Raw genomic sequence first — 144,179 nt, forward strand, 5'->3', positions numbered from 1 at the left:
TAAAGTTTTCGGCTCCGACATCTCAAACTTGTCGTGACAGGAGGTTTTCAACACAAACGGTAAACATGTCACAAGCACTAGGTGATAAAAATGTAATTATATTTTCATATAACAGTGAAGAAATGTAGAAATGTAACGGACTCTGGATGCAACTGTTCCAACAGATAAAACAAGTTGTAGGAATGACGTTTGGCTGCTTGTTCCCGCTGTGTTATTCTCCAGAGAGGGGCTGTTGGAGGACTTCCTGTCGGCGTGCCGCAGCGACGGCTCTCCCGACAGAGCAGTGGAGCTGGTCCAGCTGTCCGCAGCCTTCTGTCTGTCTGCAACACCAAGACTGGCAAACCAGACGCTGGCCCAGTTTGATGTGACGGAGGAGCAAAGGTGAGGATAGGGAGTCTAGACATTTGTACACGCCTGGAAACATAACGGGAAAAGAGTTTTTTTGATAATAATTTCAGCATCTTTGTAGCATTTGAATTCAACATGATGTATCATATGGATTTACTTTTAATCCTATTCTTCTGTCCCATCCAGAGCCGTGTTATCTGAGCTGGAGGCGACAGGAGAGCCCTCGGTCAACAGTGGGTGAACCGCGATGATGCCGATCTATCGATACAAAAATGTGATAATCCACAGAGTGGGTTTCTGTTTCTATATCTGTGCAATAAAAATATATGTCCCGTAAATAAGATCTTGCAATGCTTTCTTTTGGTCCTCAGCTAGAGGCCGCCATTTCTCCTTCAGGGAGTGCTCCTTCAGGGTCCTACCACATTGTGTCATATTTTACAGTTTCATTCCCACTCTGTGTGCATTAGACAATTCTTTTCAGCTCACCAGAACATGACTGAGAGAGACCATAGACCAGGGATGTGTATTTTTATGCATGACCATAAAAATGTGGTTTGGAGGGAAGGACGCAGAGGCAAATGTCTCTTGCTGATAACTGACCCAACTTCCTCAAATCACTGATAAGCCACTTCCTTGTGCCTGTAGGGGCCTGCAATGCTGGTCTGGACATTTTAACTGTCCCGTTTTATCCACGTAGACCTCCAGCAGGCTCAGCAGAGACATGCAGAGAAACAGGTGGTGGTGTGTGCAGATGCAGGTATCCACTGGGTGTGTGTTTTTGCAGATTCTGAGGAATTTAGGGATAGCGTGTCTAGACAAGACAGGTGCCAGAGGTGTGTGTGTGTGTGTGTGTGTGTGTGTGAGAGAGAGAGAGAGAGAGAGACAACTTCATTTCTACATCACTCCAGCCTTTAGAAACATTGCTTGCTTTGAAATATAATTTAGAAAAAAACTTGAATCTACTACATAAGGAAGCATAGTAATAGTGTTTATTGTGTTCATCTAACGGCATTATTAGCAGCGATCCCACTCAGCATCAATGCATGTAGAGGAAACATTGGTATCAAGTCATGTGTGTGTGTGTGTGTGTGTGTGTGCAAGCCTGCACAGGTGTGTGCCTCTTATCAAAATGTTTTTTTTGTTCGACCAATCATGAGCCGAACTGTGGGTATGACCATATAAGGGCAAATGGGCTAAAGTGAGTGGAGAGTGTGTGTGTGTGTGTGTGTGTGTGTGTGTGTGTGTGGGGTGTGGTCTGGGGAATTGTTCTCCAGAGGAGCTGCCTAAAACCACACAAACAAATCCACTCGCTGCTACACGCTTATAACCGCAACAGGGTTGCCTTTCAAATGTAACACTCGGTTCTCTGTTGACCTGGTCAAGATAGTGGGGGGGGGGGGGGGACCAACACAGTCACACCTTCTCTCATATGAACTCTCTCACATGCTCTCACACACGGAGATTTTGAGAATTGTTAGGTTGCAAAAACAGCGTGAAGGTAGTTTTCTTTGTTCTGCTATTCATGCTTATTTTTGTTCTTTTTTTGGACCCTTCTGTGAGAAGAACTGCAGGTGTTAAAGGGACAGTTCACTCCCAAATCAAAAAAATACACTTTTCCCTTCTTACCTGTTGTGCTTTTTATCGGTGTAGATTGTTTTGGTGTGAGTTGCCTGGTTTTAAAGATGTCGGCCGTAGAGGTGTCGGCCTTCTCTCCAATATGACGGGACTATATGGCACTTGTCTTGTGGTGCATAAAGCGCCAAAATAATATGTTAGGAAGAACTCAACAGCAATGTCTCTTTTCAGAAATCATGTCCCGGTTACTAAAGATAATCCAGGTGGTTTATCTTGAGTAACCAGGTTAAGATGTCTGATAGAGTAGATAGCTTACAGGTAAAAGGAAATATTTGTATTTGTGATTTTGGGGTGAACTGTCCCTTTAAGGATTAGGAATAGCCTGTGACAGACTGAAGGACCTGGAATAACAGCAGAAGTGTAAGGTTACCAACAACAATCAGGAGTTTGATTCGCCTGGATAAAAGGCAAACGCATCACAAAATAGTTTGTGTTCTGCAAGCTTGCAAAATAAAACAACAACAAGTGGCCGGTCACAAGCATTCCTTTCTCCCACTCCTTTATGCAACAAGACGCTTTTGATGAGGAGGTCAGAGGTCAAACAGGATGTGATGGAACGTCCTCTAATGCTTTTGATAGCTCTCCCACGTCTTGCCTTTTAACATTTCTCACTCGATGTGAGGTTAAAAAAGGAAACAGAGAGAGATGGCGATGGAAGAAGAGGAAAAGGGGCTTTAATGGAACTCTAAACTCTCGCTGGGTAACTGTGTATCTCTGTTGAGAAAAGAAAAACAGGTCGGCAGCTCACGTCTACCCACGACAACATTTCATGGTGATTGACAGCTATAATTGGCATCCAGCTCTGTCAATCCCCCACACTGGAAAGAGCACAGGATCCAGATTGCCCGTGGAGACCTCAAGTTGCCTTTCGGTCTGGCCTCACAACATTATTTCATATCTAACTGGAGCTTTCTGTCTCAATAAACACTTAAATCCCACTTTTTTTAACCTTTAATACCACAGCCCTTTTACACCAGTGACTCTCAGAGTTTGCTATAAATGATGGAATCGTGCTGTGCCACTAAAAAGTGCATATCTACAGATGGCGGCCATTCAGGCCAACAAAACAAGCATATTGTGTCCATCACTCCCAACCACTTGAGCCTTGGGCCAGCCTCTGTCCATCTTGTGAAAGCTTTTCAGATCAATTATTTGAAATGTAGCCTACAAATGCTGTTCAGTTGAGTCCAAATGAAATTTGAATAAAATCACCCTCTGTTTGAAGGCATAACAGTGGTATTAACATGTAATAACATTGCAAAGTTCCCCACTGTGAGACTAATGAAGGATTATCTCATTTTATGTTATGTTAATATTATTGATTCAAATTGAAAAGTGTTAGAATGGAAATAGTTCCAATTGCACCTTCACCGGCTTCACTTCATGAGTTTGGCGATGTCAGCCATGAAATATTTAGAAATATACGATCTTTTTAGCAATTTTGGGATGAGGTTTGATTTAGGAACTCACCTGTGTTAGCTTCCTAGTTCACAGCCTACAGTCCGACAAAATAAAAAAAATGCAGTTACGTGCATAGGTATCCAAAGAATGATAATTCCTCTGTGTCACAAAGCTGCTATGTTGTCCGAAAATCCTTAAAAAAAAATAATAGGCCACATTGTTGCACTGGGTGACATCGTCCTTCATTACTATGAACATCGCCACTTAAGTTTACTCACCGTCCTGCTGCTGTAAATACTCGCCACACAACACTAGATGTGGATTCATCCGCAGCTGAAATTAGTCCCTAACAAATACATTGTTTACTCCTGTTTGTGTAATATCTGTGAAAAACACAGTGACCAGTTTTTTGAGGAAACTAAAGTGTACAGTTATAACTTAAATTATTGAGAAATGGACTAACAGCATTGATGGTTTTGGTATCATGTAATTTGTTGATAATAACAAAAAGATATAGAATATCATAAGCCTTAAATTTAGTTACAATATAGATCTACATTTCAGGAAACAAATAGTTTTCCTGAAATGTCTAATTGGATTTCTGGAGGATAATTAACCAGTGGATAAGTATGTTAATAAAAACGTTTTTGTGCTGTAACGTCATTTCACCATTTCTGGATTTGAGTTTAAGATGAGTTGTAAATTTCATCTGAGCTTATTTAAATGTGTGATAAGTCATTGTACAGTGTTACCTCAGTGATTCATGGCAGTGTAATGTAGGTTAACTAGTAGTTACCCCGAGTAGCAAACCAAATATCAAAATAGACGGGAGTCACACAGTAGCAGCTCATGTTCTGTATGTTTTGTATGTGTGTGTGTGTGTGTGTGTGTGTGTGTGTGTGTGTGTGTGTGTGTGTGTGTGTTTGGTTTATGAGTCACAGAATGGTCAGTCTGTATGTGTCTCTCTCTGTCTGTGTCTCTCTCTGTCTGTGTCTCTCTCTGTCTGTCTCTCTCTGTCTGTGTCTCTCTCTGTCTGTGTCTCTCTCTGTCTGTGGCTCTCTCTGTCTGTCTCTCTCTGTCTGTGGCTCTCTCTGTCTGTGGCTCTCTCTGTCTGTGGCTCTCTCTGTCTGTGGCTCTCTCTGTCTGTGTCTCTCTCTGTCTGTGGCTCTCTCTGTCTGTGGCTCTCTCTGTCTGTCTCTCTCTGTCTGTCTCTCTCTGTCTGTGGCTCTCTCTGTCTGTGGCTCTCTCTGTCTGTGACTCTCTCTGTCTGTGGCTCTCTCTGTCTGTGGCTCTCTGCTATGCAGGTCTGTCTCTCACACATATCTGAGGGGCAGAGGAGCCGCCAACAATAGTGAATTGGCCGACAGTGGTTTTTTTGGGCTTGTTGACATACTAGCGTTATCACATGAGCCACTTATCAGCTTCCAGCCCCGGTTAACCACCGGCAGACCCTATCCAAAAGTCCTTCAAATTATCGACTGTGGTCTCTGTTTCAATTTCACATTTGAGTACATTCCATGAGTCACGTATGTGTTTTTAAACACAGGTCTATCAGTACTGTGAAAGTATTGACTCCATGGAGGAATGCACACAGCCCGTATTGTCTTTTGGTCTCTATTACTGGCGCACTGGTTTTTGTTGCTGTTTCCATTCCTCCTGATGCAGGGAGCAGGAATGCATTACTGTTTCAGTTGTGTTGTCTGTCATCTTTTTCTTGTGTAGAAAATGAGCTCCAAATGCATTTTCTTGCCAATAAATAAACCGTGAATCAGAACCTGAGCCTTTAAACGAGTTGTGTTGGGATGTCACAACTATATAGCGTATGGACCATTTCACAGTTTTGGACGTAAGTGTTCTAAATGTCTCCCAGTTTACTTCCTGTTGGAGTTTATGTGAATGACATCAGCTGACAGGAAGTAAACAAGGATCCATTGAAATGAGCTAAAACAGAGATTTCTAGACAGAGGGTGAATAGAGGTATATTTAAACAGACAGTATGAGAAAAATAAAGAGTATTTTGAATATTTAAGGCTTGTAAACATGTTCTAGTAGAAACCCAAGATACAAGTATGAACCTGGAAATGAACAGGGTGTGTGTCCTAAAAACACTATTATAGCTTCACAATGGAAACTGCAAATCATGCTAATACATAACGAGATCTGTTATGAAATGTGACCTTTTCTTGGGGAAATGATTATGTAAATGAGCACTTCAGTGGGCACATGTATTTATTTTTGCATTTGAAGTATTTATTGGACAGTTAATGGTGTAGAGAAAGACAGGAAAGAAGGGGGATAGAGGGACATGTAGAGTTCAAGGATCATTTATTGTCATTGTGCAACACAGCTCAAGAGTCACCGATCTCTCGCTGCTCTCATCCGTCTTATTCTTCTGCGACCGGACATCATACAGCCAGCAGGAGGCTGGGTATGGAGTAGCCTCAAGTCCTAGCTGGGTTAACTCCATCTGGGCTCTCCTCCCTCTCCTCTCTGGGGCAGTTTGGTGGCGTTTAGCCCGGCAGGTCCGGCTGGTTAGTCGGCTGTGGGCGGTGATCTAATCAAAGTCTGCTGCACTAAATCCAATCCCCGCGCTTCCTTTTCAGACGTTGATGTTGATGAAAATATTCACTCTATGTCATTCAGTGACACAAAACCCATCACCGTGGGAAAACAGAAAAATCAAGGCCCTATCTGGAAAGATCTTCCTGGGAGTCGGCCTCGGAATTTACTCTGACAAGATTCAGCACATCACTCCAGAAACATAGGAGAGGGAAGAGACGAAGGGGGAGGGATAGGAAGGAAAGGTATGAGGAGAGTAGGAATGAAACAAGGAGGAGGAGGAGGAGGAGGAATTCCTGCGTGTATAGACTGGTAGCAGCAGCGGAGCTCTGACACTCCACAAAGTTACACTCACTGATAAAGTAAGTTTGTAGAATGAACAATCAGTAATCTGCAGCAGGTGATGCTTCTTAAATTGACATGATGTGTTCAAGTGCTTAGTGTAAAGAAGGGCTAACATGTGCTGGTCATGTAAATAAACGACAGTGGCATGTATGATTACACAGTGACAGTGTTACAGGCTTGAGCTGAACATCCTGTGAGTCAAAGATGTGTTCAGTTGCTGCTGCTGGGAGTCCTGCCTGCTCTTTACAAGTGTACCAACCTGGAGCTCACGCTCTGCTACAGGAGACACTTTGAAAGTGATGAAGATGGTTGAAATGCTTGATTTTGTGTTGTGTAGTCAGAGATAATTATAGTCATGGAGTTTTTCCTGTAACAGAAAAATCAAAGAAGATTGCTTCCCAATTTGGTGGATTGTTGTTGTTAATTCATCAGGGACACGTGTTTATACTTCTTCTAAACATATACTACATTTAATCTTATTTCCATATGTGTATGTTGTTAACATACATATATATCTTATTTTGAAAACCGGACGTAGTCACACGTGTATCCTTCCACTGTCTTCGCCAAGTCCATCTTTGTCAGCTCGATCTGGGCCGTTTGATTACATCTAAGGAAGACGATTCGACCCAAACATGAATAATACGAGGAAACAATCTTTTGCTTTCTTGTGATCTTCTACCAGGTGAACCATTGTAACAAAACAATGGTTTAGGGCTTGACCGGGGGTGATTCTTGTTTCAGCATCCAGATTGAGCAACCGTTCTAAGAGGTGTAACAAATGTCATCCTGTCTCTGTACATAACGTAGTCATCTTCCTCTGAGTGGAGGTCTATTGCTTCCTCCAAATTTCCGACAGCGTCGAAACTCCACTTTGAGATTTGCGGCTGGATACCGGTTGCCTCTTTGTACTCTCTTGGTGTCTTAAGTCTCCATCCTGAATCAGGAGAGCAGTGTTCCCTGTTGAAATACTGGTTGGTGTACTTTCCAGCATTCAGCAGGTGGTCTTCTGGCTGACCGAGCAGATGGCAAACAGCAGCCAAAAAGCAGGAATGCCACGACACATCCCAGTCCCCACATGTCCATAGCTTCAGATATATGGAGGCCAAAGGTCACCTCTGGAGCTCTGTATGCACATGGTTGCACACTCATTCTTTCTCTTACTTTGGAGGCTGGAATGGCCAAACCAAAGTCAATTCATTTCACCCTGAAGGGCTCATCCTGGTGGTTGACGAGCATGACGTTGTCAGGTTTCAGGTCTGTGTGAAGGATGCCGATACCCTTCAGGGCTTCAAATGCTACAACTAGCTGACATGTTATGGGGCGGATTCCATTAAGGTTCAGTGGTGCCTGTCTCTGCACCACCAAATCCCAAATGTCCAGCATCATGTCCAGCATCTCGAAGGCGAGGCAAGACGTGTTTTCGATTACAAAACTGTCTATGAATCTCACCAAGTGGTTTTTCTCTGGGTCAAGGGTCTTGAGTTGTTCCAGAAGTGAAAATGCTGGAACAACTCAGGACCCTTGACCCAGAGAAAAACCTTGTGGATCTTGATGGCCGTAGTCTCGGATGTTTTTAAATTGACACATTCGGCTACTTTGCCAAAACATCCTTCTCCAATTAAGTCCAATACAAAGTATCGTACAGGCTTGTTGCAGAGTACGTTGTGCTTTTGCAGCTGAAATGGTGCAGGCGCTGAATCCTCGTTCTTTTCATTTTCTTTATATGAGGTTGCGAAAGACATTTTTCCTATCAGATGTTTCCAAATAGTATTCAAGTTGAGTAGATTCAGAGTAGGTCCTCCCCTGAGAGAGGCAATTATCCAACTTGAGGTCTTTAAACCTCAGCCAAGTGATGTTTGTTTTTAAATTGCATTTCTGTTGTAAAGGCCTGCTTGAATTTCACCATGTAGTCTGTGTCATCCTCACAGATCTCAATCACTCACCATGTATGCAGGCACACAGCAGGCCGCACCTATGAGCATGAGACAAACTACGATCACCCCATAACAATGAATCAACTAGCGCAGATTGCAACAGTTCTAACCGGAACCGTTTATTGCAACAAGCTTGCAATGGAATACTGCAAATGTGTCGCTCAAAGGGGAACGAGTGAGAGCGTGTAGTAGCATGGAGTGCAGCAGGGATGATGTGTTTTTGTCATCGCACTGGTTCCCTCGGCACAAAGTCAAAGGGATTTTTCTATCGGATTATTGCAGAAAATAAGCTCTGTGGCAAACCCACGTTGATGACACTTTGACGTTTTGTTAAACCAGATAATCTTCCCAAATGAACACCACTGTTGTGATTCTTTATGCGTGAATGCAGTCGGCAGAAGTAAAAAAAAATAACGTTATGCTAAAAACTAACTATACTAGTCGGCCGGATGATGTTTAGTAGTCGCTTCAAAAATCATAAAAGTGTTGTTTATTTGTGAAGATTATCTTGTTAGTCTACAAAAATACGTCATTCCTGTGCCGCCCTATTTCCTCAAATTTGGCACAAACGTTTGTCATTTAAGGTTGAACTGATTAGAATTTGGTGGTCATAGGTCACTGTGACTTTTGGCCATTCATTTTCATATGCTTATGTCACACAAATAGGATCATATGATGAGCTGATGACATTGTGGACAGACATAGATGTAAACTGCGGCTCGTCTGTTTGGCGGAGGCATACAACCGTCAGGCAGTAACTCTAGGTTTAACTGTTAACCCCTTAAAATGCATTGAATTTTGCTCCACCTCACATGTTTCACTTTCTTATGAAACTAACACACACAAAAACAATCTGTGTCTTTCACATCTACTTCTCACTTCCACAAATCCCCACACACACAGCAGCAGGATGTAGAGAGTTTACACAGTACACATAGCAGACACACACACACACAAACACCATTTCTAGGATAATGCGTCACTCTCTGTCCGACTGGAGGCGGAAATATGACTGTTATTGACTGTGTACGTGTACACACACACACAATGAAATAGTTTATTGCAGGCAGGCTGGGGAGTCAGATGGTAGTGATCCTGGAGACACAAGGAAACAGGGGAAGCACAAATAGCACAGAGAAATAAAGGCCAAGCACACCAAACTATCGTTACAGCTGCAACAACGATCTAGAGAGGAGTGAGCCAAGAACCAGGGTTCATATACCGCAGAGTGATGAGCTTAATGGAAGGCAGGTGTGGGTAATCACAGGTACAGCCACAGACAGGGAGCAGGGGGGAAACCCTGACAGCTGTGACAGGTTCATCTTATTCATGCAAGTGATTAGACATCTTACACATTCATTAAACGAATCATGTTCATGCACATACTGCTTTACTGGTGATTTGTGAAATAGGGAGGATCATTAAAGTTAAAATAATGAATATTTTTACATTCACAATGGATCAAATAACTACTCTGTTGTCTAAAAATGGTGGCGGGTAATATGCTACATAGTTGGAATGCATCTTACTAAAACGCTAACTGTTTTAGTGTACCCTAAAGCAGCAACAGAGGTGGAGGCTATTTTTTTTGGAGGCTAAACGCCAACAAATATGAAGATGATTGAAGAAGAATATTTCAATAGAATCTATCTTCTTTTCAACACACTTCAGGTGCAAACTGTTATATGGAAGCTATGTGTTGTTGTAGGTTTTTATTGATGGAGTCCAGAACAAATTTCCCTACCTGGACATTAAAAGCATATTTACATCTTATCTAATCTTATCTAATCTAATCTAATCTTATTTTATCTTATCTTATCTAATACAATGTGACTTATGGGCTGACTGAGACAAAGAGAGTGATAGAGATGGGGAAGGTGGACTGTACCCAGTGTTTCTGTAATGCTGTGTTCGTACTATGAGCAACGGTCTACAGCTCCATAGGCTCGTTGGAGTTGAACTGCTTCTCGCCTGGAAAGAGGACAAGATCTTGGGGCAGCAGCAGGGGGCGGGGCCAAAATGCTGTGGTCAAGTCAGTCCAGCAGCCTTCAAAGAATATATAGAAATTGTCACATCCTGTTACATGTGTAACAAACATACATTTGTAGTCTACTTGTAGTTTGCAGACCTCGTTCGGATAGTTTGTAATTATATATATGTGGAAATGTATCTGTATTGTAGTCTATCCTTTATTCTTCTGCCTTGTAAAGTACTTTTTACCTTTATTATTATCAAGCACACAAGATATGTCTTTGTACAGCATGAGACTAATAGCCAACAAGCATCGTACACCGATGATAGATTCTGCGCAGGCCTGGCTCATCTGGGAGGAGCCTATTGGAAAATTAAGCTACAAACTGACGTCCGACAGGTGTCGCTGCATGACAGGCGGGATGCGCTACAAATCAAAGTAGACCTTCTTTGCGTTCCAACAGCCATACTATCATACTATTCAATTTTCCAGAAAAAGATTTAGTATGTCCCAATACATAGTATGACAAAAATATACCACGACGTCATTCTGCATCCGGTCGCATTTTGCAGTATGCAAGCCAGCATGCTTTTCTGGCCCACAATCCTTTGCGCAGCAGATACTTGAGCAAGAGGGTCAAAGTTCAAGGTGGCATGTTATGATGATCAGTAAGTCCCAATTGAGTACATACTGCATGCAACAGTATGTACTTTGTCAGGACAGCTGCAGTACGTACGGAAAGTGAAAATGAAAAAGTAAGCGATTTGGAACGCAGCTCTGGTCTTTGTTTAGCGCTCAAATGACGCAGTGAAGCGTCAACCAATCATTTTGTGTGGATATCTTTCATCCTGTTCCATTCCATTCAAAAAAAGGAAATTGTGATTAGCCAGTTGCCAGTGCTATTCAACGTCATATTATATCAGAGTGCTTGCTGACAGTGTAGCTGGCCACGCTCGGCTGTTTTGTTGTTGTTGCTCGTGAGTCTTCTGCGCCGTTAGCTTGGTGCCATCTTGGCTACGGTGCCACTATCTTAAAGCTCATTGGCTTTTGTGGGAAAACGTAGACAAACCAACAAAAAATACACAAATAAACAAAAATAATACAAAATTCAGATGTTTTTGGGGGTTTATGCTTTAGTGTTTCTTTCCCTCGAAATGTATTAACACACATAATCAAAAACTTATTTTTTCCTAAACACTGTGAGTAGCTAAAGAAGACAAATATTCCTGCTTGCAAGCGGGAGGCTTATTCATATCAGTACACAATGTTGTCATTAATAGAAGTGGAAACACATTTGTTGGTTAAACAATGTCATAGTCTTTTACTTATAATACAGTATGTGAATATATGTAACTTTTACCTGTAAAGAAACCATGTGTCCACATTTCTAACCTATTATTATCACATTATCCTACATGTAGCCATTTGGCTAATTAAGCTATATAGCGCTGCATTAAAATAGGTTAGCATTAACAGTCGGCTATAAAGTGAGCAATTTTAGAAAACTGTTTTTATATATTTTTTCCATTTTATTAGTATTAATGTTTTAGGTAAAGTACGGTTACATTAATACAAGCTGTTGTTCTCCACTAGACTGCTAAGCGGTCGGACATGACTGCTGATGCTAGGAAGGTGGAGGAGGGCTCGGGTAGGGGAGGGGTGACGCGGCAGGGGCGGAGCGGTTCTCCTCCCTCACCGGGCGGTGTCAGTGGGAGGAAACGGGACAGAGGAGCGGTGAGAGGCCGACGCAGGGATTCATTTACCACGGGTGATTGTACTGGATTGCACGAGCGGACTTCAGGTAAGAGGAAGGAGCTGTTTAGGGCGTTTTCTCACGCTCAGGAGGGGGAAGTCTGGCGTTAGGTTTACTATGGAGCAGTGAAGTGGATTTATAACTGACTGCGGCACAGCAGATTATATGCATTTCACACAGTGTACCTGAGGATATGGGATGAGATGTGAATTTAAAAAAAAAAACATGATAAGAATGTATTTGTGAGTCATAGCAGATGACAAAAACTGGGTTAGACACTGGAAAGATCATTTTCTCAGCACACGAAACAATTGTGAATGTAATTTAGTCACGTGTGCAAATGCATGCTTTATTTATTCTTTAGTACAATTTTATGAATATATATAAATATTTTATACATATTATATATAATAAATAGTATGCTATAGTCGATTTATTTAGAGCACGTTAGCCAGCAAACGGATTTCAAAATAAAATTGAATTGTATAAAGGCAACGCTTTTCCTGCAGTTTTCTATAATATAATATAATATTCTTAGTGAATAATACTGGAGTGTGAGTGGCAGCAGCCATGCGTCAGGAGGATGATGGTGATTTGAACTGCACCGTCACTCTTCTTATATACAGTCAATGCTCTATACACAGACTTGTGTGTGTGTGTGTGTGTGTGTGTGTGTGTGTGTGTGTGTGTGTGCGTGTGAGGATTCCTGCAGGCATCGAAATATCATCCAGAGCATCCAGTGCCATGGGCTCGTTGTAGAGCCCCCAACAGTGATTGGTTTTTAGCTACAGGAGTGGTCGATGATGTGTTTTTAATTTATTTTGTATGAGTACAATATGGTGCTGTAAATGTGTTTAAGACTGCATTGTTATTTTTTAACTTTATTAGCTGGGCATTTTCCCCACCTGGTAGACACAGATATTTGATCGATAGCCCCCCCCCACAAAACCACGCTATGTATGTATGCATTTTTATTTAATAACAGGATGTTCTGATTAACATCGCCCTACACATGCCTCTCTAATCTACCTCTATTTTAATGAACCTACCCAGAAAACACAGCAAGGGCAAACCTTACAAGCAATGTCGGTTCCTTGTGAAGCAGTGACATCTTGTGGCATTAAGAATGGTTTTTCTTTTTTATTTCTGTAATCCAACAATTCTGCATGAGTTTGAGTTATTTCATTCTGGAAAAGTTATGATGATGATGATATATTGCAGAAAAAAAACACACCAAGCAATCATGTCTGTTTATTGCATTTACTATTCACTGGAAATGCACTCTATCAGCTTTTCAAACGCCCCCACACTGTAAATCAGTAACCATTGTTTTAAGGTCTTCAGTGTCTATTGCCGTGAGGAGGATACTGTCTTATTGTGTACACAGAATGCATCTCCATTCATTATTCAAATAACTTTGGCAATAGATACCTGACATAAAGCAATGTGTCACCAGACCACCGTCTCTTTGGAGACATTAGTGGCCCTGTGATTGCCTGCCTGTGTCTGTGCGTGACTGTCCATGCATTGATACCACCGTCTTTGCATGTTCGTGCTGAAGCGTAGCCCATTTGTTTATTTGCTAATGCTGTAACAAGATTGTGGAGATTTGTTTAAAGGCATCCAAAGAGGAGTCTGGATTAAACCGGAACTTGATTTGAACTAAAACAAAAGGTCAAAAGCAACAATTTGAGAGAACTTTTTCGAGCCAACATCTGGCTAATGTCTCTTCAAAGTCACCGGTGGAAGTGGGAGGAAGCACATCATTCATCTCTTTAAATCGGATCATCAAATCAGATCTTAGATGCCATTTATATCTCAGGCTAATAATGCTTAATTTGTCCTGATTGCTTTGGCTTTCTAGGCTTGCATTGATTGTCAATACATCAAGTTGCCTTATCTTCTCGTCTCAGCTAGCCCGGGCTCTGCTCTCTGCAGCAGAAAGCTCTCTCTCATACTAAATCATGTACAGTACAGTCTAATCTCATCATCCCTTATTACTGAGACTCTACATCTAGGCCAATGTTTTCTATAACATTATCTGATATAGTGTGTGATACATCAAGCTGCATTGCTCCAACAGAGCCTTGCTACTGAAAGCATCATCCTAGCCTAAGATCTGATCGGATCCAAAAACGGATATAGTCACCTACCTCAATTCATTAGACTGTTTGGTGGTATTAAATGGTCATATCGCCCCAAATTACAAAATCATTTTCTCATACATCACACCGCAAATAACCCCACTACAGATGAGGTGAACCGAAGTATGGACAGAGATATATTATGCTTTGGCAAAATCTGTTCACAGTGAGGACTGTGGTGGTGGGTGGCTCAGGTTCAGTAAAGATTTGGGTGAACTAATCCATTAACCTATCAGACAGTGTAAATGTGCTGGCCTACTCTCTGCTGTAATATAGAAGCTATAATAAAAACTACACCCTCCATTACAGAATCACATTACACCTAAGGCAATCTACATGAATCTGTTAGATGTCATAAGGGTTTGATGTAGCTGTAATGCTAAATGGCTCTTTGTATAACTGATCATGCTACTGGGGGAGTTAACAGAGCTGTATGGCTCCAGTCTGACCCAAGCATGTAACAGCAAATGAAGCTAATAGAGCCTCATCTAATTTAACAAACCTGTCTGTTGTCCTTTAAATAAATCAGTCATTATGCTGAGCTTCACTATGTTTAGCTACGTGCTGAATCTTCAAGATTCAAGATTCGGGTTTGTTGTTGAAGTCGCCCTCGGTCTGGTATGACCAGTAGCGTACGGTGGCTAATGTTAGCAAATTCAACAAACATTCGCTGACTTCATGACTCCTTCCTTTATTTTTTATTTTTTCTTCTTTAGTTTTATTATTTCTAGTAATCCCACACTTGTCTCTTGTGGCCACAGTGGCTGCTGCTCAGCATAAGTTACATAGGGTCACTTTAAAGGGGACTTTTTATGGTCATTTTCGATGGTTCATATTTCTACTTCATAGTCCTACTAGTTTAGTACATGTTTACATGCTTTAATGTTCAAAAAACATTTTCTTTTTCTTTATTTAGACCTGCCCTATATATAAAAGACATGAAAATCTCACTTTTTACAACATGGGAACTTTAAGGCATGGAGATATTTAGGGAAATGCTCCTCCGCAACAATATTATATGAATATGAAAAGCACAAACGTAGTCAACCAAACACCCACATTCCAATCATAATCAATCATCAATACACAGGAGCTCTTAACATCAAACCATCTCATCCTGATCCAGCTTAAGAGAAAGCCGTCGAAAGATGAGGAATGCCGACTCATTTCTTTGAGAAACACACACTATAACTTTAGCACGTGATCGTTACGCGTTGTTCTCATTATGTGTATAATGTGGAAAGAGTTCAAATTGTATCACAGTACTTAAACTCTGTGTTATTTTATAGGTGTCAACATGTCAGCAAGTGTCAGCGCTGAGGAGATGGAGGAGATCAGGGAGGGCTTCCAGCAAGTGGGTGAGTAACGACATGTGTGTGTGTGTGTGCGGGTATTGCAGTAACCCATCAGACAATGATGAATGAGTCAGCCATGTTTGAAGTGGGGTAAAGCAGCTGAACAAACGCATGTCCTTGTCCACTGTGTGTGCGTCATCTGACAGACAGATGTTTATCTTGGGATAAATGGAAGGAAATGAAACCTTTGATGCACCCATATTTAAGTTTTAGAGGTACTAGTCGGCTAATTTTGTTTCCTTTGACAGAGCCAGTCCAGCTGTTTCTCCTAGCTACAGTCTTTATGCTAAGCTAAGCAAACTTTCTAATGCCTCTTGCCACTTGACAGTGGTATCAATCCTCTTGTCTGATTCTCGGTAAGAATGCGAATAAGCCACCCAAAATCTGTCTGGATAGTATATCACTCTTTTCTATCTATATACAAAAGAGCTTCCTTCTGTACACAACATGCTGTAAGTCAAGATACTGTTGTTCTCCTCTAAATGCACTACTATTGTCAGACTTCCTTGATGCTGCTGCAGAGCTTCATTTGAATCAATGCGTCACTAAAGGGATACTGCAGCATTTTAGCATTGCACTTAGATGTAAAGTCCGGGAACTTGAAACAGAGTAAACAAAAACAGTCAAATTGAAGACAGCAGTGGTAGAGATTTCTTGACCTTTCGTCCCTGGGTCAAACTCAAAAAATCTGCAATGTTTCCCACAATGCAACGTCTTCCAAACTCCATGCGAACATCGAAGTCTCCACGCCCAAACTGAGATAATGCTGACGACAACACTTGTTATTTCTTCAGACTCGACAAAGCTCCTCCAGAGCCACAGAGGATGCTATACAGTGTTTTCTTCACATGTTGAGGAGCACTCCTTTATGAACTGCCTGACGTTTGTGTGTAAAATCTGTGTAGTGACGCAGCGATTTTAACTGAGAATAGTTATTCCTCTATTGCACAGTCCTGATATTGTCACATCGATCTTGAGAGATTTAGCAGCACGGGCTCCAACTAAAATATTGCTTGCTATTTCCCCCCCCCTCCGCCCCTCTTCCCTAGATGTGGATGGTAATGGGTACATCTGTGCCTCGGAACTCGGTGACCTCTTCAACAAGGTGGGCTGTTCCATGCCCGGGTACCAGGTCAGAGAACTCCTCCAGAAGCTGGACCGAGACAACGACAGCCGCATCAACCTTGAAGAGTTCACGGCTGTAGGTAACACTAACTGCACTAACTAAACCCATTCACAACCATTACTAACAGTTAACCAACTAACTATCGACGAAATGTTGACGAAATAAAAGTCCCAACGCAATGACTGACTTGATATTCAGCTGACGAGATGAGTGACTGACTAACTACGTATATCCGCCAGTATCTTAACAAATAAAGCCACAACACAGCAGACATGCCCTTCGATAGGGTCCGTGTGGGGCCACAGCGGGAAGACAATTGGGCCCCGTATGGGCAGCCCACTGTGGGCCCAGCTACCGTCCTGAAATGCCGGGTCGCTTGTGGGCCCCGCACTTTTGGGCCCAGGTGGTTCGGCCCACACACATACTTCAAATAAACTTGATTGCTTTTTTTGATTTTTTGTGTGCACATTCAGATTTTTCAGGAAATGAAGGACGACCGCATGTCCCAGAGTTTCAGGAAAGCTCTGAACAAGAAAGAAGGCATCTTAGCCATCGGGGGAACCAGCATGATCTCTAGTGAAGGCACTCAGCATTCCATCTCTGGTTAGTAACACTATTACCTATAGAATGATACGTAAGGGCCCAAATGTCATCAAGCCAAGACTTATATTATATTTGACTCCACTGTATTTCAGAGCAGGAGCGCTTTGCCTTCGCCAACTACATCAACTCTTCTCTGGAGAAGGATCCGGACTGTAAACACGTCCTGCCCATCAACCCCGAAACTGAAGCTCTGTTTAAAGCAGTGGCAGATGGCATCATACTTTGGTAACATACTTTGGAATTATCTGTACTTATCTATCCGTAACTCTAATTTTGACCTTCATCAGCACCCTTCATGTTACCATCAACCCTCCACAGGTCCTCACCTGTTAACCTTTAACTGTCTAGAGGCCTTGTTTCAGTTCAGTGTGCTAATGTGTTTTTGTTTTCTTCTCACATGCAGTAAACTCATCAACCTCTCCGTCGCTGACACCATTGATGAGAGAACCATCAATAAAAAGAAACTCACACCTTTCACCACACAGGTTAGTTAGCTCGTGTCGGAACTAGTTAATCAGCTGTATATGTTTTGTTTAGTGATTTAACTTCAACGCATAAATCATTCAAATAAACACATCAAATTAAGTTACAGTTATAAAGAGGGGCTTTTGGAAGACACACATACTTGAAAGCCATGTTTTTTAGGTTTGCTTCTGTTTGACGGCGGTGCCGCTTTCATATCTAAAACTGCATCCCTGGTTATACATATGTACATTATGCTGCATGGATCTGACCTCTGTTTTGGCCCTCCGTCACCCAACTTCAACTCCAACAGGAGAATCTGAACTTGGCTCTGAATTCCGCCTCGGCCATCGGCTGCCAAGTCGTCAACATCGGCGCCCAAGATCTGAAGGAGGGCAAACCTCACCTGGTGCTCGGGCTCCTCTGGCAGATTATCAAGATTGGACTGTTCGCCGACATAGAGCTGAGCCGCAATGAAGGTGCGAACGAACGCGCACACGCTTGTCTGCCCAGCACGGACAAACTTTTAAACACAGATTGTAATCGTGGTTAAAAACGTGAAAAGGAAAGAAGTATCAGCTTGTGTCTTCTTGTTTACAGCTATAGCAGCGCTGCTGGAGGAAGGGGAGAGTCTGGAGGATCTGATGAAGCTCAGTCCCGAGGAGCTGCTGCTGCGCTGGGCCAATTTCCATTTGAAGAAAGTCGGCATGTCCATATCGAACTTTTCTGGAGACATTAAGGTGAGGAAATGTCAGTGTGATAGCCAAACTTCTCACTGAAAACCTCAGTTTCAGGATTTTTACCTGTGCCAGACATCTTAGATCTGTAATTGTTTATTCCACAGTAGTGAGCTGCCACCTGCTTATATTCAATATGTGTCTCAGACAGTTATTTTGCAGAAAGGTGACAAATTGTACAGTGGGGCTGGGCGATGTGGAGAAAATCAAGTATCACAATATTCTTGACCAAATACCTCCATATCGATAAGACGATATTGTAGGGTTGACCAGTGGCGCTTTCACAAAGTGTTTACACCATGAGACAAATAATAGCACAGCTGGGGTGCAGTCTTTAAACCCAGGCCATATTACGATATCCAAGAAGAGGATATCTTGTCTCATATCAGGATATCGATACAATACCGATACATTGCCCAGCACCGTTTGACTCCGACTAAAAACCCATCACAATGCTAGTGAAGTCGATCCACACCAAGCATAAATCTTTTGTGGTCCGGAGTAACTTTCTGTTTCTGTGTCTGTGCAGGACGCAAAGGCGTACTTCCACCTGCTCGAGCAGATCGCTCCAGACGGCAGCAAAGAGGACGTCCCACGGATCGAGGTGGACATGACTGGTCTTTATGTGAGTTAAGAGTTAAACGTGTCATGCAACCTTTGTTGTCTTAAGACAGCAGAGTGTAATGCTGTATGTATGTTCTTCACCTTTTATATTCTATTTATGTTGGTGTTATTTGAGTCATTACGGCTGGAATCAGTAATGCGTTTTGGTCTCAAGGATTCGACAGAATCCCCACTGAGAATACACACACACACACACACACACACACACACACACACACACACACACACACACACACACACACACACACACACACACGTTGTGCTGTGTTATTGAAAATAAGCACCGTTCAGTTAAAACTGCTTTTCATTTGGCTATAAGGGGCTAAATGAAATCTGACTTCCTGTTGACCTTCCTTCTGCTTCCTGTAGGACTATTTTAACATCTATCATTCTTCACTTTTTATTGTAAGCAGGGTTTAAATCTTTGTATTTGAATTCCATTGCTGCCGAGTCCTGCACGGCAATTGTTGTGCATATGAAAATAAACTAACATGATTTAGTGCATGTAAAGGATGTTCTGTAACCCCCATGACGGCAAGATGTAAATGTGTGTTTGCGTGTGTGTCACCCAGGAGAAGGATCTGATGAAGAGGGCGGAGTGTATGCTCAAACAGGCCGACCGCCTCGGCTGCCGGCAGTTTGTGACCGCCACCGATGTCGTGTCTGGGAACGCAAAGCTCAACATGGCCTTCGTGGCCACACTCTTCAACAAACACCCGGCGCTCACCAAACCGGAGGACCAAGACTGGTTTCTGGAGAGTAAGTGTGGATGAATAATCCCTCTCTCACATATACTGTCACCTTGTAAGGTAACTCTCTCTCTCTCTCTCTCTCTCTCTATCTCTATCTCTCGCTCTCTCTCTCTCTCAAGGCGAGACCAGAGAGGAGAGGACGTTCAGGAACTGGATGAACTCTCTGGGAGTCAGTCCGCATGTTCACCATATCTACGGGTCAGCATCCCTCCGTCTGAAACAACTTGCTATGCCGACTGTGTATTTCCACACTGACTAAATAAGTCTGTGTGCTGTGTACTTGTGTTGATGCAGCGATCTGCAGGACGCCATGGTGATTCTCCGGCTCTATGAAAGGATCAAGGTGCCAGTGGACTGGGACAACAGAGTCAACCACCCTCCATTCAAGGGAATAGGAGGAGGGCATTTAAAAAAGGTAAATCTACGTACTACTTTCCAAACGTGTGTATATATACATACACATATATATACACACACACACACATACATATATCTCAACGGTTGTGGCTCTCTCCCAAAAATCTGTCCGCACGCGGACAGAAACATCAACACCTGAAATATATATACTTTGTGTGTGTGTGTGTGCGACAGATGGAAAACTGTACCTACGCTGTGGATCTGGGTAAGAAAGAAGCTGGTTTCTCCCTGGTGGGGATCGGCGGACAGGACCTCTACGATGGCAATCAAACACTAACTCTGGCACTGGTGTGGCAGCTGATGAGGAGGTGATTTACTCTTTATGGTGAAACCTAACATCATTACCTGGTAATTCTGACAGGTCAAGAAAATGACCCATAAACTAGCAAAAACACCACTGAGAAGTTGCTACACAGCCAGAAACAGGCAGAGGGCGCTGCTCTGCCAATGTTACACTGTGGAATGAGTGAAAGGCAGACCTAAAGAGCACGGCCAACATGCTTATTCATAGAGAAAACAAGCACACTCAGAAATACACAAGGGAAGGCGAGTTGAGAAGAATTACCCCTCTTTGTGACTGAAAACAACAGGGTTCATGGGTAATGTAGTATTCTTACATGTGGTCTTACGATCTGTACGCAGGTACACGTTAAATGTTCTTGAGGACCTCGGACACGGAGAAGTTGCAGGAGATGATTTGATAGTTTCATGGGTCAACAAGACTTTGGCTGAGGCCGGCAAGAGTTCCTCTATCAAAAGCTTTAAGGTGAGTTTTACTTTAAAAAAAAAATATATATATATACAGGATATATATATATATGAAAAAAGCATGTATTTCGACCCTCCACTTGAAAAGAAGTTAAGCTCTGGGCTTTGGTTTTACTGTATGTTTCATATAACGTGCAGTGTTGTGATATGTGTGTGTGTGTGTGTGTGTGTGTGTGTGTGTGTGTGTGTGTGTGTGTGTGTGTGTGTGTGTGTGTGTGTGTGTGTGTGTGTGTGTGTGTGTGTGTGTGTGTCTCCCTCCCGCTGTTCAGGACAAGACGATCGGTACCAGTATGCCAGTTCTGGAACTGATCGATGCCATTCAGCCACAGAGTGTGAACTTTGAGCTGGTTCAGACAGGAAGTCTGTCAGACGAAGACAAACTGAACAATGCAAAGTAATTACGCGCCTGCTATTCAAAGATAATACTTACTCTACACGCTCTTAGGTTGACTTTTACATTGTTACAGTGGGCCACGATTCCAGCCAGAATTAATGTAGGTCGATTTCTGATTGGCTGTTTTGTCTCCAATCCGATTCGGCCACTAGAGAAGCTCTAGGAGAATGATAGCTGGATATTATGGATGCTGTGCACTGAAGCCCTATTCATACAGTACTCGTATTATCAGGGAATCTCACGGGATTTAGATGTCGGCCTATTTACGTCTATATAATACACACAGAGACCTCTTGGTCCGACATGAGTGGGTCTCCATGCTGCGTAACAAGATGAACCTCCTGAATGCACCCAAAATGCTGTTAAAACGGTGGTTTAGATAAATAGACAGATATATAGATAATTACTTTATTAATCCCGCAAGGGGACATTTTTTCGCTACAGCAGCATTTATAGATACAGGTAAAGCAATAAAAATAATCAAGATCATGTATGTCAGATGGCAGACGCAACCTCGGACATCAAGCAATTATGACAAACTACTAGAGGTCCTCCGGTAATACTAGTCCAGGGTGAAAAGGGCTCCAGTGCATGTGGATGAACATATCATTTATGTGCTTGCAAATTGTTTTTAGGAAACTCAGAATTTTGACACAAATACAACTCCAAATTCAGCTGGTAAAAAAACCCCCAGTGATGATAAGAGAAAGTGTCGACCAGAAATACAATGACCGATCTGATACGTTGCCATAGTGATGCTAGCCATGACCCTTTCCTGCACCAGGTATGCTGTTTCCATGGCGAGGAAGATTGGGGCCAAAGTCTACGCCCTGCCTGAGGACCTGGTGGAGATCAACCAGAAGATGGTGATGACCATCTTCGCCTGCCTGATGGGGAGAGGCATGAAGAAGGCGTAAAGGAGACGCACACACACACACACGTGCACACCCACACACACGCGCACACCCACACACACGCGCACACCCACACACACGCACACACACTGTCTAGAGATACAGTATAAAGAGAGTGAACATAGCTCTATTGTCTTCTTTAAATGTAACGGCTGTGATACACGGGAACATTTAAAGACGATGATCACTTATCATCTCTCAGTCCTGCTGGAAGCAGAAGAATCAAGGTGATAGTTCTGCCTCAGCACTTCAGGGTCTTAACACTCTTTCCTGCAGTCTGGCCTCCTCTTGCTGGCTGCATTGCCTCAAAGTTTCCCATGTGTCACTGCCTCACGATATGTCGACTCAGTTCTGATGCATCTTCCAACGTGCCAGCCGATTCACAGTTTGAGCATTTATTGCACTTAAGCCATAATACGATATTCTTTACTGAACACCTTTTGGCCTTTTTAAAGAAAAGATAATATGTATGACCAAAGCTGTGCTCGACTATAGGCTATTAATGTAGGTCCATGTACTAACTCATTAAAACAGATGTGGGTAAAGCTGTTTTAAGGGGATGAATGATTAATGGATGCAATATATTTATATGAGGCATACGTTTAGGTATGATTAATGGATCATCTTTAAGGACTTTTAAGGGGTAAAACCACAAACTGACTTAATAACATGAATGTCATATCTTAATATGAATCTTAACAAGGGTCTTGATTCTTTAATTATGGTGACAGTTTCATGCTATTTGGTTAGTAGTAGACTTGCAGATAATCCATTAAAACCCAATTGATATGTAATACATTAATACATTTATCAATGAATTGACCCAAAATAAATGTATCCAGAAAAAACTTTAACAATCCCATGAATGTGTGGATTATATATTATATTCAATCTGACGGTATTAAAAACCTGAATGCTGCATAAGAATCCCTGAAAATATTTCTTGACCCGTAACCTTAATCAAACCCCGATATTAGAAACACATTGAAGCGACATTTTAGAGGAATAAAAGTTCAGCGGTTTCTTCTCTACATTGTTGCCATCTGAAATGAATAAACAGCCATGCTTGAAATATGACTTCAGTTCTGAGACTGTTCCTGAATTAGTCTAAAATATGAATATTTCTTTGTCCAAATGCTGCAGCTGAATATGTGGATGTGTTTAAACATGTTCCAGGTCTGTTGCTGCTGATGTTAACGTTCCACTTCTGTTCTGTTCTGTTTTCTTTTATCCCGAGTGTGTGTGTCTATATCGGCCCTGTGGAATTTCACTGTGGGCAAAATGATTGCTTTACATGATAGCAATACTTCCAAAACTCAGTGTAAAATCAAATCAATACTGTTCAATAAAAGCATTTTTCCATGTGTTGTTTGATTGTTTTTCTATTTCTCCTTGTTCTTTTTTTGTTTCTGTCCCATGTGGAGTAGTTCAAGATGTTGTGAGTATTTAATCAGAATCCGACAATTGACTGGAATTGAGTTGGGAAATGAATGAATGACAAAACTAAAGCTATAAAGTCATTAAATCTGCACTTCAATTATGTTTTTAATGTTTTTCTGTCTTTAAAGTGAACACTTTAAAAAGAGTGATGCTGCAAACATAGTTACCTATAAACAGCTTGTGTGCATCGGTCGTACCACCCTGAACACAGAGGTTAAGCAGGGTTAAGAGGCAGTACTTGGATAGGAGACCGTCTGGGAATAATGTTCAAATCTACTCAGCTTGTGTTAACCACAGACCTTCTTTCAGGCATCAAACCAAAAACCCATTTAAAAAAACCCCATTGAATTTAAGACAAATTTATGTATGTTAACCTTACTGTAAAAGCGCTTAGATTAGCATAATATTCAAAATATTGTAAACATAAAAAAGTATGATCTAAAATACCCTGTTGCACCAAAGCTTAACGAGTGTTTGGCTTGTGGGAAGTGTGAGGCACATCTGGTGCATTAGTATTCGGGTAAGTTCGCTGTTTAGTCTACTTTTTGTTATCGGAAATGTTGGGATATATAAAAAAAAAAAAAATCAGCCGTACAATTTAAATGTATTTGAATTTTAAATGCCGGCTTTTGATTTTAGATTTGTGTTACACGGTGTACTACAGTGTTTGCCTCTTTTTCCATTTGTTTTACGTTTATCTTTACAGTAATTTCCAGTCTTTTATATTAATATATAATATCACAAACATTGTTGTTAAACAGCTGACAAATCAATTTCATAAAAACAAATCTTAGTTCATTATAATTAAACACTGAATTATTTTGATGGCACACTCCAGGCTCTATAGACCTGCAGATGGATGTCATGGATTTCAATCTACTAAAACACCAATGTCAAGGTTAAAGAAATAGTTCAACATTTTGAGAATACACTCACCTTCTTAACGACATTGTGTCCCGAAAACAAACTACAGCGTGTTAAAGAGCTTTAGAGTCGCTGGCATGTGTCATTTTTATGTCTTTGCATCGGCGACAGACCATTATCTTTTCAGGTTGTCTGTCCGTCTGGTTTATTTTAGTGGAGGAAATTTCTTCAAATTTGGCACAAACGTCCACCTGGACTCAATAAACCGATTAGAAATTTGTCAGAGGAAGGTCGCTGTGGCCTTACGTCCGTCCCATTGTCGTGAACGCATTATTACAGGAACAGCAAACTTCTTCACATTTTGCTCAAACTTCCACTTGCATTGATGAACTGTTTAGAATGATGTGGTCAAAAATAACTGTGACCTCACAAAACACCTTTTTGGACCTTAATCAAGAATTATATGCCAATTTACACACATGTCTAAATATGATGACAAATGATAAATGATGAAGTGATGACATTTTGGACAAGACTTGGATGTAAACTGCAACATGACATGACATGTAATTCTAGTTCACTTTAGTCTAGAGCCAAGCTAAAGTTAGCTAGCTGTTATCCTTCCAGAGATTATGCTAAGCTAGGCTAACTACATCTTGACTTCAGCTTCATATTTAATAGCAGTGTCGGCAGCCGGACTCGGGCCGGTGTATTTGGCCCGATTCTGGCGCGTAATTCATCCTGAGTCTCAGCCGAGTCGGCAACCGGACTCGGTACAGTTCTTTGCTGAGGTTTGCTCTGTTGAAGTCTCCAAGAACAATGAGCAGGGAGTCTGGGTGTTTGTGCTCCATGTTGGTGATCAGCTCAGCAGGTGTTGGAGAGCCTCGCTCACACTGGCCTGAGGTGGGATGTAGACACCAACCAGAATGAACGAGGAAAACTCCCGCGGTGAATAAAAAGGTTTTCAGTCTATGAAAAGTGTTTCTAGGTGAGGGCTGCATGATTCCTTTACCTCCTGCACCCCGCGAGGACGCCGGCGTCCTCGATCCCCTCCCCTTCCGTTCGTACGGCTTGCTTCCGCAAAATACGTCACAAAACATGTCCGTGTTTGGTATCCCAGCATGCCCCAAATCCTCATCTTTGCAAAGAAAACATCTATTTTCTTTCATTTCTTATGGATTTTGTCACAAACGGAGCCCAAACACACACCATCTAAAGTCACCATAACCGCTGCAAGTCGGATCTTACAGCATTTCGACGGAAAAAGACACATTACAGACCCGACAATGTGCTAGCGGATGTTACCATGGAACTAGTGCCTTCAGAAAACGCTGGTACTTATATTGCAAACCTTGTCTGTTTCTTACGTAAACCGTAAACCAACGTATGCGTTTGCGTAAATGAGCTACCGGCATACTCGATCGTGCGCTCGGTCGCAGCCATTACGCACAACAGGTCCGCTACTCACACACCACCACGTCTTCGACCATATATACATAATTTTTGCAATGGCTAAAAATAAAAGGAAAATAATATAATATCAAAATATAAAGGGAGAAACACCTTTAGTGTGTCAGAATATCATTTGGTTACTAGGGGTGGGAATCACCAGAGATCCCGCGATACGATATTATCGCGATACTTGGGTCACGATACTGCGATATTATCGCGATACTGCGATATTATCACGATACTGCGATTTATTGCGATTTATTACTTTTTTCAACTTCAAATTATGTCCCCAAAGGAAAACTGTGTCAACATGTTTTATCTAATAAGATAAAGTTTTCAGTCTGTTCATCTCTCTTCAATCATTTTTATTGCAGCTAAATAGGATTGTCAAGCAGACAGACTGACCAACAATGTCATAAATGTTGCATGAACCTGACAAACTGAACTGTTTGTATTACTACATAGTCCAACTTAACTGAATGCAAATGTGTGGACTCAGTGTATGAACTATAACTTATACAAGTAGGATATAAGAGTTATATAACTCAGTATAACTTGCGATGCGTGGACGTCGAGGGCAGAGAGACAGTTATGCGCTGCACTCTCCCCATGAGCCTGGCTACTGTTGGCAGATTTAACCCCTTGTGAGGCCAGATGTCTCCATCTTTGTTTTGACCAACTTCCTACCAATCATGCTGACCCGGGACCTTTGCTGACCCCACCAGAAAATAACTCAGCACCATCTAGTGGACTGAAAAAGTAATTGATTTGATAAAAAAAAAAAAAAAAAAAAAAAAAAAAAAAAAATAGTTTATATAATAAAAGATCGATACTTGGCGTCCATGTATCGATACAATATCGCCACGCAAAATATCGCGATACTATGCTGTATCGATTCCCCCCCCCCCACCCCTATTGGTTACCATGTGTCCATTTGGGTCTCCAAATATCCTTTTAGAGCTCCGCCTGGATCTCTTAATGGAAGAAACACTGTAGAATGGTCATACTTTGTCCAGTCTTCTTCAAATTTGAGGCAGTTGTTCACTGATAGTGTAGTTACAGCCCTATACTGTCCTTTACCTGTACAGATACAGCCACAGGCAGTTATTTATACTGAAAGACACTTTATTTTAGGCGGACAAAAATCTTCAATTTTTACTGACTTCAAAGGCCCACTGCTCTGTTTCTGTATGACCTACAGGTTTTCTGACACTTCCACAAGGAACCTTAGGGGGTTTTCTTTCTAGAAAGACCTCATTGATGCATATAGTCAGAGTGGTTCAGAAGCTACAGCCATTTTTATTTGGGTATGTCATTTTAGGCGGTTTTGCTCCAAAATAGGGGGGAGTTGGAAAAGGTTACTGTGACATCTGTACACCAACCTTGTAGCAGCAGATTCCGCCTCCGCCTTCCCTCGTTTTCCCCGACAGAGCCGTTACACGGTCCACTCGGAGACCCGTATAGTTGGAATCCTTAAAACTAAATGAACAGATCTTTTAAATGTAAGATCGATGTAAGATTCCAATTCCAATACCTCAATTCCCGTGTGCAGGTGTGTGCATACATAAAAAGACTTCTCTTTCAGTAATCAGGAGGATATATACGCACATGAAGACACACTTTCAGCTCAGAGGCCACTTCAAACAAGGCTCTTGAATACAGATGAGCTCGCTAGTGAAAAGGAACACACATGCACACACCATTTGCAATTTAAAATATGCTTTTAGGGTGCCACGTGATCATTCCTTTGATCAATCAGCCGCTGATTTGTTCACTCCATCCACCCATCCACCTCTTCCAGCCCTTCGTGATGACTGTCTTGTGAATCCAACTAAACAGATGGAGATAGGATGCCGCTCAACTAAGGACGGGAATTGAACTGACGGATTGATGGGCTGATGTTTGGATATCTGGAAAATCTATCAGGTTAGTTGAGTTTAAACATCTTTCTGTCTCCCCCTCTTCTGATCTGTTGTCATAACTACTATACAGCTTGTTGCTATGCCATCTGGTATCCGTGGTGATGCCTGATACAGGTGACTTCGTACTGGATGACCTTCCCTTTTTTCTGACTGTGGGTACATCATTGCGTGTGTGTGTGTGTGTGTGTGTGTGTGCTGGTTAGTGAGTTGTGTGTGTTTGTCAGTCTGCGTGAGCCTCTTTTAATGTGAGTGTATGTCATTACTTGCATTTTATAGTGTTGTGCCTGTGTGTTTCTATTAGTGTGTGTATCTTCAGTTGGGTATGTTGGAGATGATGGAAATGAACTGAGCCTTGCTGTGGTGTGTGTTTGTCTGTGCAGTATGACAGGTCCAGTGCAGGATTCACATAGGCTGTCTGTGAAAACGTGGACCGAGGATGAGAGTGACCGAGCTGACAGCACACCTAGCAGGTAGGCTACACATACACACACACACACACACACACACACACACACACACACACACACACACTTTCATGATCGTATGTATGATGCTGGTGTCTGTACATACATAGGGATAGCTGCCACTATGACACAAGTAATTTTGCAATTGTGTAAAATATAAACATCTATTGAAAATTAAAGCTTTGTAATACATAAATCCAAAAGGAATCATAAACTATTTGACAACATTTACGTAGAGTGCTTTGATGACTACAGAAAGTGTCGGTCATTCATTCGCTAAAACTTTGAGTGATATTGGATTGAGGCTGGCAGCAGGTTCATCTTTTTGGTTTTACATTGCATTCCACCCTAGGTTTACAGAGTTGTGTATTTTATTAACAGCTATATCATTTAATAATGTCTAGATTTTGCATTTAAAGCTGCACCAATCAATATTTTTATATTTAAAAAATGGTGTGAGGGAGAAGGAGATACTAGTCACTGAATTATTCCATTTATGTTTTTGTGATGTGTGTGTGTGTTGGGGTACCTGTGTGTAGAGCACAGTCGATGTGTGATGACACTTCCTCAGAGCTTCAGAGGATGGCGGCCATTGACAGAAGAGATATTAATTCCCAGAATTCCTTGCATGGGCGAGGTGCTCTGTCCAGGTATGACCGCTGACAAATAACTAATCTACATGTTGACTGTTAACTCTTTGACTATTCAAAAGAGCTGATTACCGGTGCCCTTTTTTCACATTTGTCTGTCTACCTGTCTTCAGGATAGTTAGTATGGTGATGACTCTGAGAGAATGGGCGCAGAAGAGTTTGGCTGAGGAGACGGAGAGACCGGATTCCTTCTTGGAACGTTTCAGAGGCCCCGCCAACACGGACATGCAAGCCCCGCCCAGCAGGTTCAGCCACAGCGGCTCTGATACAGAGCATGAAATCAGACGCTCTAGACGCACGTAAGATAGAAAAAAGAACAAAAACAAAAGTCAAAATGCGTACACATTAAAACATCAACTGGCTTGCATATAAATCTCTGCCTTTCTGTTTTCTTTCCCTCTTTGTCAGAAAGAGGAAGTGTAATGTCGAGGTCTTATCACCATCTGATGATGCATACTACTACTGGCTGATGGTGATCGGTGCTGCTGTATTTTATAACTGGACCCTGCTAGTTGTCAGGTTGGGAACAATTCTTGGGCCTGTACAACAATAATAGTGGCAATTCTTCTTCTTGTACTACTGTGAAACATATATCTTAGGCACGCCACTGACTAAAGTCCCTTTCACACATCCATTCTATCCCAGAAAGGTTCAGAAACATTTCCCGCTTGGGGTCATAGCTCATGTGAACGGGAACAGTCATTGATAGTCAGGGAATCTGACCTTAACCCCCCATCTTCTTCTTCTTCTTCTGTTGAGTTTTATGGCAGTTGGCATCCATAAGTGTTGCATTACGGTCATCTGCTGGACTGTCCCTTGCCCCATTCATTACGGTATTTCCATGTCATGTGTGAAAAAGGCGCAAGACAGAAATATTCCCAACATGTGTGAAAGAGGCTTAGAACTACGACAACTCCTTCTACACCTCCATTTGTTTAAGTCGTACCACTCATATCAGCATCCTCTCCAGCAGCAAAAAAAGCGCCGATAAATCCACTGTACACAACCTGCCCAGCACTAAACAGTAGGCAGACAAAGTTAGCGATTAGCAGGAACTAGTCGAGCATTTAGGGGCTAAAGATCCAGACTTTTCCCTCAGGGGTTGGTAGAGACCAAAATCAGAACTAAAAGAAGAGTGAATATTGTACTTGCTGCTGTGATTTATTCCATTTGCCAGTGTCCCAGTGTATGTGCTTCTGTAGGGCCTGTTTCGATGAGCTCCAGATGAGGAATGTGTTGGTGTGGCTGGTACTGGACTACATCTGTGATGGAGTCTATATCCTGGATATAGCTGTTCGTCTCCACACAGGTACTGAAAAAACTGCTGGTATAATTGCTACTTGAAAATATTTGATAAAAAACTTTGATATTAACCATAGACTCCATATAGGAAGAGGACATATTCACTCATTGGTTTGCCCCCCTGCTGGCCATTAGAAAGAATGCAAGTTCAAGGCACTTCCATTGGCTTCAAACCCGGAGGTTGCCGCCAGGTTTTAACTAATATGTTTGTAATGTGAGAGACTCCCACATTCATTCCTTGATTTATTTATCTATGTTGATCATCTATGTGAAGGTTTCCTCGATCAAGGCTTGATGGTGAAAGACATGCGGCGTCTGAGAGAAGCCTACGTTCGAACCTTGCAGTGTAAAAGTGACATCTGCTCCATCCTCCCAACCGACCTCCTGTACCTGGCCGTCGGAATCAGCTACACACCTCTTCTTCGATTCAACCGGCTGCTCCGTCTGTCACGCCTGTTTGAGTGGTTCGAGCGCACAGAGACACGGACGGGCTACCCCAACGCTTTCCGCATCTGTAAACTGGTTCTGTACATCCTGGTGATCATCCACTGGAATGCCTGTGGATACTACAGCTTCTCCAAGGTCCTCGGACTGGGCTCTGATTCTTGGGTTTATCCCAATGCATCAGATCCTGAGTTTGGCTCCTTGACCAGAAGCTACATATACTGTCTGTACTGGTCCACTCTGACGCTGACCACCATTGGAGAGACGCCTCCTCCTGTTAGAGATGAGGAATACTTGTTCCTGATATTTGACTTTCTGGTAAGTCTATAGCAAAGGTGTACTTACGCTGATATTATCTTACCTTGACTGATCCACAAAAGCCTTTTTTGTGTGTGTGGATCCCAGTTTTACAATACTAACACTGGTACTTCTGTCATAGGTTGGTGTTCTGATTTTTGCCTCCATCGTGGGCAATGTTGGATCCATGATCTCCAATATGAATGCCACAAGAGCAGGCTTTCAGAGCCGCGTAGACACACTGAAACACTACATGCAATTCAGGCATGTGAGCAAGGTGCTAGAGCAGCGCGTCATCCGCTGGTTTGACTACCTCTGGACCAATCAGAAGACGATAGATGAACAGGAAGTGCTAAGGAGCCTGCCCAATAAATTGAGAGCAGAGATTGCTATTAATGTTCACCTGGACACACTGAAGAAGGTAGAGACACATGTAGACCATGTGACCCAAAATCAATTTACATCTCAAGCCGTTTTTATCCATCAGTGGAAAGCATTATGTCATCATCAAAAGGTTGAATTCTGCTAAAACACACACAGGACCTGAACGTTTTTTTGGTATCTTTGTCTGTGTGTGTGTGTGTGTGTGTGTGTGTGTGTGTGTGTGTGTGTGTGTGTGTGTGTGTGTGCGTGCGTGCGTGTGTGTGTGTGCGTGCGTGTGTGTGTGTGTGTGTGGACATATAGGTGCGTATCTTCCAGGACTGCGAGGCAGGCCTCCTTGTAGAATTGGTATTAAAACTTCGACCACAGGTTTTCAGTCCTGGAGACTACATCTGTAGAAAGGTTAGTATTAATTTTACTGGTACTGTTGCAGGACGAAGCATCAAAACATCACAGGGTACTTTTAACTCTTACCAGGTATTTTTACAATTGATTGCAATACATATACTGCTGTTTGTAGCCTGCATTGCTACTACTAGTAACACTCGGCTACTCGGCTCGATTTCAGTTCTCGCCCCATTCTTATAAAACTCTGATGTATATTCTATGTCTGTTTGTTTTTTTACAAGGGAGATGTGGGTAAGGAGATGTACATAATCAAAGATGGCCAGCTGGCAGTGGTGGGGGAGGACGGAGTCACCCAATTTGCTGTTTTGACTTCGGGAAGCTGCTTCGGAGAAATCAGCATCCTGAACATCAGTGGCAGCAAGATGGGGAACCGGCGCACGGCTAACATTCGCAGTCTGGGATACTCAGACCTGTTCTGCCTGTCCAAACAAGACCTGATGGATGCGCTTCAGGAGTTCCCCCACGCCAGGGCCCAGCTGGAGCAGAGGGGGCGGGACATCCTGCGGAAAGAGGGGCTTCTGGATGAATTGAATGTGTCCGCAGGGGAGGAGCTCGAGGAGAAGGTGGAGAGGCTGGAAACCAGTCTGGATCGGCTACAGGTCAGTACTGTTAGTCCACTACTGCAGCTGCTGCTGGTACTGTTGCCATGCTCCAAACAAGAATGGTAACAACTACCGATCACCTTGTTTTCAGACGTGTTTGGCCCGTCTGCAGAGTGAATTCAACTCCTCCCAGCTTCGACTGAAACAGCGAATCACAACCCTCGAACACAACGTCACCACGGTGGCAACAGGCAGCGGCTTCCTGTCGGACGAGAGTGTTTTTGGTGGTGACGGTGTGCGCAGTGAAATCAACATCCGGCTTTAAACAATGTAAATACACCATAAACCTCTCATTTTGTTTAAAAAAAATTGTAAAAATAGTTTGTACTTTATTGTAAAGCTGTCTTAATGTCTTTGTTTCTTCACTCCTTCAAAATTTCTGCCTCTTACAATTTTACACACTTTTTAAAGGAGAATGTGAACATATTTGGCGGTCATTGAATTCGTTATAATGTGTGTAGCAACTTATGCCCCGATCAGACACAGAAACGTGCCTGTGGAACGGGATGTATAGGATTGCATAGTAAAATAACATACTGGCTACTACAGAACTAACCAGTACACTACTATGGAACATTAAAAAGTCAAAAGAGTGTCCACTTGACTTGTGTCCAACACGTGTCTTCAGTTATGTCATTGACCAGTAGGGCGCGGTAAATCTCCATAAATGCTTGTGATTACCGTCCTGTTATGAGAGCTGAACATGGCACAGATGCATCATCTTAAACTTCATAAACACAAGTCCAGTGGATTGTTCAATTGGTCGAAACGTCTCATTCTACCTGAATAAAATAAAGTGCTCATAAACGTTCGATCCTCATATTCGCTTCAAGTAGAACGTATTTCAGTTTAAAGGAATAGTTCAACATTTTCGGCATGTCAAACTATCCCTCTAAGCACATTGTCTGTTACAGGTGTAGTGTTATCTATAAAGGTTATTTGTAAGTCCCTTGAAGCCTTTTTTTCACAATTAATGATAATTTGAAAATAAAAACGTATATGATTTTTTTTATGGTGGCCAGAGCAACGACTGCTTATTTATCTTATGTCCTAAATGAATGCATATGAAACAACACAAGCAATTTGATTATATTACGCTTATATTGTTCTTCAATAAAGTGAACCTTCCTTGCTTTGAATCTGTTTCTGTCTCATAGATGTTTTAAATGCTTTTTACTGTTGTTGAAACCAATCATTCATTACTTATCAGCAGCTTTAGTATTAAAATACTGTTAAATACTACCCTTACACTGAGCATTTATTTTGAGCATGATAAACGACATACACTGAACACAGCTATACTTCATAACCATGAAAGGCCGTTCATGTTAACACTCCTCTAATGTGGCCACTGCACGCTCTGCAGCCTTGTCAGCAAGTGACCTGGGACCAAAGTCCAACGTTTCAGGAAGTCACATTACTTGTGAACCGTGTGAGAAATCGCTGTGTTAAAAAGGTAGAAGCATGCTGTTTGGTCCTCTGTAGCTTCCTCTGTGCTTCTCTTCCTTTTACTCTCACCTCTTTCCCTTTTTTAATCTTTTGTTTTTCGTCCCTCTCTGCTTGCTCTCAGACTCTTCCCCTTGTGTATGTTTCTTTGCTCTATCAGTGTGTGTCTATAATCTTCTTTCTGTCTTTCGTTCTTGCTTGCTTATCTTTCTGTCTTTGTAGTCCTGGATCGAGATAGTTCTCTCCTGCTCCTCATTCAGAGTCTTTGCGTGTGAATTGGTTTCACGTTGTGTGTGCACATGCAGTGTATTTACCGTTACTGTGTGTACTGTATGTGGATACGTCTTATATATCTTATACGTGTATGAATGTGTGCGCATGGAGGTGTGTGTTTCAGACATGGAGATGAGCTTTGTGTGCCTGTGTATGATGCTGGTAGCCAGCGTGACACCTGTGTCTGCTGCAGCACAGGTACGTTTTATTGCAATTTTAATTTTCAATGAAATACGTCTATAAATCACTATTAGGAAAAGAGAATTATTTTTCTTTGCAAAATATTTATTGATGACAACACACGTCGTACACATACTGTAGATGTACAGATTGTATTATAAATATAATTAATTAATATTGTTAATTATTACCATTATAAAACATAAACAAACAATACGAAAAGTAGATAGAATAAATCCAAAACAATCAATATTAGGCAAGAGTATTATAACATTTTTTATATTTTTTGTTTTTTTTTAGCTTCATGGTTCTGTTATTAATCAATGGCTCTAAAATATTTTTAAATGATTTTGAAACAAATATGGTTTGCTTGGCAATCTAATGTACGTACAGGTCATGTAACAAAGGTAATGGGCTGGATGAAATCCCGATCAACCTCATGTGAGCATTTACTTACTATTGTTTATTATTTTGACTATATTTTGGACACTCTTACGAATAATAAATCGTGTCAAAGTTCGCCATTAACGTTAAAAAACGTGTTAAGATATTACACAGTTACTATATGCTTCCCAAAGCGGCAACACCTGTCTCAGGTTTTAATCAGGTTCACACACCACCTGGTGCTTGGATATATAACTAAATATGCAGTCAGCATATTTCCTGTACTGTAGCTTTTATGGCCTCCCTCCTAAACTATATCCCTTGTTCTATTCCTTTTTAAATCCCAAACATTCTCTTATTCGAATCCTTTCCTCATTCTTTACTTTCACATGATCATTTCGTGGTCATAGTGTTATTATCGAGGTACTGCCGTTTTTGTTTTGTTGCTTGTTAACAATTATGTATGCTGCACCGTAGGTTGGATAAACTGTAGACATCAAATAACAGTATTCTGTAACAGTAGATGTGTATTGCAGCCCGGTATCATAGAGAGCCTCCTAATGGCCACCCTCCAGCGTCCCTGGCTCTGGGGGGTCTACGTCTTCATCGTTGGACTTCCTGCCATTCTCTTCATTAGCTTCATGTGGCCTGACAAGGTAGAATATGCCTGTTTGTGCATGTGGATGTGAGTGTGTTGGTATCCAGCATTAGAACTATATGCAGCATGATTTGTGAGTTTGGTCCTCTCGAAAAACAGTTTAGCTACAAGCAGTCAAATCATGTGTATGTGTTTCTAGAGATTTGGTCCCCCTGATCAAGAGTATTACTACAAGAAGTCTGATGATGCTCGACCAGATGATCCTCAGTTCTCACAGCGGACAGAGGCAGTGCATATCAAAGGTAATGTTTTGTTTTTAGATTATTGCAAGTACAGGTAGTAGAGGTGTTACATCCGTAGTTGTCAGAGGTGGACTCAGGCTGTCTGAGGGGCAGCTGCATGCGTTGGGGCATCTCGTTTCATTCACTGGAAGGTCTCCCTAGAGGGCACTGCATGTTTTATCACCAGGAAGTGAACTTTATAAGACACTTTATGATGTTTTCTTCACTGGAAGGGCACCCTGGAAGGAACTGCATCACGTTTTCTCAACTTAGAGAGCCCCCTCAAGGGCACTTTATCATGTTTTCTCTACTGGAAGGGCATTCTAGAGAGAACTGCATCATGTTTCACCACAGAAGGGCACCCTTAGGGGGCACTGCATCACGTTTTGGGCGTCCAAGGGGGCACTTGTGCACTTTTTTTCATCACTGGGGCACGTTAGGAGTCCAGATGTTAGTAGTAATGATAGTAATGTCTTCTCTTCTATGTGTAGGAAAGGCTGACAGAGCTGGAACGAGGAGGAGAGACACTCATGGTAACCAGAGGAAGTGTGACTTAGACCTGAAGGTAAGATTCAACAGACAATATGGAGTTGATAATGACTGATAATGTCATTATCCTGTGATCATGTTGATTCTAAAGGTGCAAACGCACATTTGAAAGCTGACATCCATCCATCCATCCATCAAAGTAGATGTAATTTGTATGATAATACGTGGATAATAGCTGGTTTTGTTATCATAAGGTGCTCAATAATACAGAGTATGTATAACTGTGGTGAGCGGGTTTAAAAAAGGGCAGTTAATTTGATGAATAACCCATGACCACATCTTGGGGAATGTTCTGGCACTGTGCTATCGAGCAAAACCAAAAACAACCAAAAACCTCAGAACACAGAGGACAGCTCCAACCCAAATGTCTGGTAAAGAGGTCATACATCATCTTGCAGAATACTGGAATGCTAATAACACTGATTATGCTGTTTGGGTAGAGCTAAAGTCTTTTTTTTCCCATTTTAGCTGAAATGCCTGGCAACACCTTCAACTATTACCCCTTTAAGTTTCTAGATATTATGTTCGAGGCCATAACAATTTATGTGCATTTTACCTGTTGCTTTGCCAAATTAGCATATTACATTTTCTCCTGGAACCACGAAGACCTTTTATCACAATGATGATTTTATTGCGTGTGTGTATTTGTGTAGGATCATTGATCATCAACGCAACGACGCCAGGAGAGGAGAGCACCACCAACACACAAGAGGATGCTGGGCAATCACATCTTTGGCCGTATTGATGACTGGATAAAACCATCGGTTACCATCATTGTTATCACAAAGTCCACCTCACTACGATTTTGATTCGATTCGGCTCAGGGGCCTGCGATCGACAATTTAATTACATAAAGATTAAGTAAAGGCGTATCTTAAAGATGATATGTATCGATGTTTTCAGTTTTCATCGATGTTATTGAATCTTTGATCATTAAATCAATATATTAATCCAGATTGATGGATCCCTAAAACTACACAGTGTGAATGTGTGAGGACTTACTGACTGTATTATAGTTTTGATTCATTTATAAATTAATCGATATAAGAGTAGTAGTTGTAATTATTTATTTGTGTGACGTATAACTTGTATATGTAATTTACTATGATTATTGTTGTTATTGATATTATTGAAAAATAAAATAATATATGTATATATATATAATTATATTTTTTATTATGAATATATCATTTTTATTGCACACACAATGCCAAAAATCGATCTGAGAGTATTATATTTGAAGAACTCTTCTTTTTTTCTATGTGTAGATAATAATACATAACATGGTCTCATCATCTCAGGTCTGTCATTTGGTTGTGTATGAAACTAGCACCACTACCTGGTGGCCGTTGAAGGCAGATGTAAACATTAACGTCAGCCATTTATGGCAAATAAAAACCTCCTTTTGACACAAACCGGTCTGGTTTTTCATTAATACAGTCAGGATCTGACAGTGACCTCCACAGCTGCAGCTGTGCACCACTTCAGCAGGATTCACTGGAGATGAAATGTCTCCTTCTGGCCCTGCCGCTTCCCGCCTTGTTCACAGCTGACCTTCAGTGGCATTTAGCTGCTCGCGACGTTTATTTGAAATGGCACCATGCTGCTCATCAACAAAATGACTACTCGAGTCTTTCAATGACACTCACAGAGCTGGATAAGCGGCCATGGAGGAGCAGGAAAACCACAGAGCTGGCAGGAGGAGAGCAGAAGAGAGCAATGAAGGAAATGGAGAGGACAGATGGCGGATCTCAGACAAAAGGAGAGGGATTTGGGGGATGTTGATGATACATTTTGGGCCTAGTTTCCTCTGATCAAATGCATATGCTTGCAGAGGAATGTGTTTATATATTTTTTTCACATTGCCTTCTATTAAAACAACAATGGCACAAATCTATTCTCTGCTCTCTTTTTTTCCATTACATAAGAGAGATTTTCCTCAGAATGCTTTTACTTTTGCCAAGTGATCATCTGTTCTCGAGACACTCCCTGCATATTTCTTATAGTTTATGACTGTAGAGAATCAGGCATTTCGTCAGTTTCTTCTCCTCCTCGCACACAGGTTTGTTTGGCTCCAGATGTCTGGAGAACATTAAAAAAAACACTACACTCTGACAACTAGAAGTCTCCTTCTGTCTTGACTTCTTATCTTTTAGTTTTGCCATCGAGACAAGAAGAGGAATGGGAGGCTCGCGGCTGCTGCTCACAGGACTGATGGTCATCGCAGCTTGCTCTCTATGTGTAAGTGCTCTGCGAAGAAGCCGTCAGGCTGCAGAAATATTTCAATTCTTAGCCATAGATGTTCTCCGAGACATCATTGTGTGTGCTTATGCGAAGGTGCTCATATCATATATTTTCATATCTGGATATGTATTATTGTTCATGGTCTTACTGTATCTACATACAACTTAAAACTGTAGTCTTTTCAAGTTGCGGGACTAATAGCAGTGAAAGTGACAAACAGCCTCATTTTTCACACTACCACTATCAAAATACTCGCCCTGTTTTAACAGCAATGGGGATCGTTAACCATATCCTGGCAATGGTAGTTGTGATATCTTTGTTGTTGTCAGAGTGTTCTTGTATTTATGTACCTGTCGACACCACGTTGCAAATAAGGAAACACTTAAAAAGTGAGGTGATTTTGTCTGGTTGTGTTCTCTTAAAATGAAGAGTTAAACATTTTGGCAAATACGCTTATTCGCCTCCTTGCTGGGAGTTAAGAGGACAAGGTGGACACCACTCTCACATCTGTACAATAAACATGAAGCTTGAACCAGCAGCTGGTTAGCTTAGCTTAGCAGAAAGACTGGAAACAGGGGGAAAGAGCTAGCCTGGTTGTGTCTGAAAGTGGAAAAAGCTCACTAATTAACATGTTATATCTTGTTTGTTTGTGTAGTCACTGTGAGATAGCCACTGCAAAGAGATAGACTTGGTGCATAATCCCCATCAAACCTCAGCCTCCCATATTAACATACTGCTTTTTTTTTTTTGTACGGATTAAACAATAGATATTTACTCCGTGTATATTTAATCTCAGAGTTGTGGAATGAATATTAGTGAAGATCCTCACACATACAGTAATCCAAATGTGTGCGTAGGCGTCAGGCAGTTGCAGTGAGGAGGTGGCTCGTCTGCGGGAACAGGAGATGCTTCTGAAGGGCCAGCTTCAGAAACAAGAGGTCCTCCTACACAGACTGAAACTGCTGAGCCAACCGGGCATCGAGGACAAAGCCAGAACCAACCAGAGCCAGGACAACGAGTCCACAGGTCAGGGCCCCGGCCTTTAGGACTCCAAAACAACATTTGAGAGCTTAAAATATCGTGTTTCAGGTCTCATATTGCAGAAACGGGAGCCAGATGATGCACCAAATACAGACAGTGTGTTTGTGTTTCAGACTGCTCCCAGCTCTTCAGTTCTGGCTCCAAATCCAGTGGTTTCTACACAATCAAACCCCACGGCAGCCCTCACTCAGTCAGAGTCTACTGTGATATGAGTGATGGAGGTGGTTGGATCGTCATTCAGAGACGGATCAATGGGACGGAGAGGTTTAACAGGTGTGTCTGTGACGTCTGCTATCTAGTGTAAAATAATGAAATGAAAAGCATCTTATCTATCTATCTGTACCTGTCAGGTCGTGGGCAGAGTATAAAGATGGTTTTGGAGACATGGCTGCTGAGTTTTGGCTCGGAAATGACAACCTGCACTACATCACCACACAAGGTTGATACCACTCCAAAAAAACATTTTTTAAATTGTGAAATTTAAAGCTGCTCTAATCAATATTACCATCAATGATTACTTGTAATGTGAAATGTGGCATCACAGCAACACACCTGCTGAGAATTATCACCCGACTCTGCAGTTCCCCTCAGCTCTACGGAGCATTTTAGCATCTTTCAGCTCATTGTTTAGGTTTTCTAAACCCTCATCTTCACTGTTTTGTGTCACGCTCACCATTGTTATCAACCGTCTTTCCAGCAAACAGCAAGAAGTTGTTTTTTGGCAGAAAAAAAATATTGGATTAACCCGCTCAATGCTACCTTCTCAGCAACAAACAGCAGGAAGACAAGTTAACGAATAGCTGGTGAACATAGAGGAGCATTTAGAAGCTTTCTCTCAGGAGTTGGTGGAGACCAAAAACAGAGCTAGGAGAAAAGTGAATTTTGGACTTTCATCACGTACAGAAACATGATTCCAAATGAAAGCTAATGTTGCTCCATATCTGTTGGGTGTGTAAATAGTCAACCGTTTGCCAACATGACAACAAGCTGCAAGAACCTTCCAAAAAAATGAATAATTCTTCTTTTTGTATTTTCAGAAGGCTTTTATTGTTTGTCTGTTACAGGGAACTATTCTCTGAGGATTAACCTGGGAGACTTTGGTGGTTACCAGGGCTATGCCGAGTACAAGAACTTCAAAGTAGCCAACGAAGAGGTGTTGATACTGACTGACCACTCAAATGTAGAAACAAAATTTGATATAAGATTAAATATTTTTTGGGGTTAAAATATAGAAATATTTGACAATGCTTAGGAAAGGAACAATACATCTCAGATATAGTTATTTGGTGCATCTAATCATCTTGTAAACGTGTTTGTATAAGGTAGTTTTCCCTCTTCAGCCTTGTGTACAAGCTTGAAGGAATCGTCAACATTCTGGGAAATGATTGGCTTTCTTGCTGAGAATTAGATCAAATATGTATTTTCATGTCTATCTACTCTGAATAGCCGGTTAGCTTAGCTTAGCGTAAAGACTGGAAACAGGGGGTAACAGTTAGCCCGGCTTTGTCCAACGTTAAGAATTTCACGTATTTTCCAAAGATATCAAACTATTGCTAATATTTGAAGCAAGTTGAGCAGCTCTGCTCATATCACCCTCTCTACAGGATCACTACCGACTTACTTTTGGAACCTATCTAGGTACAGTTGGAGATGCTCTGTCTGGAAGATATGAGGTTGGTGTGTCAGAGTGGGCCAGTCACCAGGGCGTCCGATTCAGCACCTACGACCAGGACAACGACAACTACAAAGGAAACTGCGCACAGGAAGACAAAGGAGGCTGGTGGTTCAACAAGTACGAGTTCCGTTATATATTCACATGCAGCAAGATGCTCACATTTATTCATTACAGTAAAAAAAACTAATTCTATCAATCCTTAGGTGTCACTCAGCCCATCTTAATGGCATGTACTACCCCAATGGGTACTACAATGCGATGACGGATGATGGTGTAGTTTGGTACCCTTGGAGAGGATGGTGGTACTCCCTGAAGACAAGCGTCATGAAGCTGCGACTGACTGACTTCAAGCTTGATCCCATTGACGACCCCAACGCTGTTCCTCGCAGACCAGCTTCCTAGATCAGACATGAGGGATATCAAGTCCTCTTGGCTCTACTATTTTGGTCTGAAACAGCTGGGCAAACAAGCTCCTTACTAAATTTGACGAAGCAGCCCTCACAGTACGTTGGAACTAGATTTACCAAATTTGGTAGGAACGTGTATCACATGTAGACTTAAAAATAAGTATGTTTGGGCCATTCTCTAAACCTAACAGGAAGTCGGATATTTTTCCCTGCATTTTTCGCTGTTTCCAGGTGCAACACATTAACAAATTCCTCCTCTGGAATTTATCAGATCCACTTTAAATTTAGTCAGTAAACTCTTAAGACCTTAGTGATTAAAATGTATTAAAAGCTTTATGTTTAATGGAATTGCGTAACCGTGGCGGCCATTTTCACATGATTCGCCATTAAAAAACAAGCTGATGTAACTCCACTGAACTTGCTCAAATCTGTCCCAAACCTGGCATGCTTGGTAAACGCATTGGCTTGAGGATGTGAACAAGCCGACTTTCACTCATAGTCATGGTGCCATCTACTGGCAACAGGAAGTCAGCATTATGCAGCAAACCACTTTCTGCGACATTTTCATGATGTGTTCTACACTTGATGTAGAGCAACATAATGCATTCTTGCGCATGTTCTCTAGCGCCACATTTGCAATACTTAATGTCCAGCGCCACAGAATCCACGCAGGAAAAAAAACGTCTAACTCATACAGAAGGTGTTTGATGGGCACAGGGATTCGCGCCTGCGTCAACCGCTGTCCCGCCAGTATACCCCGATCATCGCTGCTTGCAGCTGTAACAATTGTTGTGAAATCAGCGACTGTGGCTAAGTGGAGAGCAGGGCCATCCTTCAACCAGAGGATTGGCGGTTCGATCCCTGGCTCCGCTAGTCGCATGTCGATGTGTCCTTGAGCAAGACAACTAACCCCAAAATTGCTCCCGTAGCTGTGCGGTTTCCTACGGTTTAGAAATGTGATAGAATCTGAATTGTAAGTCATTTTGGATAAAAGCGTCTGCTAAATGACTGTAATGTAATGTAATGTAAAATCATATTTCAAATTAAAAAACACACTCAAACATAATCTCATTTCTCAGAAAAGCTTCCTGTGCTATCAGATTGAATCTGGGTGGAGCAAAGTAGCAGTAATTGAGTAAATATACCAAGACAAACCAAAGATTCAATCGCCCACATTTCTGAAGTGGAATGAAACTGTACATTTGAACGATATAGTGAAATCTTTAAAGACTTAAACAGCTTACAATGTACTTGCAACAAGACTTGTGAAACCTTTTGCCTGGTTTCGATACATGAATATTGTAAGGGGAAGTAACTTGCACACACAGCTGTCTGTTTTGGTGGAGAAAAGGGAAATCTGATGTCAGCATGCGTGTGTCAGACACAGACGGAAAGACTGGACTGAGGGAGCGGTTATCAGATCATTGAAAATGGCTGTAACAAGAACTGGAAAGTGTTATTTTTACACAATAATACACGAGCAGCTGAGCTCAGCACTGGGAGTTTGCCAAGATTTAATGAAGATTAATATAAATTGAATCACAAACATTTGATATAAAAGAATTACATAAATACAATGAAAAAGAATGGTGCACAGCGATAGAGTTATTTCTTTGGTAAGATGTTACAAGTGACATAATGTAAGAAAAACACAAATATAAAGGATTACTTTCAGGGTTTTAGTATTCTCGGTGTTACAGCATGGGTCAAAGAATGCAAGAAAAAATTGGAGACCAGACAAGTTAAAAATAATAAATAAGCACATTTATGTACAAAGTAAGAGCAAATGTGGAAAATTAGTAATCAATAATGTAAGCACGTGTGGGTGTGTGAAAATGTCTGACTCAACCAAAAACAGAATGGCTGCTGTGTCAAACGAGGAAGAGAAATATCAATCAAGGTGGTGAGCTTTTATAACCACACCAGGCTCATTGTGTGGCTCATCAGCTGACGATCAACATCCTGCCGAACAAACAGGAAAAGGAACCCCTAGTGGATTAGAGGGGTCGTCATCTGTACTTCATAACCACGATTCAAAGAATAAAACAAGGAATCACTTCCCTTTGTCCAATGAGTCGTTTCATATTCTTGCATAAGTACCTTTAAGACCAGACTTACTGTCACATTCAAGGATGCCTTAAAGGGCCAGCTTACCCCAATATGTACCTCTTACCTGTATAGTGTTTTTTTTATCAAGCTAGATTGTTTTGGTGTGAGTTGCCTAGTTGTGGACATATCAGACATAAATATGTCTGCCTTATTTCGAATATAATGGAACTATTCAACAGCAGAGGAAACATATTTAGATTTTGGGGTGAACTGTCCCTTTAACGTTAACCATAACCTTTTGCACACTTTACTGATCATGTGTTAGCATCTCTGAAAGCTCGGATAGAGGCTGGTTATGATGCTCAAATCCTTTCGGATTCTCTCTGTACCATACACAATTTGTTTATTGATAGAATGGAGTGTCTGTAAAAAAAAATGGTCTCATTTCCCACATATTGTGAAGGGGTGATTTATGCCACAAAGACAATGTTTGGTTGGATTTAAAGGTTGGATTTAACATAGGCACCACCTGCCGAGTGAAAATACTTGCACAAGCGTTGTAATCACAACTGGACTTTAAATTGCTGTGCAGAAAGCAAATCCATGCATGCCAGTAGCCCAAAATGAACATAAATCAACAAATATCAAATGTATCTGTCAGATTGTTTGAGCCACTGATGAAAAGTGATCTGCTGCCATTAATGTATTGATTATAAATCCATATATTAAAATTGCTTAATTGCTGTGACCCTATTACTCTGAGCGTGTTTTGTTTTTTAAAATGTAGTTTCATTTCTGAATATCAAGCCTTTAGGAATTAATAATAGCCCTTAATTGTAGCCTATACGCTATCTGGGTTGAATATGGCTGAAATGTAAGTTGACATTGTGTAAAATGTGAAAAATAAAAACTTAGTTTGTATTTATACTTTAAGACACCTCTGTAACGTTAAAACAAAACCGAAAACAGTCAGACAGCAATTTAAACCATATACGAGAGAATAAAACAATCGTCAGAGAGGCGTGATCCTTTATCTCGTGGTACGCTTGATTATAGCCCGTTGCCTCCCAGCTGGTCCGTCTTTTCCCCAGTGCACCCACAACAACGTTCAAACTAAACGCCCCCGCCATTCGGGCTGTTCTGATACTTAAAACAGGCGCACCATCCACGGTTAACACGAGCGCTGATTGGCTGACAGCCTTCACGTTCACAGAGATTGTCAGTCAGCTGGAGCTCGGGGAGAATAACAGTAGCTTGTGTTGATCTGTTGGGCATTCTGGACTTGATTTATTCTGTCGTTGCGTTTATAATACGTTGAATTCACCTCTGAAAAAGGTGAATTCAACGTGCAAAGTTACTCCACACAGGAAAGCCAGAATGTAGCGCTGTTGTCGCTCACCCTTCATAACGACAGGTAAGTAAGCTAACGTTAGCTGATGTTAAATTGGTTGCTTAGCAAGCAAGCTAGTCGGCTAGCTGTCAGTATTTCAGTTTGCGTAGTAGTCAAACTACACCGCAGTTCGCGGTTATTTGCTGTTTTTTGCTTGTATTTGATGCATTTTGTAGTTTTAAAGTAGCTAACAGTAACTTATATTGGCTACTTAGCTAGTCGAGCTTCCTGCTAGCCCCGTTGGTTAGCAACAGTCACTAAGCTACCCTTCCACCTATTTGTCTCCAAGGTGACGGTGGATGGTGCTCCGGAGCTTCATCTCTCCCATCGCTCCCCGGGTCTCTGCTCTCTGAGCGACCCCTGTCGGACGATTCCAAGTCAACCCCGGTGCCCCGGTCTACCGTGGATGACTGAGCTGACGGGGCTCCGTGCCGACTGTGGTGGCTGCCGGGCGGGCCGATGCTAGGAGCGCGGACACCATAGCGGCGTGGGTTGGAGGGGAGATGTCAGAGCCGGGATGCCTCGTCTTGGAGACAGCGCTGTAGTCGAGGGTACACACGAGTGCACACAGTATACCTACCAGTCGGACTTGGCGTATAGACTAGCGGACCACATTTCCAGCCTAACTAGTAGTGGCACATATATGGATGGTGGGGTCGCAGCATGCCCACCCCCTCAACCACCACACCATCACTGGCTGGAAGGAGTAGCAGCGCCGGCGGAGAAGAGTGGCCCATGTCTGCCACCTCCACCTCCGCCGTCGGCTCCTCTTTCCGGTTCGTTCCGGCTTTCTGCCTGGGCGTGGCGGCAGCAGTAGTGTTTCAGCTGGCGTGGGGAGGCCTGACCCTCACCTCGTTCTTCTTGAAGCTCTTCATCTATGTGTCGTTCGCCCTGCTGTGTTTCCTGGCTGGGAGCTTTGTTCTGCTGGTCCGGAAGAGTCCTCTCAAAGTCAGCTGCTTTGACAGGAACAGGAGGCAGTCAGATGTGCGGCAGGGGTTCTTCAACAAGCTTATGGTAAGATTCTGGTATTGGTATTATTATTATTAATCACACACTGTCGGCAATGCACACACTCTCTACCAGCACACTATGATATTGCATCTGCATTACACCATGAATTACAACCAACTGCTGGAATCCATTGATGGAGAGGAAACTGACACATTCTACTACAAATTCTAAGGGCACTTCTCTTCAACAGGAACAACATGTTGAACACACACATCTGTGTTCCATATTATTCTCACTCTCCTCTCCATTGCCCCCCCCCCCAATTATTTCCTGCCCCTTTCCCAGCTTTCCACTCTCTCTCATCTTCTTCCTGGATTCCTCGCTGTGTTGCTCTATAATAGATGAGGTGGTGTCACGGTGCTGAATTTAGACACACGCTCAGATACAGGGTGATTTATTCCGCAAGCAAAGTAAATTATGTCCCTGCAACCGGCTGGTGGTTTTGTGTGTGTGTGTGTGTGTGTGTGTGTGTGTGTGTGTGTGTGTGTGTGTGTGTGTGTGTGTGTGTGTGTGTGTGTGTGTGTGTGTGTGTGTGTGTGTGTGTGTGTGTGTGTGTGTGTGTGTGTGTGTGTGTGTGTGTGTGTGTGTGTGTGTGTGTGTGTGTGTGTGTGTGTGTGTGTGCACTGATTGATGTTGACAGTGGAGGAGTATTGTCAAGAACATTTGTCTGGTCGACATGCTGTATGAGCTGTGACAAATTTGGGCTGCCTTTAGAATTTGAGGCTTATTAAACGCGCTGCTCTCGGTCTTTTCCCTCTCGTCCAATATTTCCACGATTTTTATGCTGCCTCCACCATCTGTGATGGGACGTGATCTCTGATTCTCTTGTTTTTCAGGCCCGTTTTTTGGTGCCCGCTCAGGAGTCAAGCCAGAGCAGGAGGGTGGTGGTGTCGCACAACGTGGACAAAGCTCTGAAGGAAGGTAATGGATCGCCGCCGCCGAACAAAGTGCACCAACAAGTCAGGATTCTTGATATGCTTGAGATCGCTCGAGCATCAAATGTGATATTTTGTGTTTTAAAGCTTCACGTTTACTGCTCGCACTATAACAACAGAATGTATGGGACGAAAAGGAAAGCCAGCTTTTAGGTTTGAATTCATCTCTAAATCCACCTCTTATATGCCATCTAGTGCACTGTAGTCCCTTTCTCATAGTATTACAAGGTATTTTCAGTACTGTGCACTATCAAATATGCTACCGGCAGTAGCACAAGTTTGCTTTCAGCTATGCTTGTTGCAGCTGTAATCATACATGTCAAAATATTAAACAGCATGTTTATATCTCAATTTTTTTATCACATTAATAACATCCAACTACTTTTTGCTAAAAATCCCACAATGCGGTTCTTTAAGTTAACAAATGTGTGAGTTTCAGTTCTGCTACGCTAATTCCACAGTGTTTAAAAAATAAACTCAAAATAGAGTTTTACACGTCCCTCAAAAATCAATCCGCCTCTATTTCAAAGAGTGTCACTTAAATGTTTCTGACACGGTTGAAACACTTGCAGCTTCTGCTTTTTAATAAACAAACCAAAAAACTGCTGACTGAGGCACCATGTCCCCTCAGTGATCCCTCCCACTCATAGTGGATTACAACAGTACAACGTCCTGGGCACGCACGCACACATACACACACACGCACACACACACACACACACACACACACAGAGGCAAAGTACGTCTGGCTGCCAAGTAACAGATGTATTTGCATATGCGTATTTGCATATGCTCCAGTGTGTGTTTTGAAAAGCTTTTTTTTATGGCCGAGTTTATGAAGACATTATTAGGTTGACAGTTGAGACCTGCCATGTCACTTATTCAAATAAAGTTTATAGAGTTTCTGTATTGGTTTTGTGTTGCTCAATTCTTGGATTTAAACCAAGCAACCAATTCAAGGCATTAGCGTCCCGGAGGAGCTGTGGTTATTAGTTCGCTTTTTTATGATTGTTAGGAACAGCATGCAAGAAAATGTATTAGAACTTCCCCTGCTGTAACAATGGCCTCCAAAGCAAAAGAAGATTGTGCTCGATAGTGTTCTAATTTGGTACGTGGTATTTCAAACACATTTAGGATTATTGGGACTGAAATGGAGGTGATCTAATGTGCACTTGAACTACTATCAAAGCACTAGCTTTTCCGTCCATCCACTCATCCATCCATCCAACTTTTTTTTTTTTTTTTTTTCAGTGATTTTGCTTCTTGTGCAGCATATATGATAAAGCTGCTGTCAGTTATGGCTTTAAAGTAACATCTACATGCAGCCGGGGGAAACCACAGCAGCACGATAAGCAGCGTGTATACAAAATAGATGGGACGGATGATACGTCTCCACCGTTCAAATGCTGCACCAGCGGGACATGAAACTAGTGCAGTGGGTGATTCAGGGGTCCTGGGAGATTGGAGCATTCGCAAGGAAAACCGAGCCGGGACAGCTCCTCTTGTTTAGAAAGCTTGAAATCTCAGCAGCCATATGGTTCGTGCACAAAATGGTGTCGGTAGAATATTACTGACTGCATCTTTAAACATTGAAAAAGTCCATTTCTCTTTCCTCAACGGATTCACATTTGCATGTAGAGAGAGAACTGCTGTCTGACTCTTCTCTCTCTGTCTCCATGTCTGTCCCCAGTGTTTGACTACGCCTACAGGGACTACATCCTGTCCTGGTACATCCCTCTGAGTCATGATGAGGGCCAGTTGTACTCCATGCTGTCGGAGGACTGGTGGCAGATGATCGGGCAGCTGCGATCCAGGCTCGCCAACATCGACCTCGTCAACGTGGTGTGTTACGACACCATCCGAATCCTACACGCACACTTCACCGACCTCAAGGCTGCATCTGCAAGGTATACACACGCGCACACACACACGATTGTGAATAGTTTACTTTAGCTTAGTTGATGCTTGGGTGTGTGTTCCTCACACACATCCTTCTCAGTGCTGACTCACAGTTGTTTAACAGAAAATATGTCAGCCCCCCCCCCGCCAGTGTTCATACATAGTTGTTTTGTGTGTGCAGATGGGGTGAAATTGTTGCAATAAACACCATTAATATCCTCTGCACCCGCTTCCTCCCTCTCCAGTCAGCGTCCGCCAGGTACACTTCCAGACAGAGTGATGACTCACACATCATCTGGTTTCATTATCCCGGCAAGTCGGACGAGACTTATGATTTGATCGCACTACAGAGACGTCCGGCCTCCCTCGTCTTCAGTACTTTAGGAACAGTGTAGCAGCAGCGCGTCTCGTTCAGTCGGGCTTTAGAGGCAAACAGATATGAAGTACAATATGAAGTACGAATAACAATGGCAGTGTTCGCTCTGTTGACCAAATGGGATCTCATACGTGTCATCTGACATCTCTCTCTCTGTGTCTTTGCATTCATGTCTCAATCCGTGTCTCCTTCGTACGTGTGTGTTTCCAGACTAGAGGAGAGTACTCGGCCGTTTCCTCTCCATCCCTGTTTGGTCAGTCCGGACTCCGAGCTGGCCTTCCTCCGCTGTGTAGCCAGAATACTGCTGCTATGTCTGCTGCCACAAAAGGATGCCAAGTCACATACACTACGCTGCTGCCTCACAGAAGTCATCACTACTAAAGGTACAAGTACTGCGTATGGCACTACATGTATTTGGGTCAGCTAGTGAACACGTACTCTAAAGTCGGGTACCATTTTATCCCGAATTACAAGTAAATTAGCTTTCTTTTCACGGCAGACATTTTGATATGACTGCAGGAAAGGCACAGGTGTAATTTATAACAATGAATGATGGCTGCATTCCATTCAGGTGTTCTGGTTACAAGGTCCTGGTGTTGTGCATGCTTTGGCTTCTGTTCCGGCTTCTGTGGAAACTCAAATGGAAGTTAATGTTATTAGTGGCGCCTGCTAGGACACGTGAACATGTCTGCTGTGAAGGATGATAAAGCAGACACGGATAACATCATAACGCTTTCCGTCACATCAGGGATTTTGTGATGAAGGTTTAATAATAAGTGTATTTCACGAAAGCATCTGCATATGTATATCTCATACTTTTATCAGACACTGATGTCTGTTAGGTTTCTTTCTTCTGAATCTGTCACTGTGTGTGTCTGTGCTTCCTGCTCTATAGTGTCAGCTACATCAGTAATTGTTTTACTGACATGTCCCAATAAACCATGTCAGGGAGCCAACAGGCCAAATACCAGAGCTGTGGAACTGGAAATTCTACATTGAATGTAACCACCATTCTTAGTGTCAGTGATCACACCCGCTCTTTGCCTGCTGCGAATAGTAATAGGGTCAGTATTTATGTATTTATGTATTGCATAATATGGGAGTGGAAATGCATCATTTTCACAGCTGCTATTTGAACTCTAGAACTGCATTTCCCACAGATTTGTCCCTCTGTGAGCTTGAAGAGTAACTCGACACTCAACCCACGTTTTTGAATTACATGTGCAGTCACTTTCAATTTCGGCAGGTAAAAAGATGCATTGGGTTGTACGAGTGAATCACGACTCGAGTTACATGTGCCGCTACAGAGGTGCATTAAGTAGAGTGCAGATATCTCTGTATATATTGTGCCTGAATGAATACAACCAGTGCTGTAAAGTGTCGTCAAACAGACTTCACTCAAACTGAAAAACAAGTGCAGAATTCGGTCGATCATTCCGTTCACCTATAGCTGTCGTCTCTTTGTGTGCTGCAGTGTTGAAACCTTTGGTGGAAGTGCTGAGTGATCCAGACTCAATAAACAGGATGCTGCTGTCCCAGCTGGAGCAGAGGGAGCAGCAGGCTGAGCAGCAGAAGAAAGCCTACACCTACGCTGCCTCCTACGAAGACTTCGTCAAACTCATCTCAAGTTCTGCCGATGTCAATTTCCTCAAACAACTCAGGCATGACACAAACGGCACACACAGACTTGCCTTATTAAACGGAGTGTCCCGTACGGACGTGGACTTCTTTAAAAGAACCATACTGTGTGTATACAGTACTCTCAAATATACACAAACATTTAACCGCCAGTCTGTTTTCTGCTGTGGAGTTACCATGGGAACAGACGGTGTCTCTTATACTAGATCTAAATGCGGACTGGACATGATACTGTTCTACTCTCTTGTTAGTTTGAGAATGAATGGCTCAATACTGAATTGTTGCTAATATATTTATATATACATCTAAAGTCTGTAGACATAGACGCAGTAACCTCCATGTTTACAGACTACGATATGTTTTGAGCGTTTTAGAGTTAACACGCATTTTATCATTGTTCCACATTAGAGCGTATTTGTCTTGTTTACTCCAGTAGTATTCAGTTTATTCATCCTAAGACAATGTTATCAGTTGATTCCAACAAGTGATTGATGTTTTGCATCTGTCTCTCTCTCTCTGTAGGTATCAGATAGTGGTAGAGATTATTCATGCCACCACCATCAGCAGCCTCCCTCAGCTCAAGAAGCAGAAAGGTACAGAAACGCTTCATCGTATGACAGGCCGAAAAATTATTACACAAAACCCCCCCAAAAAAGTGGAAATTTAAAGCTGGGGTGTGCAGTTCTCTGGTCGTGATTATGATCCCGATGCCGTAATATAGCGTCAACTCTGAGAGTTACCGTCCTGTTTTCCTCGCAAAACGGTGGCTCTGTAAAGTCCTTTGAGATAACAATGCTGGAATAGCAACTTTTTCTGCAGGATTTTTCTCCATTGAATCAAGCTCTCACAATCTGAAGGGACGTGTGCTCGCTTTTGCATTTGCAGAACGGTCAACAAGAACGCCCTCTCTCTTAAGTGACCAGTGACCAGTGCCATGTATGGCACTTTGTTCATCAGCAACTACACTTTCCCTAAAGAACCTATTTGTAACATGAAGTTAGTGACGTCTAGCAACTTTATCTTGGTGTTACTGTGTGACTCACACTGTTCCCTCTCTTAGAGCGAAAAGGTAAAGAGTCAGCAGCCATGAAGGCAGACCTGCTGAGGGCCAGAGATATGAAACGATACATCAATCAGCTGACTGTTGCTAAGAAACAATGTGAGAAAAGAATCCGCCTCCTCGGCGGACCAAACTATGAGAACAACGAGGAAGGAGGGACCGATGAAGTGGATGAGCCTCAAAGTCAGAAGGTACGACTCGGCTACAGCTGGTGTGGTCTTGGTTGAAAACAAGTTGCTGAATAATTGAAAATGAGAATATTGTAGTTTTATAACATCATATCAAATATTAAGAACGTTTTATATGATATATTTCGGCAACTCGCAGCCATAACCATCTAGATTGAAAAAATAGCACTTCCGGTACTGTAAGAGGAAGATGCTGGAGGACTTGTGCTTTGGGTCAAAGTGTGCTCCACATGGCTGATGTTGTGTCATCTTCTCTCTCCTCCCCACATCCAGATTCTCCAGTTCGATGACATCCTGTGTAATCCAGGTTACCGGGAGCATTTCCGAGTTTACATGGAGAGAGTTGATAAGAGAGCTCTGATTAGCTTCTGGGAACTGGTGGAAACACTGAAAACCGCCAACAAGGTGACTGCAGTAGGGTTTAGCCTAATGCTGCTAATAGTGCACGGTATTAAAGGGGGTGGTGATCTAGTAATAAGTGACATCGGTGCTATAGTAAAACACATTAATATGATGAGTAACCGCTTATGTGTTTGTTTACGTGTGCAGAATGAAGTGCCCCAAATCGTCGGGGAGATCTACCAGAAGTTCTTTGTGGAGAGCAGGGAGATTCCAGTGGAGAAGTTTCTCCTGAAGGAGATCCAACAGAGTCTGGTGGGGAACAGAGGAACACAAGTCTTTGTCAGACTACAAGAACAGGTCACTGCTGCTTTTATACTAACGAACTGTAACTCATGGCTCTCCTTATTAAAAGGTCCACCGTGTCAAAATGCTCTACACTGACAACAAAGCATTCCCGTTGCTCTCTTACATCCTCCAGGTGGCCGAGACGATGAGAGAGCGTTACTACCCCTCCTTCCTGGTTTCCGACCACTACGATGGGCTGATCAGAAGAGACGAGCAGGGCAGCCAATCACAGTGCAGCACGGAGGAGAAGGAGGAAGAAGGGGTCAGACATGCATCATTTTGTCGAAGGGTCAAACTGTTAAGATACTCAAATGTATCACGCCTAAGTGTGTATACCTCTGCTAGTACACATTGTAATACATATACATTTCTGCTGTAGTGCCAGGGTCTAGATGCAGGAGAGGAGGTGGGTGATGAAGGCAGTAAAAGAATCAATGAGCAGGCCAGCTACGCCGCTACGAAACTCCGCCAACTCTACGACAAGCTGGAGTACAAGCGACAGGCCCTGGGCTCCATCCAGAACGCACCCAAACCAGACAAGAAGGTAACGAAAGAAAATGAGAATTCACTCCATAAGTTCCCAGCAGAACGGCATTAAAAACACCCAAACACAGGAAACAAGTTGGTGAATGTGCACATCCAGTGTCGGAAAGATGTTAACTGCTTGAGCTGAAGAAAATCTTCTAATAAATCTGATTTGCTTAAAAGCCTATGGACCTGCTCTTGGGCATTTGTATACTTAAAGCTTTTGAATCTGAATAACTTGACAGAATATGCACAACACTCACTTTTCTGACGAGGGTTAAAAACGTCTTAATGTCACTTTCAGTCACTGGTTTGCATGCTGGTTCAAATGTGCATCTCTTGTATGTCTGTAGATTGTGAGCAAACTAAAAGAGGAGATCGGAGCCATGGAGAGAGAACACGGTGAACTCCAGCAGCACATCACCAGGACTGACTGGTGGTGTGAAAACCTGGGCCACTGGAGGGCTGTGATCACTACTGCTGAGGTACTTTTGTTGTGCTGCTACAGGCAAAAGTGGCCTAAATTCAATGGCCTCCATGTTTCCTTTGGGCATGCGGGTCAGTTCAGTTCACACTGGAATCTGATATTGGACACATTTAATGAATAATGTGAACATCAAAATAATAAAGAGAGAAAAATCTGAGCAAAAAAAAGCGAGTTGAGCATTAAGGCTTGCAGTTTGAACGTAGTCTAACTCAGTGGTCCCCAACTACCGGACCGGTACCGGGCCGTGGATCATTTGGTACCGGGCCGCACAGAAAGAATAAATATTATATTATTTCCGTTTTATTGATTATCAGAGTCTGAAAGAAGTTTTATTTTGAAAAATAACCCGATTCTCTCGCAATTTCATCCGCCTGTGCGTCTTGACGTGTCTCGGTCACGTGATACGTTACCTCAAAAATTAAGCCCGCGAAAATGAGTAAATAACTTTTGGAGAGCGTCTTTGCAAAGGGAGAAAGGAGACAAGAAGAGCTACAACTTCCAAGAACAAGAAAGCTTCATTTAACAGACAATATCAGGAGTAATTCTGACGCGCCAAACCCGCTCTGCAGAATATGTGTCGACAGAGGAAGATCAGCTGCTGGATATTGTAAATGACGGTGGCCTTAAAAGTATGTTTGAGACAACAACTCTGCTGGTGTTTGGATTAAAATCAAGGCTGAATATCCGGAGATCGCGACTAAAATGCTGAAAACCCTGCTTCCATTTCACACATCCTCTTTGTGAAGCGGGATGGTCTGCAGTGACGGCAATCAAAACAAAATTACGGGGTAGACTGGACATAAGGAACACACTTCGGGTGTCATTGTCTCCCATTAACCCCAGATGGGACCGTCTCGTTGCAGAGAAACAAGCTCAGGGCTCCCACTGATTCAGCGTTATTGAGAGTTGCATTTATTTATGCATTTTATATTTGTTTTCATGCCGATCGTATCATTTTATTTCGTCGTATTTTTCCGCCACACCTTGAAGGCCGGTCCGTGAAAATATTGTCTTGGGGACCACTGGTCTAACTGGCTGATTTCCACTTTACATCAACATGCTTTTTGAAAGAGCAGAAATCTGTTCTTGTATGTCGATCATATTGAGACATTTCTGTGTCCAGGCTACCGAGGAGGGTGGAGAGACAGTAGCTTGTTACAGTGTGTGTGTAAGCCTGGTAGAAGGAGAGGAGACGGCCAACAGTCGCTGGAGCGTCCAAAGGAAACTCACTGAATTCCAGATGTTGCACCGCAAACTCACAGAGGTAACACAGCACCAATATACGGTGCCTTGCATAAGTATTCACCCCCGTTGGATGTTTCATCCTTTTGTTGCTTTTATACATGAAATCATGGTCAATATAATTTGGCTTTCTTGACAAGAATTTGCAAAAAAACTTCTTTAATATCAAATTGAAAACAGATTTTTTTCAAAATAATGTCAATTAATTTAAAATATATAAGGTAAAGTAAATGATTGCATAAGTATTCACCCCCCTTCAGGTCAGTATTTAGTAAATGTACCTTTGGCTGCAATCGCAGCACTGAGTGTGTGTGGATGTGTCTCACTCAGGCAGGCACATCTGGACACGAAGACTTTTCTCTATTCTTCTTCAAAACAGCTCAAGCTCTGTCAGGTTGCTCAGGGATCGGGCGTGAACAGCTCTTTTCAAGTCCAGCCCCAAATTCTGGATTGGATTGAGGTCTGGGCTTTGACTTGGCCACTCCAGAACATTCACCTTGTGGTCTTTGAACCATTCTGTGTAGCTTTTGCTGTATGCTTGGGGTCGTTGTCTTGCTGGAGAATAAATCTTCTCCCAAGTCGTAGTTCTCTTGCAGACTGAGTCAGATTATCCTCCAGGATTTGGTGATATTTTTCTGCATTCATGTTCCCCTCTACCTTTACAAGCCTTCCAGGGCCTGCTGCTGAGAAGCATCCCCAGAGCATGATGCTGCCACCACCATGCTTCACGGTGGAGATGGTGTGTTTGTGGTGATGTGCAGTGTTTGGTGTTCGCCAAACATAGCGTCTCGTCTGATGGCCAAAAAGCTCAATGTTTGTCTCATCAGACCAAAAAACCTTCTTCCAATTGACCTTGGAGTCTCCCACATGCCTTTGGGTGAATTTTTTCTACAGTGGCTTTCTCTTTGCCACTGTAGCTTCGACTGGTGAAGAACCCGTGCAACAGTTGCTGTATGTACAGTCTCTCCCACCTGAGTCACTGAAGCTTTGAACTCCTTCAGAGTGCTCGTAGGTGTCTTGGTGGCCTCCCTCATCAGTCCTCTTCTTGCCCGGTCACTCAGTTTGTGAGGACGGCCAGCTCTAAGAGATTTAAACAAGTGGCATCCTCCTTCCATTTCTTAATGATGGACTGAACTGAACTCTGTGGGATGTCCAGTTAGTTGGAAATCTTTTTGTAGCTTTTTGTATCTCCTGACTTGTACTTTTCAATGATCTTTTCTCTGAGTTGCTTGGAGTGTTATTTTGTCTTCATGTTGCAATTGTAGCAGGAATACTGATGAAACAGAGACTGGACGTCCCAGACACAGGTGTGTTTATACTGAATTCACTTGACACACATCAACTGCACTCAGGTCATCTCCATTTCACTACTTGTGACACTGCTGGCATCAACTAGCTGGACTTCTGTTGAATTAGGTCTAAAGGGGGTGAATACTTATGCAAACACTTATTTTACACTATTTTTAATTAATTGACATTAGTTTGTAAAAATCTGTTTTCACATTGACATGAAAGACGTTTTCTTTGCAAATTCTTGTCAAAAAAACCAAATTATATTGACCATGCTTTCATGTATAAAAGCAACAAAAGGGGAAAACATCCAAGGGGGTGAATACTTATGCAAGGCACTGTATATATGGTTTTATATTGACTAGCTTTGTGGGTCAATGTAGCACGCACTGAGGAGTACCGCTTCAGTCAACTACATTTACCATCAACCAGTGGCGGGCCGTGCATTTTATACCTGGGCCTTCACTGCTGTCCTGCAGCTGAACCAGCTCCTAATAACCTCATTATGACGACACAGCTATGGTTATTTGTTTCTAGGGGTGTAACTACACGTATTCGTATTAAACCGTTCGGTACGAGGCTTACGAACTGAACAATACGTTTGAATAATACTAGTGCATTTGGAAAATGCAGAAGCTTAAATTATAAGAAATATCATTTTTTCTGCGCTCACGTAGGAGACAACGGACTGTGTGACCTCTGAACCCGGAACAAAACAAAAAACAGCTGAGTTACCGCACGTGTGTTCTGGGAGTCTACGCTAAACTAGCTTAACGGGAAAATAACAGCAGCAAACAAGCTACGAACTCTCCCCGCAGCGTTTAGCTGTTCCCTACTGATTCAAACAGGGCTAAAGCAATCGCCACACAATCCCCATTTCTCCAGACCATCATTCTTGCTTTGTAAAAGAAAACAACAGCCCAAACAGATTCAATTGTCTGGACAATAACTCCGCGCATGACGGGATGCTTCGTAATTAACGGACAATGCATATAGTCCAAATCTATATAATTAACACAATGACGACAGCAACAAACTCACAAGAACCAGTCACATATATTCATGACAACAAAGCATGACAAATCAATCCAGCAGACCTGCAGCGGAACACCTACACACTCGAGGGCCATTCAGATATTAGATGTAAAAAAACAAACGCAGTTGACTTACAAAATGCTGTTCACTTAAAGACAAACTCCATCCTCCTTTCTTTGTTGACAAAGAGTTTAATCCCACGGTTAAATCCCAACTCACAAATCCGTTTCTCCTCCTTCAGCCGTTGAGTGATACAAAAACAAAGCTAGGTAAAATAAATAAATAATCTACACCAAGCAAATTGCAAAAAATGTCATCATTTCTTCCATATCTTTCAATTTGAACCCCTACTACTCCGACTAAGCTCTGCTGGCTACCTTAAGTTTCGTTTTCCAATAGTCACGTGCTCGCCCACTGACCAATCACAGCGCACGCATCACCTCACTGCAGAGCTGTACCTGGAAACTGAGCTGCACGTTAATGCTGATGTACTTGTAGGCCAGCTAGCAGGCTCTGACACATCAAAGAATACGCCCAACATGTCAAACTAAAGATCTGATTGGTTGAAGACTATGACAATCAACAATATCGTCCCCATTCACTTAAACTGCACATGGATTCACTTGTGAGTCTGCAGGCCTCGGGCCTCTCTTCTTACCTAGAGACACAGAGGTGAGATCTGATTGGATAAAAGCTCTACTTAAAACAAGCTGCACTGGAAGCAGAGCAACTGAGGAAGACAGTAGCTGTGCAATGAGAAAATAAGATAATAGGGAAAATATTTTTATAAATTATAATACATGTAGTGTATTTAAGAAGTATTATAAAATAGCTATAACTTTGTGATTCTGTCTAGGCCAGCAGAGAAGGCCTTGCAGGCCCTGACGGCCCACCACTGCCATCAACACTGATTAGTAACCCACATAAAAGGTGGCTAATTTCCCCTTTAATCCTTGGTGCCTTCTTCTTCCGCAGTGTTTCCCATCGTTGAAGAAACTCCAGTTACCATCGCTCAGCAAACTTCCCTTCAAATCCATCGACCAGAAATTCTTAGACAAGAGCAGAACTCAGCTCAATGCCTTTCTCCAGGTAAACAAGCTAACAGCAGTACTGTAAAGCTGTGCTACACCCGAGTCATTTTATGACTGACTTGACAAGACGAACACTTTGGTGCTTGGTGTCTGCCGTAACAGACAATACAACTCTTTATACTAACAAATAAAAGCTTGTTAACTTCAACATAACGCACATATTTAAATACACTAGAGCAGATATGTAAGGGTACTTGTACTTCTGCAGTTGCCAAGAGGTACATGGACTGTGAAATAGAAATGACAGTTTGTTAAAAACGATACATATCGGGGCAACTGAGCACCACGGGTTTCTTTCAAGAGCTCGTGAAAACTAAGCGAGCAGAGAAGTAGAAACTGGTTAGACATAAAGGTTTGGAACCACCGCACTGGAGGACAACACGCAGCTCACACTGCCTCTTTGTAGTGTATGACACCAGCTAAATGATGTTGATGATGACACTCTGTGTGTGTGTGTGTGTGTGTGTGTGTGTGTGTGTGTGTGTAGCGTCTGCTGACAGATGAGCGATTGTGCCAGTCAGAGGCTCTCTATGCGTTCCTCAGCCCGTCCCCAGAGTACCTCAAGGTAACCAATTTCTCATTCTTACGTTTCAAATAAGTCAGGGCACTAATTCATTCCAGTTAATTAAAAATGCCTGCATGTGAAGCAGCAGCCAATATGTACACAGTCCTATCAGTTATTGAGCTGCTTTTAACTCGATACACAACGACACTATAAAAAGTGATGATTTGTTCCCTTTCTTGATTATTACGTGTCCGGTTCGTTTGTCCTCACCTGGACGAATGATTCCATACGATGATGATGATTCTATACATTGTGTAGTGATGACATCTTGTTCAATGCTTTGAAGGTGATGTCAATCCAGAAGAAATCGTCTTTCTCTCTGGCCTCCTTCCTGGAGAGGCTACCTGGAGACTTCTTCTCCCACACCGAGGTACTGCATCATATATTCACGACCGCTAGAGGAACGGTAACTCGAGGACTGTCCTCACTGAGATTGTGTGTGCCGTGTGCAAATGTCTAGGAGGAGGCTGACGATGACAGCGACTTGTCCGACTACGGCGACGAGACGGACGGGAGGAGAGACGCCCTGGCCGAGCCCTGCTTCATGCTCATAGGAGAGATCTTTGAACTCAGAGGGAGTGAGTAGTGCACTGTTGTCCCTTTTAATCACTGTCCCCTTTTCCGTTTTAATATCAATATAGAAATAAAAAAAGGTACACCTTTGTGGTTTTTGTTGGAGGTGCAGTTAGTGATTTCTGACAGTGGATTTATCCATTCTGTTTCCTTCTCATTGTCTGCCCCCCCCCCCCCCCCCAGTGTTTAAGTGGGTGAGGAAGACCCTAATTGCACTAGTCCAGGTGACATTTGGACGAACCATCAACAAGTAAGTTCTAACAAGTTGGCATTTTGATAAACTATGCCTACTTCAATCATGAAGTACGTTTCAGGATTGACTTTGTTCCATTTATTCCCACTGTCTTTATTCTAGACAGATCCGGGACACGGTGAACTGGATCTTCTGTGAGCAGATGTCGGTGTGTTACATCAATGTGTTCAAGGAGGCCTTCTGGCCCAACGGGAAGTTGGCACCTCACGTCAAGGTCCGAACTGACTCCGAACGCAGCGAGACTAAGGACCGGGCTCAACAGAAACTACTCGACAATATCCCAGGTAGCTGCAGAACACTCACTGACCTGTGGATGTAAAAAGCATGAACACGTCTGATCTCGTCACTTTGTTTCAATGTGATCTGTTCTGTCAGATGCACTAGCAAATCTAGTCGGCCAGCAGAATGCCCGCTATGGAATCATCAAGATCTTCAATGTCCTGCAGGAGGCTAGTGCCAACAAACATCTTCTCTATGTAAGAGTGATGCATATGTCAATCTACAAACTGTTCCTTTAACTGATATATACTGTATGTATCGTACTATATGCAAGTACAGCTGCAAAACAAATAATTTTGTCTCGCTGTCTCCGCTAGGTGTTGATGGAAATGTTACTCAAGGAAGTGTGCCCTGAACTCAGCGCAGAGGTGGACAACATCTGAACAAACACTCACACACACAGTCACACACACACGTAACACAGAGTCTTTGGAACTAAGGCCTTTCTGTAGCTGACCAATCATAAACTGCCAAGCCAGACAGGGAGGTGGCCTTTTGGTTCAACCTCAGACAGAAAGCAGCTGTGTTGGTCAGAGCTGAGACACGTGCTGATTTGTGGAACTAGAACGCTGCTGTGAAACGATGAAACAGCTGGGCCGACACCTGTCACTGAAAGGGGCTGATGTTTTGACTTTGTTGTGGCACAGATCTGAACTTGTCCATCTGAACCGGGAGAAACCAAATGGAGTCCGACTTCTTCCTGTTTAAGCAGCCGTCTAACTAGACGGATCACATTTGCACCTGGAAGTCCACATTCGCGCAAGAACAAAATGTATTTTTGACATTTAAGTGAGCCACGTCTGCATTTTTCTTTTTTCTTATTTTGATGGTGCTGAAACGTCAGATCTGTACCACAACAAATCCGTTGTTCCTGTGTAAATCATGGCGGTCACTAGACTACAAAGACGAGTCACAGTTTGTGATAGTAAACGGCATGATTGTCTGGTCATCAGCTGTTTGATCTTGGTTACACGCATCAAAGACCGTTGAAGTTCCGGTTTCCTGTCGCCCTCTGAAGGCAACCAAGTGCGTCGTTGCCCACGGACCTCTGAACATTCCTCCTACACACAACCTGAGCAACACTTGTGTTCTGTGATTCTTGTTAAGGCTTATAATTGTGCAATATAATGTCATGTGAAAGTCATTGTGATGATTTTATTTATGATTATGATTGATAGATTTTATTTTTACCAAAAATTGTTTAGAGAGCGTTTATATAAGCAATAAATTGCAAACAAAAAGTGGATGTGGCGTTTTTGATTTTCTCTAAATGGTTTTTGATACTGAATTATATATTACTAGTATTGACACACATTGTCCAATAAACCAGCGTGTGTAAGCAGGAAACACTGAATAGTGTAAATCCAGATGTAATTGTCCCCAGCATTATTCATATTTTTATTTTACCATTCCTTGACTTGTCTATTATGTTTAACTATTTAATTTTTTTTCTCACAAGTGATGATTGAAATAAAATATAAATCTTCAATGAGTAAAGGTTAAAGACCCTGCCTTGCTCTTCCAAAGTATTTAGTTTGCCTACTTTCAGCAAAAAACAAGTACATAAAATAAATAATTTGAATGCAGTCCTACAATTAAAATGTTTTGTACTGATATTGGGAAAGCATATAGTAATGTTAAATAGAAATTAAAAAAAAAAAAAATTTGTAAAATGAGCAGCAGTGAAGACATTATTGCCATTTTAGCTATTACATTATTTTTAGTAGTATTCTGCTGCATTCACATAACATGGCACAAAACTTGGTATTTAAATGATTTAAAACAAGTAGTCGTTGCTAAAACTCTTCAACTGCTTGTGGATGAGATCCTGTTTTTTAACACTGCAACTGAAAGTGGTCGAAGCACTTGAAAATATAAAAACAGAATAGTGTTATTGCTTAATAAACAGTTTTTTTCCAAGGACCTGAATGCAACATGTGTTCCCCAAAAAGGGGATGGGGTGTTACCGCCTCTCAGTAATGAGCTGAGCCACGACTCATCAAGTTGGAGTCAAAAGACAGGTACAGTAGCACTTTGCCTTCAAAGTAAGAGCATACAATGTGTCGTGTACAGGAGAATGATTGAGATGTACAAGACATTTCTATAAAAAAATCATTACATCAAACAACTTTAGATCTGCGCCTGATTATTTCTAACTTTCAAATAATAGTGTAATTTTGTCTCAAAATCTTGTCCGTGTGACCTATTCTGGTTTGCAATTCCACCAGGTAGGATATTGCAATCGCATGAGCCAAGTTTATTGGTGGTACAATTCTTTAGAATGGAAAGCCCCGATGAAAATATTCATAAATATTAGGGCCCTGCTTTTAGAAAAGCCTGAAATAATGTTCCTGATATCCAGACGTGGATGAACAGAGATGAAAACAATGAACCGTGCATAATGTCTGAGCCTTTCTAACGCTCACAGAATATTGTATAACCAGCTGAGATATACAACAATGTAACAATGGTGTGCAGCCGGTTTTCTCACATGGGCTTTTATTTTGAGACTTAAACCCCGGAAGTAGTGCAGTATTATTATGATATATAAACTTGCTCGTGATGCTGAACTCAAACTGGACGACCAAGGCACCACTAACATTTGCAGGCTAGCAAACATTGCCTTATCCGGCAACACCATATGTTAACATCGCTCAATGGTAGGTCATGTTTACAGTAAACGAGTACAACAGGCTATTGGTAGTTACATTAGAGAGCTAACGCTAGCTGGACGAGGAGCTAGTATTTAGTTAGCTAATGTTAGCTTTCCTCATTTCTGTGTCGTTTGGCTTTACTTTGGGTTTGCCTTTCCTGAAGTTAAAGCTAACAGGCTAACTTAAGTAGCTAAGCTATATATTCCTTTAAACGGACTAAACAACCATCACCCACCCCATACAACGTGTTTAACGTATTATTTTGATATTAACAATACTTGTTATGATAGCCGCTAAGCTAATACTGTTTAGCAGGTTAATGCTATCAGTAGGCAAAAGTGACGCTATCTTGTTCATTGTGGTTGCCTGACAACGGGAAATTAAAGAAACAGTCACCGACTCGTCCGGCCCTTCACAGCGGTTAGGTCGAAGGGTTGTAGTTCATTTCCTATTTCAGATCATCGAAGCATATGACCATTATTTTGATTCCTTAAAAAAAAAATATATATATATATATAATGGCACCCAAGACACGTGGACTGACCTTTCTTGGATTCATCATATAATGCACTGCACCCCTAAAATAAACTGCAAAGTGCCTCAAAAGTACAAAATGATTAATGTTCATTCCAGCTTTGTGGTGATTGAATTGATTAGCACTGGCTTATTAGAGAGAGGAGGAACACATTAGTCACATGTAGTCTTTGCTTTGTTTACATTTGTCCCTCCTTGGCACACAGTGGAAACCCCATTCTCCAATGTCCTATTAAATATTAGTAATTAACTACCCAATTAAAATGTGCAGCCTTGAGTCTTTCACCATTTTACACTTTTTTTCATTTTTTGTCAAATGTTGCTCTTACATTATGCCAAGCATGACATTTTGTGTTCTCAGTTGTGTTTTCTGACTTTGCCCCAAGGAGATGGACGACGAGCTGGAGAAGTTCATCAGGGAGCGGAAGGCGAGAATGGCCGAGGATAAAGCCCGTTTGGAACACGACCCTCCGTACATGGAAATAAAGGTGTGTTGGAATGATGGCTGTCGGGTTATAAGCTGTGAACTGGTTCAGGAGCAGGATTGAAACCACTTCTTATACATACATTCATTTAGTCAAATTCTGCTGCATGACCTTTTGTTTAACCCCCCCGAGGTGAATCCAGTGATGGACAATATATGTTTCAGCCACTTCATTTTCTAGAACACACGAGCCAAAACAAATGACATGCAAAGGTATTGCGTGAAATGTAAATATATATGACCAGAGCACGGGGATAACCCCTTAGCAGGGATCCTGTTGTGGGTTTCTCTTAATGTATGATGTTCTGTTTTTGACTGATAGGCAAAACCCCACAGAGCCTACGAGTCCACTGCTAAGGAGAACATCCCTCCCAAGTCTATAGCACAGGAGAAAGGTACAGTTCCCCCTTCTAAACTCTTGATGATTCTTTTCATAAAGATGACCAAATCCCTGAAGTCTATCATTAACACGACCTCATGATGTGAGCAATGTTTGTCAGGGTGGATGAGTTGTTTCTTTAAAGTGTCAGTTGTCTTGTTTTGCTACAAAACCCTTCTCCTCACGTCTCTGTTAAAATATTGATGCATGTATCTCGTCAGAGGAGAGTTGCACCGTGGGTCTACCACTCGGCGTGGAGTACGAGCGGAAGAAACAGAGGCTGCAGCATGAACTCCGTATGGACTACAGGCGCTACATGGCTCAGGTGACTGTCACGGACTTGGCTGTTTACTCGTGTGTTTGGCCGTAGCAGGCGAGCTTCAAGCTCAGCTCAGGCTTTGTTTAGTTCTATTTTCACATTGGGCTTGATTGTACTGTAAGGTAGATATCACTACCGCAGAGGTCCGCAAGAAACACGAGTCGTATGAGAGAGGAAACGCAGACATAAGCTGTGATCCAGGGAAGTGTAAAAGTCACAATGTTGGAATCATGTTGGCAACATTTTATGTTCCAGAAAAAGCACTTTGGCCATGCAGAGCCTGGACCGTTAATTCGCCTCAATAATAGGAGATCCATCAAGGTAAATGTCTCTTAACGACTTAATGATGTCACTTGATTGCCAGATCATATCTTTGACCGAACAGGGTAATTATGATTTTACAAAACTGAGTGAGTTGCTGACATATCACAAATTTAATTAAGAACCTTTACTGTTTTTATCAGCCAGCTTTTTGAACGAAGGACAATAATTCCTCATTATTACTGGAGAGCAGTCGTTTGAAAGGAATGAGTGATACAGAAACGTTGTGCTAACTCCCCCTCATTCTTTATGGATAAAGATTTAATAAAAGACTGTTTCCAAAAATATACAAAATGCATGTAAGATACGATGTAAACATTGTTGATTCCCGACCAGGTGGTTCCTGTACCCCAGAAGGTACTTCAGCAGTTTGTTTCCAATGAATAAATGCAGAGATGGTATATTAGCTCAACTCATTTAAAAAAACAGAAATTACAATTTGATTACAAAAATACATTCGTCAGCTGTAACAACCATAGTCACATTTAGTCACAGAGTGAATACTAGCTACATAGCAAGCAGAGAAGTTCAAATAGTTAGCTGAAAATAATGCATGAATGGCTGCTATAATAGGCAAAAATAATGCAGAAATAGCTGAAAGCAATGCATAAATAGTCTAAATATTAGTCCAAATAATGTGAATAAATGGTTAAATTAATAGTTAAACAAAATAAGTCTCGATGACCCAACTTGACATTTCTGCTTTAAATAGTTGCTGTGGACCTGATCTAGTCCCACACAGTCTTTTTAAACAAACGTTCCCTTTTTCAATCATGTTTCCATCAGCAACACCTGCTTGAAAGCCAGACGGGCGTTCTTCCCAAACAGCACCCGCCCTCCCGGAGGGATGCAGCCACTCTCACAGAGGACAGCAGGGGACTGCACAGGGCTTTGCGTCTCGCTGAGCTGATGACCCTCTGTCCTGAGGCGGACCAGGAGCAGGCGTCAGTACTTCCCAGACACTGTGACAGGCTGGGGAAGCCTCTGGACCGGGACTCCGAGGAGGAGGAGGAGGAGGAGGAGGAATACTTTAAGGAGCTGGAACTGCTGGAAGGAAGAAGGCGCAGGCATATAGGGGTCGAGGCCAGTTATGAGAAGAGACGATCCAATAAGACCGATGGCAGGTATACGTATATTCATGTATGTTAAGAGCGTGATAAAAAAATAGCACACACTTGTTTGTCCTTATCATTTTTTTCTGTTTTTGTTTTGCTTTTCCCAGGGAGCAGAGGGAGGATCTAGTAGGCAGGGGATCGAGAGCACTGACCAACAATGAGGATGTGGAGTTTGCCACTGGCCTCAAAATAGGTTAAAGGACATTTTTACAGTGTTTTTACTTATTACAAATGACTCTGCTAATAGTCAATTTGAACATGTGTTGTTCTGTTAGGACAGTTCTTATTGTTTAGTGGAGAATGTTTTTGATTAGTTAAACTGCCATTTCATTATTTAAAAAACAAAGTGGTATTCTGTGTTTTCAGGAGCAGCCGATACAGAGGACGCCTTACAGAGGAGGAAGGAGCGCTACAGACGGGAGCTGCAGGAGCAGATCGCTGAACAGCATAGGAACAAGAAGAGGTGTGTTGTTATTGATCCATGTCCATATATATATTTTTTTTTTTACCATCCTGGCAACACTTGTGTCTTCTCAAAGTGTTCCTGAGGAGAGCCCCAGACCTCTGCTTGCTCATGCTTGTCCTTGTTGCAGGGAGAAAGATTTGGAGCTGAAAGTCACTGCAACGGGACCAAACGATCCTGAGAAACGGGTCAGTAGGCCTCACGACATCCCACTCTCATGTAACCTGTGTAAAGAGGATTGTTGGTTACTTTTGAGGTCACAGTGGGTGAATACAAATCACTGACCATTTTACGTGTTTGACCCTCCAGCTGCATCTGTAAGGACGTAATCTGTGAATGATGGTTGTGTCTCAGTTCATAGCAAACTCTTGAGTGCAGTAGTATAATGATAATTCTTATCACCAAATAGTGGCAAAAAAAACAAGCTCACGCAGAAAATACGACTAAAAGGGGAATATGAATACATGCCATATACATCAATCTCTCAATTCTGTCTAATTCCACAAATCAGCCGTACCGAATCAGACAGTTTGGTCTGTGCCGAAGAGAAACTCATCAGGCCTTGGAGCCTTCAGCAACGGGAGGGAGTGAGACCTCATCCAGAGGCCTCCCTAATAACGTGAAGATGGGTGTGCGAGTCAGAGAGACTCCTCTTCCTCCTCCCGAGCAGCCCCATGTGGCCTTCCAGTCCCCTCTGCTGGAGTACAGCTCCGCCCTGAGCCTGTCGCCCAACAGCCAGCCTGTTGGCCCCTCCTTCCCCAGAACCACGGACACTCCCAGGTACCCCTTGAATTTTAACTTCACGTTGAGCTGTAATTCTCAAGATTTCAGTCGGCGATAACCTTGGTGACAAGCGCATGGCGTTTCCTGTGACTGTGTCACAATAAAAGCCACCTTGTGTTTCCTCAAATTTAACACTGGGCTGTGGGAGAGTGAATTCTGAACAGTGAGGGTGAAATCAATTCGATAAAATTGGACATGGTAACGCTAGATTGCATGAATGTATCATTTACTTTTAATCTCCTGTGCGTGTGAATTCAGCTCGTAAATGGCGGACTCCGCCACCAACAATGGCAAATCCTACAAACGATGTTTCCTAAAACATCTAAAGAGGATAACTTGAAACTCTAGTTGTGTTATTTAAAAAAAACATTTAAGTTGCTGGCAAGTCCATTCAACATGTTATTTTTTGTTTTTTTCTGTTGTGAAAGATAAACAAATACTTTGGTCTCGTTAGTTCACCTCATACTGTGTAGCTCATATCATAAAACACAATATAGAACACCAGATACAGCCAGAAAATTAAGACCTACAGAACATTTCAGCATTTACAAAAGAGATACTGTGTTGTATAACATCATTGATTGTTTCATATTCTGCTTTGAATCTCCAGAATCCCCTTGTTTGCTCCTCATCCTCCTCCAGCCCTCAGTGAAGCCTACAGGAGCCCGTATGGAGAGCCCCATCACTACTACGGCACCAGAAACCTGCTCGACCCCAACATGGCCCACTGTAAGCACTGGTCTCCTCTGCTAAATGTAGGGAGCGGAACAACCTTCACTCTTAGTGAACATATTGGTGGAAGGCTAAACAGATGCTACGTTCAGCGCTATCGTCCACATTTTAATGTTTTAATTTCTGTGTCCAGATGGTCCCTTGTCTGTTCCTCCCGTGTCCTACTGGAACGTACCAGCAGGAGGAGCTCCGTCCAGCCACTTTGGAAACCACAGCCAGCACAGTGGCAGCAGCTTCCCTGAGCCTCCAACACAGTAAATATATCCCCCTCACTTTTTAGCTCTTTGACCTGGAAAGCAAGGTCAGGAAGTGTTCAGCAGCTAACTGTATCTGCTTTACCAACTCCCAGGCATCTTATGGTCCTGTCATCTCATTTAAATTCAACCAATTGTTCTGAAGAATATGAGCCAAAAACAATAGAGGTCAATACAGCCTCTTGTAGTCAGCCTTTCTAACCTAACAGAATGGACTTGAATAATAATAAACTTAAATATTAAATGTGATTCTGCAACTCTCCTGACAGGCCTAGCAGTGAGACGGCCCCTGTGGAGTCGCACGTCAGGGTTTTCCCCTCCGACAGATCCAGATCAACCCCGGAGAGAGTTTTGAGCTACAGGGAGGCTTTGAAACAACAGGTGGGTAAACCTTCCTACTGCCATCGTGCATTGGAATCATCACGTTCCTCTGAAACACAAGGAGCTCAGTCTGGGTGTGTAGATCTTAATGGTTGCATTATAATTACAGTATCCAAGGACATGGATGAAGTTTCCACCTCGTGCCTCTGGTTTTCTGTATGTAACGAGGCGCCCGCTGCCTGCTCATGCTCGCGGCTTTCCGTGCATGAACTTCACAAATAGCTCACTGATAAAAGCACTATTAAGAAGTCTGAAGATTTTACAAAAGATGGCAAATTAGTTTTTAAATGCTTTAGAAACAGGAATTTGATTGATGTTTAGCCAGCCAAATCGAATCGTTTACAGGATATTTAACCTTTTTATTATTATTATTATTATACATTTAATTCTTGATTTTTCCAGTTACGCTCGTTGACGTCTTGCTTCTTCACGGTACGGTTTGTTTGTCCGTCCGCCCTCTGGTGTTTCGGAGAATAATGCAAAAAGCTTTTGAACGTCAATAGTTAAAGACGGTAAAGGATTTGTACATTCATTTGTACTTCATTATGGGTTAAACCCACAATAAATGGCTGTGTATGAACAGCATCACCTTGGCTCGGCTCCTCTTTGGTTGTTCGCATGTTTCTTTGAACTCTCACTGCATCCTAGTCTGTGATATGTTGGCAGGAAGCTTCCAGCGGAGGGCGCAGCGAGCTTTACAACAAGGTAAAACAGACCTAGTTAAGACTAAAAGATCTAGTGAAAGTGGAGTCCGCCCCTTAGATCCTCATTCATTTGTAGACGGTCCACCGTAGACGTGTTGTGAGATCTCCTCCCTACTCAGCTGGTACTTTACATCCCAGTTCCCCCTCAATCCCATGGCAGCCCACTGCTCCCTATATACAGGGATGGGTCAAATGCAGAGGTCAAATTTCGTGTATATGACAATAAAAAGGGTTTCTATTTCTAGTCTAAGATGCTGCTGATAAATACTATTTCTCAGTGTTTAGAGAATAACGATGTCATTTGAGGATTCTGATAGAAAATGCTGTACTACAGATCCAGCAGCAACAGGAACAGAGGCGCGTGGAGAGGGAGGATGAGGAGCGCTACGAGGCCCAGCTGGAGGCAGACATGAAGAAGCACCAGCCGTGGGGTCGAGGTGGAGGAGGAGCCCCGCTCAGAGACAGCACTGGAAACCTGATCGGTAGGTCCCACAGTTTAGTGTCTGATTCTTAAAATACCGTGAAAGGTTTTTTTTTTTTTTTTTTGGTCCACCAATGATAAGTTCTCTCCTCCTCTTCTTGTGGACCAGCTGACCTCCACCAGATGCACAAACTGAATGTGGAGGCCTACATCAACCCGGAGCAGTGGCAGAGGAGAGCCACGGCCCGCCGAGCAGAGCTCACCGACCCCAGCGAGAGGGTCTCCGGTACTGTAGCAGAGTGCAGCAGCCACGACACTAGTGACAGGCTCTCTGGTACCGTAACCGCCTTTCTTCTCTTTGTGTTGTAGCCGTGACCGTTAGCATGTTGTTAGCATTGCAGCCTGCACTTTCCACACAGTCACACACATAGCACTGTAGAACACAAAACCTCTGTGGGGGTTTGTTCCATCTTACACCAATATACTGGTGTCCTCGGCTACTGCTCTGTCGGATTCCATTTGAAAAGAAGGTTCTTTGGTCCTACTCAAGTAGAATTTCTGTCTTTTGTAGGTTTCAGCCATGCCCAAACCCCCCAGTTCGCCAGAGGCTGTGTGTTTTCCAACCAGCCCACCCAGCACCAGCTCCATGAGCAGGACAAGTACAAAGCCTCCCTCCAACAGCAGGTACCGCTTTCATCTACTGGTGGTACCTCTACTGCCTGTGTCTTATGGGAGGCTTGTCGAGCCTTCTCCTCACTTCTGCTGGCAGCCCACCATCCGTTTTGTTATTTTGTTTCGTGCCTCAATAGAAATAAAAAAAATATATATTTTTCTGAATTAAAGTTAATGCAAGTTCTTTTAACTGGTTATGAATAAGGTTGGGTGCCGGTATGGTACCGGTTCCTATACGACCGGTATCTACCGGACCGAAATGCAACGCAGATTTCGGTGCCTCCTTTCGGTGCCTGAGCCGATTGAAATACTTTTTTGACACTACTCTGATGACTCCGTCATAGGTTAGCTAACGATAGCCTCGGTCCTCCGCTCCTCACTCATAGTATTATTACAACCGGACGAGCCGTGCGCGCTTAGAAACAAACCCTTCCATCATTCTGGCGAAGCTTCGGCCATGATTTATTAAAAAAAACAAAGAACGAGATCTGTCATACGGCTGGCAGGCTCCTGACTTCCTCTATCGACATCCGGGTACTTAGCGCTAACATGCACACCTTCTTCTTCTTCTTCTTTGAGGTGTAGTGGCGGTTGGCAAACGACGAATTGGCGCATTAGCGCCACCAACTGGTTAAATAAAATAAAATAAGTCAGGAGAGGTCGTATTTTGCAAGAGAAGGCATATATGCTCATATTTCTGCAAAATAATTGCTGAAGTTTGAAGCTGTAGTGTGTGTGTGTGTGTGTGTGTGTGTGTGTTTACCTATATTTATTAAAGTATACTGTAAACTGTTAACAGTTAATATATTGTTCATAGTTTGAAGTTAAAAAGTTTGAAGCTGTAGTTTGAAGCCAAGTGTTTTGTATTTATTTATATTTATAGTATACTTTAACAGTTAATATATTGTTCAATTTGAAGAAAATGTATCGGTTCAGGCACCGTTTAGGCACCGGTATCGTTTTAAAAGTATCGTTTTAGCACCGGTATCGGAAAAAACCCAAACGATACCCAACCCTAGTTATGAAACGGTCTCAATTTAATACTGATGCCTGTCTGTGACCAACATTAGCAAACTAGACCATCAACTAAAAGACTGTTTCTACAAACGGTAGAACAGTAGTTATTCATAATGCCAAAAAATCAGATTAAACTGTTTACGGCTCACAGACCGTGACGTTTACATGTCCACGGGCAGTGGGTGGGATGTTAGCCAGTTAAAGGGAAGCAGGAGGACTTTGTCTGTAGAGAATTTTATGGTCACAGCTGATCCTGGGGTGACATCAGCAAATAGAAAAAGGTAAGAATTGACTGATAGAGCACAAAGAAGAATTATCCTTCGTTGATCGTTTATTTGATTTCTGAAGCACCTTGCAAGAAGTGGTTTAAACAAAAGTTTATGTTGGCTAAATCAAACCTAGCAAACGCTCTGGCTGAGGTTGGATGTGGCTAACGTTAGCTCTTTGTTTGGCCATTGTATGCCTTTAATTGATCGTGAAAGTGGAGAGAGACGGGACATGTGGGGAAAAGTCAAAATCGACAAAAAAAGTAAAGTTCTGTCGAGTTTAATGTCAAAGTTGTTTGTGGGTTCTGTTGATGTACTTCATGTTGTCTATCATCTGCATTCGCTTACAGATTGATGAGAAAATGCTGAAAAAGGCAGAGGAGAGGGAACGGAGCAGACTGGAGGAGGAGAAAGAGGAGAAGAGGCTGGCGGAGCAGAGGGCTCGCATCCAGAGGGAGTTTGATGAAGAGCGAGAGAGGAAGAAACGGAAGGAAATGGAGGTGAGGCGCTAAGATAATAAAAAACAAGTCATAGGTAGGGTTTACACTTGTCTTTAATCATTTCCAATTCTCTCCCCTTTCCCTCCATCTCTCTGTTCTCCGTCTCTCAGCAAAAGGTCAAGAACGAGGAGCTGATTCAACTGGCCGAGCGGAGGAAGGAGGAACTGGAGAGGGAGAAGAATGAAGCGAAGGAGGAGGAGGAGAGGGCAGCACTGAGGAGGCAGTATGAGAGGGAGAGGCAGGCTCGGGTGGAGGAGGTTAGTTCACTGACTGCTGTGACCGAGAGGCATTCAAAGTGACCACAAGTGTCAAATGGGAAGCTGTCGAAAGTGGCAACACTTTACTTATGCAAGTGTTGCCAGTATATAAATACTTGATGCATGACTTGCATCACTCTATAATATGGATAATATAGCTGGATAATAAAACTATAGCCGTGTTTCCATTCTCATATTCTAATGCACATGTTCTAGTGTCTGATATGTACAGTAATATATTTGAAGCTTTAATGCAGCGAGTGGGCGGCTGTGTGTTCTTAGGTGTGTAGGGAGCCCTCACCACCAATCCCCACCCTGCAGAAGAGACCTGGGCTACACCAGTACACCCCCAGACCGCCCACTGTTGACAGCCAGCATTCAACAGCCCTCCTGTATGTGAGTCACACACACACACACACACACACACACACACACTCACGCCTCTGTATAACACAGGATATGTTCTCAGCTACTTCCTCCCCGGATGTGTTCTCTTTCCCTTTGGGTGTCTCTGTTCTCAACTCTTTCATGTCTCTTTCAGGAGCGCTCTTTGTCTGGTCTCCAGTCCCCTCCTGTCCCGGCTCGTAGGAACCAGCTCCGAGCTGAAGGTACTGCATCAGCCAGCGGGTTACACAATGTCACCCGAGCACAGAAGCGGTCTAAACCGAACGCTGAGACACTGCAGATTTGGCAGCGAGTTCAACGGGCAGTGCAATCATTTACTGACCGTGTCGTATTTGTGATATTCTTTGTGCTAGTTGAAGCTCAGTACTGAGAACCGGTGTAAGAAAGGAAACCACTGTTTCGGGTGTTGCCTGTGTGTGTGTTTCCAGGTGACCAGCGCGACGTGTTCAGCGAGCTGTCGGCGCTGCGTCGGCATCTTCGCAGCGAAGAGAAGAGGCTGGAGGGTCGTCTGCAGCAGGTCGACTGGGACGAGTTCGACTCTCCTCTGAGTGACAGGTCTGACCCAGCATCACGATCACTTAGTAGCACGCTACGTAACAGTTCAAGTAGACACCAAAAGTGATGGATAAATGGTAGAAATAAGTGACTTTCTGGTTAATATTGTGTCAGGATTCTGCTGTGCCATTTGAGTGGCTGATACCAATTCAGTTTGTCCACATTTGAGTGTCTTCTGTCTTTCTTTCTGCAGACATGTGGAGCGTCGCCAGGTGGACGTGTTCGACATGGCCAGGCTGCGGCTCCAGGCTCCGGTCCGACGGCCCAACTCCAGAAACACGGAGCCCAGTAACCTGCTGCGAATCCACGACTCCCTTCAGCTCAAATACTCCGGTAATACACAAGTCCTACGGTGTTCACCGTGCTCTGCCGCAAACCAGCGCCTTTAGCTGACGTGTGTGTGTGTGTGTGTGTGTGTGTGTGTGTGTGTGTGTGTGTGTGTGTGTGTGTGTGTGTGTGTGTGTGTGTGTGTGTGTGTGTGTGTGTGTGTGTGTGTGTGTGTGTGTGTGTGTGTGTGTGTGTGTGTGTGTGTGTGTGTGTGTGTGTGTGTGTGTGTGTCAGACGGCGAGTCCAGGCTGGGCTTCAGGGAGGGTCCTAAGACGGAGGAAGTGGGTGTGGCCGGCAGGAGGAGGCGGGACTACAGCAGCCGGGGGTCTACAGTCCAGGACGGTCAGAGCCATGTCCCACTTATCACTTTGCAGTAGTTTCACTTAGACATCATGTTTATCTTTTCACTGTTATCATGCTATAGTTTGTTGAGGATGAATATAGCTTCTATGTGTTCCCATCTACGCTTGATATTGACATGCGATCTGTTACTGGATAATGAACTCTAATCCGTTGGTTTTCGTATTCACACCTGGTATTAATACGTAGTCTGGTTTTCTCAGTTGGGCCCGTGTTGTGATTGGATCTCAATATGCACATTAGTCAGAGGAACTAGCCCCTGGAGGTGGTCTGGTTCACCAACATTGTGCTCCTTATTCAGATAGGATATGCAGATCACATGTTAATAAATGAGGTCTATGGTTTTTGATATTTCTCTGGTAATAAAAATAATCACATTTTAAATCCTTGTGTTGCAGATTATTGTGACCTGTCCCCGCCACGGCAGAATTGTTATCTGGTGAGTTGAACAGAAAGAATAGCGGCTGTACTTCAGCTCCAAACATTCCCTCTCAGAGATGCACCGTCACTAACGTGTAACCGTTGGAGTGGTTTGTTTAAACCAGTTGTCTGCGTTCCAGAGGAGTGTGATGGGGAGGTCTGCCAGAGGTTCCCTGCTGGACTCAGAGAGTGCTTTCATTGGTAAGACATTTTCACCGTCATTATTTGAAACGACACGTGCGACACATCTTTAATGCTATAGGTGCAGTAACGCCGGGGCTATCGGTCTTAGAGAAACCTCAGAGCTGCTACAGAACAAACATGACTTCACCAGTCTTGTTACAGCAGGATGCTGTAAGTCAAAGTCAAAGTTAATAAGAAGTATTGCTTGTGGTCTTGAGGCAGGAAGTTAAAAAAATGGATCCTTTTCAACACAATGTCATCGTCTGTATGCTTGTGATTTCATCTAAAATGAGTGCTTTTAATGTTTCTACAACTTAAGGGGATAATTAGGCTACGAGCTAACCCCAACCGACCAGCTCTACCGAGTCTTTTTCTGGCAAATTCCCGGTCACTCGTCAACAAGATCGACGAAATGAGGCTAAGGATTACGTCGCACAACATGAGCAGCTGTGTGATGGTAATTTCAGAGACTTGGCTGGACAGTACCGTTCCCAACGAAGCTATCGAGCTAGCGGGTCGAACGGTTTACCGAGGAGACAGGACTGGAGACTCTGGTAAGAGCAGAGGTGGAGGAGTGTTTATCTACGTGAACAATGACTGGTGTACAGCTACGGACATCATTGGGAAACACTGCTCCCCGGACTTAGAATACCTGGCTGTGAAATGCAGACCGTTCTATTTGCCGAGGGAACTTTCTGCCATCCTGATCACAGCTGTTTACATCCCACCACATGCTAACGCGAAGCTAGCTCTGGAGGAGCTACATAGCACTGTTAGCAACCAGCTAAACGCTCATCCGGAGGGAGCTGTGATTGTGGCGGGAGACTTCAACCACGCAGAACTAAAGACTGTGCTGCCCAAGTTCCACAGAAATGTAAGCTTCCCCACCAGAGACAAGAACACTTTGGACCAGGTGTACACCAACATCTCGGGAGCTTACAAAGCTGCACCATCTCCACACCTCGGCTTATCAGACCACCTCTCTCTGATAATGACTCCATCATATAAACCAGTAATTTGCAAAACTAGACCAGCTGTCAAAACCATTCAAGTATGGAGCAACGACACTGCTTCACTTCTGCAGGACTGCTTTGAAAGCACGGACTGGGAAGTGTTTTCACAGGGAGCTGACCTGGAGGAGTACACCTCGGCTGTCCTGCCCTACCTACACTTTTGCACTGAGACAGTAACGACCACCAAAACCATCAAAGTGTTCCCAAATCAAAAACCTTGGCTGGACAGAAACGTGCGGTTACTGCTTGGAGCAAGAGACGCTGCCTTCAGGTCTGGTGACATACCGGCCTATAAAAGTGCCCGGAGGGACCTGAAGAAGGGAATCAAAGAGGCCAAGCGCAGATACAAACAGCGCATTGAGGGAACAACGACCCCCGGAGCATGTGGAGAGGTATTAAAACCCTGACTGACTACAAGAGCAGTACCACACAGATCAGTCAGGACAGTGAACTCCCCGACACCCTGAACCGCTTCTTTGCCCGCTTTGATAGACAGCACAGCGGAGCAACAGCTGAGAAGACCCAGCCCAAGGAGGAGCAGACACTCTTCCTCCAGCACCACCAGGTGAGGTCCGCTCTGAGGAGGATCGACATCACCAAGGCAGTGGGACCGGACAAAGTGTCGGGCCGCACACTGAAGAGCTGTGCCGACCAGCTAGCAGAGGTTTTCACTAACCTCTTCAACCTCTCCCTGCAACAAGCTGCAGTCCCCACCTGCCTCAAAGCCACCACCATTGTCCCTGTCCCAAAAAAGACCGCAGTCACCTGCCTCAACGACTACCGCCCAGTTGCCCTGACCCCAGTCATCACGAAGTGCTTCGAGAGGACGATACTATCACACATCAAGGACGTCCTCCCAGCAGACCTGGACAGCCACCAGTTTGCGTACCGAGCAAACAGGTCTACGGAGGACGCGGTCTCCATCACTCTTCATACGGCCCTGTCTCACCTGGAGCACCCTAACACATACGTCAGGATGCTCTTCATTGACTTCAGCTCTGCCTTCAACACTATCATCCCCCATAAACTGGTGCATAAACTCAAAAACCTTGGACTTTCTACATCACTCTGTTCATGGATTCTGGACTTTCTCTCAAACAGACCACAGAATGTCAGGATAGGGAACCTGACATCAACAACCACCATCCTGAACACTGGTGCACCGCAGGGCTGTGTGCTCAGCCCGGCCCTCTTCACCCTCTTCACCCAGGACTGCTCCGCCACATATTCCTCCAACACAATAGTGAAGTTTGCTGACGACACCACTATGGTGGGACTCATCTCCAACAACGACGAGACACACTACAGACAGGAGGTCCAACATCTGGCTGAGTGGTGCTCGGACAACAACCTGGTCCTGAACACCACCAAGACCAAAGAAGTCATAGTGGACTTCAGGAGATCCAGGAAGACCACACCCTCTCCACTCTACATTAGTGGGGAGGAGGTGGAGAGGGTGGACAGCATCAAATTCCTGGGGCTCCACATCACTAAAGACCTCACTTGGTCCCTGAACACATCACACCTGGTCTGAGGAAGCTCAAACAAGCTGGCCTGCCCCCTGCACTTCTGGTTAACTTCTACAGAAGCGTGATCGAAAGCATCCTGTGTATGTGCTTTACTGTGTGGTATGCCAGCTGCACAGCAGAGAACAGGAGGGACCTGGCCCGTGTGGTTAGAACAGCACAGAGGATTGTGGGAGTTACCCTGCCTGACCTGGACACTGTGTATGCTGGCCGCCTCCAGAAGAAGGCCAGAAACATCTGCACAGACATCACTCACCCGGGTCACTTTGTTTGTTCCACTACCATCAGGAAGGAGATACTTGACCATCAAAACCCGGACTAACAGGCTGAGGAACAGCTTCTTCCCCAGAGCGGTTTCCTCCATCACCCCCCCACCGCCACCCACCACCCCACCCAGCTCACACCGGACAGTGCTGAAACAAACATAGTCAATAACACGACACTGTAACCAAGCACATTTTTCACTTTGAAGCCATTGATGCCTGTGCTTTATCTTGTTTTATCTTGTATATATTTATTTAATGTCTTGTTTTTAAATCGTCTTGTCTTAATGTTTTTATACACTTTTTAACTGTTGCTGCTGTACTGATGAGTCGCCAACTCAATTTCATTGTATGTTCGTACGATGACAATAAAACATCCTTATCCTTATCCTTAATTCACCACCTTCTGATGTGGTGTTGATGGTAACTGTGTTCGACTGAAGCAATAAATCCCTCAGCGCGCTGTAATGACCCAGCAGGCCGAGTTTAAAGCTCCAAAATGTGCATCCAGCGCCGTCATTTGATGTGACGGTGACGTAGTTGGAGGCGAGGTAGAGCTACAGGCTGTCTCAGCTTTGATTTGTATTCTCTGCCTCTAAAAAATAAATGCTATCCCTAAATACGTGCAGAGGACATTATGGACAAGGAGGCATTTTACTGTGTTTTGGGTGACTTAGATATTCAGCCCTATTTACGTTAATTGGCGTATACTCTCTAGCAGGAGAGCTCAGCTCAGGAATATATATATATAAAAGTCTGATTGGACTTCACATAAGTCCTCACTCAAGTTTGTGTTCTTGAGATTCCAGGTGCTCATCTTGCGTGTGCGTGTGCGTGTGCGTGTGTGTGTGTGTGTTTTTTCCAGACCCCCTAGGCGAGGCCTTCCCAGTGCGGCGCACCCCGGAGCTCGATAAAGCCCCCACGCTGTCAGCCAGGGAGAGGAGGAGGCTGTCCAAACGGCCACAGCACCCTCAGGTGGTGTAGCTGAAAACCATAACCATGTGGACTGTGAGCGACAATTAATGAACGAAGCTCCAGCTGTAAAGTTTTTTCTTTTAAGTCCTGTGTTCGTGTCCTCTGCTTGTTCTCAGGATCGAGCAGCTTCCAGCCGGCCCTTTGGCCAGCAGGACGACTACTCCGCCCTCACGGGTGACAGACGGGAAGCAGAGCCCGGTGGAGAGAGGCGGAGCCGGGACGGGTCAGGACGCCTGATGTCCCTCAGTCGCCGTAGCAACGCAGCCGGTACACCTTGAGAGATTGAGTTCAGCTGGTTACTTTATGTCGTTATTCCAGTTTTGTATGCAAATATCAGCAAAGCAGTTTTGTTTTTCCAGGAATGCGCTGGAGTATTTTATATAGATGTCTGAGTTAAAACTGTACATTAGGGCTTTAATGGGTTTCAGCAGCCCAGGGGTCATTACATCCAGCCAGTGTTCAACATGTTCAAAGGGAAGTGCTGATTCTAGTTGGACAGAGAAAAGCATCGCCGTTGCAAATCCTTCTTTTAGATATTGAGCACGATGAGTTCTGCAGTGGTCCGTGCAGGGTGACGCTTTCCTGCAGACGACTGGTTTTAAGATGAGAAGGGGGGGCCAGGTTTTGGTATTAACTGTCCCGTCTCCCTCCTCCAGGACCAGTGGATCTGTCCGACGACGGCTCCTCCCCTCCCCGCTATTCTCTTCACAGTCTCAACCACCGAGGCTCCGTGGAAACGCTCTCCACTGATCCCTGGATGCGGCCGGGAACGACGGACACACTGACATGTTTGGACCGACCGTCGAGGAGGGAACGGCTGACCACGTAGCCCCCCCCCCCCCCCTCCCGTCTGTCGACAGCTCGACTTAACATTATTTTGAAAAGAGATCATGGCTGGTTTTACCTCCTGAATGAAAAGTGATACTTGAGTGTGTATGTTAAATCGTTGTTTACGACAGAGATCCTCGATATCTGAGTGAGAACTTTGTATTCTATTTTATTAACTAAATTATGTCATATAATAAATAATATTTTAATTATATGAAGTGCGTTTTGATTCAAATTTACAAAACTTTAATCGGATCAAAGACATTACTTTTTTGATATTTTCAGATCTTAGAAAGTACGGCAGACTTCTTGCAGGTGGAGTTTTATTTTAACATCGGATCTAAAGATTTGCAAAATGTATTCATGGATTTAAGAACCCTACGTTTGCATTGAGATGAGTGAATATATTGTATCTATATAGTCTGTCTGATCAATATGAAGCTACAGCCAGCAGGTTAGTTTAGCATTAACACTGGAAACTGCAGTATTTTACCCACCAGATCAGGGAGCTTTTATATGAAGGGCCATCACTGCGCTGCATCAACCTTAAGGTTAAAATCAAGTTTAATTATGATGCAACAACAACAATTTAAATCTCCCTCGGATCTGTACATTTATCCCATTATTATAGGCAACGTGCATAGTAACATTTATAAAACAAAATTAAAAATGCTGCTGTAGTCAGGACGTTGTAATGATATGAGAGCACTTTATAAGAAGGCTATCATATGAAAACATCCACATCTTGAGTTCACATCAATAACCTAGCAACCTTCCACTAATCTTTATCAGCAAAAAAGAAAAGTACCAAATAATGCAACTACCAATAATGGCTGTGAAAGAGTTCCTTTAGCATGTGGAGGAGAGGGCACTTACTGCTCGGTTGCCATTGGTTAAGCTGCCTTTGGTTGCCTACCTCCGCACTATAGATTATTTCACATTATTTTAAATCCAGAAATAAAAACGTGACCCTTCTTCACTTGAGTAATATTCAGTATGTCCCAATGCATACTATGTCCAATGCAGTAGAGCAGAGATGGCAGGATGTCCCACTGCATCCGGTTGTATTTTAGCCAGCATGCTTTTCTGACTCATCTAACTGTTCTGATGGATAGTATGTCCCAATTGAATGCATACTGAATGCAACGTTATGTACTTTGTAAAGTCAGCTGCAGTATGTGATAAAAGTAAGAAAGCAAAAATTTGGAACGCTGTAGTTTCCAAAAGAAGATGCTGAACCTCGGCATGTTCCGTGGGTCATGTGGAGATAAAGAAGATGCTGAACCTCGGCATGTTCCGTGCGTCATGTGGAGATAAAGAAGATGCTGAACCTCGGCATATTCCGTGCGGCATGTGGAGATAAAGAAGATGCTGAACCTCGGCATGTTCCGTGGGTCATGTGGAGATAAAGAAGATGCTGAACCTCGGCATGTTCCGTGGGTCATGTGGAGATAAAGAAGATGCTGAACCTCGGCATGTTCCGTGGGTCATGTGGAGATAAAGAAGATGCTGAACCTCGGCATGTTCCGTGGGTCATGTGGAGATAAAGAAGATGCTGAACCTCGGCATGTTCCGTGCGTCATGTGGAGATAAAGAAGATGCTGAACCTCGGCATGTTCCGTGGGTCATGTGGAGATAAAGAAGATGCTGAACCTCGGCATGTTCCGTGGGTCATGTGGAGATAAAGAAGATGCTGAACCTCGGCATGTTCCGTGCGTCATGTGGAGATAAAGAAGATGCTGAACCTCGGCATGTTCCGTGCGTCATGTGGAGATGTTAGCATTAATGCTCAAAGCGTGTCTAAAGTACTCTCCTCAGAGCCAATGGTGTGGCAGCAGACTCCGTCTTGTATTACAGGGTTTTGGGGCTTCCTGCTGTATAACAGCAACGGTTCTCATATCCCAATGAAATCTTCGGCTGTCACTCTCCAAGCAGGCGTTCCATTATTCACCGTTTACCATCACATTTCTAATAGATTCTCCCACTAGAACGTAAACGCAGCAGAACAAGTAAAGCCAGGGGAATGTGTGAAGAGCACCCAACGGAGAGAATTTCTGATGATCCGTCCACAGAATCCAATTCAGAAACTAACAAGTGTGACCAGTGTACGGTCAGGTGACCTGAGTGTGGATGTGATTCAGGGACGGAGCAGACCGGAGTGGTTGTTGTGCTAATGAGGATTTAGGAGCTTTAGCTGCTATTAGTCATTTACAAATACAACATTTTGCTTAGTCATGTTAAAATGTGAAAACATTATAAAAAAAACAAGTTAATTTAGTAATGCCCTCTCACAAAGTACTTAACTAGAATAAAATATGAATAAAATAAATAAAAAACAAAACAAGGTAGAAGACGAGTATTGTGTATTTTAGGGTACTACAACAATGGCCTCCAACTTTATATCAATCGTCTCTCATTCTCCCATCTAGTCTTTGTCCCTCCCGGTGCCATGCCTTTGTTCTCTGTCTCATTCATGCTCTCTACACACACACACGGTGAGCTCTCTCTCTCTCTCTCTCTCTCTCTCTCTCTCTCTCTCTCTCTCTCTCTCTCTCTCTCTCTCTCTCTCTCTGAGTGATGACCTTTTCAAGCATTGGGTAGGAAGGAGGATAGAAGCCATCTAAACTCTGCTACGCCCCCATTACTCAACCAGACACTCCAGTGTCAATATACCTACACACACACACACACACACACGCACACAACATCCCACTCAGCATTAGGAAGGCCACAGCAGCATAGCATGGCTAGCAACTTCATCCAGAAATTGATTGTCCGGGCGAAAAAAACCCAATTTATTGCTCCAAACTAATGTTATGGTCTATAATTATATATGGCCCGATTCCTAAAACACAAGAGGGTACCAGGAAGCCCTTTTGCTGCAAAACCAAAACAAAGAAGGGAGTCATAATTCTCTGTGGGTTCTATACCCAGTCACTCGATGCATTGTTAATATACGATTATCTAGATATTTTAAAATAGTGATCAAATTAAGTTTTTAGGCCCATTTTTTAAACAAAAATACATATTTTAGAACGCCAAGAGTATTAGCCCAGCTTTTACAGACACTGTAACTTCAGTAGTTATCTGGTGGTGTATCTGTCTTTAATTTAGTCATTTAGTGTCTTTTAGCCTGTAATGCCTCACTCTACGTTTCATTCCCAATGACCCACCATGTTAGAAAGAGACAGACGTCACAGCCACACCATGCTGGCTTTGTTTCATTCTTTAGCTCCTCATAGAGGTATGTCATCAACATTACATGCATTTTGTTCAAACTTCAAAATACATGTAATGCAGCGTTTGTGTGTGTGTGTGTGTCAGCATCAGTGGAGAGGAAACACAGCCCATGTAAATGGTCGTCTTGGAGAGTCCCATTCAGATTCGGTCAGCTTTATGAATCCTTGATAAGGCTAATGAACGCCATAGCTCACTTATGCTAATCAGTCTCTTGAATTAGTCTGCCACTGGAGTGGCCTAGTAGTGGAGATCAGTGTAATGGATGATATTAGGGGCTGCACTGCCTACTACAGCTTGTGTGTGCCGTTGTGAGAATGAATTTGTGTATCTGAGTGGGTTTTTTTTAGGAGGAAATGGCAGTGCTAATGAAGCATAAAAACATGTCCAAAGTGCATAGAAGCTAAATAAAGACAAGTATTCTACCCTTTTAAATGTGTTCGGTCTAAATTAGAAGTGTTAGATTTGAAGATACTGTATATAATAGTCCACCAGAAATGAGTACTTCCACTGTCTCACCACTGGATGGCAGTGGTGTATTACACGAAGGATCTCTCCAAACAATAAACTACAGACTGTGAAATAACATATTCACACACATGAGGCCACTAGGTTGTAGCCACAGTGAGCATGATTAAAAAGAAAATAAGAGAAAGGAATGTATTTAAATATATTCACATTGAGACTGTGAACTTGTGCTCGCATTGTATCCTCCTTCAAAACTCCTCAAAACTCCCTTCTTCTTTGGTTCTTTGGCTCTTCTCTCCCCTCCTCCCTCGCTCCTCCTCAAGGCCAAGCCAGAAAGCATCAAACTACATTTTGGATCAATTGTTTGATCATTCCATACAACATCACTGCTACGCCCAATTTAGCTGACACACACGCACACGCACACACACACACACACACACACACACACACGGATACACACTTGAGCTGCCTATCCCTTATGTTACCTCTGGGATGTAGCTGACAAATGACAGCGCTACTCGTCTGCCAACCCTGAGTCTTTTGCTCGGCAGGGTGTGTGTGTGTTGCTGGTGAAAAATGAAAATCGTTGAGGGACACGGGGAGACGGAGGGGAGCATTGGCAAGATTGTTGCGTTCTGATTGGTAGAAGTGAACATCCTGCAGAGTTCTGGATTTTTGACAGAAAAGATAGTTTGCTTCGACCATGTTGCTCAGCAGACTATGAAAAACAGGATATTTCCTTTCAATCCATGTACAAACCATGCTTGTGAAGGTAAAATAAAATCTGTTATTTGGCCATGTATGGATTTTCTTCCCCGGTGGGGTACAGGAACAGCTAAGAATAGGAGAGGTGAAATCTGCAAAAGGCGAGACCTTTAGTTGAAGAAAGCCAGACAAAATGTTTGAAATCTGTGACAAAAGTTGGCAAGGACTCAGAGCCTGATGCAAATGGTTCCAAGAACACATCTTGGCACGTCACGAGACGTCCCGGACGCCATGGCAGACGCTTTGGATAAAAGCGTCTGCTAAATGACTGTAATGTAATGTATTTTAAACATCCTTCCACCCAACCATTTTTCACTACTGCTGCCGCCATTTTCTGGGTGACCTCCCAGTCGGACGTACCAAAAGCCTGCACAGGGGGGCATCCAAATCAGATGTCTGAAACACTTCCAACTGGCTTCTTTTAATGTGTTAGAGCATGGGTTCTTCTCCAACCCTCCATCTGGATGTCTAAGATCCCTATCTTTAAGGATGAGCCCAACCACCCTGCACCCTTAAAGCTCATTACGTTGCAACGTAAAGCAACGGGCAAGCTTCCCTTACAGGCTCAATTCACAATGCGCTACTTCTGAGTAATTGCTGAGCAATGTGACGGTAGGCCTCTTGTTCCATCTCACAACTACTGAACGGGACACGTCATTCCACATCCCAGGAGCCAATGTTTTGCAACCTTGGGTCAGCACGCCATGGTGTATATACCTTCCGCTGCCGAACCGATACGCAACAGGCACGAACCTTTTGCCTAGATCTGCAGCTGGTCGGCCTCCTTGAGAAGAAGTTACCTTGTCTTTGAAACTTTGAAAGTCTTGCAGTCTGCACAAAAGCTCTTTTAAGGCTGGAACAACAAAAGTACGTTTACCTTTATTTTTATTCGTCTGTTTCAAACCCACCTCCTTACAGAGGTTGGATCGACCAACCGGCGGGCTTGATGTGCAGGTCCAAACAATGCTTTGTTGAGATTTTGGGAAGTGTGCACATCCGCAAGCGTCTGTGATCTCCCGTAACTCATATAATAGCTTGCCCTGCAAGGGCCGCAGAGACGTTTAACTGTATCTGTGCAGGAGCCAGTATTGAAGTCAACACCACCTAAACCGAGACCAAGAGAAATGTCTTGATCAAATAATCCGAAGGCACTTCAGAAGGGACTTTTATCTGTGGAAATGTTCCTTTGTTTTCCATGTGTAATAACAGTAGTGATGTCAACAAATAATCAGACAACGCACAGACTATTTAGTGATCTCCCTGCAGTTGTGAAATAAAATCCCTAGTCCTCTTTGTCTGAGACCGAGACAAGACCGAGGAAAAATGCAGTCGATTCTGAGAAAAGACCTTCAAAAAGAAGTGTCGAGACCGGTCTCAAAGCCAAGACGAATCCCGAGTGCTACGACACTGGCATGAGCGTAATCCCAGCTTCAGTTTACAGACTGGCAACCTGCTTCTTCGACTCACATGAGGAGCAGCTTTATACAGGTGAAAATAAAAAATAAAATAAACAAATGTATGTGATCCCTTTTAAAAAGGTGGAGAATGCTACGTGACGGATATCACACTCTTGTTTTTGTCCATGTGGAACCCAGAGGAAGAAAAACATTTCTAGGCTTTCTTTTCATGGATGTCAGTATTCAAATTTGACAACCTCTTTCATCATGTTGCTCCTTTGATTAGCAACGACAAAAAAAGAAAAAATCTAAACCCCAGGTTGGATGCGTCGGAGTAGCTGGCTGTCAAGTAACCAGGTTGCTCTAATGAATGCTGGGAAATCACTTCTTTTAGTGTCGATCATTTCAAAAGGAATTACCTGTAAGTGTGTTAAGCAGCTCTGCCTGACACGCTGTAACATAAGAGACGGCTCTTAAAAGGAGAGCCGTTGTCTTTTCTGCTCAACTGAGATTCAACTTCCAAAATGTTCCAGTCTGTGGAAGCGATGAGTCCGAACTCCCAAAAGTGTGTCTTTTGAGGTTGGGTGAGGTGACAACGGGGATAGGAGATGAGGAGAGGCTGAGGGTGGATGACAAATTGAGAGGGAGTGGTGAAGGAGTGAATAACATGCATATCAATCTGCATCTTGGTAGAAAATGACATAAGCGGGGGAGAACTCCTAAATGGTCAAGAAGCGCAAGCGACGTACCTGCGCCCGTCTGAGCGAAGGCCGTGGCGATGGAGTGAAAGAGGAGAGCAGTCGAGGCCAAAGCAGCAGAGATCAGGTAGAGAAACAGATGCTTTAATTAGCAGACTGAGAAATGCCCATAGCTCTGTGAGCGTGCACATGTGTGTGTGTGTGTGTGTGTGTGTTTGATGGCTTTAATTAGTTGAAGTGTAAGATTAAACACAGAAGGAAAATCAACAGAGTGGCATCTCTGCAAAGGTTAATAACCACCCACCTCCTCTTCTCCGCCTCTCTCCCGTTCCTCTCTCTCCTCTCTGATCTGCTTTTCTTTTTCCCCGAGCGTTCGTAAACGAGGGAAAGAGGAAATGAGAAATGAGAGAGCGAAGACGCACAAGAAGGCTGAGCGACTGGTTTGATTAAAGAGAGTTACTCTAAGTGCCGTCAGCTTTATTAGCTACAAACACAAATACACACACACACACACACACACACACACACACACACGCTAGAACAACATGCTTGTTTTAAAAGGCATCCAAATTTAATTCTGCCCTCCAGAAAACAAGGGAGAGATTTAGTTACAAACCCGTGTCTCACTGTACAGACTACAGGTAGACGCACAGAGATCACTGTGAAACTAAAATTGAGTGTCTAGTTCCTGATGTCTGGCCCGCGGCTCGAGTCACCACCACTCTCTACTTTGCTGCGAGGGTTGCTTTGAGATTATTTAGGCGCGGACGAAAAAGCAAAAAAGGAAAGATTGATGGGACAGTTATGAGACAGGATGATATGAGGCAGGTTTTAGTCTGCAGGAGCCCGTGGCCCCAGAGACAGCAGACGAGCTGACTGGAATTCAGAGTGTGTCACGTCCTGGTGGTTTCCCGGGGGCCTGAGTCATTACATTGTTATACCATGGCCCACTATCTCTGGCGATTGGTGGTCGCATGCTCCTTTATACATTCAACTATCAGGATGATTTGGTTCTTTGTCCTGTGGGTAAAGAGAAAACCAATCGGTGACACACAAAGTCAACTTCATGCCATTCAAGTTCAGAGGGGGATGGAAACATGATTCTTTCAGACAAAAAAGATGGTATTTAAGGTTCGATATGACATTCAGTCATGATAACAGAAGCTCTGTGTTCTGGTTGGGAGTGAAACTATTGAAAGGGTTGATTTGGTACAGATATTAATGGTGCCCAGAGGATGAATCCTTTGAATGAGTTCATCCCCTGATTTTTCATCCAACAGCCACCAGCAGGTAAATTTTTTTTAAATGAAATATCTCAACACCGACTCGGTGGACTGGCACACATTTGGTTCAGACATTCATGGTTCTCAGATGATGTATCCTAATGATTTTTTAATGACCAGATATCAGCAGAGCTTTGTGTTTAGCGCCAGTTAGCGAAAGCTAGCTTGCTAATGTGCAAAACTGAGATGATGAACATTGCTTAATTCTGAGCATGCTATTATGCTAACATGCTAATTTATTCATCTGTATACATTTTTATTTATAAGACCAACTTTTAGTTTTTTGCGTTGTTGACCACCACCCACAATCCATTTCCTGTGTGCAATGCATTTTTAGTATGCATTCTTACAACTGCATACATAGTGTATTTGGTCACTTTTCCTGTGTGAACATACCTACTTAAGGGATAGGTTCACCGTTTTTCAAACAATAGTCAGTTGCCCATATTATGTTTGCTGTAATCACTCCTACGCACACTGGACATTAAGAGAGTCCTTTCAAGTAAATTTAGGGCTTCAGTAGAGTTAGACAAACCAAAGTGGTATCTTTTTTAGCAGCTCAGCATGCAAACACTGTGGAAGAAACATAAAGAGGGTAGTATGAACAGGAGGAATGATTGCAGTGACCAAAACCTGTTTTTAATGAATATACAAGAAATTAAGGAAGTAATCAGACCCTTTGCCATCACACTTCCCATTTCCCTTGATCATCTTTGAGAGGTTTCTACACCTTGATTGGTATCGTCTGATTAAACACAATGTCTCACAGCTGACATTACAAAGAACTGCCTGCAGAGCTGAGAGACCGAATTGTGTCGAGGCACAGGTCTGGGGAAGAATACAAAAAAATGTCTGCTGCAATGAAGGTTCCCATGAGCACAATGGCCTCTGTAGTTCTTCAATGAAAAAAAGTTTGGAACAACCAGGACTTTTCCTAGAGCTAGCCCGTCCAGCCAAACTGAGAAGAGCCTTGGTAGGAGAACTGACCCTGAACCCCAAGTGTCGCTCTTGCTGAGCTCCAGACATTCATGTGTGGAGATGAAAAAAACTTCCAGAAGGACAACCATCACTGCAACACTCCACCGATCTGGGCTTTAGGAGAGAGTGGCCAGATGGAAGCTTCTCCACTCAATGAAAGGGCACTGAATGCACTGTGGACATGAGAGTACTATGAGTGCAGCTTTTGTGTTGTCATATCTGGTTGACATATATTCAAGCCCAGCAGGTTTTGTGCTGCTGCTCAAAAAAAAAGAAATTGGGAACGAAATTGATCTCAGTACACTGATAGTGTGAGATGTGGGGGAATCTTGAATAAATGAACAGCATCTTTGTCCCACTGCTCTCCTTTCAACCTTTTCCCCTCCTACAGTAAATGTTCATGTGGCTACTCATGGTGAAACTGATGAGGATGGAGTGCTTCAGATATCTCGGACACACCGTGGATAATATAGTGAGCTTTGAACTACACACCACTGACATCCACAAACTCAACAAAACACACAGATAACTGTCATGTGTGTGGGTGCTATGTGAATTGGTGTGTGTCTTTACATATGGATGTATCTGATCTATCGTCTATCGTGTAGTTTTGTTGTGGTGTGTAGTGTATTTTTGTACCCATGTATTTATGTTAGGCTCCACACGGACTGTGGAAACGAATTTCCAAAGAATCAACTTGATTTTTTTAATCACAAAAGATAGAAACACGAGCAAGTCTTGAATCCATTTCTTTCATTCAAACCTAAGCAAACCACTCTTTTATTCATTCAATACCAATGATCTTGTTGCGGGAATTTCCTTAAAATCATACACTCTTAAAACCCTGAAATACTAGAAATGGTTCTGGAATATCAATTTTGCACTTTGCAGGAAAAAGATGTTGGCATTGTACGTTGCTCCAAACCACAGATACAATGAACGTCAGTGTTTCTACATTCGGTCCGGGCCATCAACGTAGCGTAACGAGCAACCGACAAACACAGGACTTTCACCCAAGAGACCTCTGATCGTGTCTGAAAGCAGAAGTAAACGTTGACGTAACGCTTGCTACTTAACGTTACGCAAGAAAGGCTGCTCAGGGTGGTTGTTTATTGACGCTAGTTACGAAGATGTTACGATGTTATTTTAACTCAAACCATGATCTTTTTTTCGAACCTCAACCAAGTCGTTTTGTTGCCCAAATCTACTATTTTACGTCAACCACATGCTACGAGTATGATGCGGAACATATTTGCGTTTTGGGTTCACAAATTGTCAACATTATCCCGTGGGTGGCAGAAACATACAACGCCAACAATTTCTTTTCTGGCGACTGGGTTGATTAAATGGACATCCTCACAGCGTACTTCATGGTATGAATGTGGCAGAGAAGGCAACACAGTCTAGTGAGGAGGAAGGGGGGAGGAAATCACCCGCGGCGATCCTCCAACCTAATCCCCGGGCTGCAGCCTCAAAGACTCTTTAAATCAGGGCTGGAGAGTTGTTTGTGTCCGTGTGCGATTGTTGTCCGCTTCAATATCTATTCCTGTTTGTATTTCTTCCATTCTGCATTATGGTTATTGACATTTTTCTCGCAGACAAAAAAAAAAAAATCACATCGGAAACACTTTTACACACAATGGTACATGAATGGTTCAATCCATTTGTCAGTTTATTTATCACTATCGTTTGATCTATGCCAGTTTGAGGAGGTGTGTGGCAGACAGAGATATGGCCTGTGTGTGTGTATGTGTGTGGATGTGTGCGCGTTATGTGGCCTGTGAGGGTAAGTGTGTAGATTTTTAGTGCTGTTTTATAGTCCATTACAAGCCCATTACTGCAGCCTATGGCCCCGCTCTCTTCTTTTTATTCTGTTTCTCTTTATGGCGTTAAGTAGCTAATAATGACAGCAGAAGGGGCTTCAGTAGGAGCGGGGCTGCTGCACACTCAAAGACACAGGCCAGCAGTTTCTGGCCGGAGAGACAGCCAACACCACTAGAGCTGCAGTCAATCTGTCCAACCTCAAACGTCTGAAATGAAGGGATTCGTTTGTACCCATGTGCTTGATATAAGATGGATACATTAGCTGCCTGAAATACAGTACGTCTGACAGAAAATAAAGTCTTTTTTTCGATTAGGCTTTCGCATGCTTGGACTTGTAGTTTATTTCCCATACATCTGCCATTCACTCCTCACAAATACTCACTCAATATCTGTGCCGTCACTGCTCGGGGCTGTCAGTCATGATATCAGCTGTTCTGATCAGCTGGTCTCCTCTATCCAATAGCACAACCAATAGCTATTCTATCAGCCTCATCAGCCTCCACCACCAGTGTTTGGAATCCATGGGGGGGATTTATCTTGCTTAAAGTCCAGCTACCATCCCCCATCAAGACGATCCCCACACTGAAGCGACCTCCTCTCCAGTCACCACCACTGAAGGCACAAAACGATGGAATTAAATTGTCTGCGTTTAACCACTTAAAACACACAGCTGAAAAATGGCTTCCTGTGCAACTCACTACCTTTTGGTTTTGAATTGAAAGATCGACCTCGGGGGGCCAATCTGTAGCTTTTTATGGCCAAATGTAGTGTCCCCAGCTGACCGGACACAGCTAATGAGTTCAATGTTCGAGAGCTTATCTGTGCTGTGAAACTATTCCATCAATCATTTAATTGGTCTTAAGAAACGCAGATCTTTCTGTAATTAAAAGTCAAAACAAGTCATCGTCTAAGGAAACATGCAGCGAATCCGCAAAGTCTGTTTCCTGCCGATCTTTATGTGGAGCAGGTTTTGTCGGTGTGTGTGTGTGTGTGTCATTATGAAGCATCTGTTCAACAAACAAGGAACAAAAAGGGAAGAGCGGCGATAGCTCTGCCTGGCCTGGGTGCAATCCATCAACACGCATCATGAACTGTGTGAGAGTGTGTTTCCAGGTGACGTGTGTCTCAGAAGTGATTAGGGAGTGTTTTCAGCTCTCAGACATTGTCACGAAGGAGAGAAGTCAAACGACGCTCCTTAACACACACACTCAGCGCAGCCCAGCACAGTTTGACCCGAGTCTGTTGTCATCAGGATAGCTTGCCAATTAAGAAGAGCTTCTCTAACACTGACACACACCCACACAGCTTGTCGCTTGTTTCCCTACCCTGGAGTCTCGTGAGGAGCCTCTATATGTATATCTGTGTGTGTGTGTGTGTGTGTGTGTCAGAGCGCTGTTGTGTGACAATTTCTGTTCTTCTGTCAAAGAGCTGTTTCCTGCTGTGAAGGACCAGAGAGGTGATATGTCTCCCTCAACTCTGCTCTGTGTGTGTGTGTGTGTGTGTGTGTGTATAGTGCGTCTGAGCAAACTCACTTTAATGATTTCAAAACCTTTATTATCAGCATTTAGACCCTCTTACCTTTCTCTGAAGACCGAACCAGAGAGTAAAATGTTGCCCTTAAATTAACCAGACTGTTAGGTTCCCCGATTAAGGTCTCGGGGATGAGGGGAGTAACAAAGTAAATAAACAAAAATGATTTATGAACAAAAAGATGCTCACAAAGGCAACAGCAGTAAACTACTTCCTTAAAAGGAAAGCTACACTAACCAACAGCAGCAATAATGGAACTCAAAACCCCACACTAGGAATCACACTAGTGGGTCAGACTATTAACACTGGCACACAACCTTGAACGGCAGAGATCAACACACCAACACACACAGCTTGAACGCTGCCTTTTGGCCCACGGGGTTGTCTGTGTGGATCTCCCGGCCTTTTAACCCCTGTGGCACTAATCGGTGATTGAGCCCAGCCGCGTTCACTCACACACTGCAGCTGCTAGGCAGGGAAAAAGGGTGGCACCTGAATGGACACTAGGGGTGGCATAGAGAGAGAGAGAGCAGAGACACAACACGGCACGTAACACAGACGGACAGGAACATAACTCCAAATGATGTTGCTCCATATCTTCTGGATGTGTAAACCAGTGTGTTGACCAGTTGACAAGTTTATATGTCACAGCAGGAAATGCAGCAGTGAGTAAATAAATGATGGCTGAATTCCATTTAGCTGCTTCAGTTTCAGGGTCCTGGTATATTGTAAATGCTAGATCCAAGCGGCAACCTCCGGTGCTGAGATGTGAAGCCAGCGTGGAAGTGACAACAAGTTGCAGTTCCTCAAATGACCACTTGAGGCTGGCCCCCGAAAGCAAGTCAATCCCCATAGACCCCCCCCCATGTTAAAATGCTCAACAGAAATAAACTGCCTGGTACAAAAAATGGTATTGGCTTTAAGGCTAATTTCCCTGTTCATGACGACTGTTCAATTATGCCTATAACTTTAAGTTATAGGCATAATTATGTTTGACAGGTGGGTGCCGTCTCAGGTTGCTAGCTGCTATCTCTCCTGCCTGCCTCAGCTCCACTGACGATCCACCTCTTTGCTCATTATTAAAGTTAGGCCGTGTCGTGACCATAGTCTGTATATAAGAAGTGGATGTAGTCATGGTGACGTCACCCATTGGTTTGTGGACTGCCGTTATGAAGCCTTGAGTTCGGAAATTTTGCTGTCGCCATTTTGGCTTTTTTGCATCCGATGAACGGAAGTTACTCTATTTTGGACTGCAGAGGAGTGACGTAGGGATACCTGTCAATCACAGTAAGCCCGCCCTAAAGCCCACCCTGCTTTATGGTCTCTTTGACTCTAAATGGACCATAATTCACTAAATGAACATCATGCTGTATTGAAGAAGATGTGGAACTGGAGATTGAGACCATAAACTCATGTTTACAATGTTTACTGAGGTAATAAATCAAGAGAGAAGTAGAGTCATTTTCTCATAGACTTCTATACAATCTGACTTATTTTTGCAATCGGAGGAGTCGCCCCCTGCTGGTCAGTAGAGATAATGCAGGTTTAAGACACTTATGCATCGGCTTCACTCGGCAGAACCGGAGGCCTGGTCGTCGCTATCACGATGGCGACGGCTGGAGCCGCTGACTTTGAGCCGCCCACGTTGAGCCGCCCACGTTGAGCCGCCCACGTTGAGCCGCCCAACGGCTCTTCAGAAACCTGTGGCTGTGATGGTGCAGCCACCATTAATGATATCAGTAACGTCTGTGCCTTTATGAAAAGGCAAAATGTCTGCTGAGAAAAACGCCTCTATTATTGCTACTTTACCTTCAATGCATTTATCAGTTTACCTTAATCTCTGTATTATCATGCGTATGTATTCGTTATAATCATTAATTTACAGTTGGCCATGTGATGGCTACCGAGCTATCTCCATGACAACTGAGCAAGCTCCTGAGGAAGACTGAGATGAAAATATATTTCTGTCAAAAAAAAATAGGAATAACAAAGAGAAGAACAGAAGCTGACTAAAGAGAGGATGGGGTGATGAAGAGATAATCATTAACAAAATGTCACTATGTGTCGCCCCTCCTCTTCCTTTCCCTCTCTTTGAGTAAATGAACGTCTTCATCGTTGATATAATTAACTGTTGTACAGCTGTTTGGAGGCCCCTCATGGGAAAACACATGGGGAGGAAGAGGGAGGAAAATAATCTTTGAAAGGATCTGGACTGACAGACTTGAGAGTGCCTGTTTGTGTGTGTGTGTGTGTGTGTGTGTGTGTGTTTAAGTGTGCAAATGAGACTGAATTAGAACTAAAGAGAGAGAGCGAGCCTCATCCATATTAATAAACTGCAGATCTCTCGCCCCGTCCCCCTGGGACAAATACCTCCCCGAGCTCTAATAGATCACACGCCGTCTTTGATCACAGAGCTGTTTGTTTTTGTAATTGACTCAAATTCAACTCTGTGATATTTCAGCTTTATGACATTTGCTTGGCATTTCAACTTCATTATGGCACTGCCCGTCTCTTCAGCCGGTGGACAGTGATGACGGGCCGTCCTGTGCTTCCACAAAGCATTTCATTATTGCCTGATGCTAGTTTTTTGAGTCCTTTTTTGTTACAAAAGTCTAGTGAAATGTATCTATGCAGCCCAATATCACACATTTGCCTCGAGGGACTTTATAGACTGATTCATCCGTGAACTGTTAAACTATGTACAGTGGACATTTGTTTAATAAAGTGAGCACTAGATATTTACGTATTCACAGCTGCAGATGGTATCTTTGAACGGAGTGAGTGTGAGAGTGAACTAAAGACATCATCAGTCAGCTAACTAACACAGTTTTGTTAATGACTCTCTTCGTTGATTTAATGGATGGATCCATAAAACCGGGTTCCTCCACAAAGAATCTCACAAAAGCAACACCTTAAAATCTTGGATATAAGTCAATCAGCTTGAAAAAAAGTATAAAGAACAACTAATCGACTCAGTCAACTAGGACCAAAATGACAGATCAGTTGACTTCCGACTTATCAGTAGGTGTAACTCTCACCGCAGCTCAGCTAACACCTGTCCCCAACAGTGGTTTAATCACCCAAAATAACTGAATACACCTGTGGGTGAAAATGATCTTTTAAGTATAGCTATAAACTAGTAAACATGTAGAGCACCATGTGAATCACTGTGATAATCCCATTTATATTCTTAAACCAAGTGTTTTTTTCTGACCAGATGGCGTTCTTTGCTACATTTGTAGAAGAATTCACAACAAGCAAGAACACCTTGCTAAAGAAGAAGAGGGCGACACATTTTCACTTCAGGAATTTTGGGACAAGCTGTGTGATGTTGACAAAACACACAACGTGCTGGCCGGCCATTATCACTGGCCTGGAATGGAGGCATGCATCCATAAATGGGTAAATTTAACTGTTTATTCATTATAGCCTGTGTGATATTTTCACTACTTGCTTTATAGGAACTGTATCAGTTAAAATATGAAGATAAAATAAGTGCAGAGAGAGGGACGGATAGGGTGGTTAACGATGGATCTTAAAATAATGCGAAAGGTGAATTTGTACCTTTACAATAATGAGGTAGAGCACACATTCAGGTTCAATGTTGGAAGACAAAAGGAGTGGTGTATGTTCAATACTGTATGCTCTGCTTTCAGTTTCCATACATATTTGCCATGAGTTTGAAAGGTGCAACATATAAGATATGGCCAGAATTGTAGTTTGAAACATATATTTTATTATTATTTACTATTAGCAGATCTGAAGGGGTTACAGTGTTGACATTATGTCAAAGAAATGTATGCATCTCCAGGAGATGGACAGGTCTTCCGCTGGCAGTTGGCTCGAATTCAACCATCTCTGCAAACCTCTGATCCCGTGGGACCACCAGGACTGCCCCCCGAGATCAGCCAACTTTCTGTGGCTGCCGATACACAGGTTAGAGCCGGCATTCCACCGGCGTTGGGGTTTAAGCCGGCCTAATGGGAACCGTCAACTGAAGCTCCGTCCCCCAGAGTGGCCGCACGCTCCCCTCCTGGCAAAGCGGTACCTCGCTGACGGGGAGGACGATAACACAAGTTGGTCTCTTGTCTCTGCCACCCCAGGTAATGGAGCCTCTCAAACTTGTTGCGATGGACCTGGTGGGTAAACTCACTACAACATACGGTGGCAACCAGCAGTATGTGTCATGGTTGATTATTTCACCACAAAGGCAGAGGCCTGCACTGAAAAGCAAAACAGCAGATGGAGTGAGTTGTATGCTGAATTTATTGAAACATGTTGGGCACCTAAAAGAAAAGACCAAGGACTTTTGCAACACGGTACAGTGATGCTGCATTATGAGTCCAAACACCTTACTGAGCTGTGTTGAGTGATTTCATGTCTGTCCAACTGATCATTTTAAGGTCAACTATGGCCTGTGTGAGAGGCTGGGCGTTGAAAGCAGAATATGCTCCTGTATCATCCACAGACCAATGGCCTTGTGGAGAAATTGAACTGCACAACACAGGAGGTATATTTTGTTTTCAATACTAGAATGAATTCTAGCTCCCCCCCCTGCTGATCCTGAAGTAGCTGTCGGACATCCGCTGTCCTTTCCTCGTCTACCCGATCGATGTTGAAGCCAAATTTATTTGCATGTGCGCAGAGATTTTGAGGAAATGTTGCTCTAACCTGAAAGGTTCAAAGTCACCCACTCAGGGTGTTTAAGGGGAAAAGCCACCCTAGATTTTTTTTAAATTGTGCATTCTGGAGATTATTATTTTCATCCTGGCAAAAGCACCACGTTATGCATTGAATGTATGAAATAAAACATTTTACCTTCAAAAGATTCAAGAGTCCAAATGTTTATTGTCACTCCGGTTATAAAGTACAATCATGTGAAATGCGTTAACTGGGAGGCTTGAAAAAAAAAAAGAAGAAAATAAATAGTGAATATAAGAAGACATAAAACATATATAATAACAGTAGCACTGGTTATTCCTGATGCATGAGGCCATCGGGAGGCGGCCTTCTGTTGAGCTCCCTGTCCTGATGGACTCATGAGGCTGACGTGGCCCACAGTGGGAATGGCTCATCATCTTCTGGAGGAAGAGGATTCTGCACAGCCCGGCACAAGTAGCGGCACCACAGCAGAGCCGAATGATGAGCCATCCACCTCTGCCCGTCCTCCACACAAAAAGAGACGTGCCACTAGAAGCTTTTTTTACTCATCAGTGTTTATTCACAGCCTTTCATAAATAATTACACTCATACACCATAGACCTCTTGCAAATTTATAAGCACCAACTGAAAAAGAGGAGTGCAAAGCAAAATTGAAATCAAGCAGACAATACAAAATAGACAAGAGGTAAGAGGGATGTTCGGAACAAACTGGAATAATAATTGTTTACGGAACAAAAATACCACATTCATTGATTTCCTTTAGAACATAATTGCACAACACAAATCAAACTTGAGGTAAACATAAGAATATAGAAACCTAAAAGAAAAGGAGCTTCAAGACGCAGAGCTTCTCATTAAGTGTGGTGGACCACGTCACCGGCCTTCATGTCCCCAAGGTCTACAAATGATTATCTTCTTGCAACTCCACAGAGTGACACTAGGGGTGGGAATCACCAGAGGTCCAGCGATACGATATTATCACGATACTGCGATATTATCACGATACTGGGATATTCTGCGAGTATTGCGATAACATAGGCCTATATTTTGCGATTTATTACTTTTTTCAACTTCAAATTATGTCCCCAAAGGAAAACTGTGTCAACATGTTTTATCTAATAAGATAAAGTTTTCAGTCTGTTCATCTCTCTTCAATCATTTTTATTGCAGCTAAATAGGATTGTCAAGCAGACAGACTGACCAACAATGTCATAAATGTTGCATGAACCTGACAAACTGAACTGTTTGTATTACTACATAGTCCAACTTAACTGAATGCAAACGTGTGGACTCAGTGTATGAACTATAACTTATACAAGTAGGATATAAGAGTTATATAACTCAGTATAACTTGCAATGCAGAGTCGAGGGCAGAGAGCCAGTTATGCGCTGCACTCTCCCCATGAGCCTGGCTACTGTTGGCAGATTTAACCCCGTTGTGAGGCCAGATTGAGCGTGTGAGTGAAACACTTTACATGCAGGAATCCCGCTAACTGACCGGCAACGCCCACGTTAGACGCGTTGTTACAACCACCAGGTTTTTGTCGGCAATCCCCCATTCTTGTGCTGCATTTTGCATGAGGTCTGTAATGTTTGCCCCGGTGTGACTTACGTGTACTGCTCTAGTTTGGAGAACGTGAGACAGCAGTCGCCAGTCCCCTGAGATATTGTGCTGTTATAGTCACATAGGAATCCACTGCGCTTGACGTCCACGCATCGCAAGTTAATGCAACTCTTTCTGCTGTACTCAAAGACTCCTCAACTTTAAGCTTCACTTCTCTGTAGGGCTTGGGCACGGCTGTGTCGGTGAAAAAACGCCGCGACGGAGTCATATCAATGTGTCATATCAATGTGTCATATCCATGTCCTTCTTCCCTTCCTTGTTAAAAAATCCAAAATAAGTCCAGACGTCTGATTTAAACGCGGACGGTGCATTTCTGATTTCTTTCTCCGATGTCTCCATCTTTGTTTTGACCAACTTCCTACCAATCACGCTGACCCGGGACCTTTGCTGACCTCACCAGAAAACAACTCAGCACCATCTAGTGGACTCAAAAAGCAATTGATTTGATTTTTCTAGTAATTTATTTATTTTATTATTATTTTTTTTTTATAGTTTATATAATAAAAGATCGATACTTGGCGTCCGTGTATCGATACAATATCGCCACGCAAAATATCGCGAACTATGCTGTATCGATTTTTTCCCCCACCCCTAGTGAACGTGCTGGCCATGTCAGCCGCCCCCTAACTGGACATGGTGGAACAACACCAATGTCCTCTGGGTCCTCGATGGGCTCAAGGATGTCCCCCGAGGTCCGCCCTGTAATGGAACGGGCCTTAGCGTGACGCTGGTTGGTGGCAGCAATCAATGGAACACCACACACCTGGAGAACACTGGGCTGTTGGCCAGCTGTGCAAATGCTCTGCCAACCCCACCAAGTGCTCCAGTGATGGGCAGTTTGATGACCTCCGGATGAAGGGCTGCAATTTTCTCCACTCCACTGTGCACCAGTCTCTAGACTTGGGAACAAGGCCACCACACTGTTAAGATAAGCCGTGTGCCAACCAGATGGTGATTAATAGATGCACCTCATGTGACCAGCCTCGTGTGTGCAGAATCCTGCAGAATCCTCAAAGGGGCCTCCGTGGACTGTCGCCCCAGCCTGTAGTCCGCCATGAGGTTCTTCTGACCATCAAAGAACACAGCAAGGACTGTCACAAGGGGACTGAGCTGTGCATGTGTTGGTTCAGTGTCACACTCCATCTACAAAATAAAGGAAGCTGTTTCTTCCCACACCTAGTTTTGGTTAACTCCGAATGGAACTGATCCAATATTAATTGAATCTTATTAGTGAAACCCGTCAAAAAGCATCAGACTTGAGTGATGATTAACTCTCTCCTGCACATTGAATGCTCCTGCTCTTGAGCATGTTATATATATGTGGCATTTGCACAAACCACTGAGTGTAGAGAAGTATTTTGTTTATCTGATACTCCACATAGACCTGTTACCTTCTTCTGTAATTACCTTCATGAGTTACAGCTGGTAGTTTGTCAGAACACCTAATTAGCCTAAATTCAGCTGCTGAATTGAACACAATTTAAAACGGGTTCATTTGCAAAAAGTCTTTCTGTGCAACCCAGGGAGTATTCATTTAAACTGGTCTTGGCTTGTTTTGATAATACATCTTTTTTTTCATAAATTGTTTTATTTTTATTACCCACTTATGGGAATATTAATTAAACTGGTGTTGACTTATTCATTCATTCATGGCTATTATCTGTTAGTGCAAATTCATTCTTCATTTGTGGATTTTATTTTGGTCTGCAATAAGTGATAGAAATGGAATTACAAGTACATTTTTTGGCTTGTGAATATAACGGTAGGCTTGCTCTTTGGTTAAGTTGACTGTACTTATATGGTTTTGTAGTCTTTTGACCACTCAAAACACTTTTGCCCTACATGTCATTCCCCCTCATTCATACAGTAAGGGCAGGGGCTACCGTGCAAGGTGCAAGGACGAACCCGCTCTACCACTGAGCCACAGTTACTGTTAAGGTAACAAAGCTACTTGGTTAGGTTTTGGAGAATATCATGATTTGGGTTAAGATAAACCCTTTCTGGCAGAAAGCCCTGAAGGCTAACTTGTGGGATGCTTCAGAGGAAAGGATGCCTCATTTCTCTTTAAACAGACTAACTCCCCTCTCCTCTCATGGTTTCCTGCTTCTCTCATGGGAGGCACTGCGATACAGGGGAAAAGACGCAAGTTAGGGAAACATGGATGCATTTTGAGAAACTTGGGATGCACCAGTTGTCCACTGCATAACGAGCCCTTTGGACTTGTCAAACACAAAGTGTAACCTGTAACACTGACCATGTCTGAATACCAATGATGAACTGAGCCATCGTTACAGTTCTCACCTACACCTGTGATTTTGCTGCTCAAATTTTTTGAAACCAAAAGGAGCTCTTTTTCTTCTGTCTGTTCCACTGATTGCCGATTGCCCTGCAGCTGCACTGATTGTTCACTTGGAGCCGAGGCCAAGTACTGATTGATGGTCTTTTGCTTGTATGGTTTAAGAAAGGCCTGTGACCAAAATCATCAGAGTAATCAACTGGGTTTGAATGAGAACTCTGTGGACAGTTTAGTCTCTACGTAATGTTTTTTTCCCCAGAAAACATAAACTTAACCTCAGATGTCCAACCACGGCTCCATAATATCTCTACAGGGATTTGTAGTGTTTATTGAAAATGCCTAATACCAATACAATGGTCCCATGGGGGATCTGGTGTGTAGTTCTCACTGTCCTTTTCTTACTTTCATATCACTATAATTGATATATAATATTGGTGAAATACCCATAGGAACATTGAGGTTCGCATCGAGATCCTTTTAAAATGTGTAACACCATGAGCAAACTTGTTTCTCCACATCTCTGGTTAAATATTCACCCCCTTGTCCGCTCGACAAACATCCTTCTTTCTGCCAGTCAAAGTGAACAGTGTCGCCTCATTTCTCAGTCTTGCTCTTCACTGATTGCTCTGTGATGGACAACAGCTGATTGCTGCTAAACACATTTTAAAGCTGCTTTAAAGACTTCTATCCATAAATTCAAACATTTATCCTGCATAATAATTAAATGCTGCTCATTATTTTCTGTTGTTTAAAAAAGAAATGAGAATTTGGTCACAAAAAAGGTGAAAATTAGACGAATGCAAATGTTAAAGATATGGCTTATAATGTATTTTAACATGCCGTTTACAGTGAAAATCTGTGGTTCAGATATTTATTGGGGATTGAACTTGATATGTAAAGATGAAGTGCACTGTGATGCTTATTTCAATCTGCAGCTTTGATGCTGATCACATTGGCGTTTTTGCATTCAGGCGTCTGTTAAGCTGGATTCATTCTTGCTGCATCCCTTCAGTTGCCACACCAGTCTTTTTACGGCGGTCCGGGCACATCCAACATTTTCAAACTACGCGGATGGGTTTGAGAACGTCGGTTTGCCAAAAGGAGAAACCAGCACAGAGTATTTACATTGTAAACACAACTTCTGTTTGTTTGCCAGGAAACTCCACAGGGCCAGCAGCCCCCAGCTGCCCCATGTTTCTCCATGAAGGTTGATGCTTCTGTTTATGATGTGCTCATTTCACTCTAACTTAAAATAGCTCCAGAGGGCTACAAGCTTTACCAAGGTCCCCAAATGATGGCTCCATAAGCTGGACTTATCAGTGATGGTTGAACTCCCTTAACCACCTCACCTCCACACCACACTAATGACACCTCTAGTATCATTTTACAGGTCAAATTTCAAAGATGGTGTTGTTGCCATTTGCAGCCACCAAAAGTTAAACAATCTCACATGTCAACCTGTTTTTCTGTCCGTGAAGTCCATACATCTGCATTTGTTGAAAATAGATTTACTTCCTCTCATTAATCATTGCATTATGAGCATCTCCTGGAGTGATTTTAAATACTTAGCAACAACGCGCTCCCTCCTGTTATAATGACCCAGCTTTCCCATAAGAATAATTTCTCTTACCTTAATCACGACCACTTTTACACTCTTTCTTTTCTCTCTCACCTCTGCATCCCTGTGCCTTCCTTTGGGTTGGGAAGGATGGGAGAGACACCTGTTGCTATGGTGATGTGTTATCATAAAGCCAGTGCCCTGTTGATCTTCTGATGACCTTTATATAATGACACCATACCCTAAGGGAATATGAAAATTACCACTTGTCTTTTGACGACATACATTTAAAGTCTTTCTTGCTGGAGTCTTTTATTTTATCGCTTGTGTTTATAGTGCAGCTAATAGAAAGATAGAATGGACACATCCATTAACTGCAGTCTGCTTGGTTCAAACAAGGGAAACAAATCAAACATGCAACACAAAATTGGTGGTTGGGACATTGGAAATAGTATTCTTATTTACCTATTCTGTCTCATATTGGTGATCCATGTTATCCTTGTAGCAGTCAGCACAAGTATAAAAATAAATATGGCCATTTCGTCATATTTCCAGTGTTTTCTCACAAGTAACAGATTTGTTTTGATATCAAGTAAAAACTGATTTTGTGGGTTCCTACAGTGTGAATCCTTGCACACCTTTGCAGAACATTCATGAGGTGGAAAACATATTCGGACAGACCTCAATTTCAGCAGATTTACTCCTGGGGAAATATGTGTTTGACCAACGATGGCACACCTCCTGGTACAGCTACAGGGAGAACGTCTTATCAATTTGGTTTCCCAACAACCAATATTGTACGATAAACCCAGCCAGGACTACCTAAACAACCAAATAAAACACAATATATGGCTTGAGTTTGATGAATGTCTGTCCTTAAGTAGTGGAAGTGAAGTGACTTTCAAACTGTAGGTATTTTGCCACTTTCTATATCAGGTTAAAAATGTCAGTTAGAGGTTCAGCAATATTCTCAGCAGCAATCTGTACAAAAAATCCCGATAGCAGTCATCCCGATTAATAGACAGTGGATTACCAAAGTGCTTGACACCTATAGGGCGACATGAGGATCAGGGAGGAAGACAAGGGGGAGTCCTGTCTCGTCTTGAGTTTCCCTCTGACGCAGCAGGCTTTAAAATATTCTCAGCCAGGCGTGAAGGCAGGATGGATGTGGGGGGGATGGGATGCTTGTTTTACGGCGATGCTATGATGTTTGACCACCTGTGTGGGGAGATAGAAAGACGAGAGGGAAATGGGATGAATAAGTAATTGGAGAAGCAGAAAGGGGGAGGATGGAGAGAAAAAGTTAAGGTGATGATTTAAAATGAGATGATGATTCTCCATCTCCACACCTCGCCACAACACACACGCACACAAACAGATCTGTAGCTGGAGTTGTCATCCTGCTGGTCATCACATGCCTAATCCAGAGGAACAAACAGGTCAGGACACAGACATGAACACTCGCCCACAGATGCAGCTGGACATGTCATGCTGACGTTAGTCTGCTGAGCATAACAGCTAAAGCTGAGGAGAGAAGCAGGTCAGGACGCACATAGACGCACGCACATGCATGTACACAGAGAGAGGGGAAGAGGACGGAGGGAAAATGAGATGGTGAGATAATGTTCTACCAGTACATACATCTGTGTTATGAATATCTGGCTTACGATCTCTCCACACCGGCTAATTAAGAAAAAAAAGAAATTTTCTTTTACTCATTACTATCAGTGTGATTTGGAAAGAAAACCTTGAGTGTGGTAATTCATCGCACCATACAGTACATAACCCTAGACTGTATAAAAAGTGGACGTAGTTGTGCCATCACCCATTGGTTTGTGGACTGATGTTTTGAAGAGTTTGGCATTTTGGCCGTTGCCATCTTGGTTTATATCCAGCTGCATCCCCCTTCAGTGAGGTTCTGGCTCACATATGATCTTCACATGAAATGTTTTATTTCCAAAGTAGGAACTAGTGTGACACTCCCTCACACCAGCAGTCATAAAAGTGAGATGTGTGGCCAAATCATTTATTTTAATGGAATCATTGTGCTAAGCATATCCACTTGCTAAAAGTGAATCTGGGGAAAGCTTTTGCGTGAAGTTCAGAGTATTGATGATCTCTGACATGAACATTTGTGCTGTTGATCAAAAGCAAATGGTAAAGATATACACATATATTAATATATACCCTGCTTTGTATAAACTGCTCCATAAAAGAGGCAAGCAGACAGTTATGAGACTAGAGTCAATGGTAACGTCTCCTGAATAAGTTGTGTGAACTTATGTTATGTTACGAAGGTCCTAAGGATCATTTATTGTCATTATGCATCACAGACGAAACACGTGACCAACAAAGCGAAACAGAAACAGTAGTACATTCCTGTAGTGCATTTTATTAATTAGCATCATACAGAACGTAAAAAGTATGCAACAAAAACTATTCTCTGGGCAGATATGGCCGACATCTTCACATTAAAAACTCAACATGAGGAAAACATTGTCCGTCAACTTTAACTGTTTGAGCACCAAGCATCGTGATGTAAACACAGAGTCCACCTCCTCTCCTCGGCGCAGCTTGTACATGCGCCGCTGTTGCCATAGTAGCTAACTGAGCTAGCTTGTAGCCAACTAGCGCTAGAGAGCTATTGTGACTCACTATAGCTCTGTGCTGCATGTTCCTGGCTGAGCATCATGTTAGCGGTTAGCACAACAGTTACAGTAGTTTGCCAACCAGCCTGGAAGTGGTCGCTTTTGTCCCCCTTCTATCGCATATGTTTTGCTATAGGACCTCAGACAAACTTACTTTTGAAAAACTAAATAGTTCTGCTGGCGTAACTTGCAGGATTGTGAAGTAAAAGCCAACATAGTCATACTTTCTAATACGTAAATGTCCTACTAAATACACACAAGTGATTACAGCTGCTCTACAGAGTCCATTGGTTCATGGGAAGCATTGGGTTTTAAAGTTTATGACAGCAGCAAGAAGAAGCGGTGTGTTTGGAATCGGAAACTCAAACTTCTTCAGAAAAGCCAATAAAAGAGCCAACACACCACTGGCCATGCTGTTTGATTGATGAGGACACAGCGCAGAAAACACCACAGCAGTGAACGCTCAAAACCAAAAATGAAGACAAAAAGAATAGAAATGGAAAAACACATGTATTTTCCTTTTGTGGTGAGATAGTCTGTCAAAAGTGCTCAGCTTCTATGTTGCTTGTCCCACTTCCAACACAACCTTTAGTCACAGAGTGATGATTTTCCCTCCAATTAAAGTCAGTGATAAATGTGATATCCATTGCTTTCTGTCCTCTTTATTTCCTCTCCTCACTCTTTTTTCTGTTCCTCTCATTTCCCCTACAACTTTTTTTCTCCTCCCTCCCGCCTTCTGTCTCTCCTCCTCTTTCTCTTATACTCTTCGTCTTCTCCAAACTAATTATCTCGATCTATCAGACACTCACAGATTGGTGCCCACCATGCGGTTAAAAAAAAGGGTAAAAAGGAGGATATGGAAAAAACAACAAAAAAACTGACTTTGAGAGGAGAGAGAGGAAGAGTCGGAAAAGTACATTTTCTCCAATGTGATTATTACATCTGTCTATGTACCCCTGTATCCACACTTTTCTTAATGATTACCCATAACTTAACCTGTCTTTCAAGATTTGTCTGTTCTCTTTTTTCCAACCCTTTTTCCACACCCTCCGTTTTTCACAGTCCTCTGCGTCTGGGTTCCTACTTTTGCCAGAGAGAACGAGACGCTCTGTACTTTTTGTCCTGCCCTGAAAGCCCTCATGAAACTTTAACATGCTGTGTTTGTTTAAGCGCGGCTTCAGGTGTAAGAAGAATGTCTTCAAAATGTATTCTTCGCCCCGCGGGGGAGGCTAATCGGGGCTGGGTCTTCAGTGTAGCACAAAGGCTGGGATGTAGCTATCCCACACAGGTTGGAGAAATCGGAGCAACAGCCTCTTGTTGGACCATACAGAGCAATAAATGGGATGGTTGTTCCATGAGGCCCTAGAAATCCAATTTCTTTCAAGCGTGTTTGATTTTCTCTGCTCAAGACTTTTGTAGTGTGAGGAGATTGAGCAAAAGGTCTGAGAGCTGTGATGTGCTGTACTGTAGCCAGTGACAGCCTGTAGAGACACCAGGCAGGAGAAGTGGGAACTGTATTTAGACATTGCAGGCTCGGTTATTTATATAGCACTACAAGTAGAGTTTAAAAACACAAGCAATGCCCAAACTCTCTGGAACACACAATCCATAATGCTTGAGTTTCAGCAGAAATGCGTACCTCCAAGATCATCGTTTTCTCATACGATGTTTCCTTTGATATCTGATGAAAATTTCACATTTGTCACGGTTTCTCCTATGAATTTCCAGTATCCAGTGCAGAACCTGCGTATGCAACAAAACTACTTGCTTGGGTCTAGGAAAAGATTGTGGTTTGGGTTAAAATAAGTACCTTTGATATGCAACGTACGTAGGTGGCGTTAAGTGAAAAGTCCCCCCCGAGGTGACTATTCAACATGAAAATTATTCATCTTCAAATCGCTCATATTGACCTCATGGTAAACTTTGTACCATAATCTACTGTGTCTGGCATAGGAATGTCCAAAAGTGAAACTCATCTCTTTCTTCCACCTGCTGTTAATTTATAACCTTCTGTTGTAATAAATCAGAATCAGAAGAAGTACATTTGCACATACTTTGAATTTGGCTTGCTAAGGTAACTTAGGAGGAATGGAGTCTGAAAATAAATAGTTGAAGACATAAAATCACACCAATGTGCTTGTGACACACAAAACAAAGAAGCTTGTGAATTTTTACATTCCTGTATTGTGCTTTGGGCTTAAAGTTGACTCAATAACCGCAATATCCTCCGTCTCCACAACTTGAAAATAACGGACAGGTTCATCATTGTTATTTTTCTTCCCAGTGTTGTGCCTTATCTATTGAAATCGGAACATAAATATTTAGGTTGAAGTACGTACGTACAATTTTGTCAACGGCAGACCATTAACTCTTTCGTTTAGGTCAAATTGCTGTTTTTGTGAATGGAGTCTGGTGGCTCTGAAGACAGAGATATAGCAGCTACACTTTCCCGTCGGAAAAGGCTGTCTGATGGTAAGGTACAGCTGTGGAAATATTATAGCGTACATTGAAACTGTTTGATTTGTTTAAGTGGCTTGAATACGTTTTTCTGATGCTACCGTTAACGGACGCTTTACCTCACTTTCCTTCATAGAACAAGGGAGTGTACATACAAGCCCACTTCAAATCCAATCTAACCCTTTCAGTTATTTCCTAATTTAGCCCGGCGATCATTGAGTGCAATATCATAGGGTTAACAGTTGCTCTGAACCAGCTATGATGACTTTATGTCACCTCTCCACTCATGACGTCGTGGCACACATCATCAGTAACTTGGCCATTAGCAGGACTGGCATTTGAAATGTGTACCAAGGATTTGGATTGTGTTTGAGTAGATTACTTTAGTGTTGTTCATTTTCTCTAACAAACAAACCGAGGTAAAGATCAAAAATTTCCAATGACTCACAGTGAAAAGAGAAAACTCTCAGAAAACATACAGTTTTACACATGGGCCAGTATCACTAGCACATATGAAGCTGTGCTTACCTGGGAGTAAGGGCACAGAAGAAGGTGCAGCATGTTCATTATTGAGCTTAAAGGAATACCCCACACACATAATGAAAATGTATATAGTAACTACTCACCTTGTGTTTCCTTAAATTCTTGAAGAAAACTTGTTATCCTTGCATGCTTCCACGAACGAAGAAGACAAAAACGGAGAAAAGCAAAACTAGATCAAAACGCCTGCTTGCAAAATCTCCTACAACTCCAAAACCTTACTATTTAAAACACTTTGACCTCACAGGGACCAGTAGTGCGAGGAAGCAGTGACCATACGACTGGATATATTTGCGTTCTATGCTGCACGAGTTAAGTTTGTAAGCGGATGTTTTTGAAGTAGTTTTTCTGTTGTTAAATGCTGGCCCCATGTACTTCAATTCATTAAGACTTTTCTCTGTTTTTTGGATTATTCGTTCAATGCGACGTCCTGCAATAAAACATTTTTCTTCAAGAATTCAAGGAAACATAAGGTGAGTAATGTTGTGCCATAGTATTCCTCTAAGAAGTGTCAGCTCTATTATTTAACTTTTGAGTGAGCCGGTGAGTTGTTTCCCTTTGCTTCGTCTTTATGCTGAGCTAAGCGACTCCCAAGAAAGTGCATTTCCCCGAAATGACAAGCTATTACTTCAAAAAATAATTGAAACTTAAAAGCTATATCCCATTATTTCAGTCATTTAAGAATTAATTTAACATAGTGATTTGTAGCTGCAGCATATCTTTCCTCATTCCATATTTGCTGCATGCAGTATGGCTCAAATATGCTTACAAGGCATTTTATGGTATCTGATGAACACGTTAACGTCACAAGTGTCCGAAAAATAACCTAGTCTTTTGGAAAACGATGATATGATCCCAGCAGGCAGCTCCGGCTGTGTAATCATGTGAGTGCAAAGCAAGACGTTGGTGAAGAAGAGCCGTGTGCTCAGTAAGCCTTCTCCGGAGGAGGGAAGCTCTTAAAGTCAAACTCTCCTGTTCTGTTGCAAATCTTCAGCCGAAGGCTTCCAGATGTGTGAACGATACGATGACCTCCCTCTCTCCCCTTTAGATTTAATCTCCTCTCTCGACTTGTTGCATTTTGGGCTCGAGTAGATTGCATTTCTATCAATATTCTATTATTTTATGTGAGCATAATAATACAGTTATACAGAGGTACAGTTGCTACGGCAGCAGAATAAAAGGTAATATTTTGTATTTTTCATTTGAAATGATTTGACTATTCAAGATGCGATTCTAGAAGTCATGGTACAAATTTTGATTGAATTAAAACTTTGATCTGCAAACATCTGAAAAAGACTAATTAAGGTTCAGGTCCAGTGTGATACGACAGATCGGCGCTGTGGTCACTTGTGTTTGCAGCTTTGGAAGATAGATATATGTTTTTTTTAATAACATTTGGATTCACCAATTTGCCTGGATGGACACATTGAATAAAATGATACTGGCTATTGTAACACTCCAAGGTAGGTATAGTTTGCTCGATGAATATGCTTAACTCTGGGCTAGTATCAGATGGTTATACGCAGTGGAGCTGGTGGAACATGTTCTAGGTAGGGCTGTGTCACATCCAATCAATTTCAGCAAACATCCCAGTATGATTTAATGCAAAATAATTAAGGTATCAAACACGCATTACTACTTTGCAGTTAAATATTTAACTTATATTCCAACATGAAAAAACAGTAAATAACACTTTGACAAACACGTCAGGACATCTTATTTGTGTCACCCACACAGGGAATTCAGTATAATATATAAATCATATAATAATATGCTGTATAATATAATAATATATATATCATATAATAATATATAATGTAATAATATATATATCGTATAATAATATATATATCATATAATAATATATATATCATATAATAATATATATCTCATATAATAATATATAATGTAATAATATAATATCATATAATAATTAGTGCTGGGCAACGATTAAAATATTTAACTGCGATTAATCGCATGGATTTTTTGCGATTAATCGCGATTAATCGCATTGTTATGGCAAAGTTCAATAATGAATTCAAAAGTAGTGTATTGCGCACTTTTATTTTAAAAGTACTGCTATATGGACAAAAGTGCAATAACATTTGGTTCACGAGATGCAGGTAGCATGTTTTATACTTAATGTGAATATAATTCATACTTTGTGGGCATCTTATTCTGAAAACCGGATGTTCGTCTGAAGAAACCGGATGTTGTCTCACGTTAGCTAGCCTGCTAGCTAAACTGAGACAGCTAAGCTAAGCTAAGAAAGTGCACACTCACAGTCACCGAAGCGTAAAATAATCGTAGCGGTCCGTAGTCGGTGCATAACAAACACTGCTGCCACCAATGTGACCGAGCGTCCTGGGTTCGTGTATGAGGTGCATTTATAAGACGGTTTCTGCTTATTTTTGAATCGATTCTGCCCCAAGCTGAATCTATTTGAGGACGCTGATTGGCTAAATTGTATGTCACACATTTATATCTTTAAAGCATCATTGGCTAAACTGCTTCATAGACCCGCCTCTTTGGGGCAGATTGCATGCTGGGTGTGTGATAGTGTGTGTGTGTGTAGGGGTGCTCGCAGATGGAAACCATGAGTGTGAATACAGATCGCGAGGAGTAGTATAAATATCAGTCAGTGATTAACTACTATAAGTATTAGAGTAAATTTAACGTGTTCTGTGAAGCATAGAATACATTCAGGGTCAGCGATCTCAGAGCAAAGGCCGGTTGATGATGGAGGTGAACCCCGTCGGCCTACCCCGGTATCCCCTATGGCCAGCCCGCCCCTGGATAGCTATAAAGGTAATTAATAAATAACAGTTCTTTAAGCCGGAATAACAGCAGCATAATTTGTTATTATTTATGCTCGTCATTGGTGTCACCGGGTCGGATTCCGCCCTTTGGAAATCAAGTAGGTTCACCAGAAACTTCAGCTCAGACTCCAGCGGGGCCTCCAGGAGCAGCCAGCCCGCCATGGACAGACCCAGATCCGACTTCGCAGCCTGCGACCTGCAGTCGGATCTCCAGCAGGAGGCGGAGAGCTCAGTGCCCGCAAACAGCGTCTCCTCCGGCTACGACCGGAGTTTGGCCTTGCTGAAGGCCGCCGGTCCCCGCTGGGAGCCAAAACCGACACTAACATAAAAGTGACATTGCAATTTCATGGCGAACAGATGAGCAAACAGCTTCCTAGCAATATTGGCATGTCGCGTGTCTGTCCACCTGGCCAATGTAAGTCCAACGTTAACTCTCCTTTCGGCTGTTTGGGTCTCCACAGATTCATCATTAAAAGCAAACCTGTTTCACTTTACATAAATATATTTATAAGAATATGAACATCCACTCGTCTTTATTGGAATACATATGACACACTTCAAAAATGTAAAAATGTTTTGTTGGATCAATATTTTATGAACAACACATCTGTGATCTATGTTGAAATACATCACTCACAACAAAAGAGACATTTATTCTTGCATCCAAAACAAGCTTTGCTTCTAAAGACCAAATGTAATCTGCTCATATCCCTGTAAGATCACACTGGGAAATGCCACAGTGTCTGTAAATCCGTCCTCTATTCAATATTAATGATCCTGCTCCATGAATTCTCTGTCCTAAAATCACCTGAGAGTTTCGTCTGTCGAGTGTCTAAATTTGGAAAAAATGGTAACGAACAAGAGGACTTTAAAAATTCTGTCCAACGGGCTCGCCATCATACATTTAACAGACTTTTGTTGAACAGAGGAGTCTCTGTTCAGAACAGACTCGGCGCTGCTGTCACAAAGACAACCAGATAGCTCTCCGTTTGAGCCTAGCAGCAACAACCAGCAACACAGGACACACTGTGTTTTCCACTGTTATTTCGGTTGTTTCACTGTCTGCAATTTCCACTACTGGGGATAGTAACTGCGAAGAACTTGCATTGATACTCTTTGGGGATAGCAACCAATAGAATGTGGGGAAAACAAAAGTGCTGTCCTCTTCCTGTTGTGGTTGTGCAATGGATGAGCCTTCATTTTCCTGGCGATCCTACCCATTGGCAGCCAGAATGGCACAGTGAAAGCAAGGCTTAAAGGGAATCAATCTAAACGCCAATGGTCTCATTATTCTGCAGCCATTACATTATGCATACAACATTTCTTCATAATGGTAAGTGAAAACAAAAAATGGCATTGAAACGTGAAATTATTTTTGCAGCTGTGTTTCCAGCTCCAGGAAATCCAAATAATTGTAAACTAAAACAACACCATGTCTCAAACAGGTGGCACTAACTGTACTGTGCACCCCTGCATGAGACACATCAAGAACAAAGCAGAGTACACCATAGACTTGTGGACTTTTGTAGTCTTTTCCCCACCTAAAATGTTTCCTTCTAATACTTGGTAATACCGTCGACAGTATTTGAACTGTGGCACCAAGCTGTGGAAACCCTTTGCTGATTGGGCCACCATATGTTTTCCCTATCCTTGAAATTTGATTGGCTACACTGAAATTCTCCCCCTTTGAAAAGTAATAATTAGTTGATTGGCTGCTGGTTATTTATATATTTATATTATTGATAAATTCAATCATATTTTCATTAAATGATGACTCATTTATAATGCATTCATACACACACATATACAGATAATACACAGACACCAAGTTTAACTGCTAAAAGTCCAGGTAATTAGGTTGCAAATTATAGACAGAAACCTGGGAAATAAAGATGCATACAAAGTATGCGTGGGACGACATCATTTTTCAGTAGCTTTCAAAACTGTTGAATCTTTAATATGATGATCTAACCATAGAATGTATAAGAAGGGGACTTAATGCCTCCCGTTGTTTTTCTTTTTGCAACCAGGAAGTGACACAAGACGGTGGAGCTGTACAACAGAACTCTGAATAAGACATTTTAATGTTACAATTAACTTTCATGAAGTGAAAACTCACTGTGAAAGAGACACTAACAAGCCCCACATCGGACAACGCTGTGGCCTTAAAGCATGCTCTGCTTTATGGTCTGTTTGACTCTAAATGGACCATAACTTACTAAATGAACATCATGCTGTATTGAAGAAGACTTGAAACTAGAGATTTTGACCATAAACTCATGTTTACAATGTTTACTGAGGTAATAAATCAAGAGAGAAGTAGAGTCATTTTCTCATAGACTTCTATACAACCAGACTTCTTTTTGCAACCAGAGGAGTCGCCCCCTGATGGCCATTAGAGAAAATGCAGGTTTAAAGCACTTATGCATTGTGTTCAACTATTAGAACATTAGCACATGGTTAATGTTGGATTTAGGCACAAAAATGACTTGGTTAGCTGAGGCTGTTGTTCTTTTTGGGAGGACACTCTTGTGGATACATGATTAAAAGGCGAACAAATTCATTTCAAAACAAGCAGTAAAATACAACAAATATAATATTTCATACGAATCACTGCATGTCCTTTGACACATCATATCACGACCTTTCATAAACCTGATCTGAATATGTAAAAAGCTTGACGCAGACCCTTTCCTGCGCATGAAATTCATTACAACTTTCACCGGAGAACTAGGATGTTTCCGTTCCAGAAATGAAAATTTGCAACATTTGGGACTCGCTTTTTAATTATCTAATACTATCTAAAGACCTTGAAATCTAAACGCGGGGCTCAAGCACGTTAAACGCAAGTTTTATCAAAACCCGAGTTGCTTTCTGTGAGGAGATAAAAAGATCGCTCTCCACAAAATATGACAATATATGATTAATGCTTTGGGTATCCGTCAGTCTAGGTTTGGCCTCGAAGGCATACCCATACAGCCACAGAACATTTGGAACAGTGTTTGAGCGTAAAAGGTGTTTCAGTCATGCTAAAGTGATACACGGCGCTGTGTTTGTATCTGCATGTGTGCAGATATATGGTGCCCAACCACAGTTAACCATCCTCTACCTTTTCTTCTTGCATGTCTGCGCGTACGTACAGGTGTCAAGAGTATGCAGCAGTGTGTGTGTGTGTGCTAGCTTTTTGCTCGTGGTCTCGTGCATTTGTGTGCGGGCGAGGTGATGGAAGAGAGAGAGGACAGGCAACGGTGTGAATAAGCCCTCTGTGTCACTTCAACTAAACAGTCAAAAAACTCTGCGCAGACTAACAAAGTTAACTTGGACAGGAGATGAGACGAGGGGGGGGGGGGCAGTGGGGAGGACAAAAGTGCTGAGGAGACGTCAGGAAAGAAGGGATGAATAGTTGAACAGGGATGGGTTGGGGAGACGATTGGGGAGGAAGGGGCTTTACCAGAGAGGAGGAGCAAGGAGGAAGGAGACCAGAAGAGGGATTGAGGACAAGAGAAATGAGGAGAAAAAGGTGAGTGGAGGAGACAACATAAAAAAGGACAAGGCAGGAGGTGTCACAATGCAGCGATTTGCTTGTGCCAGGCCGAGTGTAAGCACACTGTGTGTGTGTGTGTGTGTGTGAGGAGGGGAAAGGTTGACAGGCTTATGATGTCATCAAGTGACATTTAGTTGACAGGGGCCACGCAACAGATGGGGTTGAGATTGAACGTGCATGTTTGTGTGTCTGCATCTTTGCCTTCGTGTGTGTGTGTGTGTGTGTGTGTGTGTGTGTGTGTGTGTGTGTGTGTGTGTGTGTGTGTGCGCGCGCGTGTCGAGCGCAGGGACACCTTTGGTTTCAGAAGTGATGCGACGTTAATTGGTCCAAAGGGTCACCAGGTTCAACGTTCTGCGTTCATCATGTGGGCAGCATCACGTCTGCTCCTGATCATGGTCAAAGTTGTCCGGTACACTGGCCTTTCAAATAAGTGGACTCCTCTTCTTCTTCTTTTAGGAGTCAAGCCTTTTGGAGTTTCTTCTTCATACATGTACATGAATTAGGGGTTGGAAGGACACGGGGAAAGAAGGGGAAGACCCAGACGTGCTCTGTTTCAGGGAAGGACACGGGGCTCCCTTGTGAGACTGTTGGTGGTAACAAGGATGAAGCATTTACTCAAGCACTTAATAAGTCCTTTTGATGTTATATTTCATTTTTTCTTCTACTTACAGTTGACAAAATCTCAGTGGGTCCTTTTTTATTCTACCACGTTTACCTGTCAGCTTTACACAGATAAAGATAATTAACAGAGAATGAACCGCCCAACAGTACATAAATCAGTAATTATCAGCTGCAACATTAAAATAAAAGCTGCAGCAATTAGTCAACGGATTGATCGACAGGGAATTTCATCAGCAACTATAGTTATTTTTCAATCAAAATTGCTGAACATTCGCTAAATTATGGCTTCTCAAATGTTCTCTGGTTTTCTGTGTCATTTACGTATAACCGGACATACGAACATTTTAGGGAGTAAGATGGCCTGGAAGTATTTTTTTTTTATTGTGCATTTTGGTGATGATTTATATCGCTGGCAAAGGCACCAATCCATGCATAAAAAGTATAAAATACATATGTTTTACCTTTAAAAAGTATGCTTTTGGTTATGAAAGAATCATATTTCTCTCACGAGAAATTACAACGGGCTATTCTGCCGAATGACTTTTGGTAATTTTCAGTGATATTTCCGAAACTCACTCAGGTAAAATTGAATGCAGGATATTTGCTTTGATTTTAATACTGGCAGCCAACTTTTACCTAGAAGTTCTCCCACTGGAGTGTGTGGTTGCTCTCCCACTTTGATCAAATGCAGTTTTCTTTTCTTTCTCTCTTTCTGTGGGGGTCAGGGAAAGAGCAGGCAACGCTGTCATCGTTCAGACTCTAATGTTAGCATTTGTAGTAAAGGTTGAAAACCTAGAGGCCACTAAGTTCTTGCATTCCGAAAAGTCTTACAACATTGGATCAAAAAACCTAAAAACCCTAAGAAACATCAGCTCACAGACTTTTCCAATGAATTCTTTGCTTTTGTCCGTGACAAATTCCTCATCAACTCTAAGTGCAAAGTTCCCTTTCCTGTGGTTTGAAACAAACTTCTATAGGATTGGTTTGCGGAACACGTAAGCACTTTTATTTGATTGTGTTTATATTTAGCCATCTCGATATATGGAACCACAGGTATGGAGACATAAAGCCTGGAAAAAAATGACTGTGAGATGTTGAAAGCGAATGAATCACTTGACACGGTGCTGTTACAGTACAGCGTCACACAAGGCACGCAGGGCAAAACAATCAAGTGCACCTCAAGTCATTAGCAAAGTCATTATGCTGTTAATTAATGGCAGTACACAGAACCTTCGAGGTGTCCTGCAGTGTTCAAGCAGGAATAATGTGGTTTGTCTTGTGTTGAGTGAATTAGATGCCGTATACCAAAACAATATGGGTTTAATCATTTTAATAGATCCTCGTATGTCAAAAAATGCAGTTTCTCAAAAATGTCTCCAGAGCGATGTAGCAAAGGCCAAAGGCCTCGTTCTTTGGCCTGAAGCTTGTAAACCGCTCTTACCCCAGCCAGCATTGTTAACACACATTTCCATATGCTTCTCAAACAATCGCTACAAATCGCCAGATGACATCATACACACATATTCATATTTATGGTGGTTTAAAGGCAGGGTTGGCAGTCTTCTTCAAAAACATTTATTGTTTGTTGAAATACACGGACATATACGATCACTGTATCATTATACCACTGTATCAGTGTATTTAAAAAGGGTATAGACTTTCAAAATAGGTAATCCTAAAAGCAACAGAGGGTTCGCTACTAGACAGAGCATGCGCTGTAGTCCACAAGAGATGACCATTCTACTGTTGTCCTTTGTCATGAATACAGATGTGGAATAAACCTGCTGTTACACAAGCCTGACCAGCTCCATGAGATGCATTTAGCCAGGAGACATCTCACAGAGGTTACCCTAGCTCTACAACTGTGAGCAGAAACAATAGCAGTTCGGTGCTCCTCATGATAATTCTGGGGGCGGGGCTTTGGAGGGAGGCCTGATGGGACGGGATGTCAGTGTAGCCGACTTGGCGTCTTGCTCACTAGATTTAGCAACTTTTGGAGCTAGCGCTGTGAGCTACTTCTATTGGAAAAGAGTAGGCAACACTTTACTGGATAGTTAAAAAAAATCTAGCTTACTGTTGCAAATTTCTCAAGATTACCAACCTGCCTTTAATCTATAACAGATAATCAACGTATTTAAATTGGGAAATTACATCATTTTATGTAAAATCTTCACAGGAAAGTGACGAAGAAGGATAGTTTGGCTGTTTTGAAGTGGGATTGTACTTGGTAATTAGTAAATGGACTTGTACAGAGCTTATGTCATCATTCACCCATTCACACTACATACACTGATGGCAGGTGCTACCATGGAAGGTGCCATCTGTCCACCAGGACTCATTCATACCCATTCATACACTGCAGGTGTATTTGGGGTTTGGGGTAAAGTGTCTTGCCCAAGGACACATCGACACGGCCTAGCAGAGCTGGGGATCGAACCGTCGATCCTCTGATTGAAGGATGACCCTGCCCTACCACAATGTCCGTAGTCAGTTACCTACAGTTGATGGCTAGGAAGCTAAGCAATGCACTGCTGTGGACGCAGGCAGTAGCATAATGTATTTTAGCCACCTAAGGAAAAAAAAATCAATATCAGTTTCAAGTGTACCCCTTTAAGTATAGTGAATCCAGCACACAAGGGCCTTCAGCTCAACACAATACATCTGGAAGACAATGACACAGTGCAAACACATTCTCTCATTTGAAGGAATAAACTACAGGCGAGTGAAATATTTATCACATTTAGTGTGATGTGAGGCAAAGAATTCACCAGCTATTTTCAGATTTTCATGCCTTTGGTTTCAGTTATCACCAGAGGCCCAGATTTATGGATATATAGTACTACAAATGTGTATACTTACAAGTGGAACAACATGAGTGCTTGTCCTCAAATGTGGGTCTTATTTGACTCACTGAAGTGTAGTTTATTCATTAGTTACTTTCTTAAAAAATATATTAATATCTATGTTCTCACAAATGACGGAAAAGGTTCAAAATATGCCGTCGCGGAAGAATGTGAGACAATACATACTCTGTCTCTCTCCCATATACTACCTACCATATTCAACATCTTTGGGGTATTCAAAAATAAATAAATAATAAACAGTCCTTGTCCCAGTACTTCTGCTGGCTGTGAGGAGGAGACAGCTCAATGGTTTGGAAACAGTCTAAAATGATCCCCCAGGGTGATCGGAGAATAAAATACTGGAAAGTACTGTATCGTAGGCTACGGGGGGGGAAATGCACAGAGCTGTAGTTTTATTAGAATAACTGTAATAAAAAGTCTCTCTGAAAATAAATGTGTTTCACAGTGGAACACATTATAATGGAAGCGTACATTACAGCCCTCCACTCATCCATTTCTGTCTGTTTTATTTGGAAGAAGCGACCACGCACCAACTGCAGATGCATTATTTTTTCGGAAAGACATCCATGTAATTGACATTTCCCTTGACGTTTCCAGTGTTCAAAGTTTTGAAATATAAATCCGACAATCATACTTTTGACAAAGATGGACCTGTCTGCTTGGCATTCATAATTGCTTAAATACCCAAACAGCCCAGCACAGTGTGGTATATTTTCAGGTCTTGCACTGACCAGCGAAGACCCCAAGTGTATTTGTCTTAGATGAAAACCAGATGTGCAGGAGACCAGGGGCAGAAGGGGGGATGTGTAGAATGAGGAGGCCACATACATTCTCTTACATTCCGCCCAGATGTTACATAACATGTATCCTATATAAAGATGAAGCGAGAGCCCTAAAGGAGGGACTTGCAGATTCGACTTGAGACCTCCGGGCGATCTAGACGTCCGTAATGGCATGTGTTGCTTGTTTGTAATAAACTTTATTATACCAGCAAGAACAGTGTCCACGGAGCATCCTTCCTCATCACTTCAACAGCACTGTCGCATGAAAGATACGACAACAGAATGCAAAGCAAAAAAATAGATCCATAAAGGATCGTTGATATGGTGACCAGCAGTTTAATGCACCTTTACGGTTACAGTGGAACTGTGTTCATTGTGTCCCGCTGTACAATTTGAATGGATCCCCGGCCAGCCGAGAAACCAGCATTTTCCTCGGGGTGCTATAATAATAATTATTAGTATAAGTACGAGCTCAATATATACACAGCTTGAGTGTTTGCAACAGCCACTGTACAAGCTTTCATCAGCTACTGTATGTACTGTATATGAAATCATACATTTGTTAATGAATATATATATATATATATATATAGATAGATAGATAAATATAAATGTATATCATGTAGTGTATTACCTACATATCTAATTGTTAGATCAAATGAATGTCCCTTGGCCAGTTGAGAAGTTGTGGAGATACACAGTATTATGCAATTCTTATGTTGCTGCAGATTTATTTAAAATGTTTAAACATGCATGAACAGATTTTTTTTATGTCTCTCAGAAACAAGCTGTAAGCACTACACTTACATCCACCCATCCATTATCTTTAACCGCTTGTCCTTGTCACGGTTCGGCAAAAAGGCAACAGGGAATGGATCCAACTGCTAGATAGACACGTCGAGCAGAAGGATGAGAAACAGTGATTTTGATAAAGAAATCTCCAAAACAAAACTTACAAAGCAGATGAGTCCAAAAATCAGAAACTGAAAATCCAACAGGCAGAAAAACACAAAACTGGACCAGGAAAATCACACACGAGCACAAGAGATATTTACAGGAACATAACAGACCAATCCCAGCTGACATTGGGCAAAGTCAGGACAGGTAGAACATGCAAACTCCACACAGAAGGCCCGTTTAGCCCGGGAATCGAACCCGCTGCTGTGAGGCAACGGTGCTAGCCACCACATGCTATATTACCAGCTAACTGTTTACTGTGGCTTGGCAGGTAGTCTGTTCATCGGTCAAATGAAGTAAAAATAAAAACAAAAAAGCCCTCTGCTTGATCTTTGCCAGGACTGCCCGGCATCGCTCTGCTCAGTCCTCCAGGCTCTCAGACTCAGCCTCTGCACTGCCTTCACCAAGAGACTCTCTGTCCTTTCAAATTAAGAATTCTAATTACAATTCCTTCTATTGCACCAGTTCTGCATTTGGGTTCAGTCAGTTAATCCCCCACAACATAAAATGACGTCTGCTGACAGATTTGATCAGCTGCTGGAGTCCTGACAAATATCTGTAAAATACTAAAATGTCCCGGGTTTCTATACCAAATTGTCCATTGTCATGTTCTGTCCCACTCATTATAACACGTCTATGAACAGTAATTTGTCCATACGTGTGTCAAACGATCGATGTGTCGTCATCAAGGCTGTTGCTATGGCGCTTGCGGCTCTTTCAAACAGAAGAGAGTCCCGTCTTTTCCAAAGAGCTCTTAAAGTAAGCTGCGTTCTGCTCAGACTGCATGAATACATATCTGGTCGTGCTCGCTGGAAATGCTGACATAAAAGACAACATTAAGATGGCCAAAGATAAGCGGTGGCTACAAGCGGGGAAGTGACACCGCTGCCATCTATTTCAGCGGGGCAAATCACAGAGACAGCAATCTGAAACGGGCAACTCAGGAGGGGACGTTTGCAAATATGGTCACCCTACTGTAGCTAGCTAGTGTAGGCTAACGAGTACCCTGTTGAAAAGTTGTAAACAGAGTCACTTTTTACGACAAATACTGTGAACCTATAAAGTTAAAGAAGAAAGCTCATAAATGGCTGTATTTATTAAGGAAACTTAAGAAGGGAAAATTACCGTGCCAAGCTCTTTTAACAGAGGAGCAATAGAAAGCATCCTGACTGCAAACATTACAAACTGGCATGAGATGTGCACGGCCCAGGACCGGAGGGCTCTAGCACGGGTGATTAAAACCGCCCAGAACATCACCAGTACCCATCTACTGAGCGTCAGTGGTATTGGTGAGAAGAGGTGCCTGCGAAGAACTAAAGGGATATTAAAAGACAAAACCCAGCCTCAGCCTGTTCACCCTGCTGCTGTCTGGAAAGAGATACAGAAGTATCAACTGCTGAACCACCAGACTTCAGAACAGCTTCTTTCCTCTGGCTGTGAGACTTCTGAACTCATCCTCCACCCTCCATATAAAATGTATTTTCTGTTATTTGTGTGTGTTTTTGTGTTTTGTTGTGTAGCAATATCAATCTGCATTTCATTGTGCAACCCTGTTGTACATTGACAATACAATTACTTTGTAACCTTATGTTACCTTTGTTAAATAATTCAGCAAGCGCATGCCCCTTGCTGTAGGTACTACTTTTGTTAGTCGGGCATGCTAACGTTTGCAGCCTCTGTTAGAACAGATAAACACACTATTTATTACATTCCTTACACTACACATGTTGATATGTATGACACCTGTTTCTTCAAAAGTCGTCTTTGTGGACACGAGGTTTGATTTCAGCAGAGCCTTCTCTGTACGAGGTCAAGAAATACAATCTGTCTTCTCGGGGATGGAGATGTGAGGTGACACACACACACACACACACACACACACACACACACACACACACACACACACACACACACACACACACACACACACACACACACAGAAGGTAGAGATGTCCGGATGGAGATGTGTTGTGGCATGTGGATCAGCTGTGATTCCCTGCGACTGCTTTGGCACCTGTCACCTTCTTTCTCTTTTTTTTTCTCTTTCTCTCATTCATTCTTTCTTCCTTGCGCTCTCCACCATTTTTTACAGTCCTCTTTCCTCCTTTTTTCAATGCTCTCCAATGTCATTAGACACCTGTCACTATCCTGTCCTGAACCGTCTCTTTAGCCTACAAAAATGTGTCCGTGTGTGCACGTGTGTGATTAAAGAGACAGAGTGTGTGTCCGGCTGCACTGGAGCGCGTGTGCGAGGGTGTGTGTGTGTGTGTCTGGTTGTGTCAGCCATCCTGTCAGTTGAAAAATCATGTGTAAGTCAGTGAAGGCTGCAAAGTCACTTCCCTAACACAAGGATCTGCAGGCCAGTCTTTTCAGCACTGTCCCTCACTCTCTCGCTTTGTAGACGTGTCCGTCTCGCATGGTTGAATATGTCCCTGGTTTACAGTATAGGTCTCTTCTGCTCTCAGTGAGCTTTGTCCATATCTTCAGAGCTGTTTTATTCCAACCGTAAATTCAAGTAAGCTTTTAAACCAGCCTGGATGAATTCAAAAAGCTCCTCATAGCATTGTAGCTAATCTTGACCAAATATTCCGTCTCTAAGTAAAGCAGGGAAGGTCTACTAATATTGTAAATATAATATCAACATGATGGAATCTTCTGTGAAATATTATAAGATAAGAAGACATATTTGAAATATACAGTAAGTTTACTAACACCTGCATAAACCAATATCTTGGACAGTCACATTGACTCAAATGACCGTGTAATATAAAACCGTTAGAGCAGAAACAAGAAGCTGATTTCAAAATAAAAGCTCTGAATGAAACCTGCTCGGCACTAAATGGCAGACAACGTAATAGCAAATAAATAACATTCTGCAGCTTAAAACCACATTTTTTACAGGTTTTGTTTAAAAAAAAAAAAAAAAACTATTGACAGAATGACTATTGGTACATGTTTTTGGTCACCAGAAACTCTAAATGAGTTTTTATTTTTACAGATACTGTTTCTACTTCGAAAGTACATTTAGGAAAACATATTTTGAATAAAAACCAACTCTCCATTGTGTCCTCAAAATATTCTGTCCGTCTGGATTTCTATGCTAAGTTCGCTGTAGCTCAGTACCCGGTCAGTCACGTCACAAACTATCCAGCTCTGTCTTTCTTGGTTTCTGTCATCCAGTCACTTCAACACTGTTTTCAGCATGTCCACCTCACACTTATGTCTGCCTTCCTTTGTCTCTACTTGTCTGCGGTTGGAATTTGAATTTGAAGCTGTGAGTCCCTTTATTCGATGTCAAAGCCTAACTTGCTCTGCTGTTCATTTTTTTACCTTTTTTTTCTGTTTGTCTAACTTTCTCTCAAAGTCAAAGGCTCTCCCCACCTTCCAATGTCTCTGTCTGTTACTGTAACTCTATTACAGCTTATGCTTTTCAGTGCCAAAGTAAATAAACCAGTGTAATCAGCATTGTCATTCTGAATGTTGGGAAAGGTAGTGACAATGAGGGCACCCAGACATGAAGAAAACCCAAAAGGACTTACTTTACATAGATAATAAAAATACTGACTCTTCTATTGTGTACCCTCATTTCACCACTTTATGTGGTAACACAGAACATTTGTCATTCTTTTATTTATAAAAAGGTACTTAAACTTCCAGTCACTCCTCTGGTTGTAAAAAGAAGTTTGATTTTAAAAAGAAGTCTGATTGTATAGAAGTCTATGAGAAAATGACTCTACTTCTAACTTGATTTATTCCCTCAGTAAACATTGTAAACATAAGTTTATGGTCTCAAATGCTAAATTCAAGTCTTCAATACAGCATGATGTTCATTTAGTAAATGATGTTCACTTTTAGAGTGAAATGGACAGGGCTACCTCCTGATTGAAAGGTCTCTACCACAGCGTATGTTCTGGTAGTTGTCCATGATTTCGTCCCACAACTTTAACTCTTTCACACTGTGCTTTCAGGTCATTAAAGTATATTGTAACATTTCGGTCTCTTAAAAATGTCTTATTCAGCTTTGGGTTTGTCGTGTTTGGGTTGTATGTAGCTTCACCCTTTCGTGCAACTTCTGGTTGCAAAAAAACCAAGATAGCGACGGCCAAAATGTCCAACTACAGGCTTCCAAACGGTAGCCCATGATACGATGTATGACGTCGCTGTGACTACGTCTACTTCTACTAAACAGTACGTGTGCGACCCAAACACACGATACCTTTAGTACATCTTTGATCTGTAAAGCACGTTTGTTGTGTGAATTGAGCATCAAATGACACTTACAATGCTCTGCCAGTCGACCAGTGTGTGCTTTGTGTCTTGGTGTGGTATTTTCACGTCATGGCTCTAGCAGACAAATGTGATATTCCAGCTGATGTTAGCCATGTTGAAAACATTTTGCCAGAGCTTCTTGCATTTTCATTTGAATAGTTGTTCAAGTGGCAACGCAGCAAAAGAAACCAGCAAGAGAGTGCCACATTGGCACCTTGCATCTACTGCCTTCAACTGTACCCAGCTCTCAGGGTTGGCACTGGACTGTGAGGAGATTTAGGAGTTGTTCATTGCAACTTCTGGCAGCATTGCGTCACGCACACAAAAAGTAGTTTTTTCCATACATAATCACAAGAAAAGGAGCGGTTGTAAAATGGCGAATACATTTTTTTGAGCATCCAAACACCCCAAAATGATTCTTTGTATTATCAGAATTTGATTCCATTTGGTCCAGCAACATTTGGAAAGTTTTACAATGTGTGATATGAGGCAAAATGCGTGAAAGTTTGGCGTGTGCATCCAGTGACCAACGTTCTCATAGGAGTGAATTGGGTGCTTGGAACTGGGTATCCAGTTCTCCTTAAAGGTACACTGTGGAGTTTTCTTGTCAACAAACAAAATTTGTTTGTCAGTGTTACTCACTAAAAACAACTAACCTTGAGTCATGTTGAATGCATTTCCTTCCTCATTAAACAATGGCAAGGCCGACTTTTTTTTAACAGTTTTTAAATCTGCATTGTTTCGATTCATGTTTACTAGCTGGCACACTTCTTCATCACTGCCTTTTGTTCACATTGCTGCGTTTCTTTGCAATTTACTGCCACCTGTCAATCAGTGAAATAGTGTGAAACCATAGGCAGGACTGTGTATCATGTCACTTGTGTGCATTGAGGTCCTTGTGGGGCCAGGCGAAAAAACCTTGTAAAAGTGCTTTGTATTCTTTGTAATGGCCATCAGGGGGCGACTCCTTTGGTTGCAAAAAGAAGTTTGATTGTATGGGAGAAAAACTACCCTCCTTTTTGACATATATATGCAATTTGACCTCTGCATTTAACCCATCCCTAGCATATTGGGCTGCTAAGAAGCACCCGGGGAGCTTGCTCAGGGACACTTCGGCACAGGACTCGTAGCAGCTGAGGATCGATCTGCCGATATATGGCGGGGCTACCTTGTGATTGACGGGTAACTACCACGCCGCTGTCCGGTTTGGAAGTTGTCTGGGTTTTTGTCTTAGAACTTTCACTCTTTCACAGTGCGTTTGCTCCACAGGGTACCTTTAATACATCCATGGTCTGCACAGCACGTTTGTTGTGTGAAACGAGCATCAAAGAATACCCACAATGCTCTGCATCTCGGACAGTGTGCGCTGCCCTTAAGGGACACCTCAGGAATCCACAGAGGTATGTCTTTTTTATGAGAACTAATATTGAAATGTATCTAGACCAGATAGGACACATTGACTGGACATTTCCCAGGCTAGAGGGTATGACCCGCTCACCAGTTGTATTTATAACACTTGTTTCGTTTGCCAATGAGGAAGCATTTGCCATTTAATGGAAATGTTAAACTACCCACAAGTACAGTGACTACAATCATTTTTGCTAGAGGAGGCCCCTGAGGGATATAAAGCCCTGACCGTGTTTGTGTCCCGCCCCACCCAACGAACTATGAAAAACCATCTACTTTAATGATGTTAATACAATGTATTTGTTATAGATTGATGGATTGTCTTGACGTTTGAGTAAAGTCCACAGGAATGCATGTCCAGGCAGGTGAGAGCTGCTGATTTAGAATCTGTGAGAGCAGCATACGGCAAATATTAATTTCCTTTAACCTGGATATGTCTGAGTTAACTTGATTAGAGGTGGACTGTGGTCTCTCTCTCTCTCTCTCTCTCTCTCTCTCTCTCTCTCTCTCTCTCTCTCTCTTCATTGCAGGTGCAGAGGTGTGTGTGTGTGTGTCTCTGTGTGTGTCAGTGATGGATGTATTGCAGATGGTCTCAGCTCCATCTAATTATGCTGTGGACACTGGAGGAAGTCCTGCACAGAGGTCACTTAGGACACGCACACACACACACACAGAAAGAGAGAATCAGAGTGAGTGTGCTCGAGGTGCTTCTGTTCAATTTACTTTCTCTTAAACAATCTGCAGTAGTTGGAAATGTCATTTCCTCACACACTTACTGCATCAAGGTTACTGCACACACAAAGACTCTTTTTTCCCCCTCTCTCGCTGGAAATTTGTAAATGTCTGAATGTTTCCTTATTATCATGTGCAACTGTGATTTAAAGATGTGTAAAGCATGATATCTGTGTTGTCCCAGAGTCAACGCACCTACATGTTAACACAGCGCTGTTGCAGATTGAATGCTTACAGTCTATGCGGATGATAACGTGCCCCTCCACTGCCCAACATAAACATAAAGCTGTTCTCAACACATTAAGCACTGCAGTGTAAATGTCTAGGCTTTATATCTAAGTTAAGTAGGCAGCATCATAATAACATCATCCATCCTTGAGGTCCAAATGCTGTGAAATTCACTTTTTATGGGAATACTCTGTTCGGCTACAGTGAGCCATCTGTTCCACAGCCTCCAGCTCTACTAAATGGTCTAAATGTTGTTGTACAGTGGAGAGTCCCTGCAAGTCCAAGTTAAATGATTCTCAACCCATAACAGGAAAGTAATGAGCCTGTATCTACAGTGTACTGACTTTAGTGCCTTGATTTATTGCACATCTTGTTGTGCTGCAGCTTAAAATCACAGTCAACTGAATTGAGATTGATTTTTGTCTGCATATCTCTTTGGATTTCCCCAGCATGAATAGGACAACACATTATTTTACTCAATTTGCACAATTAATATTAAAATGAAACACAGGTAGGTTGACAAACTAGAAAACCACGGCATAAAATCCATTTGGCTTTATAGATTATTGTGATGCAAACCTACCAGCTGTAATAGAAAAAATAAATAGATCCAATACGAGTTCATGTGAAACACTATCCATCTTAAGAGCTCATTTAATTTAGCATCGAGTGTCACAGTTAAAGCACTGCTCTAACAGTAGAGAATGAAAAACCTCCCCAGAAAAAACAAGTACGATAGAAACAAACTCCAGGAGAGGACATTTAAAGAAAGTTCACCCCGTCGGCAAAATGCTAACATGAACAAGCTAACATGATGATGATTACAGGCATAATGTCCACCATTGCGTGTTAGCATGTTAACATTTTCTAATTACGACTAAAGACAAAGTACAGGGAACGTGTGAATGACTTCGTTTTGCAAGTACCCAGTCATAAACCAAAGTATTGGGCGAATTAACTGAGCAGGTTGTGCCATGGCGAAAAAGTCAGTGGATCATCAAAGTTGTTAAGATTCATCTTCTGGGGAACATGAATATCAGTATCAGGATTTGCGGCAATCAATCCGTTAGATGAGATATTTCTCTTGATAAGTGATCGAAACTAAAGTCAGTGTCATTCAGCCTCTGGGGACCATGAATAACTGTTCCAATCCAATGTACTGTGTATTACAAGATATTTCAGTAAAAAACATGAATATCAACCTCCATTTTAGCGCAAGAGGAGCCTATCACGTCACACCAAACTGGCCGACGCAGCTTTAAAGTACATCTGCCACATTATTATGGCATGCATCGCGACTACACATGTCTCGTGCATCTACGCCCTAGTTGGCATCATTACCCCCCTCACATCAGGTGAACCATTATCGCCCAAGACAAGCAAAGAACGCAATGCACCCCCTCCAGAAGACCAAACAAGAAGGAAGGATCAATACCTGGAAAGATACAGTAAATGGAACCCACTGGGTTGCCAGTGGTCATAACCATGGCTGGGCAACCTGGAAGTCTCTAAATAGAGTGGTCGTGGAGCAGGGGAGTTGAGAAATAACACAACAGAAGACACATGCAGCTGCCAATCAGAGCAGACCATGTCCTACTTGCTGGAATGTGCCAATGCCCCTCCGTGTAACCCAGAAGGCTGAAGCCACTCTATCAGCTGTGGCCGTCATCGGAATGACATCTGAATTTGCAATGGACTTGAAAGTAGAAGATTGTGGTTGTTTTGATCAGTCTGTGATGTTGACCAACAATGACGTCGAACTTGGGACCAATGTCTATCTCAAAAGTCTGAGGTGTAGCTCGAGCAGGTCGAGTTTTCAGACATTTTAGGCAAACTTTGCAACCAAATTCACCCTTAAAGCATCAAAACAAAGAAGAAATAAACATGCTGTTCCCCTAAGATAGACTTTTCCTCCGGGTCACTCACCATGGCACCTTGTGTCAAGGTAATGGGAGTGTCGTTCAGTGCAACGGTGAAAATATCCGGTTGGAATGCATCATTTCTCCAGGTTTCATCATAATCTAATCAGTGGTGTCTGACATATCCTTCATGCATGACATCCACACCCAGCTCCTAAGAATTTCATTAAAAAACATGCAAACACCCTCAGCCCTTTGAAGATTTGTTCAACGGAAAAACAAATGATGATGACTTAGTGCAGACAAAACGAGTTGTTAAGATGGATAGTTGTTCTTGTCTGTTTAATGCATCTTTAATAAGGATGATAATGCACCTGCTACTGTTATGTCCCCGAGTAAAAGTACTTTGATTTATATCCAAGTACATTTACAGTTTAAGCTCTCCAGGAACATTTGGGATTAGATGGTCATAAAAAACACAAATTCGACCCTCCAACTTCTAAATTCAAGTTAAGTGATTCTCCAGCGTATAGCCTCGAGAGCAATTGCCCTAATTTTTCCAGCAAAGTAAAAGCCAAACTATTAATAGCTTAGCACAGATAAGCCCAAACGGTGTTAATAAAAGATTGGGTAATGATTTTTCAAGAAAGGAGAGGGGACAGCACACAGGACTGAAATAATTAATCACCGTGAATGGAGGAAGAGAAAAAAGAGGAGCAGACGGAGAGAGGGGGAGATACAGAAAAGTGCAGGAGAGGAGAGGAAATGAGAGGAAACGATGAAGACGACATGAGAGGAGGAAAGGGAAAAGAGGGCAAGAGGTTAGGAGAGGAGAGCGATGAGAGGGGGGAGAAGATAGTGCTAATATTATAAAGAGACAGACACCGAGCAGTAATAATTAATCACCATGAGTGGATGGAAAGATGAGGACGAGAGAGGAGGGGGGGGGGATGGCAGAGAGTAGGAGAGGGGAGGGAAGCTGGACAGTAGAGGAAGGAAAAGTAACTTTACTCCTTTTTTCCACAAGAGTATTTTACAGTATGAGCTCAAAGTTCAACAACACCGAAATGACAGGTAACCAAAAATAAAGCTGGACCTCAGTGCCCAGGCAGTACTCCTGTGTCCGTATGACCATGGGTATTATACTGAGAACAGCAGTGTTATTTAGAGAAGGGAAGGTGATGCAGAGCACACCACTTCTTGCAAAAAGCACATCGCAATTGATATTAAAAGTGGCTGAAGTGGAAATGTCATTCCGCCAGAGCAGTTCAGTGTCTGATTTCACCCGCTGAACCCCACCTTTGCCACATGCATCACACCTGATGAGGCCGCATCATGCTTTAATTAGATTCCCCACGGTGCCATTGTGTTTACATTACGGTATTGACTTTGTGATGCAAGTGACAGAAGGTTTGCCCTCAGGTTCATTTCTGTAGATGAGAATATTGCGTGCGATCGCCATGTTTATGATCTTTCACAAGTAGAGATGACTCTGCTATATGTGTGTTTCTAACATAAAGTTATTGGGGGGGTTATAAATAGAATAGACTTTTGCAACGCTGATTTACACATTAATCACGATGCTATTTCAAAATGGAATAAAATCATAACAGTTTATTTGTTTGTTCATAGCATGGGGCTTTATGCAATCTTCTTGATTTGTATGCATATGCGTGTTGTTTTCTATTCAGAGTCCCACTGTGGCAAAAACAAAGAAGTTATTACTCCCGCTGCTGTTCCTTCTCTGCACCACGTCTTTAAACAAATGGCAGATGGAAAATTTGGTTTTATGTTACAATCTTTTATTTACATAAATGCACACACACACACACACACACACACACACACACACACACACACACACACACACACACACTCAACTACACGTAGACAGTCACTAAAAATCTTGCTTCCGATTTGAGTGGTAAATGTTTCCCAGAGAACTCGGAGTTCTCAGGTTGTTGTGCTGTACATCTGAAAGTGGCAGAGGCAGCATGGTGGCCTGTGGTGATTATAGTGTCAGCCCTGTAACTGGAAGGTTAAGAGTTCAGCCCTCCATGACCCCCTCCCCCCTCCCTAGTCTGCAGAAATATATAAGGCCATCGAACACACAGTAGCAGTGGCAGTTCCTTAATGGCCAGAGGAGCAAGCTTCTTCCTGGTTGAGAAACTCTCAGTAGCAGATGGTGCTCACTGCTTTGAGGCAAACATGGCTGTACTGGGCAGAATCCTGGTGTAAAAGTGTATATTGCAAAAAATATTGAGGAAATCATATTTAGAAAACAAGTAAATTGCAATATTTAATAAAAATAGATTAAATAATATTTTTAAAGGAAAGACTAGGAGAGCACACCAATTCAACCAATTCCATTAATATTGCCACATGGACGTTTCTGGTAAGACGCCCTTTTTCAGCGTGTGATTTCACAATTACTATACCCAGTTGGGGTTAATTATAGGTGGCCAAAACCATTACACAAATGCGTCCCCGACAGGAGGAGCCACCGACTTCTACAGGCGCAGAGTCACAGGATGTAGATTCTGTACTGTAGAATGTTCAAATGGTTCAAGTCGGAAAGAACAAGAAATCCTATTCCCAATGCGCCCCCCCGTTTATCTTTATTACCCCATCTCTGTGGTATCTTTACTTTCAGGTAGGGTAGAATTATGTACACTGTCATTTAGTGCAGTTGATTCAAGCTATGGTTCTGACTCTTTAACCCTTGTGTTGTCCTGGGGTCATTTTTGACCCCAGGACAACACAAAATGTTCTAAATAAATGAGACATCATATTTTTGGTTTAATATTGAATGACTTTTCCTAATTTAATGGGGACAACTGGGTAAACACAAACTCAACATGTTGATATGTAAAGTTATATGTAAAGCCATTAAAACACCCAAAAAATATCTCTTTCCAATTTTAGGTCAATCAGTGAGATTTGATGGTGATCTGCATATTTCTCCATAGTCCCGTAACAGGGATTCTGGATGTGTACAGGTTTGGGTGTCGGGGGGGGTTGTTTTATTTAAAGGGCTATTTAGGTAGTCAACAAAAAACTAAGTACCTGATACATAAACTTGGGTAGCAATTTTAATTACAATAATGTTCTGCAGGTTCAAATTGCTGGGGTCAAAAATGACCCCAGGATAACAGGTGTTAGTAAATTTGAAGGTAACAGGAGGGTTAAATGTTGCAGAAATGAATGTTGACATGTTTTATATGTCAGGTAATGACTTGGAATAAAGTTGACTAAGGAGTTGAAACACAGAGGTGGGTGATAATTTATACTGTATGCTTTATAAACAGTCAAACCTGACGGGGTCATTTTTGACCCCAGAGGACAACACAAAATGTTCTAAATAAATGAGACATCATATTTTTGGTTTAATATTGAATGACTTTTCCTAATTTAATGGGGACAACTGGGTAAACACAAACTCAACATGTTGATATGTAAAGTTATATGTAAAGCCATTAAAACACCCAAAAAATATCTCTTTCCAATTTTAGGTCAATCAGTGAGATTTGATGGTGATCTGCATATTTCTCCATAGTCCCGTAACAGGGATTCTGGATGTGTACGGGTTTGGGTGTCGGGGGGGTTGTTTTATTTAAAGGGCTATTTAGGTAGTCAACAAAAAACTAAGTACCTGACACATAAACTTGGGTAGCAATTTTAATTACAATAATGTTCTGCAGGTTCAAATTGCTGGGGTCAAAAATGACCCCAGGCTAACAGGTGTTAGTAAATTTGAAGGTAACAGGAGGGTTAAATGTTGCAGAAATGAATGTTGACATGTTTTATATGTCAGGTAATGACTTGGAATAAAGTTGACTAAGGAGTTGAAACACAGAGGTGGGTGATAATTTATACTGTATGCTTTATAAACAGTCAAACCTGACAGGGTCATTTTTGACCCCAGAGGACAACAGGTGTGATTATGTGCTGCCATTAGAAAAATTCAAATGATTCAAGAACAGCATCCTCACTAAACTTTGATATGTACCTCTCTGTGATAAGTCAAATAGTAAAAAATATTATAAAGTCAAAATAATTCATTGTTTCATTGTATTTTCACTCAAAAACAGGGTATACTTTTATGTAAATAAGGTCTATTGGCCCTAAATTCCAAAATGAAGGGAACGATTTGTGGTAATGTGTTGGACTGAAGTAAGACTAAAGGTGTAAAACAGAATTGATTGACAATTTATACTGTATGCTTTAAAAACAGTCAAACCAGGTGGGGTCATTTTTGACCCCAGAGGACAACAGGTGTATGGCAGTCGGGAGGACAACACAAGTCGAGCCACCGATGATTTAACAGCATAATTTCGAATAATACAATTCTGTTCACAGATACTGTTTTTTATCTCTCATTTGTTTTCCCAAACATATTATAAATTACATTTACAATGTAGACCTCATAGTGTTACAAGTGATTCTGCCCCTAACCTTAGTGTCAACACCAGACATCGAATGGCTGAATCGGTTACCTGCAATCATAGAATAGCAGTGTATATAATTCTGACCACAAGGGACCTGAGACAGAAAATGTCTGGGTTTCGGAGGCAAATTTTACTTTTCTATGTAATCACGCCAGTTGAGAGACCTCTACGGAAAATATCTAGAGTTTGAAACTATGTTGAAAACTGTTTTCATCACAGAAATAAGGGACATTTCAAACACTTCTGTATAACACTGTACGAACACTTTCCCAAAAGGCAACAGCCCACAACTGCTATTGTACAATTAAATTAACAACAAAAATATATACATTAAAAGACTAGGATTACCATCTTGTGGTTGTATTCCTCTCATCAACCAATCAAGTTGCTGTTTACATCCATATCCAAGAAGATGGTATCATTTTATGTGTGAAAATGTCACAATAAGCATATCAACTCTTGAGTTATGTCCAAAAATGTGTTTTGTGAGGTCACATTGATCCCCTCCAGGTGATGCTGAGATGTATCGCTCCCACGAGAATGGACCACACGGACGTACAACCCAATTACTTCTGTGTCTGTTTTATCTCCATTTACTTTACAAGATGTTGGGCTCCGGTCAGTTTTTTTCCTTGTCCCGGTGATCAACACAGGGTGATGCTGTTGATTCGAAACGTGCGTTTGCACGTTGAATATCTTTCCATTCACATTCACCCTACAACTGTGAAGCAAACGGAGACACACTGTCTTTGTCTTGCTGCTGAGCAGGAACCTGCAGCCCTTTCAGCAAAACAGGGCAAATGCACTGTAGCTTGGGCAACCCTCTAAATGCAAAAGTATATATGTAGGCTAGGTTTGTTTGTAAAAAAAGAAGAAGAAATGAATGTAAACACTGGTTTTGTTCTCCACAGACAACATTTGATGTTTAGTCTTCCATTCACAGTTACTGGACTATAATGAATTAGCAACTAGCTAGTTAGTTATTTACTTCAAAAATAACATCTTCCTTAGTACAATTTATGAGACCGTGGAGTTCCGTAGCCCCAAAAAGACAGACTCATTATTGAAAACAATCATTTTTGTGTGACTCTTAAAACACTGGAGAAAAACAGACCTATTTAAAGTAAATTGAGTCACGTCTTGTAAGAGTTCCAGTGTTAGTGTGTAAACTGAGAGCAAAAAAACATCCTCGGGAAATCGGGCAACTGTTTCCACCATTCTGATACTACATTGCACGCATGGCCATTGATATTTTTATTCTAAACAGCAGTTATTGATGTGTGTGTTAAGACTAGTCAGTGTTGAAATATCTATTTCAACAATAGTATTCTCCTTAAAAATCAAGAAACTACTTCTATGTTGCATTATTTGACAAAGAGGTAGCTGTCAGAGTCCACAGCAGCTCTGTGATGTTGAGCAGGTATAATGTTTTCTTTAAAAATAAAAGGTAAGTTCTTCAGAAAAAAATGATTGAATCACTTTCCTCCTCTTGTTTCTTCGAAGCAGAAGTTTGACTGTGGTTGAAGGGCCTCAGGGTGAGCGGGCTTATTGACATGTCTTCATAAATGCTTTATTAAAGGCTTTATGGTTAAGGTCCAGAGAGCAATACCACCTGTCTTTGTGAGGCATCATGTAGTTCTTGATAGACCCTGACAGCTTTGTGCTCTGATGTGGTGTTTTATTTAAAAGCACTTATGGTATCGATACTTCACAAATGTTTGTGCCAAATTTTAGTTCAGCTTTCACTAAACACCCATTACCCTTTAACTAAATTCAGCAGCTATTCCCAATCATGTTGTCTCATAACCTCATAACTTTGTGAGTTGCAAGAAGTGTCATTATTATCATGTCTTCATGTGCAATGTATCCTCACACAACGGTTAGTGATATCCTACAAAAAGTTACTCCTCATTTTTGAGGGTTTTCCTACGTAAACAAAACGACTTAGATTTAGGCAAACAAACGACCTAGTTAGGTTGAGACAACAAAACTACCTAGTTAGGTTGAGACAACAAAACTACCTAGTAAGGTTGAGACAACACAACTACCTAGTTAGGTTGAGACAACAAAACGACCTAGTAAGGTTGAGACAACAAAACTACCTAGTAAGGTTGAGACAACACAACTACCTAGTTAGGTTGAGACAACAAAACGACCTAGTAAGGTTGAGACAACAAAACGACCTAGTTAGGTTGAGACAACAAAACGACCTAGTTAGGTTGAGACAACAAAACTACCTAGTTAGGTTGAGACAACAACACTACCTAGTAAGGTTGAGACAACAACACTACCTAGTAAGGTTGAGACAGCAAAACTACCTAGTAAGGTTGAGACAACAAAACGACCTAGTTAGGTTGAGACAACACAACTACCTAGTAAGGTTGAGACAACAAAACGACCTAGTTAGGTTGAGACAACAAAACTACCTAGTTATGTTGAGACAACAAAAGTTCTTTACAACAAAAGTCTTTAATAGTGCCGTATGCAATTTACGTGTTACATTGACCTCTCGTTTCACACGGGGAACGAACTGCAGTCTCCTGGATGAAAGAGTGGTTGGTGGACCCATCCACCCGCTCAGTGTGTGATTTTGCAGCCTTTATCTTTGTTCAAGATTACATGGATAACATATTAGTGGAAATTAGTGGAATATCTACAAGTTACAATGCATTATTTTTTGTAGGTATTGCTACGAATACTGGATGAGACCAGCCTGCATTGTAAGATGAGATACCAAATAAACCATGTATCATCCGTTAAATCACTGTGTCCAGTCTTTTTTCTGTTGACCCATTGCAAAGTCTTGTACTCCGGGCCAAACTTGCCAATCATAGCGTAGCATCGGCGAGCTCCGACGAGGGTCTGACTAACACTTATAGACATAGACACTTATTCAATCGTTTCTTTCATTCTTAGGCTGGTTCTGTGGATTTGGAGCTAGTCATGGTTAAATGTTGTGTGATAGTGAAGCTAACATTAGCAGAGTGTGTAACTAGCGTAAGCGCCTCTGTGATACGCTAGCTACTGAATGTATACTGCGAAGGGTTGATTAAATATGCTTTTTTTGCAAAATTGACTGATGGAGCAGTCTGGCTGCCATGGTAAAGCAGTTACGTAGAGGCTTCAGAAAGCCAACCCTCCCAAATTTTCCCAGAAGACTACAGTTTGTCATTTCCCCTCCTTGTTCCTCCCGTAGTCACAATTCTCCCGCATTTCTACTGATTTATGACACATTTTCACACCTTTTTCCTTTTTATTATCACAACCAGTTTCTGGCACATTACAGCACGCATAAGCACTCCTACTCTAAAAATCTGCCGTTTCCATCTAGACAACAACACAGTTACACCAAATGTCATTTCCTGGCATGCACGTGACGCAGATGAGAGCTGCTCATGCCTCGTCCTCCTCACTGAGTGAGAAACAAAGAGAGAAATACTACTAAGAGAAAGAAATACCCCTAAAAATGTCAAATATCCTGGAAAGAAGAATTCTCGTTTCTTGTGGAAACTTTTTAAGGAAAGGGCTATGCATTTCGTAAAATCTGCCTCGTCAATTTTTCCATCAAGCAGGGGGGTCGCACCGATGCGATTCACCATCGTGTGACAATTAATGCCAGAGATTCACCCAAGTTCAAGGCAGAAGGGCAAATTAATCTGTATTTTTCCAAAGAATTAGAAGTCAAGTTAAAAGTATTAAACATATTCAAAATGCTCTTGTAGTGTACTTATTGTTTTGTAAATGTCATTCTCTTAAAGTCACCAGAATGCAGGAAACTAAGTCTCAGTTTTGAGGTCTCACAGTATGTCAGTAAGCGCTCTATAAAGTTGAGTAGCTTGTTATGAGGCATGACTTCATCCTCTGATTAAAGGTGTCTCATCTCACAGGTTAGTTGAAATAGTAGTCAGAGTCTGCAGCCATGCTAGCAGCTCTGGGAAGCTGTATTTGGGCATGGTGGTGCTTTGAGCTAAATGCTAATGGCAGCATACTAACATGTGACGATGACAATGATAACATCTTCTTAGTTTAATGTGTTTGCATGCTAACAGTTGCTGATTGACACTAAACAAAATATTTTACATCTTTTTCAGCCTTGTAATGTTCTAATTTCAGATGCTTTTGAAATATTTTTCAAATGACCAAGATTTTAATTGAACTTTATTTCAGGAGATGGTTTAAAAAGACGATTATCCTCTCATAAGTAAACCCCACTCAGTGGCGCGCAACACATAAATAAAAAGCTCTTTTTACACTCTAACTCAAACGCATTGACGTGATTGAGTGTGGTGGAAAGTACAAAACATTGTGACAACCCTATGCCTCACTATCAGGATGTAATGTGAAGCATGTCCCAAAATTCTTCTCCGATCTTCGCATACAAATGAACTACAATAGTTCTTCACCTGCACTCACTACACTCAAATACTTGCAGAGGCACCTTGTGTGGTCTTGCAGTGTTTTTCTTTTTATCTGTCAATCATCATTAGGAGAGTTCTACAGCTCCGTCGAAGCCTGTTATGATCTCGCGCCACAAGCTATTTATATGCCATTAGAAGAAAAGTGATTTACTAATTAGAGGATTAAATTAAACCAAAACAAAAAATATGCGGTAAGTCTGCTTTGTTGACTTTGACTTTCATCAGCGGTGCAGTCTCAGGCTCATTCCATGTCACGCACAATAAAATGAAGTGACACATTAATAATGACGATCTACTTAAGCAGGTTGATTCAGGCCTATGATTTGGTTCTGCTAAAAACTAAACTCAGACATGAACTTTAACTGCATTAAAAAAGGGCACAGTCAGGGAAAATAATATCTGAGCACACAAGCAATCAGAACTACCTCGGTGGTAACAGTACAGCATTAAAAAGAAAATCAGATTCTTAGACAGTAACATGTAAGTTATGTCTATTTATAATTACCGCATGTCTATAACTTCATTTGGCTTCATTCTCTTTGTGTGTTACTGTTATTCCAGATTTGGACTCGGTAATGCTGCATTCACTGTGTCAATGGCATTGAGTTAATCAAGGGTTAGAGAACCACCCTCTGAACCACCTGTGTATCTTGTAATACTGCTCGTACCTTGAGAGGCGATAGTGAGTCACAGTAGCGTCCAGTTCGTCCTCAGTCCGACTTGAGAGGATGACGAAGCAGAGCCACCCCGAGGGCTTGTCAATATCGCTGAAGGTACAGGGTCCGTGTACGTTTTGCTTATTGGATTATAGCAAAGAGGCAGAAACGAGAAAATGACAAATTTTCTATTGTGCCACTTTGGATTTGCTCTATGAAAATGTACAGGGCCCCCAATTAGTGGCACTGTAAACACAAAGATGTCCTTTTCTGACTGCGTTTCTGCAGTTTGGTCGACTTTTTATTCCTGCCCTGCTGAGCCCTATTTCTTCTAAGCAGGTGGAGACATTACGCATCGCAATATTTTTGATGAATAGAATTCATAGTGAAAAACCTTTCTGATATGCAACTTCTCTTATTCTATGATTCTGTCACTAACAAAACAGAACACATGCCATTTAAATCATCACTGAATTCTTTCTATTAAATCCGTTTCTATGTTCATTGATGGATGTATAATTGCCGAGCCTTCAGCTTGGTTTAATCTTACAAGGCTATTGTGTTCCACTCAAAGCTTATTTGAACTTCTGAAAAGTGTTTGACATTTGCTGTATTATGTTTCTTATGTATTATGTAAGGTATTGCCTGTGAGATTTTCTCCACAATGTAATAGTTATCCATTGTATATGTGAATGCATTGTATCTTCAATGCGTTTGTTTTGGTATCCTCAATAGGTCAATCCTTTTTTTTTTGTATTTTATATCTATGGTTCCTTCTTTTCAGTTGCAATGAATGATTGCGGTTTTCCCCAAAAGGTTTAGTTTTGAATCATCTAGAAACTAAAGTCTCACACAGACTTGCGCTCTTGTTACTGTGGCTGGCAGCCGTACAAGGATAAAGTTGAATTGGTCAACAGTACCCAAGCAGTAACCTCTACGTGTGACCCTTTCTGCCAGTGGAGAGACGAGCATAAAATTAGACCCGAGTGTCCTCGCCGTGACATTAAGGGAAATGTTCTGTAACTACTCCATGTGTTTCACTTTTCTTAGAGGATGAGAAGACATGGAAAGGACAAGCTCAAAACCTCACCAGCTGGCTGTCAACCCATAAATACACCTTTTTGACGTCTCCCCCTGTCAGGACCTGCCCACAGGAGAGCCTGGAACTGTCACAGTGGAACTGCAAGCCCTGAATGTATTTCACCATCTTGAGTTTTACTGTAGGTGTGTGACGTGATGGGGGGGATGAAACTTTAATGATACCTGTGGGTAAAGATACTTAACTTCCCAGCAGGACATGATCAAATGTTCTGCAGTGTTACTTCTGCAAACCTTTGTCACGGCAGTGGGAAAGCAACCGGTTTGTTCAAGCTCACAAAATACAGCAAATCTGAATGATAGAACACATAAAAAAACATGTATTTCATTGTAATTCTTTGTCATTTCTTTTTTTTAATTTTTATTAAAACAGGCTTATTTTGAGGATGCAAAGAAATACAAAGGAAGACACACCTATCCTTTCACACACACACACACACACACACACACACACACACACACACACACACACACACACACACACACACACACACACACACACACACACACACATTAGACTGTTCTCATACAGCCTTTGTAGCTAAACCTACACAAATGAATGTGTGGATTTGTGATTTCGTGGATGTCCCACAAAATCATTTTCAATATAATCCACATAATTATGAACCAGGAAGTATAAAGACTGCAAAGGACCTCCACTGGGCAGGTGGAAGTGGATCGGTTAAATAAAAGTGGTCCTTCACACAGCAGACTGTTCCTGCACCGTGTGAAACAAAAAGACAATGTTCATTTATTTGTCATGTAACTTCCGTACTTAAGTAACGCCTCTATTTCTTAAACAAGTAGTTTCATGTGAAGACGGAAGTTTATTATAAAAAAGACTGTATGCATGTAACGAGTGAAAATTGATACGTGTTGCTGGACTTTGCTGGACAAAGGTACAAAAAATTAGAAACTTTTTTGTAAGCTATCATGAGGATGCATGGCGATAAGATGCACACAGATGTCTTTCATCCGATTAGAGGACATTGCATTGACTCACATTTATTTCCTGGAGACTTACCCTATCCCTAACCATAACCATTTTCTAACTCCAACCTAAGTCTAAGTCTAACCTAAGTCTAACCCTAACCTAAGTCTAAACCTAACCTTAAACTGTTTTAAGGTGAAGTCTTCACCTTAAAATATAATGATCTACCTGGACGTGCATTTTGTCCCCTAAAGGAAGGCAAGTCCCCACAATGTGAGTGTGTTAACAGATTTATGTCCCCACAACATGAGTAAAACACACCCACAGTATCGTTCTCTCTCTCACACGAGAGAGCACACAAAGCGGGCACAGATGCATACACACACACCTTGCACATAAATGTAAATAGATTAGTTTACAAGCTGCTAGCCTGCTGTAAACTGTATTGTACAATCCATTCACTGTGAGGAAATGAGAGTCATCAATATTATGTATTGGGCTCCCCAGTGTGTATGTGTGTGTGTGTGCATCTTGTCTCATATTGATTCAGACTCCAGGCTACAAAGCAGTCAGCTAACACGATTCTGAATAAAATAAATCTGGCCTTGGAGGCAAAGGCTCCTGACACAGAGCTGTCATATCCCCTTACCCTCTGTCTCACACACACACACACACACACACACACACACACACACACACACACACACACACACACACACAGTGACGTTCATCTATGCACCGGTGCGATTGCGGCAGAACCACTGAATGATTAATCACACCTGAGTTGAGGCATGTGTGTGTGTGTGTGTGTGAGACAGAAAGAGAGCAAGACCAGATGAGGGGGAGAGAGAAAGATGTGTGTTCTGTCTCAACCCATCACATGACCTGCAGCCCTTCTGACAGAAAGACGACACACACACACACACACACACACACACACACAAACCACTGTCTCTTAAACTAAAACGACCCGTTGGTGAAAAGCTTCTGGACAGGCTGTGTGCTACAGGCACTGTGTTGCTTCTCTTTTTGAAGGCAGTGATGTGCAACAGTTTTGGACAAGACATTACTGACGGGCAACATTTGCACATGTTGTTGTCTCACTGACATGAGACCATCCCGAAAAGCGTCTGAGCAGAGATCATCTTTGGCACATATATTGGTTACAAGAAATTCGTTTGCTAATAAACATGTCAGCATTACATTTGCTATGGTAGTCCAGCTACATTAAAACCAAATCTATCCTTGATGTTATACGTTGTGTATGGCAAATTAAAAGAATAGTTTTTGAATACAATGAAAGCTACGGATTAAACCTGCATGAAGAAAACTTGAACAAGGTTAATCATTTAAACACTAATGGAGGGTACAATTATACTATTGGAGGACCCAAACGGAGCTAAAAGTGAAACGTTACACCAGTCAAGGGAGATATGTCTTCTTCTTATGATGCGCTTTCATTTGTTTCTAGAATATCAGGACAAGTCTAAACAAAATGATTATATAAAAGCTTCTAAAAGAAGTGTATATTTTTAAGGGTAAAATGCTAAACCCAGAGGGTGAAATTGTAAAAATATGTATCTGTTCTCAAAATGAATGCTATTTTAACAAAAATACAATTAACTTTAAATGTGTACTCCATGACATTTCACCAGGATCTGACAAACACATGAACAACACATTACCACTAAATTCATTATTTTCACTCAAAGATGACCTAATTTTGTTAAAGACAGGGGTAAATGTACAAACTGTAGGCGTGTTTGTGTGGCACTATACACGTTAGGCCACAGAGATCATTGTATCCCATTTAACAAAGTCATTCCCTTTGTTCTTGGGACTTTGATCTCATATCCAGATTGCTTCTGATATTCTCCTCTGATCTTTTTATTTAAAAATGCCACACTCTGCTTGCTGCATATTAAAGCACTGTGTGTAATATTCAAATTAATTTCCTTCGTACAACAGCTGCAGAAATAAACACTGGTGAATTTTTAAGGTAACACATCCTTTTAATGTTCTAAATTGGCTTTTACATGGGTCAATAATAGGCCCCAGTGTGTTTGCATCTGCTGAGCGATTCAGTTTTAATGTGGTCTGAAACACTCGATCATCCATTTATGAACCTGCAATGCATTACTAATATTCTAGGATGTGCCGGCTTGCAGGCGCATACACGGTGAGCTCCAGATGCTGCTCACACACTGCTGGAGGCTGCTCACACACTCACACACACGTTAACGCAGAAGTGCACACACTCCTAGTGGTATTAATGGGAATCAAATGAATAAATTATTTTCTCTTCTTATCCACTCTGTGGGGATAAGGAAATCCATTCTGTGTAATGGCTGGGGCCCTAAGGATCGTACCAAACAATTACTCTATGTCTAATAGCTTAGGGTGACCAGCTTAGAGTCACTGATACTGTTATCATATTTGTAATGAATAAGCTATATACTGTAGACTGAGCTTCAGTTGTGGATGCTTATTTAAAAAGCACCTACTGTTTATACATTTTCTTATTCTTAATGTATAGAAAGTGGGAATGTGTTGAAGGGATAGCAGCAGTTGTTTGGCTGGATTATTGGTCTTTTGATCCAACAATTATGTCCCAAATGAAATACCTCAACATTTATTTAATGGATTGCCAACTAAAAACATATTGATTTTGACAACATTATGTCCTTTCCAGGCGGCAACTACCGGTTGTGAAAGTGTCTTATAACTTGCATTCTCTCTACTGTCCAGCAGGGGGCGAGTCCTCCGGTTGCAAAAAGAAGTCTGATTGTATGGAAGTCTATGAGAAAATGACTCAGTTTATGGTCTCATTCTCTAGTTTCAAGTATTCTTCAATACAGCAGGATGTTCATCAAGTCGGCAAATGTCGACTTGATTGGGGAGAGAAGTTGTCCTCCTCTGCCTTTGAAGGATATGATCCTTACTTTTGCAGGATAAAGTTGACAAGTCCAAAACAGCCTATTGTTAGACCAGCAAATGTAGAACTATTACTAGGTTTTCTAAAAAGCATCAACGTTGTGCGCACCCCTTTTCATATGAACTGAATCGCGTAGGATGGCTCAGAGCTGTAGGTAGCGCTGATTTTTATAGTCTCAGTGATGACAGGGCCGTAGCACAGGGAGCCCCCGTGGTGCCCATGGCCCTCGATTAAATGTGACACATAGGTGAGATTTAACGTCTGGTGGAGCTTGGTGTGATTTTAACCCAAATCAGGCTGTTGAACCATAAAGGCCCAACTCCCTTTGGTGAAGTCCCAACAATGGCAACCACCGTAATCCAAGATGGCGACAGCAAAATCGCCAAAATCAAGGCTTCATAACGGCAGTCCACAAATCAATCGGCGACACCACGATGACTACGTTGTCTTATATACAGTCTAGAGTCCTTTCCTCTTGCACCACTCTCCGACCAAATGTTACATTTTAACCCCACTAGTGGTCTAAGTACAGAGCACACAGAGGTAGGGTTCTTCAGCTGTACTTAATTAGAAAAGACACTCTGGTGTTACATTGTACAACAATGACACGTATCTATTCGGACAGAGACGGATCCTGGTGATGGCAGGGGCGGACATCCTCCTACACTCCACCTCTGTGCACTACCAAATATATATGGGTAGCAAAGCTGTCTGTATTTTTACGTCCATCCATCAATTTTGTATGTCATATCTAATGATAGCATAGCTACAGACTTTAAAAGATGTGCTTGGACAAAAAGCAAAGCACGTCCTTATACTTTCTCGTTCATGATTATGTGGATAAGAAACAATTTCAGGGGATATCTACGAATTAAGGCACATCATTTTTCGTAGCTTTTGCTACGAATGCTGGATGAGACCAGCCTGCACTGAGGTGAAGCGACGTCTGTTACGGCCACTTCAGATTTTCTTTCTTAGTTACTTATAAAAAGGGACAGTCCTTAATGGCGGGACTTCACACACACCAGATGCCAACACTGTTGTGGAACATGTGACTCTGGCACAAGTGAGTCCAAGACTTACCGCAAAAGGGAGTTAGCCCGCTACAACAGTTGCAATGCATTTGTACACATAACACTGGCCACTGCTCTGACAATCCTGCTACGTTGACTTCATTGGGAATGTCCGTTCCACTACTATTCTATTTTTATAACTCTGACTAACCAGGAACTCAAGTTATTTGTCATTTCTCAACATTCTCTTTTCCAGTAGTAATAGGAAGTATAACAACGACTCCATCTGTGTCAATACAGAAATCTGGGACACATGTAGGATATTATGAGCACCACTAATGTGATTACCACAGTACATGCATTCCACGAGGTGTCTCATAATGTCTGCATTAATTACTTCACTGTTAACATAGCGCGCCCAAACAGGGTTGATTGCCAGGAGCTGCAAATTACAAGTCAGCTGCTGATTACAAATGTAAAAATAAAGCACACATGAAGCGGTATAGCAGAAGCTCTACTAAACTGAATTAATTAACAGGTTTCTGTGGATAGACTGTCTGGTAATTCCAATACAGGAAAAAAAAAAAGGTATTGTAGTATGTTTCTCTCAAGATTAACATTCCTTAAACCCCTACACAAAGAGACCGTTTCGGAATTTGTAATTCAGAATAATGAGAAGCAAGTGTGTGACACTTGAAAAGGTAAGTCAGAGGCTACAATATTATCTCCTGTTATGCTAGCTTTCCTGGGAAATTAGCATTCCAAGACCCTGAGTCAAGTCCCTTCTCAGCTGTTGTTTTACAACAGCAGCATAATAAATGGTTATAACTGCACTGTTACATAATCCGTTTAAACAGACAGCCACTGGAGACAAAAGGTGTGTTAAGCAGGTTATGTAACATTGCAGCTAATTGAGCCATACTCCAGTTTGCCCTGGTCACATTCTGAACCCACACACCAAACTTTCTAGGTCTGTGCTATGGATTGGCATGTGAGACTTTGCATTTCATGACTCCCCAATCTAACAGTTTGCTACGAAGCAAAAACATGCTTTATACTAATTTAAGTTTGACTTTTTGTTAATACATGTGTGACAACCCTCCACCGTCTGGGCGGCCACGCTTCCCACCGGTCCTACAGCACTCGGACAGACAAACAGACAGAAAACAACTGTTCAACACAAAATGTTAGCACCATATGGCAGCTACAAGAATCTACTATTTAATTTCTTGGGGGAAAGCAATGAGCGCCACGAGGGTAACAACAACCAAACTAAAAACGAAACAAAACAGCAGTGGCAGTCAGCTCCTGTCTGATCCTTGCACAACCCCCACCCGACCCTCTGAGTCGCTATGGAGCCGGACCTGGAGTAAACGAAACAGACTAAAACCCACAG

General features: G+C 42.2%; 7 protein-coding genes across 22 annotated transcripts in view; all 7 read left to right on the forward strand.

Annotated features, from left to right (window-relative positions):
* The window catches only part of ptcd3 (pentatricopeptide repeat domain 3), an 8,825-nt gene extending 8,136 nt beyond the window's left edge, over window positions 1–689 (forward strand). For both annotated transcript variants that reach the window (XM_076102886.1, XM_076102887.1), the window contains exons 22-23: window positions 223–381; window positions 535–689. In XM_076102886.1, the coding sequence (XP_075959001.1) occupies window positions 223–381; window positions 535–589 (214 nt within the window). In that variant the 3' untranslated portion in view covers window positions 590–689. The remainder of the gene's footprint in view (window positions 1–222; window positions 382–534) is intronic.
* An 11,228-nt stretch (window positions 690–11,917) lies between these two features.
* Window positions 11,918–23,610, forward strand: LOC142962654 (plastin-3-like). Of its 2 annotated transcripts, XM_076103243.1 has the most exons (16): window positions 11,918–11,998; window positions 15,384–15,452; window positions 16,499–16,650; window positions 17,049–17,178; window positions 17,271–17,403; window positions 17,582–17,663; window positions 17,954–18,119; window positions 18,241–18,380; window positions 18,907–19,002; window positions 19,574–19,760; window positions 19,873–19,951; window positions 20,048–20,168; window positions 20,345–20,478; window positions 20,813–20,936; window positions 21,208–21,332; window positions 22,117–23,610. In XM_076103243.1, exons 2-16 carry the CDS (start codon window positions 15,392–15,394, stop codon window positions 22,247–22,249), a joined length of 1,863 nt encoding a protein of 620 aa, XP_075959358.1. In that variant the 5' UTR covers window positions 11,918–11,998; window positions 15,384–15,391; the 3' UTR covers window positions 22,250–23,610. The 2 variants fall into 2 exon arrangements, with proteins under 2 accessions (XP_075959358.1, XP_075959359.1); XM_076103244.1 differs by lacking the exons at window positions 11,918–11,998; window positions 15,384–15,452 and having other exon boundaries at window positions 16,514–16,654.
* A 4,695-nt stretch (window positions 23,611–28,305) lies between these two features.
* On the forward strand, window positions 28,306–32,737 carry LOC142962768 (cyclic nucleotide-gated cation channel-like). The gene is made up of 10 exons (XM_076103404.1): window positions 28,306–28,394; window positions 28,928–29,038; window positions 29,152–29,337; window positions 29,447–29,557; window positions 30,241–30,347; window positions 30,615–31,102; window positions 31,224–31,502; window positions 31,766–31,864; window positions 32,092–32,469; window positions 32,564–32,737. Exons 1-10 carry the CDS (start codon window positions 28,306–28,308, stop codon window positions 32,735–32,737), a joined length of 2,022 nt encoding a protein of 673 aa, XP_075959519.1.
* A 1,113-nt stretch (window positions 32,738–33,850) lies between these two features.
* Window positions 33,851–37,598, forward strand: LOC142962708 (calmegin-like). 2 transcript variants are annotated; one of them, XM_076103326.1, is made up of 6 exons: window positions 33,851–33,928; window positions 34,303–34,389; window positions 35,292–35,411; window positions 35,553–35,655; window positions 36,126–36,199; window positions 36,837–37,598. In XM_076103326.1, exons 2-6 carry the CDS (start codon window positions 34,318–34,320, stop codon window positions 36,843–36,845), a joined length of 378 nt encoding a protein of 125 aa, XP_075959441.1. In that variant the 5' UTR covers window positions 33,851–33,928; window positions 34,303–34,317; the 3' UTR covers window positions 36,846–37,598. The 2 variants fall into 2 exon arrangements, with proteins under 2 accessions (XP_075959441.1, XP_075959439.1); XM_076103324.1 differs by lacking the exon at window positions 33,851–33,928 and having other exon boundaries at window positions 33,941–34,389.
* Window positions 37,599–38,355: 757 nt separating this feature from the next.
* Window positions 38,356–42,511, forward strand: fgl1 (fibrinogen-like 1). The gene is made up of 7 exons (XM_076103545.1): window positions 38,356–38,424; window positions 39,285–39,453; window positions 39,582–39,741; window positions 39,819–39,907; window positions 40,533–40,621; window positions 41,073–41,260; window positions 41,347–42,511. Exons 1-7 carry the CDS (start codon window positions 38,365–38,367, stop codon window positions 41,543–41,545), a joined length of 954 nt encoding a protein of 317 aa, XP_075959660.1. The 5' UTR covers window positions 38,356–38,364; the 3' UTR covers window positions 41,546–42,511.
* Window positions 42,512–44,805: 2,294 nt separating this feature from the next.
* Window positions 44,806–61,367, forward strand: snx25 (sorting nexin 25). 2 transcript variants are annotated; one of them, XM_076103202.1, is made up of 22 exons: window positions 44,807–45,013; window positions 45,279–46,003; window positions 46,837–46,921; window positions 48,626–48,842; window positions 49,421–49,593; window positions 50,685–50,871; window positions 51,371–51,441; window positions 51,909–52,099; window positions 52,370–52,501; window positions 52,646–52,795; window positions 52,917–53,045; window positions 53,163–53,327; window positions 53,662–53,793; window positions 54,919–55,059; window positions 58,338–58,451; window positions 58,941–59,018; window positions 59,305–59,388; window positions 59,479–59,596; window positions 59,775–59,841; window positions 59,947–60,128; window positions 60,220–60,320; window positions 60,441–61,367. In XM_076103202.1, the coding sequence occupies exons 2-22, from the start codon at window positions 45,653–45,655 to the stop codon at window positions 60,504–60,506; spliced, it is 2,934 nt and encodes a 977-aa protein (XP_075959317.1). In that variant the 5' UTR covers window positions 44,807–45,013; window positions 45,279–45,652; the 3' UTR covers window positions 60,507–61,367. The 2 variants fall into 2 exon arrangements, with proteins under 2 accessions (XP_075959319.1, XP_075959317.1); XM_076103204.1 differs by lacking the exon at window positions 54,919–55,059 and having other exon boundaries at window positions 44,806–45,013.
* Window positions 61,368–62,667: 1,300 nt separating this feature from the next.
* On the forward strand, window positions 62,668–79,448 carry LOC142962507 (centrosome and spindle pole associated protein 1-like). Of its 12 annotated transcripts, none has more exons than XM_076103035.1 (30): window positions 62,668–62,783; window positions 63,698–63,799; window positions 64,118–64,190; window positions 64,396–64,499; window positions 64,749–64,814; window positions 65,151–65,171; window positions 65,601–65,938; window positions 66,037–66,122; window positions 66,296–66,392; window positions 66,523–66,580; window positions 66,904–67,172; window positions 67,786–67,904; window positions 68,041–68,161; window positions 68,431–68,542; window positions 69,209–69,247; window positions 69,581–69,728; window positions 69,837–70,001; window positions 70,239–70,351; window positions 71,973–72,122; window positions 72,233–72,379; window positions 72,662–72,775; window positions 72,921–72,987; window positions 73,213–73,339; window positions 73,533–73,672; window positions 73,901–74,008; window positions 74,425–74,465; window positions 74,572–74,647; window positions 78,297–78,406; window positions 78,523–78,673; window positions 79,063–79,448. In XM_076103035.1, the coding sequence occupies exons 1-30, from the start codon at window positions 62,781–62,783 to the stop codon at window positions 79,233–79,235; spliced, it is 3,438 nt and encodes a 1,145-aa protein (XP_075959150.1). In that variant the 5' UTR covers window positions 62,668–62,780; the 3' UTR covers window positions 79,236–79,448. The 12 variants fall into 12 exon arrangements, with proteins under 12 accessions (XP_075959150.1, XP_075959152.1, XP_075959155.1 ...); XM_076103037.1 differs by having other exon boundaries at window positions 74,587–74,647; XM_076103036.1 differs by having other exon boundaries at window positions 62,735–62,783; window positions 63,701–63,799.
* The last annotated feature ends 64,731 nt before the right edge of the window (window positions 79,449–144,179 follow it).

The sequence above is a fragment of the Anarhichas minor genome, unplaced genomic scaffold (assembly GCF_050575085.1).
Source record: "Anarhichas minor isolate MPS153535 unplaced genomic scaffold, ASM5057508v1 ptg000028l, whole genome shotgun sequence".
Taxonomy (NCBI): Eukaryota; Metazoa; Chordata; class Actinopteri; order Perciformes; family Anarhichadidae; genus Anarhichas; species Anarhichas minor.

Bases quoted from the DNA above. Each gene is read 5' to 3' on its own strand.
- fgl1 (XM_076103545.1), top strand. From the start codon at position 38,365: ATGGGAGGCTCGCGGCTGCTGCTCACAGGACTGATGGTCATCGCAGCT. The intron at 40,622-41,072 runs GTGTTGATACTG...CCCTCTCTACAG, and splicing joins TCAAAGTAGCCAACGAAGAG to GATCACTACCGACTTACTTT. The intron at 41,261-41,346 runs GTACGAGTTCCG...ATCAATCCTTAG, and splicing joins GGAGGCTGGTGGTTCAACAA to GTGTCACTCAGCCCATCTTA.
- LOC142962654 (XM_076103243.1), top strand. From the start codon at position 15,392: ATGTCAGCAAGTGTCAGCGCTGAGGAGATGGAGGAGATCAGGGAGGGC. The intron at 17,664-17,953 runs GTTAGTTAGCTC...CAACTCCAACAG, and splicing joins TCACACCTTTCACCACACAG to GAGAATCTGAACTTGGCTCT. The intron at 19,761-19,872 runs GTAAGTGTGGAT...CTCTCTCTCAAG, and splicing joins CCAAGACTGGTTTCTGGAGA to GCGAGACCAGAGAGGAGAGG.
- LOC142962708 (XM_076103324.1), top strand. From the start codon at position 34,297: ATGGAGGTGTGTGTTTCAGACATGGAGATGAGCTTTGTGTGCCTGTGT. The intron at 34,390-35,291 runs GTACGTTTTATT...TGTGTATTGCAG, and splicing joins CTGTGTCTGCTGCAGCACAG to CCCGGTATCATAGAGAGCCT. The intron at 35,412-35,552 runs GTAGAATATGCC...ATGTGTTTCTAG, and splicing joins GCTTCATGTGGCCTGACAAG to AGATTTGGTCCCCCTGATCA.
- LOC142962768 (XM_076103404.1), top strand. From the start codon at position 28,306: ATGACAGGTCCAGTGCAGGATTCACATAGGCTGTCTGTGAAAACGTGG. The intron at 28,395-28,927 runs GTAGGCTACACA...ACCTGTGTGTAG, and splicing joins GCTGACAGCACACCTAGCAG to AGCACAGTCGATGTGTGATG. The intron at 29,338-29,446 runs GTAAGATAGAAA...CCTCTTTGTCAG, and splicing joins ATCAGACGCTCTAGACGCAC to AAAGAGGAAGTGTAATGTCG.
- snx25 (XM_076103202.1), top strand. From the start codon at position 45,653: ATGCCCACCCCCTCAACCACCACACCATCACTGGCTGGAAGGAGTAGC. The intron at 52,502-52,645 runs GTGACTGCAGTA...TTACGTGTGCAG, and splicing joins CACTGAAAACCGCCAACAAG to AATGAAGTGCCCCAAATCGT. The intron at 60,321-60,440 runs GTAAGAGTGATG...TGTCTCCGCTAG, and splicing joins CCAACAAACATCTTCTCTAT to GTGTTGATGGAAATGTTACT.
- LOC142962507 (XM_076103035.1), top strand. The intron at 63,800-64,117 runs GTGTGTTGGAAT...TTTGACTGATAG, and splicing joins CTCCGTACATGGAAATAAAG to GCAAAACCCCACAGAGCCTA. The intron at 66,123-66,295 runs GTTAAAGGACAT...CTGTGTTTTCAG, and splicing joins TGCCACTGGCCTCAAAATAG to GAGCAGCCGATACAGAGGAC.